At 40.7% G+C, this 144179-nt stretch overlaps 3 protein-coding genes and 1 pseudogene across 3 annotated transcripts in view; 2 read left to right on the top strand and 2 right to left on the bottom strand.

The window, feature by feature from the left end:
- The window catches only part of KCNK12 (potassium two pore domain channel subfamily K member 12), a 55583-nt gene extending 47340 nt beyond the window's left edge, over positions 1-8243 (top strand). Inside the window, exon 2 of the mRNA XM_040224758.1 lies at positions 2891-8243. Coding sequence (XP_040080692.1) covers positions 2891-3792 — 902 coding nt within the window. The 3' untranslated portion in view covers positions 3793-8243. The remainder of the gene's footprint in view (positions 1-2890) is intronic.
- Positions 8244-31291: 23048 nt separating this feature from the next.
- Positions 31292-108833, bottom strand: MSH2 (mutS homolog 2). The gene is made up of 16 exons (XM_040224737.1): positions 108533-108833; positions 102077-102231; positions 98521-98799; positions 97538-97684; positions 94968-95117; positions 94226-94359; positions 84171-84370; positions 66012-66121; positions 47369-47492; positions 45864-46014; positions 43332-43429; positions 39769-40014; positions 38324-38528; positions 35278-35525; positions 33507-33682; positions 31292-31737 (listed from the first exon to the last, which is right to left on the bottom strand). Exons 1-16 carry the CDS (start codon positions 108741-108743, stop codon positions 31567-31569), a joined length of 2805 nt encoding a protein of 934 aa, XP_040080671.1. The 5' UTR covers positions 108744-108833; the 3' UTR covers positions 31292-31566.
- On the top strand, positions 49060-49668 carry LOC120851741 (annotated as a pseudogene).
- Positions 108834-117435: 8602 nt separating the features above from the next.
- Positions 117436-129869, bottom strand: EPCAM (epithelial cell adhesion molecule). The gene is made up of 9 exons (XM_040224747.1): positions 129514-129869; positions 126844-126951; positions 126046-126286; positions 125133-125198; positions 124055-124118; positions 122793-122894; positions 121748-121948; positions 120016-120060; positions 117436-119341 (listed from the first exon to the last, which is right to left on the bottom strand). Exons 1-9 carry the CDS (start codon positions 129587-129589, stop codon positions 119300-119302), a joined length of 945 nt encoding a protein of 314 aa, XP_040080681.1. The 5' UTR covers positions 129590-129869; the 3' UTR covers positions 117436-119299.
- Positions 129870-144179: the final 14310 nt, after the last annotated feature.

The following is a 144179-nucleotide window of genomic DNA, read 5'->3' as shown; positions in this document are numbered from 1 at the left end:
CCCTGCCTGTGTGAGCTGCACCAGTCAGCCTTTGGCCCAGGGAACTGTCCGGCACGGGGTCAGATTCCAGGAGACACCTCTGACTCTCCCAGAAGCCTCACCATGCTCTGCTCCAGTGCTCCAGGGTGAGTGTACAAGTGTCTGCAATTCAGCCAGCATCCACTAACGAGCTGCCAGGCTGCCCCTGCTGCAGCCTGATGTTCTCTTGAGCAATCCCACCCCCACCATCTCTTGACTTGGGGATGCCACAGCACCCTCCTATTTCAAGGCCATCTCCCATTATCCCTGGGTACTTTCTAGTCTTTCTGTATAGCCTGGAAGTGGGTGGTGTGGGTTACTGGTCACCCTATTTTGCTGACTTAATAGATACAACATAGACGTATTTAAAACTTCTCTTTATGAGCTTCCCTGGTGGTTCAGTGGCTAAGACGCCAAGCTCCCAATGCAGAGGGCCCGGGTTTGATCCCTGGTCTGGGAACTAGATCCTGCATGTCACAACTCGGACTCAGCACAGCCAAATAAATATTTAAAACTTCTCTTTATAATGAGGGCTAATGTATTACATGCCACGCTAAACTTTTAGCTGAAAATTCTAAACAACAGGAAAATCACATTCAATATTCTCTTAGGCATAGAATTAATTTTGCAGGCTCAGCATTTTTCATTTCTTTAGGAACTTAGCCAAGTCATCCCCCAACCAGAGGCGTTGTTTTCCCTTCCTGAGTAGCAGCAGTGTTGTGTATGACGGTCTAAGTACCAGGCAAGAAGCCAGGACACAAGTATGACATCTGTCCCCCGTGAGCCGTAGGTCATGTTCCCTCAACCCCTGCTCCCTCCTCTATACAGTGACAGACCAGAATTAAGGTCTCTCATAGTTCCTAATTGTCTAGGCATTTTGAGGATTTTCTTATTGTGAGAGTAAAAAAGCTCCTAAAACACAAAGTTTGAAAAGTTATTATACAACGAACACTCATGCAACCACCACTTAGATCAACAGATCATTTCCAGCACTCCAGTCTCCCTGGGTCCCCTTCCATTCACCCTGCCCTGCCACCCCCAGAGCAAACTCCAATTCTGACTTTTATCTCTTTCCCTTGTAATTTTACCAATCAAATATGCATCCCTAAAAAGGTACTGTAGTTTGGTTTTGCCTGGCTTTGAATTTTATGCCAATGGAATACTTTTGTGTCCAGTTTCTTTTAACATTCTTTTTGTGAAGTTCATTCATGTTGCAGGTAGCAGTGGTCTTTGCTTTTCCTTTGCTGTATAGTATTTTCTTGTATGAATTGACCATGAATTAGTTAGGCTGGTGGACACTTGGGTTATCAATCTGTTAATAGGATTTTTTTTATAAATTCACACAGAGACAAATACAAACACTCCCACTCCACATATAGCCATACTGATTCAGAGTTGAGTTCTTTATGAATTCAGAAACTTGAGTTTGACTTTAAAGTGTAGTAAAATCCTTCGTTTTGAACTCCTGGTTACACTGCTAGTTTGGTTTTTTTCACACTCTTATAGCCAAATTCTGACCCTAAGGACATAATCCATCTTCAACAGAGGTATCACTATAAGATTTTCTCCTAAGTTGAGTCATTAAGCATAAGATGAAGACAATGTCAGGCAATGGGGCATTTCCTCCAAGGATTCTAGAAAATGATTAGCATACACATTTAAGGGATCATTCTAAAAAAAAGAAAAAGAAAAAACTAACTTCAAGCTTTTTCAGGGAAATAGTTAAGCCACCCCTTTTCCAGAGCTGGCCTTAACCCACTAACAAGGCATAGGGAGACCTCTTGACCTTGGGCATGCATTAAACAGGGATGCCCCTGAACTTCAGCTGCAGAGGTCTTGATAGGTGCTCCAGTGCTGCTCTGATGACGTGTTTTCAGCTCAGACTCCAAGCAGCAGTGGATCTTCATGCTAAGGGATAACATCCCCTCCCATAACCAGAGTCAGGTAGCCATGGGTTCCACAAAGACATCACAGCTGGCAGCTGGCTGAGAGCTCACAGTGGAGGAGCAGAGCTGCCGCTCTGCAGGACCCTGGCCAGCATGGGCCAAGCAACCTGGCGGGAAGCCAAGCCTTCTGCAGCAATCAGTCCATAAACTCCCTTCAAGACTGTGTTTTGAACAGGTGGGTAAATTAAGACTTAATTATAAGAGTTCAAAGCACTAAGCCGCTGCCCAGGCGTAGAGCAGACCTCTCAGGATAAAAGCCACTCCAGACACACAGCAGCACAGGACCCAGCTGGGCGGGAACCTTTCCCTTAGCTACAAGTGGAGCAAGGGTGATTGATGGTGGTCCTTGGGTGAGAAACAGCTGATGTCCAATGGCAGAGACACACTCACTCTCTGAAGGTTGGGGACTCATTCTCAAACAATCCTTTGTCAGTTTCATAAAGCCCTTCTCAGAGACCATCAAATATAGCTACCTGGACTAAATACAGTACACCTGGTCCCCAGCAATTCTATCAAATGAAGCCTTTATGGAATTCTGTCCTAACAAGGCCCAAGTGTGCCACTGGTACATTAAAAAAACGATTTGAGTTGTGAGAGAATAGGTGACACGTGTGATTTGTGGGTATCTCGGTATCCTCCCCGTGCTGATGGGTCTTTCCTAGTGACTCTCTCATCCCACTGGCATTGATTTATAGATTCCTCCAGAAGAGGAGTCATGTATCCTCCATCAGTTTAGGGGTTGTCCAGACTTAGGAACCATATCTGGTGCCACCAAGGGAGAGAAACGTCTTGGCACTGTTTTTCCTCCCGTTGAGAGATCCCACTCAGGTAAGAGCCATGTCAACAATCTGAATACAACTGCACCGTGCCGGGTGGGGACCCCCTGTCCAGCCAGGATCGCGCTGACCCCTGCTCTGTCCCCACAGGTTTCGGCATGACCACCCCCGCCACGGTGGGCGGGAAGGCCTTCCTCATCGCCTACGGGCTGTTCGGCTGCGCCGGGACCATCCTGTTCTTCAACCTCTTCCTGGAGCGCATCATCTCGCTGCTGGCCTTCATCATGCGCGCCTGCCGGGAGCGCCAGCTGCGCCGAAGCGGCTTGCTGCCCGCCACCTTCCGCCGCGGCTCCGCGCTCTCAGAGGCCGACTGCCTGGCAGGCTGGAAGCCCTCGGTGTACCATGTGCTGCTGATCCTGGGCCTGTTCGCCGTGCTGCTGTCTTGCTGCGCCTCGGCCATGTACACCAGCGTGGAGGGCTGGGACTACGTGGACTCGCTCTACTTCTGCTTCGTCACCTTCAGCACTATCGGCTTCGGGGACCTGGTGAGCAGCCAGCACGCCGCCTACCGGAACCAGGGGCTCTACCGCCTGGGCAACTTCCTCTTCATCCTGCTCGGCGTGTGCTGCATCTACTCGCTCTTCAACGTCATCTCCATCCTCATCAAGCAGGTGCTCAACTGGATGCTGCGCAAGCTGAGCTGCCGCTGCTGCGCGCGCTGCTGCCCCGCGCCCGGCGCGCCCCTGGCCCGGCGCAACGCCATCACCCCGGGCTCCCGGCTGCGCCGCCGCCTGGCCGCACTCGGCGCCGACCCCGCGGCCCGCGACAGCGACGCCGAGGGCCGCCGCCTGTCGGGAGAGCTCATCTCCATGCGCGACCTCACAGCCTCCAACAAGGTGTCGCTGGCGCTGCTGCAGAAGCAGCTGTCGGAGACGGCCAACGGCTACCCGCGCAGCGTGTGCGTCAACACGCGCCAGAACGGCTTCTCGGGCGGCGTGGGCGCGCTGGGCATCATGAACAACCGCCTGGCCGAGACCAGCGCCTCCAGGTAGACGCGCAACCTGTCGCGCCACGGACCCCCAAACAGGCTGGCGTGCAGCCGGGCGGCGTTTGCTCTCCTCTCAGACGCTGGCGCTTTCTTAACCTTTATCCAATAAAATGAAACAAAAAAAAATTTTTTTTAAAGAAATGCTATTTGGCCAGGCCTGATGTTATCAAGGGCAGGTTTTGGGGGAGCCTGTTATTCTTGTGGGTCCCCTTCTTGGGGAACCGTGGTCCCCAGCAGATTCTCCTCCCGGGAGAGAAAAAGTGGCACCCCAGACCCTCGCCTGGTGCACACGGCAGCCAGGGGAGTGCCGCCCCTCAGTTTTGCAGACTGGCACTAAACCCCGCCTCAATGCACATAAGCAGCTGGCAACCCCAAAGCATATGGTGCAACTTTCCATGGCTCTGAATTACCTCCGCAGCATTTAGAATCCTGGCCCAGCCTAGCAGCTTCCTTCTGGTCGTCAGAAATGATATAGTCACAGTTATGACAGGTGGGGGTGGGGAGAGCCATATGTTGCCTCCTGATGTATATATATATATAGAACAGCCGCTACACACAGAGAATGGTGTAGTATTATGCAATAAGATGAAACATAGCACCAACTTGCGGACTGTGGCATTTCCCAGAGATCTGGGAATTGCCATGGTAAGGGGCTTAGGAGGCCTTTCTCAGCCTGGAGTTAGTCCACTTAGAACATGGAGCTGGGCAACTCTTTTTAAGGAGGGAAACCTGGAGTGGTCTGCAGGGTTCATTCAGGCTACAGGAGCCCAGCTCTGCCTCAGCTGGCTGATCTCTGTGGCTCAGGGCGCATCTCTGAATCCCCTCAACTCTCCTTCCTTTCACCAGCATCATCCACGGGAATGCTTTTTGTTGTTAGCCAGGAACATCTGAGTCTTCTCAAACAAGATTTTTCTTTGTTGGTGGGGATTTTTTTTCTCAACCTTTTTTTCCCTTGTAGAGAGCCTGAAGGGTGCAGAGCACCCCCTCCAGCTGCCCCTCCCATGCAGCAGGGCTCTGCTAGCTGCACCGGTGGGCACCAGGGCCTGCAGCCCTGGGAACCAAAGCAGCCATCCTGCAAGTGACAGAGAACATGGCTCCAGAGCCCGTGATGTGTTTGGGATACATCCCATTCTGAGCCCTGTTGGTCTCTCTGATACTCAGGTGAGTGTGTTTTTTTCCACACACACAGTCTGTATTGGAAGTAGAGGCAAGCCGAAGGGAGAGAGCTGGTGGATGGAAGAAGCAGTTTTGGGTTTCAAGTTTTGGGGATAATCCTCAAGCTGAAGGACAGTTTCTCCTAGCCTCACCCTCTGCCTCACAGGGAGTCATCCACCTGGAGGAAGGCCCAATGCCCAGTCTTCACTGAAGAGATGAAGGTCTCAGACTATAAAGGAACAATCCTCTATCCTCTATGGGCCCATTTTCTCATCTAAAAAGATAACGATCCAAGGATAAATACCAGAGTCTAGTCAGACACAGTGTGACCCACCAACATATATACGGCTTCTGACAGGAAGTCTTAGAAAAGCACCAGGACACCTCACACCCTCTGCCTGAGAGGCATCAAAAGCCGTGAAGTCTCCCTTCTTGGAAATGAAGGAAGCATATGCGCCTGGAACTCTCAAAACGACACACACCGCATCAAGAGTCATGCTTGAATGTCAGCCTCCCCTCGCCCCTTCCAGTTCCTGGCAGGAAGGAAAAGACAAATTCAGATCTGAGCAACTCTCTAGCTACTTTGGGATCATTTCTTTTTTGGGTGGTGAGGGGTCATTTCTAATTTGGATCTGAATTGACTTTTACACACAGACCCTAATCTGGGGGTGAAGCCAGTGAGGAGCGGGCCTGGACAGAAGTCAATCTTGCCAATTCCTGAAGGGTAGGCTTCCAGAGAGCCAACACTTCCAGGACGCACTGTGACATCAGTTAGGCTGGCTCCTGAGCCACTCTTCCCAACCCCACCACCCCTTCCTCCATCTGAGCGACAGCTGCGCTCACACTGAAGGGCCACATGTTCAGAAAGGCGCACGTTTTCAGGGCAGAGTCCTCTAGCGGGACCTAGAAATAAAGTTTCAGGTCTGTCCCTTTAAAAGAGGAAAGATTAAAAGGCATCCAATTAGAGATGTCGCCTAGGCAACGGGAAATAACTTGGGGATCTGAGCCATCCAGAGGGAAAGCAGACATCCCCGTGACAGAGATACCTAGACCACGAGGACTTAACAACAGGCAAAACAGCGGCCTATCCAGAAAGGTGAGCCCCAGGAACAGCACAGAAGACTTAAGACACAGTCATCAAGGCTGCTTGAGCTAGGCAGGCTAGAAGGCGCGTCCAGCAATCCTCTGACCGCAAACAGGACCGCACAGAATCCCATCCCCACAAGAGAGAACAGGATCTGCCTCCAGAGACGAAAAGCTCGCCACCTTCCTTGGCAGTCTTCTTTGTCACCGCTGCTCCCTAACGTCTCTTCTGGGTTGCTCATGCTGCAGCCTTAGCTGTTTTCACTTCTTTTTCTGTGCTTTGGCTTTGAAAGGAGGCAGTTGCAGACAGCTTGAGCATGCTTCTGAGGGAATTGAAAGCATCATTCAAGGGAACCAGGAAAGGGACCTTTCCTCCTCAGCAACCTCCCAGAGAAACACCGGTCCTCTAGTGCACAGTGGCAGATCAGGGCTTAGTGGTTTGCACGTACTTTTGCTCATGTTCCCTTAGGCTACTCCCCACTTCTCACTAAACATTCTTTCACCTCAGGCCAAAGGGTTCAGTGCCCCAGATGTCAGGGGCTGCTTCCCTTGGAAAAGCCAAACTCGCGAGGTCAGTGGGATTGTCAGAGCCTAGACCCAGAGCTAAAGGACTTGTTTGACATCCTGCTTGAGGGCGAGCATCGAGAACTAGACCTGCCTGACAAGCTGGGATGGGGTCCTCCTGTCATTTCAAGGTTATAGACATTATTAAGGACCCCTTATTTGGTGCAGGTTTCTGAACCCCTGGCTAAGAAAGTGCTCCCCTCTCTTAGATGCTGTGGCCGCTCCCACCACCAGGGGGTCTCCGGTCTGACCCACAGCTGGTAGCTCATAGTGCCCTCAGGCTCCAAGAGTTGCTTCCTAACCTGAGGCCCACACTCACTCCTCTTGTGCTGGGGCTGCGAGGCTCTGGTAAAGACAGCATGGGCTCTAAGGAGCCCTTGTCACCCAGCTGTGGCCAGGCAGAGGCCAGAATCCTAGACAGGAGCCCGGCCTTCCCAGAGCTGAGCACGCAAGGGCACGCCTTGGTGCCGTGTTCAGTGAGAAGACCAAGTAGTCTGGCCAGCCCTTGTGTTCTCTGTCTGAAGCTAGTGCTTCTGTCTGGGTCTGGTGGAGGAGGCAGAAGGCTCAGGCAGCCTCAGGCCCTCCGCTTGTGGAAAATGCCAGGCAATCCTGGGCTTTTGCCAGGACTGTCACATATTGCAGCCTCATGCACACACGCGCGTGCACACACACGTGTCAGCTTTATAAAGAGCTACAAGCCCCTTTCCCCAAGGGGGAAAAAATCCCAGTCTGGGTTACTTTAAGAAGAAGGATTTTTGCATTTTTAGATCCCTGGAAATCTGCAAGGGCCTGGAAAATTCCTCCTTGTCTTGGGGGAGTTTCATGAACACTTTGCACAAATCTGTGTTTTACACAGAAGCCAGCGACCAAACCCAGGCCAAACCCTGGAAAACAGCTGCTGAATGTACTCAGGCTCCTCCATCCCTCAGACAGGCCTCCCAGCAGAGCCCTGCTTCCTGCGCGCCCCCTCCCAGGTGGGTGAGGAGCAGCCTGGCACAGCAGGAGCCGTGGGCCCGACGGCTCCATCTTACTGTAACTTTTTACATTTTTCACAAACAAAAAGCACAATTGCACGTGCTCACTGTCTGGAAAGCACATTCAGACAGACTGCTTGAGGCACTTCTGAGTCCAGAAGAGGCACTGGCTGGGGCTCATTTCTTTGTTGGAACAGTTGTTAGAAAATGTGCTGCTTGGTGCTGCCAAAGCCTCCCTACTCTGTGGGGAGGGGGAGAGGAGGAGAGGCTGCTGACAGCACTCCTGACCCCGAGGACAGGGCCATCAGCATGGACTCTGGCCCCTGGAGCAGCTCTGACACCTCCAGGCACCGTGCCCACCCAGCCAGTCTCCACACTGAAGTGGTGAGATTTCTGTACCAACCTGACCCAAGACCCTCCCCTTCCCCTTGCTGTCAGCCTCCTCCCCTTCCACCCCCAACCCCGTCCCCCCTTCCACCTTCTCTTCCCTAGGGAAGCTCACTCCTTGCTTTACAGATCATTTTTTATGCTCCCTGTTCTCTTAGGAGGGACTTAGAGCATGTGGGGCCAGTCTGCAGGATTTCTTAAACAATACATTTATTTTTTCGAGCAGCACTCCAAGAGAGGGTTTGAAGGGTGTTGAAATTAACGATGAATAAAATGCAGCCTGCCACCCCTTTGCACTGTTTGCTTTCTGTCTGTCAGAGCCGACTGCCTCTCCACCTCCCTGATCACACCTCCTCTCAGGGGGCCCCAAGAGACCTGGCTCTGAGGACTGGGCCTGGGTGGCAGCGTCCTAGGGGAGTCACTCTGGAAAACAACAGTGACATTCATGTGAGCTAAGGGCACCAACAGACATCCTAGGCAGCTTGGCCAGATGGGCCAAGGCAGAACCTGATAGCCAGGCCCGGAAAGAAAGTAGGGGTGTGGAGGAACCAGCACTGGGGAAACAGTTCCAACTATGCCCAAAGTTTCCAGTTCTGGCTGTGCACTAGGCTTTCCAAAGGGAACTTTGAAAGATACTGATACCCCAGCCCCATGCCCCAATTCTGAGTTCAATGGTTGCAAGAGGGAAACAGGCAGGCCTTGGGATTTTTTGGCAGCTGCCCAGGTGATTCTGAAGGGCAACCAACGTCTTAAACCTTAAACCTTGTCTAAACAGAGTGCTCGCATTGTGGTGTGGTGGAAAGGCCACCCATTCAGAAGCTAGGAAGGTTGGATTCTCATTCTGCATCTGGCAGTCAGCTTTCTCAGATCATCAGTCTCCCCATCTGCAAAATGGAATAATGATCTCACCCCTCCCCACACCTCCTAGGAGGCTTGGAACGCTGAACAGTGTAAATGCTCCACATATCCAATATCACTGTTACAGAAGCACTTCATGATGAGACCAGGGAGCTCCTATGGCTTCTGCAGCAGGCCCTCTGTGGTGCCAGCTGGGAGAGAAAGTGTGTTAGTCGCTCAGTCATGTCCGAACTTTTGCAACCCCGTGGAGTGTAGCTTGCCAGGCTCCTCCATTCTTGGGATTCTCCAGGCAAGAATACTGGAGTGAAGGCTTCAACCGAATGATTTATTCTGCCCATGATGCCTTTGCAAACCTCTTTTTGACCCTTCTTTAATCACCATCTCCAGTTCCACGGAGGCTTCCTCTCTCCTCCTCAGCCTCCTCCCCAGCTTATCTTTATCCTTCAGTTTGCTCTAGAGATGAGAAGTAATTAATAGGTCACTCAAGTACAGGCCCTGCCCGCCTCAATCTACAAAATCACTCCCTGGCTCCCCCAAACCCCATTTTCCGTATAGCTGCAATGATACACAGTGTACTATTTTCCATTCTGGTTTGTTTTGGGTTTGTTTCGTTTTAATGCTATTAAATTGATTTCCTGATCTGCCTAGGAATCATACCCAACTTTGCAAAACTGTAGCCTGTGGTGTTTCTGGAAAGAGGCCTTCCCATTCCCCTGCTTCCAGCAGAGACCTACCAGCTAGCTGTCGCAGTGGAGGAGCCTGCCCTATGGTCACCCATCAGCCTTCCTCTGTCTTTGGGTCTCTTTCCCCAGCTGTAATAATCAGCTCAGGTGGGTGTTTCAGCTGCATGAAGTGGTCCTTACCTTCCTTTCAAACTCTAAGGCCTAAGATTCCTATGACATTTGATCCATAGATCTCCACCCAGCCATCCCGGATGGATTGCCAACACTTCCCTTCTATGGTCAGTTACCTTTCTGTTTTCCTGATGAAAAGTGAGAGGCACTCAGTCATGTCAGACTCCTTGCGACCCCATGGACTATACAGTCCATGGAATTCTCCAGGCCAGAATACTGGAGTGGGTAGCTGTTCCCCCCTCTAGGGGATCTTTCCAACCCAGGGATCAAACCCAGATCTCCCACAATGCAAGTGGCTTCTTTATCAGCTGAGCTACCAGGGAAGCCTGATGAGAAGATAAGAAAATAACATATTTGCCAAGCCAGGCTCTTGGACAAGGGATTTATGTGTTTATCTCAATCTTCTACCAACCCTGGGAGTTTGGTACTTTTCCTGTTTTGGTCCCAGATTGGAGGGGATAGGTCATTGGTTTAGTTTTGGGCCAGCAACCTCTTGCCATGCTAGGGCCTGGAGAGACAGAGTGAGAAAGACAGCACAGCCCTTACTCCAGGCTCGTGGGAGGCCGACAGCAGAGAGCGCCTGGCAGCTCTGCAGGATGAGCATTCCACGTCCGCAGGCCGTCTGCGCTGCCGGAGAGGCAGCCAGCCCACCAGGCAGTCAGGGGAGCCTCCCAGAGGCAGGCTGTCCAAGCTGAGTGCAAGAGGGGCCCAATGGGCTGGCTGCTGAGGGGTAGAGGTGTCCCAGGCAGAAGGAACCATGTGTAGGAAGACAGGGAAGGGACCTGTGTGCAGTCCCCTGGGCCTAGAGCTGGCACAGAGCTTTCTTGATTGTAAGAAGTGGAGTTTTGGCAAAGAAAAGTACATTTGTTTCTCTTTCCAATCCCACTTTGAGAGAAATGTTCACAGAAGAGATGTTGGTGGAATCCCTAAAGAAAGGTGTAACCATAAGACAATGAATGCCTGGTGTGAGAGCTCACTTCTGCCTCTCTGGTTTCTGCCTCTCTGGCCTGTGGTGAACAGACCTCCCCTCCTTCCAATGGTTCCTTTTAATTGTCAGCAAAATGAGGGGCTGGCTTTCAGCCTGCAGCTCCGAGGTTCAGGAGGAGAAATGTCAAAGTGCCACAGGGATTCCTATCAAGAACCATCCTTAGCAAACCTCAGCTGTTTCCCCAATCCAGCTTGGACAGTTTGTTCCAGTTCTTCTTTGTCCATGGACTGGGCTGAGTGGGACCAGCCATCTGGATTCAGGAAAGAAGGAACTGTGCCCCACTGAGGATGGGCCGGCTTCCTGCTGAAAGCTTCAGGCTCAACACACCCCTAACCCGGTGAGAACCTCCACGAGCTCCGGGTCATCCTGTTGGTCTGTCCTCTTCTTTACAGCTGCGATGTCCAATGCAGTAGCCGCCAGCCACACACAACTCTTTAATTGTAAATGAATTTAAATTAAATGGAATGAAAACTTCAGCTCTGCAGCTGCACACTCACTTGCAGGCAGAAAACAGCAGAAGCATGGGCTCTACCTCCAATCTGCCTCTCAAATCTGTGCAAGTGCATTATCCAGACTGGTAGCTGCAGGAGAGTCGGGGATGTGCTGTTTTCAGCCTCCTAGCCTCTGCAGTACAGGACAGCCTGCTACAAGGTGGGTGGGTTAGATGCAAGGGCCTATCTGCCAGTGATCCAGCCCTTCCTCAGCCATGTGGAGGGTCTGCAAATTTCCAGCCATCCCTTGTTTTATTTCTAACAAAATGCTCAGTCTCCTGTGTTGACTGAATGTTTATGTGACAGGGTCTCTGCCAGCCTGGCTTCTATTAACCAAACACCCCAACATTCACAGGAGTCTCTCAATCTGTCTCCCTCTTCCATGTTCCAACTTCCCCAGATTCTCTCCTGAGCATCCAGAGCTTGGGGCAAGAGGGTGGTGAGAGGGAGATTTCTCCTGGCTAGAGAGCCAGGGAGCATCTCTGTTCCAGAAATTTGGAAGGTCTGCCCCTCCCCAGCCCCTCTAGCCTCACCCCATTCTCCCTAACAAGGAATTTCCTTTTTCATTGGTCAAAGAATCAAAATAGGGCTTCCCTGGAGGCTCAGTGGTAAAGAATCCACCTGCCAATGCAGGAGACACGAGTTTGATCCCTGGTCTGGGAAGATCCCACATGCCACAGAGCAACTAAGCCTGTGTACCGCCGCAACTAAGCCTGTGTACCGCCACTACTGAGCCTGTGTACTGCCACTACTGAGCCTGTGCTCTAGAAACCAGGAGCCACAACTGCTGAGCCCGTGTGCTGCAATTACTGTAGCCCACACGCGCTGGAGCCTATGCTCTGCAACAAGAGAAGTCACTACAAGGAGAAGCCTGTGCACCACAGCTAAAGAGTAGCCCCTGCTCGCCGCGACAGAGAAGCCTGTACAGCGACAAAGACCTACCCAGCACCGTCAAAAACCAACCAATCAACAAAATGTTAGCCCATATCCCATACGGTTTTGGCAAGAATAAAAAAGAGACAAAGCTTGGAAACAGCACAACTGTTAAGTATAAAATCTCTTTACTCCCCACGTCTCCATCATCAATCCCGACCCCCATCTGCCCCAGTGGCCATGTCAGGGCCCAGCCCCACCAGTGCTTACCTGCTGCTCCCAGAGAATGAAGTGACCAGCACCCCATCTGAGACATTCAAGAAAACCTGCAACCCCCAGGCAAATTAGCAGCTGCCTCTGGGTTGAGATTTCAGGCATCTCTTCTCCAGTTTCACCAATGGTGCCACTTGAAGAAAAAACATTTCCCCCCACTCCCAGTTTCCTGATGCTGAAAGTTGGCAAGATCACCTGCTGTAGGATCTTTGAAACAAACATGAGGCTCAGGCCCAGGCACCTTTTGTCAGGGGTCCCCCAGAACCACCCTTAGGATCAATGACTTACTAGAAGAACTCAGAGAACTCAAACAAGCTACTATACTCACAGTTGTGGGTTAGTACAGTGAAAGAATACAGATTACAATCAGCAAAGGACTAAGACTCTGTGCTCCCAATGCAAGGGACTCCAGTTTGATCACTGGTCAGGGAACTAGATCCCACACACCACAACTAAAGATCCCACGTGCTGCAACTAAGACCCAGTGCAGCCAAATAAATAAATAAATAAGTAAAGGGAAAAAGCACATAGAACAGAGTCCAGGAAAAACCACGTACAAGCACCCAGGCATCCCTTCCCAGCAGAACCACAGAAACAGCACTTAATTCTCCCAGTAACAACATGTGACAACATGTAATGTATTGCCAACAAGGGCAACTCCCTCAAGCTTTGGTGTCCAGGGTTTTCATGGGGGTCAGTCACGCAGGCAGGGAGCACCCACAGATGGACCTCAGCTACTCAGTCTTCAGTCCCTCCAGAGAGCAAACCAACACAGCACTGCTCAGGGCCCAGGTGATCAGTTGAACCACATTATTAGGTTAAACTATGCAGCATGGCTCAAGCTCCCAGGTGAACAAAGATACTGCTATCCAGCAGATCTTCCCAGGGCTCAGAGGTTATCTCCCAGGAGCAGCTCAAGGGCCAAGCCTTTGGAAAGTGCAGGTGTGAGCACCCCAGCCTGCTGAGTCCACCCTTCACTGCACACACCTGCACCCAGGCCCCATTCTTCCCTGGAAAGCAGCCTCTCCTGCCTGGGTCATTCCAGCAGAGGCCAGTGGCCAAAAGGGAAAGGGGAGCTTGGGAAGGCTTCTCTGGTGGCTCAGTGGTAAAGAATCCACCTACCAATGCAGGGGACACAGATTCCAATCCTGATGGAAGATCCCACACGCCACAGAGCAATTAAGCCTGTGTGTCACAACTACTGAGCCTGTCCTCAGAGCCCGGGAGCTGGAACTACTGAGGCCCAGGCACCCTAGAACCCGTGCTCAATGAGTAGCCCCTGCTCACCACAACTAGAGAAAAACCTGTGCAGCAATGAAGACCCAGCACAGCCAAAATTAAAATACTAAATAAATAAAACAGAAGTGCATGGAAGCACAGCTGGGCTTGGCTTCATGCCCCCTCCCAGGAGAATCAGCTCCAGATCCCGGCCCCACAGACCCTCTCTTCCTCTAACAAGGACCTAACAGGATTGATGTGTTCTCTTTGGTGGCTGACCAGGCTTCTGGGAGGACAGGCCCACAACCAAGGTGAAGTAGGCTTCTGAGCCAAACCACAATCATGCTGGTCTGTCACCACCAATCAGTCTCCAGAACCAAATCCAGTCTGGGCTCCCAAACCCCTCTGCCCACTTGCTCCCTGCTGGCTCATCTCCTCTGAGCTCTGCTCCTCTGACACCAGCGAGCCCTGGCCTGGGGCTGTTCCCAGGCAGCCCTCAGCTCCTGCAACATTCACTCAACATCTGCTCTCTGCTTTTACACCGTGGGATAAATACTGAGAAGGGGGTGGTCTGCTGCCTGGGGGAAGGCAGGGCTGGAGGACATGGGAGGGAAGGAACAAACTAGGCAGGGTCAGGTGGCCCAGGCACCCCCTTTTCAGCAAACAGCATTCCAGGACATGTCAAGGCCACACCTATCCTCAGGCTCCTCTCAAACCAAGGAGGGACACAGTCTTCTGAGGCTGATGCAACATGACACCCAGGCCTTTGGGTGGGAGGGGGCAGCTCTTCCCTCAGCCCCTACTGCAGAGCCTCAGTCAAGCCCGGGCCTATTCCACTTTAAGCCACATCCTCATGCTTTCTGAGTCAACGCTCTGAGTAAACAACATCACAAAAGTCAGCTTTTGGTGTTTACTTGCTAATGGGTTGACTTTCCAGTGTGGTGACATTTTCTATTCAGACGGACCTAGATGAGGTTCCCATTAAGTGAATTCCTTAACCTCTCTTAGCATCAGTTTCAACATCTTGAAATAGAAAAACAAACCTACCTTACTGCATTGGTGTGAAATGATACTATAAAGTGCCAAACACAGTATTTAGCACAGCTACTCAGTTTCCTTACCACCCTTTATCAATCCACAAATCCTACTTTTCCTATTTCAACCTGTAACTGTAAGAGGCCATCCATCCAACCACTTATCCACTGATGCAGCCATCCACTGCTCCACCCAGCTACCCATCCATCTACCCATCCAACTATTCATCTACTCATCCACCCACCCATCCAACTATTCATCTACTCATCCACCCACCCATCATCTACCCATCCACAAATCTATACAACATCATTTTTTGAACACCTTCTAAGTACAAGCCACTGTGAGTTGTCCACTGATGTCGATACAGTAATATACAATCTAGAAGCAAAAATTAAACATTACCACCAAGATATAAATAACTTGGCAGAAAGTGAAAAGTGTCTTCAGGGAAGAACAGAGAAAGTGTTAGGAGATTAAACACTCCCAGACCTCTTTTCAAACTCCCATAGAAGGCAATTGCCAGGATTACGCCTGATTTGATAAAACATTCCTCTTTCTCTAACGACTGGAGACGACCAGAACTTTTTCCTCCCGCACAAGAAGACACCTCAGATTCTCATTATCCTAACCTGGCTCTGGCTTTGTCTCAGCTTTCATTCTACTGTGTTCAGCTCTCAGTTGCTCCACTGAGGACAATGTACAGAGTCCAAATCCCTTCCAAGTTTTTAATTGGACTGTCCATAAGGGATTTTGAAACCAACAAAACAGGCTAAATGAGGAGATGATGGATACATTAAAGACAGCTGCCTCGGGCCAGGCATTCCCTACACAGCAGTCTGCCTGAGAGTCCATTAAGTGAGGGCTTTGCAGCATCAGCAGCCAGCCTCCACCTCCTTAAAAACCTCTCCCCACCACCTGAGTTCTGTCCAGACTTAAGTCAACCCCTGAAGAATTAGGGGAAAAGTATCTCCCTATGAAAGTGCCAGATAAACAGTATGGGGCTGTATTTCTCAGCTGATGAAAAGAGGAAAATCTTACAACTTTTGTTGCTGCAGTGAGAAACAAGGACCCGTCAACGTGATGAATGAAACACCCCATAATCTCTGCAGGCCACTACCCACCAGAAGTTTGATTGGAAAATTCCTGCAAAGGGGACTTCCCTGGTGGTCCAAAGGTTAACACTCCTTGCTCCCAAGGCAGGGGGCCTGGGTTTGTTCCCTGGTCAGGGAACTAGATACCCACACGCAGCAACTAAGAGTCTGAATGCTGAAAGGAAGATGGAGGATCCCGAGGGCCACAAAGAAGACTCAGTGCAGCCAAATAAATAAATACATAAAGTTCTTTTTTTAATTCCTGCAAAGACACTACTGAGTGAATGCTCCCGACGCGGCCAATAAACACATAAAGTTCTTTTTTAAATTCCTGCAAAGACACTGCTGAGTGAATGCTCCCGACGTGGCCAGTGGGGTTGTTTGGTGTTGCAGATTTAAAGACAGAAGACCCAGCTCTGTCACTTACCAGTCCTGCAAGTTTGAGCAAGGTCCTCCAACTCTCCGAATCTGTATTTACTAGCAGGTAAGTCGGGAGAGCATGGGCCTCACCAACCTCTGTCGGCCAGCTTGCTGGTGACGGTGCAGTCCTCTCCATGAGCCGGCTCACAGGGGAGGAGGCATGGTGACAACCATCACTTGTGAGGTCAGTGGCTGGGACAACTAATGTCCCTTCCCCAAGCCTCCACTTTTGTGTCTGTGTAGGTTACACATTTGCTGCAAGTTAAACGAGATGACGTGTGCAGAGTGTGGGGCTCACGCCAGGTGCTCACTGGCCTTTGTTCCCTCCCCCACCCTCATCTTTGCGGGCCACACTCAGCAGAGTCCCTGCGACCTAGGACAGGAGGCACAGGGCCCCCCAGACCCCCAAGCTGAGGTCAACAGAGTGCTCTTTAGTGTCTTCTCTTAGGCAGACCTTCACTTGGAAACCAAGCCAGGCTCAGTGGCTTCTTGGTCCTTGAAAATGATTTTCTGAAACCTTTCCTCCTTTCACGCTCCATGCAGCATCATTTACCAGACTTGAGAATTATTTTCCCCAACTCTGGCCATCCTGAGTTCAGGATTTCAGTTCTGTCTCAGCACACAGATCCCCTCCTCCTCAGAGGCCAAGGCTCACTCACGGGGCTCTGAAGATACCAGGCACCTCTTGGAGCAGATAGAAGGCCAGACCAGAGTGACTGGTGAAGGCTGCAATGTTGCCCCTTCAGCCAGAGGCTGGCCGCCCCCGTGCAACGTGCAGTTGCCACCTCGCTGCTACTCGTTTCTTCCGCTTTCTCCTCCTCTCCCTCCCTCCCCACTCTGTGGACATTATAGCAGCAGCTGACTCTTCCTGAGGGCTTGCTAGGAGCCAGAGGCTGTGCCATGTCTTTTTAAAAACTGGAATATAGTTGTGTTACAATGTTGTGTTAGTTTCTACTGTATAGCAAAGTGAATCAGTTGTGTGTACATATATTCCTCCCCACTTTGGGGATTTCTTTCCTATTTAGGTCACCAGAGCATTGAGTCCAGTTCCCTGAGCTATACAGTCTGTTCTCTCTAGTTATCTCTTATATACTTAGTATCAATAGTGCACGTAAGTCAATCCCAATCTCCCAGTTCACTCCCGCCGCCCTTTCCCCCTTGGTATCCATACACTGGTTCTCTCTGCCTATTTCTGCTCTGTAAATAAGATTGTCTATACCAATTTTTTCAGATTCCATGTACATGAGTTAATATATTTTTCTCTTTCTGACTTACTTCACTCTGTATGACGGTCTCCCGAGCCATGCCTCTTTTGGTCACACAAGTATCTGTAAAGATGTGGACACATGCCACTTTCCTCAGCCCAGCATCCCTTCCTCACTTCCTTGCATCAGGGTACTGCCCCTCATTTCCTCTAGAAAACCCCTTCTCCATGCCGCATGGTTTCTGGGGGGCTGCCCTGGTAGACTTTGCCTCAATCAAAGTGAGTGGAATCCTTCCTGGGACTTTACATGGGGACCTGAAAGAGAGAGATGTTTCTCTGGACTGAGAGATGCAAGGAGATGACCCTGTTACTATTTGTTGGTGGCAGGGTCCTCCTGTCACATGAAGGAACCTGAGGATGAGATCAACACCCAAACAGGCAGGGAGGAGGGAGGGAGGGAGGGAGGGAGGGTGGCCAGCCGGCACTGCTCCAGCTTCCAGCAGCTCCAACCTCAGATGACTTTTTTTGTATAAGCTGGTATAGGTCGACTTTCTCTTATCTGAAAGCAAAAAAGTTCTGATTAGTAGTAGATATAGGTACATTAGCTAAACTCTCTTATTATTATCTTCAATTTACAGATATGGAAGGTGAGGTTAAGATTCTGAGGTCCAGAAGCAGAGCAAAGATGTTTGCATAAGTATATTTCATTCTAAATGAGTGCCCAATGCAGCCACGCACTGGATACTGTGCAAATACAACAGTGGGGAAACGACTGTTCTCTCAGAAATTACAGCCTGGCAAAGAGGTGCAGGCATGTTACTGATCTAACCCCACTTTATTCAAATCCACACATGCAACGCCGTATTTATGTTCTTCAGGATGCTGCAAAACATCTCATGTCAGAGTTGCCTTAAATAGTGGATGCCTGAATAATTCGCAGAAGCACGAGTCTCCTATGTCTCTTTTGAGGCCCATTAGGAGTTGGTTGTCATGGGTTTTCATTTTGGCTCAGAACGAAATCTGTGCGTGAATCATCCAGGGACCCTTTGGTCACAAACAACAGAAACTGCAAAGTAACTTAGCCAAAGGAAATTGGTTGGATTGGTGATGCAGAGCCCAGGGGGTGAAGCTGGCCTCCAGGGAGAAGGGAGGCCAGGGACTCTAACAACGTGGTCAGCCTGGTTTTGCACCTTTCCCCCACCACTCACTGAGCTCTCCTCTCTGTTGACTCAAATTTTCCAGCTACTGCTGGGCTCCATGTGATGATGGCTGGGTGGGCAAGGGAAGATGAAAGGAGGGGAGGGGCATGCCCGTGAACAGTTCCAGGTGAGCAACACCCCAGTGTAAAATCTTGAAGGAGGGAGAGCTGCTCATCTGTGGGAAGCGTGGCTCATTTGCTCACCGCTCTGGCCAGGACAGTGGGCCCTATGACCTGCAGCCCCTTCAGAACTGCATGGAGGGGCTTTGCCAAGAAAGATGCGGAGGGGATGGTCAACACATATCAGGCATCATCTCACCACTGAAGTGGACTGGAGTTTGCAAAAGGCTCACTGGAGGGCATCCAGTCCGGCCTCCTCCAGCACCCGGGGATGGGGACACACAGGTGGTTTATTAACATGCCCATTCCTGGCAATTCCACTCCATACTGCCCGTGTGGCCTTAATTTTCTCAGGTGCTTGAACTTGACAGAGCTGTGTAAAGATCCTCGCAGTCCTGATTATCTAAGGACAGTCCCAGCTACGTGAAATGAATTTCTCTTGGCAAAGCAACCCTTTCCACAGCCTAAGCCTCCACCTGTGCAGGAGTTGGTGAAGTAGCTGAAGTGGGGGCTGGCCAAAGGCAGGGAAAGGGTCAAGGACAGGAGGAGGCCAGCCCTTGGGAAGCCAAGATCAGGAAACAGCGGAGCTTCACAGTCTTCAAAGATCAAGATGCTTGTGGGTAAGGAAGAATTGACATCAGACTGCTGAGACTGGTGAAGGTGCTCCAGGAACTTGGCCCTTAGCCTTCCTGGACTATGGGGAGAACATGAGGCCAGAGTGGCAGGGATCTGGAAGCTCCAGGAAGCAACCAGAGAGGGTTCCAGGCCGGAGTCACCCTGGGACTAGCTCCACGGGAGATTAAGAGGCCTCCACGTCCTTCACTAGGTAGACAGAATTGCTCGCCAACCCGAGACTCAGAAAAAGGGTCTCCATTAAACCCTGTGAAGCCAGCTAAGAATAAATGAGTCGAGGATTCATTTGGAGGAAACAAAGAGATATCTGTGGATTGATTTCAAGTGATCTGAAAGACAATGTCATTAAGAGAGCCACAAAATCTACTGTGGGAAGTCCGAAGAAAGCAGAAGTGGCCTCAAAACACCCTCAGAGGTGACCCTGGGGCCTCTGTCAGCAAGATGGCTGGAAGAAAGGGGTGTGGCCCATGACTGCAGGTCCTGAACTAGCCTTGTTGCCCCTGGAACCTGTCCGCCAGTGACTGTCCTTCAAGCATGATTGCTTCCCCAAAGGGAAGAAGATGGCATTTCCAGCACTGTCCTTCACAAAGAGGGCACAACTCCTAGAAAATTGAAACTATCTTTTTCTCCAGCTCACTTTTCTGGCTTGTCAGTTCATACACCAAGGGAAAAACTGGGAGAGAGGAGAGAAAAGGATTATCTTAGTAAGTATTACAGTCTCTGAAAAGTCTGCAAACAAGGTACAAGTACAGTAATTACCCTTAGATCTGGTGCTCAAAAATCAGTTCAGGTTCATTATTTCCAATGAATTAGTCAATCCCAAGAGGAGGGGAGGAGAGAAATTTCTGAATACATAAAAATTTATCATCCATTTCCATTGTACTTACTGACCCAGTGCAAAGTGGCTGTCTGAAAATGTCTGATTGAGAAGCTCTATGTCAGAGGTGCCCGACAGTCAGGAGGCTCACCCTCCAGGCCAACTCTGCCACCAACCAGCCATGAGGTCAGTGCCCCCCATCTCCTGTGGAGGATCATCTTGTTCCATCCGTGCCAATGTTCAAGTGCTCGCCTGGCCTTCACAATGACACAGAGAGAAGCAACCACACTGGGCCCCGTTCCAGTCCCTGCTCCATGGGTCAGTGACCCATGTCTCCAGGGAGATCACACTCTGCGCACAAGTCTTTCCTAAGAGGTTATGCCTGCTGTGCTGAGAACTGTGGGCAAGACAGACGAGGTCCTGAGTTTTTAGCTTAGTTAGATTCAAGTGGAAACAGGATTACAGAACAGAGTGGAGTCCAAAGAAGCTATTACTCAGGAAAGAGAAAGAACAGAAGCCAAGATATGCTTTGAGAAGAAATAAATCAAGTAATAGGAGTGGGTTGCCATGCCCTCCTCCAGAGGATCTTCCCGACCCAGGGATCAAACTTGTGTCTTTTGCATTGGGAGGCGGGTTCTTTACCACTAACACCACCTGGGAAGCCCAGTAGTAGTATTAAATTAACATTTAGACAAGGTGGGGCTTTGAAGATGGGGGACAGAGGAAATATCATCATCCCAAAGCACCAAATTAAAAATCCCTTGCCATTCCCAAAACACACTTTTCAAAATGAGTTTGGTCCAAGTGCCCTTATGAGGTAGGGAGGACAGCCGAAAGACTCCATTTCCTGGCCTTCTCAGTATGGACACATGACTCAATCTAGCCAAGATGTAAGTGGAAGCAATCTGGAGAACAATCCAGGATTCCTAAAAGCAAGGAAGAGCATCCTTACACAGGCCTCCTTCCTGCTGACTGAAATGTGGGTGCATTGGCTGGGGCCCCAGCAGTCACCTTGGGACATGAGGGGGTCTCGGGAAGAGAATTCGAGCACAGTGGAGAGACAAACTCGACGAATCAGGGTCCCTGATGCTTGTGGAGCCAACTTACCTAGTCCTCCTCCCTCTAGACTTCCTTTACATGAAAGAAAAATTTGTATCCTAATCCACTCAGGTTTGATGATCTTTGGCAAGCCTCTTGTCTTCCCTATACCCCAGCTTCCTTGTCTCTAAAATGGAATAATAGTATTTACCTAATACTTTGTTGAAAGTAAACAGTAAACAGAGTAAACTAAGCCAGACACATAACTATTATTACATCTTACTTAAGCTATTATTTTTTAACAGCTTTGAGAAAAAAACATACATATTACATAGTTTGCCTAAAGTATACAATTCAGCATATTTATAGTGTTTTTATTATCACCATGATCTCATCTTACAACACTTTTATCATCCCCCAAAGAAACCTTGTACCCATAATCAGTCACTGCCCATTTTCCCCTCTGCCTCCCCTGCCCTAGGTATGTTTTTTTTTTTTCAATAGTTAACTCTCTTTAGTCACAATTTTAATAGTGCTTGAAGATATTTTATAATATTAGATAGTCCTTGATATAAGATAAGACAGATTTCCCTGTCAACCTTAAATTATAAAAGCAGTTTACTTAGGGCAAAAGTATGAGATTGTGTTTCCTGGGTTTTTCTCAAGTCAACATACAAATTGAATAATATCATAATTTAAATATACTCTTAGGCAGTTTTCTTTTTCTGTGTTCATTTTCAATTTAATATTGATTTTCTTATTGAAGCAATAAATATAGTTTTTAAAAAATCAAATCATGAGGTTTGTAACATCATGAGGTCTGTAATAAAAAATGATAGTCCCTCTCCTCATTGCTGCCCTGGTCACTTTCAGCTCTCTTAGAATCCTCCAGCATTTATCTCCATGTTTTTTAACATGCTTATTCTGCTATTTCTTTATTTTCCAATTTTAGACATTATCTTACAGAAAGAGTGGTAGATTTATTCTCTTAACACTCTTCATTCCAAACATAGGTTTTTGGGTTTTTTTTTAAACTATTTTTCCTTAAATCACTTATTGGTATTTAACTTATTATAACTAAATAAGGTAAATTCACAGTTAAGGTAGGCAATGTACTATCATGATAGTTTTGATATTTCTGGAGTTAATAATCCCACCCCCTTTCTTCTCAATTGTTTTCCTATCATTAATATTAGCTATTATTAATTCACCCCCACACTCCCATCATTGCACTCAAACACGACAGGTCAATTTCTTCCTTGCATCCATCCTTCTGGGGATTCCTGTCCTTGATCTGGTTGCTGTCTGGGTTTGCTTCAATCCTGAAAGTTAGTTCAGTCATAGTGAATTCTGAAGGAAACAGCCTGCTTTATCTCCTTCGCCCCACTGTCCATAAAACCTAGACTTTAACTCATGGAGCTCAGAGGCTTGGAAGCGCCACTTTGGCCTGACTACCTTGCCTTTCCCTTCTCAGATGACCTGACATCCTCACCCCACTCTCTCTGCTTGCAATTCATTGGGCCTTTTCTCTCCATGTCTGATTCGAGTTAAAGGACCACCAAGAAGGTTCAGGGAAAAGCATTATCAATGAATATTTCCAAGCCTCAACAAACCTGTGTGCTAAAATCACAGCTAATATTACAAAATAAAGCAGAAAAGCGCTCTGTTGCTGATTAGAGAGTGAGCTAGATTACTGACATGGCCCTCTGAGGAGAAAGAAGGGCAGGTACCACCTCAGGGTGGCTCTCTGGATGCTGGCTTAAACCAAGTGCAACCAAGGCTTATACCCTTTTACAGCACCTATGACACAAACTACTCATGTACTCAGGAAACATTAGCGGCCACCCAGAGTGCACCAACTGGCAGCCCTAAGACCACATCAGGCCTGCACACATATTTTCACGGCCTGTAGGGTTTAAAACTTCTTAGTGTTTTTAGGTTGGGGCATTCACCTTAACCCTCCTAGTCTCTGTATTCTGCATCTGCCTGGCCCTGAAGGTATGGCCTTTGAGACCTGTAACAACCCAACTCCATTAAATTACTGAAGAGGGGAAACCCACAGAGGGGCAGTTTCTAGTCACACAGCTCAGTGGCAAATAGGGGCTAATCCAGCACAAGCAAGCTTTCTGATGAGTCCCCTGCTGCTCAGTTTAACTCACCCAGATCCTGACCTGTGAAGGTCAGCCCTTCACCCACTTACCAACCCTTCACCCACTTACCAACTCTTCACCCACTAAGCACGAATTCAGAGCACAGTGACGGAGCAAACTTTCAGGGTCATTCCCCACAAGCTGGATAAAACACTCCTGGCTCAAACAACATATACAACCTCCAAGTCAAGTGATCAAAATATCTGAGTGCACCAGATTGGTGTCCTGCTCCAAACCTGCTGACATTTAACTCCATCTCCTCATTTTGCAAGCCTCTGGCTGTCTCTCTTCTCATTTAAACCTAATCCTGTGTCCAAACAGGGTTCAATGCAACCCCTTGGCTGGATGTTGGCATTTGGTGACTGGTGAACTTGTGAAATAATGCAGTTGCTGAACTGCTGTTTCCTTTGGGTGATCAAGCCCCAGAGAGCAGCCCAGTAATTTGCCATGAGCCAGACAGGCAGCAGTGCGCTCGTGGATGCCTCTTGCTGTGTCCACATCACCAAGAGAGCAAAGCCTTCTGTAGGAGAACCAGCTTCCCCAAGAGAACTAGAAATAGTACTTCCTAACATCTATTACCACATCTCCTATTTTCCTTAACTCCTGCTATACTGCCTACATCACTCATTCTGACACCAAATATTTTCAGTTCAGTTCAATTGCTCAGTCATGTCCAACTCTTTGCAACCCCATGGACTGCAGCACACCAGGCTTCCCTGTCCATCACCAACTTGCGGAGGACCAACTTGCTCGAACTCATGTCCATTGAGTCGGTGATGCCATCCAACCATCTCATCCTCTGTTGTCTCCTTCTCCTCCTGCCTTCAATCTTTCCCAGCATCAGAATCTTTTCCAGTGAGTCAGTTCTTCACATTAGGTGGCCAAAGTATTGGAGCTTTATCTTCAGCATCAGTCCTTCCAATGAATATTCAGGGTTGATTTCCTTTACGATTGACTGGTTTGATCTTGCAGCCCAAGGGACTCTCAAGAGTCTTCTCCAACACTACAGTTCAAAAGCATCACTTCTTTGGTGCTCAATTTTCTTTATGATCCAACTCTCACATGACTAGTGGAAAAACCATAGCTTTAACGAGACAGACCTTTGTCTGTGATGTCTCTGCTTTTTAATATGCTGTCTAGGTTGGTCATAGCTTTCCTTCCAAGGAGTAAGCGTCTTTTAATTTCATGGCTACAGTCACCATCTGCAGTGATTTTAGAGCCCAAGAAAATAAAAGTCTGTCACTATTTCCATTTTTTTCTCCATGAAGTGATGGGATTGGATGCCATGATCTTCATTTTCTGAATTTTCAATGTTGAGTTTTAAGCCAGCTTTTTCATTCTCTTCTTTCACTTTCATCAAGAGGCTTTTTAGTTCCTCTTCGCTTTCTGCCATAAAGGTGTCATCTGCATATCTGAGGTTATCGATATTCCTCCCAGCAATCTTGATTCCAGCTTGTGCTTCATCCAACCTGGCATTTCGCAAGCTGTATTCTGCATATAAGTTAAATAAGCAAGGTGACAATATATAGCCTTGACATATTCCTTTTCCTATTTGGAAGCAGTCCGCTGTTAAATTTATCACATGTGCACATCTCAGATTCCTAACATTATTTTAAGCCTTTAAAGGGAAAGAAAAACAGTACAGATTTTGGAGACACGCTCTTAGGGTTCAGATCCCAGTACTGCCACTGACTGTGTGGCTGGGGCAAGTCACTGAACCTGTGAGCCTGTGTTCTCACCTGTGAAAAGCAGGTAATAGAAGTACCCACCTTTCAGTACTGCTGAAAAGGATGAGTCTTTTGAGGTACCCAGTACCATACTTTGCCTTCTTCAGATATCCACAAAGTATTTAATATTGCCCAATCATTCATAGATGGAAAGCCCTGGTGGCTCAGTGATAAAGAATCTGCCTACAATGCAGAAAACTAAGGTTCGATCCCTGGGTTGGGAAGATTGCTGTAGCAGGAAATGGCAACCCACTCCAGTATTCTTACCGGGAAATCCCAAGGACAGAGGAGCCTGGCAGGTCACAGTTCATGGGGTCGCAAAAAGTCTGACACGACTTAGTGACTAAACAACATCAATCATTCACTTGTTTTGTAATATTAAGGATTCAATGTGAAACTCATTTTCATGGTGGATTTAGCCGAGTCAGACCATGTTTAGCAATAAAACATCACATCAGAATTGATAATAAAGTCCTGATCATTATGTGAAGAAAAAATTAATAAACCATGTCTTGCTAGATGGGCAGTGCACCATAAAATTTCAGATCAGTGGCTGAACTGAAAGTAGTTCATTGTCTTAGATTTAACTAAATTTTGTTTGGTTTTAAACTATCTCCATTCAAGATTATTCATAAAATTAAACTAATAATTATAACAGTTAAGTGTCAACAAAATTCTAGGAAATAAATGCAATAGTAATAGTGTGATAACACAGATGTTAATCCTTAAGAGTCGGTTTCATTTACTGGTTGATTTTAAACACTGAAAATTCACTGCCATTGTTCTTTTGTTAGAATGAAAAATTGTCCAGACAGAATTATCCTTCTTTCTAAATTTAACACTTTTAGAGAGTTTATCATTTCTCTTTACCTCTTTGAAGTAAAGCAAGGCAGCAGCAGTCTGGCCTTCTATTTACCAAGTCTAGAAATAGGATTGTGATGGTCCAGTGAAAGCCGCCTAACACCTTGTAGTGTTCATGCCACTGCTGAGTTGCCCACAAAGCTGGATCAAAGATGTGCGTGGGCCCTTCTATTTGGGCAAACCAGACGCTGAAGCAAAAATATGCTAACATACACTGAATTTGGATCATGTTCTGAATGTTGTCTGTCACATGACACACTGTTGCTTCCAGGACAGTGGGGAAATTGCTGTGTGAAAGGCAACACAAGGGCTCCCCATTTTCCTCCTCAAACAACAGGAGGCATTGTTACCTATAACGAGGTGCTCTGCTAAGGACTATTTCCTGTGGATACCCTGGCTCTCTACCACAATGCTCACAGATACCTGAACACTGGCCAAATAGGTAAATTCTAGAGCAGAATATAAGAGAAACCAGCAGCTCTATCAAGGGAAGGGGAGTGGGGAATGAGCACATCAGGCAGAAAACTACTGTTTTAGGGACATCCCTGGTGGTCCAGTGGCTAAGACTCGGCACACAATGCACAAGACTGGGATTCCATCCCTGGTTAGGGAACTAGATCTTGCATGTTGCAATTCAAGATCCCACGTGCTGCAACCAAGACCAGGTGCAGCCAAAGAAATATGTGCAGTATTCTGGGTGCTTTCACCCACCTTCCCTGGCTACACCCTACTCCCTTATCCCAAACACACTGACCCTAGGAAGGTAATAATAGAAATTTTCTTTGTATATGAAAATTCTCTTTACTCATTTGTTCTTTCCCATAAGCTGATTAACATTAATTTATTTCAGACCAGGCACTGGTTTTCCTTCTGACTATTCTGCACACCATCTTAATCAACAGAATATACCAAGCTTAAAGAGCCACTCAGTACTGAATCAGCAGCTCATACCATATGTTGTGGGTAAAAACATACTTCCCAAAAAAGCTAAATGCAGAAAGACCAAGGATAGAATATATATTTAATACTCATGAAGTCTAACAGGATGTGCTTAGTATGTGGAACACTGAGATTTTACAGGGAAAAAGTTAGTCTTTAAATATATTCTAAAACATCTTTCTTCTGTTGTTACAGTTTTTGCCCTCAAAAGAGTATTTTAAGGGAAAAAATCTCATTACAAAAACAATTGCATCTTGGATGGATTCTTAGTGCTAACTTTTTTAAAATGTAAAAAAGCCATGTATTTTCTCAGAAATGTGGTGATGTGGCCAACAGATTTCATGGTAACAGTATGGCTGAGTCCTAAATCTTGGGTAATATTTATAGATTCAGCTTTATTCTGGCATTATCCAAGTTCACATTTGAGTGGAGAAAGAAAACCAAACCACACTGCAATTAGCATTTTAAAATGCAACTGTCTTTTCTCAGGTCAGAAATTAGTTTATCTTTTGTTTTACATCTACCATTCCAAAAGGAAGGAGACTGGCTGCTTCATTAGCATATTCATGTAATAAGCACAGCTTAAGTCTGAAACATCTTAAACTACAGGTCTATAATGAGCTTCTTCATTTTTCAAAAACATCTTAGAACTAAAACATTAAGTCTCTTTTAGAAAAATGAAAGCACCCTGATTTATCAGAGCTTGAGAGACTACATGTTTTCTTAGAATCAACACCTCACCCCTCGCCCCATTTCCTGTAGCCCTAACAACTAAAACCATAGGCTGATTTCCATTTTATACATGCTTTTTTGTGCAGCAATCTAAAAACACCTGATCACAGCTAACCAAGGGATGAAATGTTTCACTGGAATTTAAAAACTGCCTTTTGAATTGCATCAAAAAGTCCTCCACTTATAAGTAGCCACAATATTTTGTAGACCAATAAAAATGTACACATCTAAAGTTCTTCTTTGTTAAGTCTGCCTTCTCCCCAAGCATTTGATAGCCATAAAGGAAAAACTGATGCCATTCACTCCAAATTATCAATGATGATGAGTAACAGCATGGTAAATTAAGATTAACATTTTAAAGGACTTATTGGTATTAAATTTTCATGTGTTCTCATATCAAACACAAAGTGCTTAAAACATAATTGCATAGCTTGGCAATAATCATAAAGTAAGCATCTGCATAACCACCACTCAGGTCAAAAAACAGAACACTATAGCACCTCAGAAGTCCTCTAGAAGTCCCTTCCCATCAGCATCCCCAACCACTCTCCTGACTTACACAGTCACATCCTTGCTCTTCTTCAGTCTCAACCCCTTAAGTGCACCATTAAACGGTAGTCTATCTATTAACAGTTTTCAACTTTGTATGACTGGGAGAAAAACTGTATTGCTTGTTATCTGTCATCTCTTTTGCTTACTGTTTTAAAGATTCTGTTTATTTCATTTTGTGTAGCGGTAGTTTGTTTTCACAGCTGGGTTATTTCCAGTTTGGGTCTATCACAGACATTCTTGTCTCCCTGTCACTGCACAGTATGTGCAAGCACCTCTTGCACACAGCATGCACTGAGGGACAGAACTGCTGGGTCGCATGCAGAGTTTCTACTTAACTAGATAATCATCTTCACTGGCGGGGCTGTGCCACGGCCTTATCAATAGTGGGTACTGTCGCATTTTAAAGGATCATCAGTCTCGTGAGGAGAATGGAGTTGGGAGGGTGCAACCTGGAATAGTTTTCATCTTCATTTTTCTGACTAGTGACTGAAGATTTTCTCGTGTATATGGATCATTTACATTTCCTTTTGGGTGAAGTGCAAGAACTCCTCTTAAAATGAGTTTTACTGGAGAAAAGGGTTGGTGGGAAAGTAAACTGGTGCAGCCATTATGGAAAACAGTATGGATGTTCCTTAAAAAACTAAAAATAGATTTGCCGTATGATCCAGCAATCCCACTCCTGGGCACATGTCCAGAGAAAACTGTAACTGGTTGGGGATGCTGATGCGAATCCATTTGGACATCCAAATGTTCACTGAAGCACCATTTACAATAACCAAGACATGGAAGCAACCTGCATCCACCACCAGATGAATAAAGAAAGAAAATGTGGTACGTATATATACAGGGGAATATTAGTCAGCCATAAAAAGAACGAAATAATGCCATTTGCAGCAACATGGATGGACCTAGAGGTTATCATATTAAGTGAAGTCAAAGATAAACACCATGATATCATTTACATGTAAAATCTAAAATATAATACAAATAAACCTATTTGTAAAACAGAAACAGACTCACAGACATAGAAAACAAACATGGTTATCAAAGGAGAAAGGGGACGAGGGAGTGAAAATTACAAGCCACTATATGTAAAATTGACAAATAAGATCCTACTGTATGTAACAGGGAAGTAAATTAAATACCCTGTAATAAGTCATAATGGAAAAGAATATGAAACAGAACCCATGTATATAATGAATCACTATGCTGTACACTAGGAACAAACACAACACTGTAAATCAACTATACTTCAATACAAAATTTTAAACTTAAAAAAGGTTTTATTGAGATATAATTGACATCATACAATGCACCCATTTAAAGTATATGATTCAATGGTTTTTAGACATATTTACAGATATATGCAACCATCACCATTTAGAACATTTTCATCTCAAAAAGAAACCCCATATCTTTAAGCTGTCACCTCCCTAGCCATCCATTCCCAGCCCCTCAGTTCTATGCTGCTGCTGCTGCTAAGTCGCATCAGTCGTGTCTGACTCTGTGCAACCCTGTAGATGGAAGCCCACCCGGCTCCTCTGTCCCTGGGGTTCTCCAGGCAAGAATACTCAAGGGGGTTGCCATTTCCTTCTCCACCAGTTCTATGCTAATTTATATTAATACTTTTGTTTCTATAGCTTTCCCTATTCCAAATTTTCACATGAACTGATTATTATATGTAGGCTCTTGAGACTGGCTTCTTCACTAATGTTTCCAAGGCTCATCCTAGCTTTAGCATGCTATCAGTCCTTCACTCTTTTTATTGTCAATTAATAGTCTATTGTATGGATACCCTACATTTTGTATATCCATCCATTAATCCATTGATGGATACTTGCATACTTTCTATTTTTTAGCTATTATAAATAACTCTGCTATAAGCATTTGTGCGTACAAGTTTTTGTGCAGACATGTTTTTCTTAGATATATACCTAGAAATGGAAATCCTGGATCAACTGGTAATGCTTGTTTAACTGTTAGAGGAAAAACTGTTTTCCCAAAGTGACTACACCATTTTACCCTTTCACAGCAGTGCAGGAGAGTTCCAATCTCCCCACATCCTCAACACTGTTTACCTGGCTTGATTTTAGCTATCCTAGTGGTAGCTCACTGTGGTTTTAGTGTGTACTTCCCTGATAACATTTTGCATCTTTTCACGTGCTTATTGGCTATTTGCATATCTTCCTTGGAAAATTATCTATTCAGACCTCTGCCTTTAACTGGGCTGTCTTTTTGTTAATGGGCAGTACTGAGTTGTGTCTGTTTCGTGATTTTTATAGTTCTTTATTTATTCTGGATACATATTCTTTGATATTTTATGTGGTACCAATATGTTCTCCATTATGGATCTACAGCTGACCCTTGAACAACACTGATTTGAACTGTGTGGGTCTGTTTATACTTGGATTTTTTTCAATACTTACTGCAATACCATATGATAAACAGTTGGCTGAATCTATGGAGGGACTGTAAAGTCTTATGTGGATTTTTAACTGCCCGGGAGAGGGGGGAGAGGCGGTCACTGTCCCTAACCCCACCATTGTTCAACAGTCACCTGTAGTCTTTTCACTTTGTGATATCTTTTAATGAAAATAATTTCCCAATTTCAATATAGCTAAGTGTGTCAAACTTAAGATGGTATTTGACTTAAGAAATCCTTTCCAAAGCCATTTTCATATTTCCCAAATAGTCATAAAAATATTTCCCTATATCATTTTCAATAGAACTACAACATAAAAAACTTGGTAGTGTTGCTATATACATTTAAGTAGAAAATTCACCGGAGTTGATTTTTATATATGATATGGAATACAGATCCAATTTCATTTTGTTCCTATATGAATACCCTATCAACTTATCACCTTTTATTAAAAAGGCTGTCTGTCCTTCCTGCATTCAGCAGGACCAGCCATTAGACTCTTATTAACCTCTCCATTAAATCAGGGTTCAATCTGAAAGATTTTTTAAATCCAGGTTTCTAAGTCTCATCACAGACCGGGGGTGGGAGAATGCCAGATGGGATGGAAGGATCACGCCAGACCTGGATTTCTAAGTTCCTTAGCTAATGTTGCAAGCAGCCAACCTGGCTCCTACCAACAGATGGACACTGCAGAACCACTGGAAATGAGTTCCGTGAGTTCCTTCCAGCTTTAAGATCCCTCATTTTCTTACAAGTCTCCAAGCTACTTGCTTTTTACCATTTAGGAATATGGAAAAATGTGTAAAAGTCTTATTACAAAGAAATACAACACATATCAAATTCTAAAAACTAACACATGATTTTATTTATAATATTCGACATATTGCCCACTATTGCCCATGTCTATTTACGTATTCCTCAGTTACAACTTTCATTTTTCAAAATAAAGATTTTTGAAAATATACTCAGGGAGCAAAGTATACTAAATATTTTACTAATTTGATACCCCATGGGCATCAATTGCCAACAGTATGGAAAAGGGGTTAATATAAAACAATACAAAAGCGTTACAAACAATAGCTTATCAATATTATCTTCATTCCATTAGCGGAATTTACTCACGCAGTTACTTTTATTCGGGAAATGATTTCATTTACAAAACTATTATTCTTTGCGATCACCTCAGCTTTTAGCTGTTTTAACTTTCTTGTGATGCTTTCTTCTGACATTTCAGTAAAGGGCACTTGCTTTACCTTGGACAGAAATTCTTGAATAATTTTTTCACCTTGCTGAAAAAAACATGTGAACATTTCATTAGTCTTTTAAAAATGACTTTTCTAAAAGTCACATTAAATAGTAATGACTTGTGTCATTACAATTTCAATCGAAACATACCACCCAATATTTAAACATTCTCTAAAGTGCACACCATTTAGAATTTATAGCAAAGCCCTCAGTTGACTGTATTTCTTCATAGCAAGTCATTAAAAGGATATTTATAACTATATTTTCAGCTGCTAATGACAAAGGGACTGAATATTTTAGTAGTTTCCAAATCCCTCAGGTTTTTTAATTGATACATAACTTAGCCTTCTGGGGGAAAAAGAACTCAAGGTTTGCAAATACTGTGAGGCATAAACAGTCACAGAAAATTTAGTAATCATATACATACACATGGGATGTTTCTTCTTTATTTTACTGCCTGCTTATTGCCATTCTAAAGAACATGGTTGTTACCTGCTGTGTGAACGATGGGCTAATTCCTTAACACATATTCCTCATCCATAAAATAGGGACAATAATATTATGAACAACACAGGGCTGCTGTGAGAATTAGAGTTAGTATGTGCACAGTGCTAAGAACAGTGCCTGGCAAAAGGTATAATGTTTATCACTACGTATGAAACGGAGCTAAAGTCTGCTACCAGGGAGCCAGTTGGCCATATATACCTTATTAAAGGTTAAAGGTAGATAACCCAAATGAGAAGATAAAGAAGAACTACATCTCTGTTAAGTAACAAGTGCCTTTCCCCCCAATAAATCTAGACTGAGTAACGTTAATAATTCTGTGTTATATGTCTCCCTTAAGAATTTTTTAAAATTCATTATAAGTAATGTTATCAAAAGTATATGATTTCTGTTCTAACTGGAACCGATTACATAAAGGAGTCTACCTAATCCTGGATCATGGATAGCTGTGGTGCTGATACTAAGACCATTTCACATCCAGAATGGCAATCTTCCCTAGGTAAAACTATTAACAAGTTATAATACATTTCTCCTGCTTGTACAGACACAACACATAAAATCTTCAAAAACCATACACATCATCTATTATTGTAACATCTATCCAAATAAGAACAAAAATTTCACTGGGTAAAAGCTAACAATGTGCCGAGAGGTTGTCACAATGCATTATCACAGTAAATGCTGCCAGAAGTAAATTAAGATTCTTTTATTTTTGTTATTATGGAAAACTATTAATAATAATCCTTTAATTTTTAAAAAATACACCAGGCAAATAAATGCTTATACCTTTCTGTGTGAACACCTCAATTTCACCCACCACTCAGAAGGTCCAACTTAAGATCCACTTCTCCCACGAGAGCTGAAAAGCCTGCCAACAGACAGCTTTCCTACGTAAACACCCGTCACATTCTCTATGACATGTTCACTATTACTACATCCCCAGCTAAACAAGTGGAGGGCAGGAACTGTGTTTATTTATCATCTTAACTAATAAGCGTTTGAGTAAATATGTAATTTAACTGGACTTGATCTATTTGTTTATAGGTAATCAAAGATGTGTGTGGACTTTTATAACTCCTCTGAATTACATATTTTAAACCTACAGTAATATTCCTATCCTCCTACTCTTGAAATCTGGTACTTGAAATGATATCTTTTGATTGTGCAGATGTGTGTAGTGGTGAAACCAAAACGATACAGATGGATTCTTTGCCATGCAAAGAAATGTTAGTCGAAACCGATAATGAATGATCAATAATTAAATAGAATCATACAGAGGAAAAATAACTACAAGAACAATCTGACAAACCTCTCTTTCCAGATAGCACCTCTTTGCTGCTGGTTCCATTTCATCACATCCCTGTGGTTTCCCAATATTCTGAAACTCCTCCAACTCCAGGGCTTTCTGTTTGGCACACTCTATTACATGCCTGGGGAAATTAGCAAGCTCAGCAACATGAATCCCAAAACTTTGATCACAGACTCCTATAAGAAATTTAGGGAGTAGGAAGAGAGGGCAATGTATGTAAATAGAATTTATTTTTCTCACTCTGTCATCGGGAAACTTAATCTTGCATTTTTCAAATGCATTAGCCAATGTTTTAGAGTAACTTAAAGGAATTTTAATTAAGCCTCCAATGAAAAGTTGATTATGACTTGGCAATACAGCCCTATATTTTATCCTTGACAAATGTAGTAGGAAAAATTATAAAAACAGAGAAAAGGCTTGAAAGATAATCCTCAAAGGTCTAGACAAATAACTGAATCTGAAGAAAGATTAATCAACATAATATCTCTGAAAGTTTTCTTATTTCAAAAGGGAGGAACTAAAGTACTAAGAAAAAAAAGAGAGAGAAATATAAACTGTCGCTAATTAGGAGCAACATTTAAGTCAAAATATACTTCATATGACAATGAAATTCTTGACCCAAATGTAGACTAGTAAGTTTACTGACTAGGCATGTTATCTTCACCCCTGTGGGTAGAAAATAAACTGACTTAAGATATTCCTTCCAAACGTTTAGTATCAACAATGCTCACAGTGTTATCATAGAGCTCCCATTTTTGCCTCAACTGTAAATTTTCTTTTGGCCTAGTAGACATCCCAAGCATTCTGGAGCTGGATATTTTATACAACTTAGAGAAACAAAAATAAAATAGAAGCAAGTGTTTGATAAACATCCACAGTGAAGGACAAACCTATTCCTATCTTCACCTGATCTTTTTCAATATTTTGAACCCATTTCTTTATCACACAAAACACTTTTTAAAACCCAAACCTCAACTTCATGCTATATGCCAGGTCTAACCAAGAGTATCTATATTCTCTATCAACAATAATGATGCAAACAGTAACTCAAAAGGATACAAACATAAGCAAAAAATAATTAAAAATAGTACCTCATTTATGTGCAACCAACAGATAACAGAAAAAACATGTTCATGGAAAATAAAAAAGCCATCTAAAAAAGCTATTCTGATGTCTAATGAAATGTTAAAGCAATAAAAACTTTACAGTATGTCAATCTCCCAATGCGGTCATCTGATTAGCTGCCAGACCCACTAACAACAAACTTTTCTGAAAGGTTGAAATACCAACAAATAAGTCATAACTACCAACAATTTCAAGATCTCTGGAAACCCCAACTTTAAGCTGTTTATATAAAAAGGAGTAGGAAATGGCAACCCACTCCAGCATTCTTGCCTGGGAAATCCCATGGAGAGAGGAGCCTGGCGGGCTACAGGCTATGGGGTTGTAAAAGTTGGACACAGCTTAGTGATTAAGCCACCACCACAGCTAATTTGACAAGAAAACATGGTGACCTGAGAGGCAGTATAAAATTCATGATGACGTTCAGAGTGCAGATCATGCTTTTGGCGACTGTTTTAAAATGAATGGTTCTATTATGAGACATAGAAATGTAAATAATGTACCCATGTCCCTGTCCCTACACTGTAAAGAGGTAAAACATTTTACAGATAAAACATCAATAATTCATCCTACTGTAGAATAAGGCAATTACTAATGATTCCAAGGGCAAGAACACTGAACTTACAGCACACCAGTGGAATGTGCTCACCTTTCTTCACCTGATAAAGCATAGTTAGAGTCTCTTCAGTAGTTAGTGCTGTGACATGCAGATTATTAACAGTTGGTATCTGATTGGCCAAGGCTGTAAGTTCATGAAAATGGGTTGCAAACATGCAAAAAGCACCGATCTTCGTTGCAATGTACTCTGATATAGCCCACGCTAATCCAAATCCATCATAGGTAGAGGTTCCTCTTCCCAATTCATCTATGATTATTAAGGAATCTTTGGTTGCAGACCTGAAACACATAATTACATGAAAATTTCCCATGACACAGCATGTGGTAATACAAGAAAAAAAAAAATTAAGGCAATACAATGAGAAAGTGTGCCACAAACATTAAGATATTATAAAAGGAAACAAATGGTGAATAAGTATTTTTTAAATTACCAGTCCCACTAGCTCATCTAAGAATTTCCAGATAAAACATTTCTTGACAATCAAATCAGTCTAGATTTAAAAAAATAACGCTCAAAGAACATGGGACAAGGGTGTGGTGATACTCTCACATACACGGCTGATGGTCACATAAATCTATGTGCCTGCTACAGCCCTGCCAACACCACATATTAGCATTTTCTCTTTAACCAAATTTAAGGGGAACTTTACCAATTACTATACTGAACGTCTGTACTGATTTTTATAATTTTACATATAATTATGTATTGAATAATCAATACATAATTTATTAAGGATCTACTATATGCAGAGTACTTCAGAAGACTCCAAGAAACAGAAGGCATAGCCTCCCTGTCTGCAAGGAAGCTCCTAAAAATAAAATAAAGACAAGAGATTTCATAACCTCTAAAATAAACAGCTAATAAATTACAGGCATGTCAAAGAGTCTGAAGAAACACTTGTGACCTTAGGCACATGAGACAAAGAAAGTCATCAAAGAAGTAGAATTTCTGTTAAGGGCATATAAAGATTAGAAAGCGAGTGAGTGAAGTCGCTCAGTCGTGTCCAACTCTTTGCGACCCCATGGACTGTAGCCTACCAGGCTCCACTGTCCATGGGATTTTCCAGGCAATTGTATTGGAGTGGACTGCCATTTCCTTCTCCAGGGGATCTTCCCAACCCAGGGACTGAACCCCGGTCTCCCGTATTGTAGACAGACACTTTACCATCTGAGCCACTAGCGAAGTCCTAAAGATTAGAAAAGGACTTGGTAAACAGCAAGGAAGGACCTGTTCAGGCAGTGTGAACAGTGTAAGCAAAAGCATGACAGTGGAGAGACTTATAAGGTGAACAACTACTAGAAACCTTAAGAAGACAACTTTAAAAATCAAAGATCGGCCTTCCGGGCGGTCTAGAGGTTAAGACTGTGCTTCTCCTGCAGGGGGCACGGGTTCAATCCTGGGCAGGGGAACAAAGATCCCGCATGTCACGTGGTATAGCCAAAAAATAAAAAATAATAAAAGAAGCTTTCCACAACTAGCATGCCGGGAGCCAGCATGGGGAATCCCGCCCATGGCAAGGTCATGAGGAAGAGGCCTGATGGGCAAAGGCGAGATCAGGCCTCGAGGGGCCCCCCTTCTCGAGCATCTACCCCCAAACCAGAATCTGTCTATTATTTCATGACTTTCACCAACTCCTCTGACATTAACAGGGGGCTATCCCCGACCACCTTTCTCTGGAGAAAATCAACTTAGGGCTCTAGCTAATAAGTCTCCTGGACATGAGAGGAATATTTCACTTCAAACCCCCTCTGTTGGCATTCTAGCTTGCTTGGCAGGTTTATCCAGACTCTTGCAGCTACGCATGTGATTGTTCACAGCCTCCCAACTGTGAGAGGCACGGGAAGCCTAAAACATAGAGCCTTTCAGAGAGTTAAAAGTTACTAGAGTAGTGCTGGTGTAGGATTTCATTATTGGGCCAATGCTTGTTGTTAAGTTCCCATATCTCTTATCCACTGTGCACCTGGGAGTGCATTAGTTAACATAGTTGGAATGTAAGAAAAACAAGTGTAGCCTTGAATTTAACCACATCAGACTTTTGAGCTAATTGGTTCTTTCTTGTAACTCACTGCACCTTTGCTCCCTGAGAAATGTAACTGGTTTAATACTTTCTGAGGCTGACATAGATTAGAAATGTGAAGAAAAAACATTTCAAGGGAAAATAAGTTTTCTGGTTGAGCAGCCTTTATCAAAAGAGGGTCATAAAATGTCCACAGGCCTCCAAGGCCAGAAGATAATGTACACAACATTGTCTATGGGAAAGGTTTGCAGAAAAAATCCTGGTTTCGATAAAGACAAAACAGATGTAATGTTTGGGCTGACTCTGTATGACTTTGCATCTTTCATTTCCCTCTATGTACAAGTAAAGGTATAAAAGACTCTTCTGAAAATAAAAATAGGGGGCCTCGCTCGAAGAAGCTTGGTCACTCCGTGTCTCTCTTTTTTTTCCTTTTTCTTTCTTTCTTTTCTTTCTCTGTCTTACTCTCTTTTTCAGGCTGATCCCTTGGAGCATAGAGGCTCCCTGCGTTCACTTATCTGCCTGGGTTTCTAAGACCTGAACGGGGAAGACGTTCTGCGTCTTCATTTCCTCGGGAGACCAGGAGGGCACCTGTGGCCTCCGTGAACAGGGCAAACTCCTTGTCTCAGGGCTTTATTGGCTTCTTGTGTAAACCAAGGAATATCAGCCTCTTTCTTTCCTCTATTCCTCCCTCATTCATTCATTCATTCATTCGTCCACTGATGCCATTTCTCCTTCAGGTTCCCCTGGATCCTGTGGGAGCTGGACCCCGGCACTTGCACCCTTTTATAATATAAAGTAGGACTTCCCTGGTTGCCCAGCAGTAAGGAATCCACCTTGCAATGCAGGGGACGCAGATTTGATCCCTTATATAGGAAGATTCCTCATGCCTCAGGGCAACTAAGACCCAACATAGAAAAATAAATAAAGAGGTAAAAAAAAAAAACCAATATAAAGTACATAAAGCTCACAAGAAAACTATTAATCTAAATAAAAGATTGCAAATGTTTCAAAGACAGAGACATCCATTTCTACTTTCAGGAGACTGGTAACTGTACCCACCTGAGAATAGAAGCAGTTTCTAACATTTCAGCCATAAACGTGGAGACTCCTTTCAACTGACTGTCACCAGCCCCTACCCGGGCCAAGATGCAGTCCACAATGGACACTTCTGCCCACTCACATGGCACAAAACACCCAATCTGGGCCATGAGAACTACCACCCCAGTCTGGCGAATATATGTTGATTTCCCTCCCATGTTGGGACCTATAAAACAAATTATATCAACAAGCAAGATTATTAACTTATTTTTGCTAATAATAATTGACTATTAGTCCAAAGTTGCACACTGATGACTCTCTTGTGATGTAACATATGAAAAACAGACCACAGGCTGCCCAAAGGCATGAACAAAGTTCCTGCCTTAAACACTAGTCCCTGAAACAATGCCATTTTCTGTTCAGACAAACCTATGCTGTGCCCTTCTTCAAAAGAACCCATGAAAAATATATCTTATATATAATCTGACTATGATCTAGGAAGACCATATAGGTACTGCCCCACAGCTCACAAAGCTGCCTGCAGGATAACTTTATGACATTCAGGAAAGCAGTACTGGCCTAATTGATTAATTAACTAAACACTATTATGGATCTAGTAGAGAATGAATCAGTGATCAAATCCCTCAAATCACATAAACTCCACACTAAAACCCAAGGACATGACCCACTTTTGGAAAACGTGAAATTTACCAATTAATGGGTTAGACCATGGGTCCCCAACCTCCGGAAACTAATGCCTGATGATCTGAGGTGGAGCTGATGTAACAACAGAAATAAAGTATAGCATAAATGTACTGGGCTTGAATCACCCCCAAACCATCCCTTCCCCCACCCTGGTCCGTGGAAAAATCATCTTCCATGAAACTGGTTCCTGGTGCCAAAAAGGCTGGAGATGATGGGTTAAGTTATATGAACAACTCAAAAATCTAATTAGGGGAATAAAATATAATCATTGACTGTTTCCCAAACACATTTATCCAAAGGCTCCTACCACCCCTGCACTCTAACACTTTTGTTTTCTAGAATCTGGTTAAGATCTCTCAAAATGCTTCAGTCTGAGACATGCTACATTGGTCTACACACAAGTCTACTTTTATTTAGTTTCACATGAATATAGTATTGTGTCTTTAAAAGAACTAAAGTCATTCCAGCAGCTAATTCTGCTTGACCTTCAATGACCTCACTACTGACAAGGTCTGGCCCAAAGGTGCACTTTGAGGATGAAGAGATGTTTATTTTGAACCCCTGGAATAGCAGTTTCATTCTTGTTCATTCATATATTCATTCACTCACATGTTATTAATATATTACTAACTACTATGAAAAAACATTCTTTTTCCACCATCAAAGACTAGGATTTTCTACATCAACCTAAAATAACCATCTGCTCCAACATAAACAAGGGGAAACACTATTCCCCAAAAGCCCATAAACAAGGTTTCTACCAGTAATGATGTGGAACATTTGTTTATCTTTTTCAAAGTGAACATCATTAGGAATAAATGCGACTTCATCTTGAACTTCCACACAAGCATGTCTGGATGCTTTCAGTGTAATTCTCCCTCGTCCTTTTTCCAAAATGACTGGCCGTACATATGGAACAGGTGCTGCATTGGACACATGAGCAAAGCTGACAACAGCATCCAGCTGAGCTAACACGTCGTTGAAAGTCTGCATCGGTTCTACATAGCCTGTGTAAAAACAGAGAGAGTACACAGGAAGATGGAATAAGAAAAAACACAGATAAACAGCTTTAAGAATAAATTCAACCTGATTCCATCTGTGAATTCAAAATCCATTTCCTAATTTATATGCTTAAAAAAAATTAACAGAGGTTTTTGCTATAACTAAATGTGAAAGGAACACCTAAAATTCAACAAGAGGTTAAAATGTCTTGTCACATTTTTCTCCTTACTATCAAGGGATTTCAAAAATCTCTTACCAAAATCCATTAAAATATAAAAGCACATGGCTGGTTATATAAAGAAATGAGGCAGAGGTTTAAAAAGAAATAAGAAAGTTTCATGGGAGCACTTTCATGATATATTGCAAGTAAGAAAAGCAGGGCGAGGCAGAGTTCTAAATTTTAAGAGTCTGAAACCAGGATGGCATTTCACAATTATCCTAAGAAACCTGCAAACACCAAGTAATAAGATATAATGTGACTGTCAAGACTGTTACTTGAGGTTGTTTCCTGCCTTGCAATTAAATTTTAGCATTAACTTAGATCCATAATTGTCACTTAGAACACTTTCAACAAGATTCCACTCTGCTACAGCAATAAAACTAAAAGTTATTGCATACATTAAATAGTCCCTCACACATGCTAGGCAAAGCATGAATAGCTAATAAAAATGGTCCAAATTTTTAGAACAGATTCCAAAATTTTAATAGGTTGGAGGGGTTGGTATGACAGGCACCTGGGTTCCGTGGAACTATCACATGGATATCAACGTGTCCAAAGCCTTAAGAGACATTCAAGAGAACCCATCCCGTTTTAGAAAAATACAACATTATGAGCTTAATCAAATGGCAGGAAATCTGATTCATCTTTGATTCCCTTACCCCCACAAAAGTGAGAAAATAAAAATTTATGTATAAATGGCCAAATACAAATAATTCTTAATGTTTCACTTTAAAATTTATTCCTGTTTCACCTAACATTTAAAACGGGGGAAGGGGAGAGTTCTCTTTACCCTACCATACAGCAATAGGAACCTTTGAGAATTACTTAAATATTAGTGAAGTACTTACATAATTCTCACAAAACTTCTAACATACTAAACATGACTAGGTTTATAATAAAAGAAAACAAGCCTCTCAATCAAGAGTCTGGTATCTCACATCAACTGGTTCTTAACAGCATCACCTCTTCTGGTTTAAGAGTAAGATAAAAAATTAGAAAAACGATCTATTATATTTTTAATAAAGATAGTTTACAATGTGTATATTAGACCAAGAAGAGATTTCATTTCAATTCAAGGTGACTCCAAATACAAAACCTTCTTTTCAAAGGTTAAAATCTAACAGCTTTAACCTACTAAGTGCTTAACAAGTATTAGTTAATATTATTTTGGGGGAAGACTTCCAATTTGAATTTACACAGTGTATTTTTAGGGTCCTTGCAAGTGTCATCTAGGAAGGAACATAATTCAACTAGAAGAAGATCTCCATGCTACAGTGATCTGATTAACACCAAACAAAAATGTAATCTTTACAGATCTCACTCATCTCAACACAAATATAAGGTATAATGAAACCCTTTAAAAGTGTTATGCTTCTTTCTGATTTACTATAAAAATTCGTAACAGTAAAACAATTTACAAAATTATACACGCTTATACTTTTTAAATGACTTATTACTCCTAAATAATTCAGTACCCATATCCTGAGAACAAGGAGGACATCCTCCTACTTAATCACAATACACACCAAGAAGTAGGACACCAATACCTTATTATCTTATATTAAACTTTGCCAATTTGTCCTAATGGTGTCCTTTATAGCTAGTCCCCAGGTCCAACCCCTAGTCCCAGATTCAATCAAGGATCATCTTCATGTCTTTGACTGTCCTGTCACTTCAAGTCTCCTTTACTCTGGAACAAAATCTGCCAATTTCTTCTTTGCTTCCATGAAACTGACATGCTTTTTGTTTGTTATGTTTTGGCCAAGCTGCATGGCACATGAGATCTTAGTTCCCTGACCAGGGATAGAAACCTTGCCTCCGGCACTGGAAGCGTGGAGCCTTAACCACTGGGAAAGTGCTGACACTGACATTTTTAAAGAGTGCAGGCCTTAAAAAGTTTGTCCCATGATCTAAATTTATCCAACGTTTTCCTTCTTGTTACTATTCAGATTAAATTTTTTTTTTTGGTCAGGAACACTACAGGCCTATCCTGGAGATATTGCAGGTTCTGTTCCAGACCACCGCAATAAAAGGATTATCACAATAAAGTGAGTCACACAAATGTTTTGGCTTCACAGTGCATATAGAAGTTATATTTACACTGTACACTGCTAAAGAATGCTAACCATCATCTGACAAGGCAGAGTTGCCACAAACCTTCAATTTGTAAGACAAGACAAAATAAGACAATACCTGTGAATACAACGAGGTATGCCTGTACACAGGTGATATGACATCTTTTCCTCGACATCACATCAGGAAGCACATACATATGTCATTTGTCATTGGCAATGTCAACATTGATAACTTGGCTAAGGTAATTCTTTGGTGATTTTTTTTTAAGGCACAATAAAGGTTGTGCTCAATACACACACATGATGATAGGCAAAGATTTCCAGCTTAACACATCGCCACCTACCCTGTGCTATATACATTCATTCCATGCTAAGGGCAATGTCATAGAGCCAAGTCAGGCTGTCGTTTCAATTATACGACAATCATCCTGGGAGCTCCCTGGCAGTCCAGTGGATGGGATTCACTACTTCTAACTGCTGTGGCCTTGGTTCAATCCCTGTTCAGGGAATTAAGATGCCGCAAGCCACACAACATGGCGGGGAGAAAAAAAAGACAATCATTTCTAACAGGGGTCCTCAAGAACAGACTCTGAAAATCTATGAAATGGCACACAGAACTCAAAAAAGCTGGCTGCCTGTATAATTTCTATTTGCTTTATTTATTTCTATAACCTAGAGCATGAGCTCCTAGATCTAAGGTATTAGTGCCTTATAGTTCCTAGTGTTTCTTTTCCTTGTTACAAGTTTTGTGCTTTTCTGTCTTTGTTTTACAGAATGTTACAGAATATTCCCATTCCTTAGCCTGCACTAGCTCATCTTTCTAGGTACCAGAGCAACTTCCAGTTAATTTTCCTAATGCCACACAGCATGCACTCCTTCAGAGGAAGCTTAACACAATAGTCATATGTGCAGCAGCTGGAAAAAACAAAAACAAAAAACCCACTCTTCAAACAGCCCGATATTATTTCTGTTACCAAAATCCAGGTCATTTTCCGAACATCTAAGGTATTGGTTCTGTTAAATTTACCTGAAGAAATATTGACAATTTCTTTAACAATGGCATTCTGGGCTTCCTCATATTCAGTTTTATTTTTGGTATACTCTTCATTGAGAGAAGTCAGTTTACTGCAAATCAAGATAATGGTATTATTAGAAATATTAAAACATCCACTGGAGGTAATGTACACTACCTCTAAAATATATCTGGAGTATTATCCTATAAAGCATCAAAACAATAATTAAAATGGAAACATCAGTAGAAAATGGGCAACTCATTAGGGGTGGATGTGACTGGAACTCAGTGTATTAACATTTATGCTGTTTGGAATGGCCCACTGGCACAATTCTTGCTATAAAACTTATTCCCTTGAGTAAAATTCTGATTGGTAATCTTTTCTAAAATATTTAAATGGAGAAAGTCTCCATCCCAGGGACGGGGGAGCCTGGCGGGCTGCCGTCTATGGGGTCACACAGAGTCGGACACGACTGAAGTGACTTAGCAGCAGCAGCAGCAGTCTTCATCCCTATTAGGACAGAGGCCATCTCCCCTTTTAAAATACACACACAAGCAGCACTATTTACAACACCCAAGATATGGAAGCAAATCAAGTGCCCATCAACATGAATGGATAAAGGTGTGGTGTGTGTCTATATTACTCAGCCATTAAACATAATGAGCCACTTGCAGAAATGTGAATGGATCTAAAGAATATCATGCTTAGAGAAATAAGTCAGAGAAAGACAAATAATCAACTATACCCCAATTAAAAAACAACACACACACACACTCCACACAGTTTCTCTCATTACCGTAGGAAACTATCTTTTCATACTGAAAGTTGCCAAAGTAAGGAGAATGTTTTGAAAACAATTCTACTGAGTGGTTTAAAGAGAAAATAAAAATTATAGGTTAAAACAAAAAATGAAGAAGAAAAATGAGAATAGAGAAAAAATATTCACGGATATCAAAGGAAGTTAAAAATAAAAAAAACAAGGTGAGGGGCTCACAGTAGATTCAAGAAAGAGGCGAAGTACTTACAAGGAAGAAAATATTAGTCAACCAAGGCAGGAACTGTGAACATGATGCAATCAGCCAATGGCATAGCACACATATACAGCTCAAGAACAGCAGAGGAGCACTAACAGACTGCTGCGAAATAGGCAAGTGGGAAGGATTAAAGGAAAAGAGAGAGAAGCAAAGATACTATGAAAGTGAGATTGCTGTGTGAAGGGAAGAGCTGCCAGAGAGAAAAGGTGTGGGCAGGAACCAGACTGTATAGGTTATGGTACAGATTTTAGATTTTTCCTGATGACAGACATCAGAGGTTTTTAAGAAGGACAATTACATGATCACAAAGTCAGACCCATGGCAAGCATTCAATTTGCTGACACAATCAATGAACGAATGAACAAATGAGCTTTTCACAACTTTTGGAACCACTGCTGCCATTCAGTTCAGCTTCCTGTAGCTCTATTTTGGCTTAGGTAAGACAGAACTTTTGGGGTGTTATATCGTCTTCAAATCACTTACTGGTCAGATATAACATAAATTTCTTCAATCAGGGACATAGCGTGATCAAGAAATAGCAACTAATAAATCTAGCAACAGAAGATCTAGGTCTGAGTATCTACTGTTACTAGTCATCTGGTCCTGGGGAACTGGAGTTTCAGTTTCTCCATCTAAAGGTGAGAACTATAACCTGTCCTATTAATTTCAGAGAGTTGTTATGAGAAACAAACTAAACAGATACACTGTTTTTCATTAGTAGGTTGTCTGAACACCTAGAATAATGTCTGCATATAACAGACACTCAAAAACACTAAATAAATGGATAAAAGAGGGGCATATATACAAAAGCTAACTGGAAATACTAAGAATACCCAAGAAGGGCGGGAATAAGGCTGGCCATAAGTTCTAAAATAATACAGAAGAGAAAGGAAAATGCCCTTACTCTCCCAGTTACTTTATTTTTAAATAATTCTTTTTCACTAGTAAGTAATTTGCCTTAGGGGCTTCCTAACATAAGCAAGAGAAAGCGCATAAAAAACTACTAAGATTTTTTCCAACATTAACATTATTTTTTAAAAAAAACTTATAGTCTAAATGAATGGCCTCATTAAAATTGGTAGCATCTCCGTAAACTAAATGATTACACATCAATTGATATACCAGAAGAATAACAAAATTTTCTTAGAAAAAATAAACGTGAAAACAACTAATAGAGATATGAAGGGAACTAACTCTAACAGATATGTAAACACCAAAAAATATATAATATAATCTATTTCATATTGATAAAAAGATAAGAGAGATATGTGAAATAATAATCTTAAACCCAAAGTGCCACTTCAGTGAATGAGGAAAAGCTGAATTATTCAACAAGTAGTGTTAGGCTACCTGACCAAACTCTCATAAAGAAAAAAACAAAAAGGCTTGAATCTTATTTTATGCCTTGTATCAAGAAATAAAATAAAACTTCCTTATCATGCAACATTCACATTTCATCAGAGAATAGTTTATGGAACTAATAAAGACTTAATTTAACATAGGCTTACAAACCTGTTTGTAAATTTAACACCATTCTTCTGGATATCTACTGTACTGAAATTTTTATTATTACGAAGGACTTTTTCTTCCTTGCACGTTACTCGGAAATAATAGCCAAACTGTGTGCTGGAATCCAGTTTAATCTGTTTGCCAGGATCTAAGCCTTCAAGATCAGGAAAAAAAGAGTATGTCATAGATATGTACAGCCATTTTAAATATAAGTGTTTAGAATACTTAAATCTAAATAGTGAAAAATATACCAAAATACACTTTCCAAAGAAAAATGTGAGACTCTGAGATTGACAACAAAGCTCTAGAAAACACTAGGCCCTGTACTCTGTTAAGTGTAGGGAGCGTCACAAAAAAGGCAATGATCAATCAGCTAGACTATGCACCTAAGATTTTTAAATTTTTATGCTTGTTCTCTCCTCATTCATCAATGTGATCTTTAGACCCCAAACCAGAAGAGAGAGATAGTATCTTAAAACTTAAGATAAATAAATTTATTTGCTACAGCACGACTATGGAGTACTAGAAACAGCAGACAACTAAAGACAGATCTCACCTGACCAGGGAGGAGACACATAAAGAGAACATGGAGAGATCTGTAAGATGAGGAGGGTACATTTCACTATCCTTCAAGTCAAAGATTAACTCTAGGATCAAGTTCAGATATGAACTCTCCATGGAAACTATTTTTTAAAATTTTTATATATGTTGGTATGGGCATATACAACAGGGGGCATCCCAGGTGGCGCAGTGGTAAAGAATCTGCCTGCCAATGCAAGAGACTAAAGAGATGCAGGTTTGAACCCTGGGTCAGGAAGATCCTCTGGAGAAGGAAATGGCAACCCCCTCCATTATTTCTGCCTGGAAATTCCATGGACTGAGGAGCCCGGTGGACTACAGTCCATGGGGTCACAAAGAGTCAGACATGACTTAGCACGCACATGGGCATATACTAGAGTGATACTGCTCTGTGGGACCTTCTGATATGCTAAGATTTACTCATTTAACGTAAAAGTCAAAGATGCTCATTACAAGAGGTTTATAAATTCAGAGCAAGACAGAACAACACAGTGTGAGACAAATGAGGGAATAAGCTAGGGAGTTTAAAACAAGTAATTTTTAAAGTTGATATTAATGAAGTGCTTGGGAACCCCAAAGCCAAATCAATGAACTACTCCTAATAGAATTAGGCTTACAGAAAGAATGTCATTTAAAACAGATCTTACTTAAAAGATGTTGCAAGGGCAATATGGGGTGATTTGTTTGGCAGGAATGTGGGGTCATCCTGGGGTTAGAGAAATTGGCTAAGAGATGAATCTGAAGAGGAGGCCAGGCCCCAGATGTAGAGAATCCTGTATGTAAACTTTATGTGACCGTAATTTTATTCAGCAGAAAACGGGGCTAGCATTTTAAACAAGGAAGTGACATGATCAACTGTGTCTTCTAGCTCCAGTGTGGATACTGTGTAGACAAAAGAATTATTCAAACCTTCAAGGGCCCATTCTTACCTAGATCTCTAGCTGCACTTACTAATGTTGACTGCATCTTCTTTTCTAAGTCATCCATTATTTCTCTTAATTCACTCAAGTTAGGATCAAATGAAGGTTTTACAAGGAATTCATGGTTTTCCACCTATAAACAGAACAAAGAGTTGCCAAATTTTATCAGTGATGGATAAAGATGGAAGTCATGTAATTCTTTGCTTATTTAAAATTCACTAATGTTTTGAGTTAAATGATTCACTATCTATAAGTTATTCAGTCACAACTGTAAAGGAGTTTTTACTGATTAACAGATGTAAAGCGTTCTATTTATTAGGAGCTGAGACCTCTAGATACACAAAAATTATTCATATGAAACAGTTTAGTGCTAATGATGCTTTTATCACTAACAGTATACGTTATTTTTATTTATATTTTTCCCTAAACAATGTTTAAAGACTGTACCAGAATGGTTTTTGCCCAAACCAAGGATCTATCTTAGGAATTTCAGAAAGTTAGCTCTTGAAATCCTTTTTTGAAACAAAACAAAATGACTAAAACTTGAACAAACAAGATTATGAAAGACTATTTTTTAAAAAAAGAATGACGTCTATCCACACACATAAGAATTAATTTCATATAAAAGTATGAGTCAGTTTTCTAAAATGAGGAAATTTTTAAAAAATTAGTGAGATTGATATAAATTCCTAATTACATCCACTTAATCAGAGCATACCTTCTCCAAATACCAAACACAAGAATGAGGAAATAAAATATTACAGAAAACTATCAAAAAAGAGAATAAAACATATATCAAATAACTTTCTCAATTTAAACCAACAAAAGATTTTATTATATACTAAAATTTTAAATTTCAAACAAAACTAACTTTTTTTAAAGGCAGAAGATTTGTAAAATATAAAAATGTAAAGGTTGACATTTTCTTTTTTAAAAAGGCACTCGTTTGCATGTATGAGAAAAACATCAAGTCATTAACTGGGCAAGTATAAAAATACACAACTCACAGATGAGAAAATAAGTAGTAAACTAAAGTCACAGAAAAATGCTAAAGCTCCATAATAATAAAAGGCATGAATGTTTAAGCACCCTTAAGATATTATTCTACAGCTTTTTTTTTTTTTTTTTAAGAAAAAGAAACCTACTCCCAAATACTAATGAGGCTACAGTGAAATAGTATACTCATTCATTTCTGGTGAGACTCTAAATTGCTATAACCTTAAAAAAACAAAAAAGCAATATGCGATAAGACTCAGAGATATTTGTTATACTCTGACATAGCAATTCTACTCCTAGAAATTCAATCTAAGGAAATAAGGCAACAGAAGCAAATACCACATGGATAAATAAGATCTCTACAGATTTATCTGTTATAAGGCCTGGAAATAACAGAACGTCACAATATTTGCACAATGGTACATCAACAGAATATTGTACAGTTATTTAAACAGACAATGAAGATGACTTAGAAACAAGGAGTAAGACTCACAATAACTCCAAGGGAAAAATTAATGCTACAATGGTGGACTGACAGTGTTACAGAACTGCCTTCTTCCAACAAACTTAAGAGAAGTGATGCTGAGCCAGGCTAAATTCCTATCCTCATTCCCACCTTCCAGTAATCCACGGGTGAGTAAAAAAAAAAAACCTGAGAAAGCTCACTTAATAATCCCAATCTGGCTTTTCCGGTAAGCGGCCTGAGGTGACCCCTAAAAATGGTGCGCTATTCACCTGACCCAGAAAACCCCACAAAATCACGCAAATCAAGAGGTTCAAATCTTCGTGTTCACTTTAAGAACACTCGTGAAACTGCCGGGCCATAAAGGGTATGCATATCTGAAAAGCCACCAGTATCTGAAGGATGTCACTTTAAAGAAGCAGTGTTTGCCATTCCGTCGTTACATCGGTGGAGTTGGTAGGTGTGCACAGGCCAAACAGTGGGGCTGGACGCAGGGTCGGTGGCTCAAAAAGAGTGCTGAATTTTTACTACACATGCTCAAAAATGCAGAGAGTAATGCTGAACTTAAGGGCTTAGATGTAGATTCTCTGGAGGTTGAGCACACCCAAGTGAACAAAGCCCCCAAGATGCGGCATAGGACTTACAGAGCTCACGGTCGGATCAACCCCTACATGAGCTCTCCCTGCCACGTTGAGATGATCCTTACTGAAAAAGAACAGATTGTTCCTAAACCAGAAGAGGAGGTTGCACAAAAGAAAAAGATATCCCAGAAGAAACTGAAGAAACAAAAACTTATGGCCCGGGAATAAATGCACAAAAAATAAATGCAAATAAAAGTAAAAAAAAAAAAAAAAATCCCAATCTGGAGAAAAGACCCAAATGAAGCAAGGGAAAGTAATGCCTGAGCTCTAACTTACTAAACAGTCTTAGGCCACACCCCAAATGGAGTGCCCTTTGGTAATGCTGTACTCCTCCCAAACAATGGGTAAGAAAATATACCACCCAACTAAGTGCTCTAACTTAGAACTGAAGTATTCCAACAAACATGACACAATGACTTCTACGAGTTGTTTTCATATCATCAGCCACTTAGCACCAGAAACACACACAGCTATTATCCTAGACTACACAACAGGAAATACTAATAGAACAAAACAAACCCAGGCTTAGAACTCCAAAATGGTATAATAAAATCAAGAAAGAAGATTTTAAAAAAAAGAAAGGAAAATCAGATCCTAGCAGTATCACTGAAGTAAAAATAAATACAAATAATACACACGTAAATCTACAAATAAAATTTAAAAACTGGCTTAAAACTGAACATTCAAAAAATGAAGATCACGGCATCTGGTCCCATCACTTTACGGCAAATAGAAGGGGGAAAAAAACTGGAAACAGTGTTAGATTTTATTTTCTTGGGCTCCAAAATCACTATAGATGATGACTGCAGCCTTGAAATTAAAAGACGCTTGCTCCTTGGAAGAAGAGCTATGACAAACCCAGACAGCATATTAAAAAGGAGAGCAACACTTTGCCAACAAAGGTCCATAGAGTCAAAGCTATGGTTTCTCCAATAGTCATGTATGGATGTGAGAGCTGGACCATAAAGAAGGCTGAGCGCCAAAGAATTGATGCTTTTGAACTGTGGTGCTGGAGAAGACTCTTGAGAATCCCTTGGATAGCAAGGAGGTCAAACCAGTCAACCCTAAAGGAAATGAACCCTGAATATTCACCGGAAGGACTGATGCTGAAGCTGAAGTTCCAGTACTTTGGCCACCTGATGCAAGGAGCTGACTCAGTGGAAAGACCCGGATACTGGGAAAGATTGAGAGCAACAGGAGAAGGGGGCAGCAGAGAATTAGATAGTTGGATGGCACCACTGACTCAAAGGACCTGAGTCTGAACAAACTCTGGGAGACAGTGATGGAAAGGGTAGTCTGGCGTGCTGCAGTCCATGGAGTTGTAAAGAGTTGGACATGACTTAGGGACTTAACAACGAATAAATACAACAGCGAAGAGATACTGTTGAATAGAATTACCTGTACTGACATAGAAGAAAAGACTTGATATAATCAGACATTTCACAAGACAGAGACTGAAGTAGAGAGGAGAAAAAGAATATAAGGAAGATATTAGAAATCTTCAAAAACAAAAGCAAAAACTCCACTATCCTAGAAATACTAGATAAAATATTACAAGCATTTTTTTCAAATATGTTTATAGTTAAGAGAAAACTAGATACCTGAGCTCCTACAAAGTGGAATCAGTCCCCAGCATAAAGCAGGCCACAGGGCCATTTAAAAAATCTTACCTCATGAGAAATGGTAACAATTAGAGAAACCTGCCTCCAGCAGCTTAGGCCCCGAAAAAGGGAAAGTCGGGGCAGAATCTTCTCTCTGACAGTGTGTGACCAAAAGCCTGCCTTTACTATATATAGAATAGGTAAAGTGAATTCGCTTAGTCATGTCCTACTCTTTGCAACCCCATGGACTGTAGCCTACCAGGTCTTCCGTCCATGGGATTTTCCAGGCAATAGATAACTATTAATAGTAAGAATCTAGTGTATACAGCACAGGGAACTCTACTCAATGCTCTGTAATGACCTACATGGGAAAAGAATCTAACGAAGAGTGGATACATGTATGAAGTGAAGTGAAAGTTGCTCAATGGTGTCTGACTCTTTGTGAACCCACAGACTATACAGTTCATGGAATTCTCCAGGCCAAAATACTGGAGTGGGTAGCCTTTCCCTTCTCCAGGGGATCTTCCCAAACCAGGGATCAAACTGGGTCTCTAGCATTGCACGCGGATCCTTGACCAGCTAAGCCACAAGGGAAGCCCAAGAATACTGGAGTGGGTAGCCTATCCCTTTCTCTGGGGGATCTTCCCGACCCAGGAATTGAACCAGGGTCTCCTGCATTCCAGGCAGACGCTTTAACCTCTGAGCTGCCAGGGAATATGTAGAACTAATTCACTTTGCTGCACAGCAGAAACTAACACAACACTGTAAATCAACTATACTCCAATACAAACTAATTTAAAATAAACAAATAAATAAATGCCTTCACCTGGATTGAGATTTCAAATGTCTGCTACTTATCTTAGCAATGCAAAAGGCTGTTGATTGTGGCCATTTCTATTATCCCCTCCTTCTACAGTGATAGAACTGACAATTTTTCAGAAGACATGTTAACTACTAAGAACAAACACTACATTTTCCAGCTTCCCTTGCAGCTGGTGTGAGCATATAACCAAAAGATTGTGAGCAGAAATGATGTGTACCATTTCCAGAATGTGACCTCCTCTTCCTTCTTTGTCCTCTGCCATTGGCTGGAATAAAGTTAAGGAAGTAAGCTATCCTGGATCTTGAAGGAGAAGTAAAGGAGAAGACGGGCTACAGAGACAGTGAGCCTGCCCTGCCACCCCTGTATTGCTATGCCCACACAGTCATGATCGAAAATTAAACCCCTATCCTTTTTAAGCCATTGTTATTTATTTGCTCAATGGTGTCTGACTCTGGTTTCTTTTTCAGCAGCTAAGTCTTTGCCAGTAGCCTAACCTTTGCCCAAACAAATGTAGAAAGCTCCAGACTGAGAAATTAACTTAAAAGTGTTCCTGGGTTAATTACATTTGCAGGGTATAAAGCAAAAGCAAATTTTATCTGAGGGGATATATGATTTGCCTGTATAACTTGCACAGGAGGAACGCAGATAAATGAGTATTATCTAAACATACATAACAGACAAGGAAACAAGACACCATGAGTAAGAGACTCAAAACAACAACAAAAGACAGCAGAAAGAAGATAAGGAGCAGATTTAAATCCAAGAAATTTTAAAGATGGAATATTAAATATATTTAAAACATTTAAAGAATGAGAATAGAACATGTGAGCAAAGAACAAGATATTACTTAAAAAAAAAAGAGTAGACAGACTTAGAAGTGAACCAAACAACTTTTATAAATGAAAAATATAATGATTAATTAAAAAAAAAATGGGTTGTTAAACTACACATCAGAGTTGACAAATTAGACTATCTGAAATAACCACAAAGAAAGCAGCAAAGACACATGCAGAAAAAGAACTTAAGAGGCCAACACATGTCTAATCATAGCATTAGAAAAAGAGAATGAAGAAATACAGTATTTAAGGAGATAATGACTAATAACTTTTCAGAACTGATAAAAGACAATAATTTTCTGATTAAGAAAATGCAGCAAATCCAAATAGGAAAAAAGAAAAAGAAACCCACTTTTGGACAAAGTAGTAAAAGGAGCCAACATCTGGAAACAAGATTTGTAAACAACAAAATAGTGCAAGCCAAAGGACCGTGCAACACAATTTCACGGGCACTGAAGAAAAGCAGCCGTCAGTGTGAAACTGCACACCCAGTAAAAACACACTTCAAGAGCAACCTAGCCCTGGGCTTCACCCTTGTTCTTGCACACTCCTTTGGCTTGCACCACTGTGCTGTTGACCCACCTTGTTTCCAGATATTGGCTCCTTTTCCTACTCTGTCCAAAAGTGGGTTCCAACAAACAAAATCTAACAGGCCCACCCCCCAATAAAGGAACGCCTAAAGAACATCCAGGAAGAAGGAATGAATAGCAACGAAAATGATAAGCATACAGGTAAATCTAAACCGAACACTGACTATAAACAGTGGAAATCCAAGGGGCATAAAGATAGAAATAAAGGATCAGCCAATAATGAAGAAATGTTATCTGATCTAAGATATTCTAAGGTCCTGATATTTGAGGGGAGATGTAAAAACATGCTGACAGGTTTTTCACTTTCATGAGTTACGTATACACATTTAAAAAAAAAAGTTTGTGAATAACTTCAAACCAGTGCGTTTTTGATAGGATGGAGGAGGAGCACGAGGGGAAACAAATGGGAATTTTTAAAATCCAATCAATATAAAAGAAAGAAAGAGTGGGTAAGGGGAACCAGGAAGAATAGGAATCACAAAATAATTTGGAAGAAATAAATCCAAACTGCCCCTTAAAAAAAGATTATCAAATTACACTTTGAAATAACTAAAATGCATCTATAAGGTTTACCTAAACCAAAAAAACTCACAAAGGATTGAAAAAGATATACTATGTAAAAAACAAAAAATAAGGACTGGCATTGCTTTCTTATTATCAGACAAAATATATCTAAGGCAAAAAACATTACATAATAATAGGATGACTATTATCAAAGTGTCCCTAAAGATTCAATTCACTGCAGAAAAAAATAACAGCTCTGTGCCTTGAAAACATAAGAAGGAAAATTTCTTCACATTTCTCTTAGTAACTCAGCAGATTAAAAGTTAGCAAGTATCCAGATAATGTGAACAAAACAACTAAAGTTTTATTTAATGGACATATAGAAAACTCTGCAACCAAAATTAGGGAGCACTTATAATCCACGAATACATGGAGAATTTTATGAAATTGACACATACCAAGCTTATAAATTTAAAAACTTTCTAAACAAATGACAAATCAAAGAACAAGTGATGATGGGAATAAATGACTCAAAACTGAGTAAGAAATAATACCTCTCAAAACATATGGGAGGCATTCAGCTAAAACAACACATAGAAAAGTATAACCTTAATTGCTTACTAAAAAAGGCTAGAAAAATAGAGGCTGAAAGACACCAAAAATAGATGAAATATATATGTAAGACTGGAAATTAATGAAAAACAAAACAACCCAAAGGTACAAGGAGGATTTAAAAGTCAAAAGTTGATCCTCTAAAATAAACAGGCTATGCAAAGATGGAATATCAGAGGCACAAATTATATTAAAAATAAACAGGAACTCTGCCTGCAAATACAGCAGTGCTTTTAAAAATAATAAGCAATCACTATGAACAACTTTTGGCAACTGGAAAACTCAGAAACAAACTCTGTGTCCAAAAGCGGGTTCCAACTTTATCTCCTAGAAAAAGGGTTTAGTATTTAGAATATAAATAGAATTCATAACTCAATGAGCTTCCCTGGTGGCTCAGATGGTAAAGAGTCTGCCTGCAATGCAGTTCAATCCCTGGGTTGGGAAGATCCTCTGGAGAAGTAAATGGCAACCCACTCCAGTATTCTTGCCTGGAAAATCCCATGGACAAAGGAGCCAGGCAGGCTATAGTCCATGGGGTCACAAAGAGTTAGACACAACTGAGCGAACATGTGCCATCCATAATTCAAAGACAAACAACCCAATTTAAAAGTGAGCAAAAAATCTGAATAGACATTTCTCCAAACATACAAAATGGTCAACAAATATAAGAAAAGATGCTTACCTTCAGATACTAGGGAAATGCAAATCAAAACCACAGTGAAATATAACTTCATTACTAACTAGGATGGCTATTACAACAATGAAAACAAACAAACAAACAAAAAACCCACAAGTATTAGCAAGAATGTGCAGAAACTGGAATCCTCATATATTGCTGGTAGGAATTTTAAGTGGTAAAGGGACCAGGGAGAACAGTGCAGTGATTCCTCAAAAAGTTAAACATAAAATTACCATATGACTCAGCAATTTCACTCCTAGCTATATATCTAAAAGAACAACAAACAGTTGTACATGACTGTTCAAAGGCATACTATTCATGCTAGCCAAAAAGTAGAAACAACCTACATGTCCATCTACAAGTGACTAGATAAACAAAACATGGTATACCCATACAATGGTACATTACTGGTCATAAAAGAAGCCAGTCACAAAAGGCTACATATTGTATGATTCCATTTATAAATGTCTAGAATTGGTAAGTCAGTAGAGATAAAAGTAGGTTAGTGGTTGCCAGCAACTGAGGAAACTGGGAAAGAGAGTAGCTGCTAATGGGTATGGGTTTTCTTTTGGCAGTAATGGAAAATATTTTAGAACTAAGTGGTAGTAGCTGCACAACAATGAAAATGTACTAAATACCAATGAATAATACACTTTTAAAATTTTTATGTAAATTACTCTCCAAAAATGTAATCACTGGAAAGAAAAAAAAGGGAAAAATATAATATTCATGGAGACAGACTCAATGTTGTAATGATTTGATTCTCCCCTAAGTTAATCACTAAATTAAATGCAATTTAATCAAAATATTGATAAGACAATATTATTTATAAAGTTTAGAAATAACCAATAGTACCTATTATAGTAATGAAATGCAAGAAAATTATATCAATAAACACCAGCTTCAGGATAGCACGTAATTCTGTGGAGGGATGTATGAAATAGGACTTTGTAATGAGCATACTATTAGTATGACAAGTATTTCCTAATTAAATGTTAAGATTTTTAAACACCTCAAAAAGGAGGAAAGTGAATGGAAAAATTGACAGGAGAAAGGATGTGGACAGAAAGAGGGGGAAGGAAAGACAGGGGTTGGAAGAGAAAAGGAAGGAAACAGGGGTCGAGGCACGGGAGGCCAGACAAAGGAAAGGAGGGAGGTGAAAGCAGGGAAAGTTAAGGGGTGAAGAAAAGAGAATAGGAATGAGGAATTTTTCAGACATCTAAGCAGGAAGAGCAGATCACCTGAAATGTGGGGATGGAAAGGTGGGTGGGGAGGAGGGGGCAGTTGTAAATCAAAGTGGTAACAGACATTCACTATCTTCTGAATGTCAGAAAATAGTGATGCACCCTGGAAGTTTTAAGAAAGCACTAATTATAACATGGAACAACAGACTGGTTCCAAATAGGAAAAGGAGTGCATCAAGGCTGTATATTGTCACCCTGCTTATTTAACTTCTATGCAGAGAACATCATGAGAAACGCTGGGCTGGAAGAAGCATAAGCTGGAATCAAGATTGCTGGGAGAAATATCAATAACCTCAGATATGCAGATGACACCACCCTTATGGCAAAAAGTGAAGAGGAACTAAAAAGCCTCTTGATGAAAGTGAAAGAGGAGAGTGGAAAAGTTGGCTTAAAGCTCAACGTTCAGAAAACGAAGATCATGGCATCTGGTCCCATCACTTCATGGGAAATAGATGGGGAAACAGTGGAAACACTGTCAGACTTTATTTTGAGGGGCTCCAAAATCACTGCAGATGGTGACTGCAGCCATGAAATTAAAAGCCGCTTACTCCTTGGAAGAAAAGTTATGACCAACCTAGATAGCATATTCAAAAGCAGAGACATTACTTTGCCAACAAAGGTCCATCTAGTCAAGGCTATGGTTTTTCCTATGGTCATGTATGGATGTGAGAGTTGGACTGCGAAGAAAGCTGAGCGCCAAAGAATTGATGCTTTTGAACTGTGGTATTGGAAAAGACTCTTGAGAGTCCCTTGGGATGCAAGGAGATCCAACCAGTCCATTCTAAAGGAGATCAGTCCTGGGTATTCATTGGAAGGAATAATGCTAAAGCTGAAACTCCAATACTTTGGTCACCTCATGTGAAGAGTTAACTCACTGGAAAAGACTCTGATGCTGGGAGGAATTGGGGGCAGGAGGAGAAGGGGACGACAGAGGATGAGATGGCTGGATGGCATCACCGACTCGATGAACATGAGTTTGGGTGAACTCCGGGAATTGGTGAGGGACAGAGAGGCCTGGCTTGCTGCAATTCATGGGGTCGCAAAGAGTCAGACACGACTGAGCGACTGAACTGAACTGAATTATAATAAAGATTTGTTTGAGAATAAAGCTAAAAGATAGATATGTTTATCAAGCATGAAGAAATTAAAGGCCTATAATAATATTCGTCAACTTAAAAAACAAACCTGAAAAACAAATCTGGCCAAATAAAAGTCAAATTAAGCATTTTAAAACACAGGAATGAAGAAGCCGTGGTAAAAGAACATGATGAGCACTGAAATCATTTACAAATAAAAATGAACATTAAACAGCCTGGAAACTGGAATTAAGGCTGCAGACATATGCATATTTTAGACCTGGCCAGTGCAAAAATAAAACTATTAAAAACCAAGAGGTATAAAGGGAGTTCTGTAGAAGCACATATGAGTGAGTGGTTAATTGCTCAACTTTCAGAGCAGGTAATTAATACTCCAAAACTGAAGCATGTTTGTCAAAGAAACTTCAATCTTTTCATATTTTTCTAATTTAAGTTTCTTTAACCTATGTTTTAGATTATTTTCCCTTTCTTATGGTGAAAAATCATTCAACTGAAGTTAAACAATTCCCTCTAGTAATTTTTTTGTTGTTATTACACTGAAAGCCATTAGGTTAGACCCTTTTAAAATTAAAAGTTACATTTACAGTATGAGTTTCCTGCTCTGATTTATCTATGCATCTGTCTGCATATAACCATAAAAAGACCATTAGCTATGTCTCAATGGGGGCACTACTAGGATATTGAATAGGACAGTACTTTATTGTAAGGGATTAAAATGCAAAATTTCAACGTCTGTTCTCTAAACCTTCAATCCTGCTCATACTTGAGAACAGACTAATTTTAATAACAGTCATTTCTGGGTGATAGATGTGGGAGATATTTTAACTTCCATCTCTCTTCCTTTCTGCATTGTGTGAATGCTTTATATAGGTATCGGTTTTATAAAAACAGTGTTTTATTTTTATTTTTTGGCCATGAGGCATGAGGGATGTTAGCTCCCTGACCAGGAATCAACCCTGCGCCCCCAGCATTGGAAACAGGGAGTCTTAACCACTGGACCAAGTGGGACATCCCCTGCTGCTGCTGCTGCTAAGTCGCTTCAGTCGTGTCCGACTCTGTGCGACCCCATAGATGGCAGCCCACCAGGCTCCGCCATCTCTGGGATTCTCCAGGCAAGAACACTGGAGTGGGTTGCCATTTCCTTCTCCAATGCATGAAAGTGAAGTCGCTCAGTCATGTCTGACTCTTAGCGACCCCATGGACTGCAGCCCACCAGGCTCCTCTGTCCATGTGTTTTTTAAAGTAGAACTATAAGAAAAAATGCCAATAAGTTCTGACAGTTAATTCTAGGTGGGAGAATAGGAATACTTCTCTTTTTTGTATTTTTAATTTTCAAGTATAAAACCTTTAAAGTATATTGCATATAAAATACAGTATCTTTAAAACTTCTATATACTCTACAATGATATAGTTATATCAGAGCTATTCAACTGTGGCTTATTAAAAATGATTTCAACTTTTTGTCCCAGTATTTTCAATAAAAATTTATCTAAAGTCATTACTTTTCCAAGATGAAATCTCAGTAAGGAGTATATGTGAAAACTAAGATTCAAAGATAAAATGGTCCAAATATATACAGAAAGGTTTAAAAATTTCACACATCCCACTGAATCACCCAATAAACTAACATTGTTTACTTTTTGTAAAAAATCATTGTTATTTTTGAACCCTGCTTTATGGTAGTTTTGCTCTACATTTACTTCAAAAACAGAAAATCATTCCATAAAATTTATGGAAAGCAGCCACAAAAACTGATGTATTTATGTAAAAAGCTAAGCCTAGGAAAAGATAAAAAGTAACCCAATCATTCACATAAATGACTGCTCCCCTCATCACATGAATTCCTAAGTGCATAGCCAGAAAATATGAAATCATACATAAAATGACTGATATTCTCTTGAGGTTTTCTCAAAGTGGTTCTGAGTCACGTAATTGAAATGCCTAAACTCATCACAAATATCCACAATGACAGTGAAGGGCTGGAATCACCTTATAACCCAAGCTAAGTTTAAAAGTTTGTAACTGAGAATAAAGAAGATATTATAGTAAGTCACCTCCCTAGAGACTCTAGACAGGTTTTAACTAGGAATCTGATTTATTTAAAAGACAGTATCATACTATAAAACATGAAAGTCTACAGTTACAGGGCTGAATCTTAGGAGACACTCCTGGTGGTCTTATGACAGTTACTCCCCTCCTTCGCCTGTCCCAGCAGCGCTCTTACTTTGTATGCCTCCAGCTAGAGAAATAACGTACCCTTAGTTATCTTAGGCCCATCATCATATTCTCTGGCCACACTCACTGCTTAAATAGTCCCATCAAGGCAAACTGCAGGAATCTTTCTTGGAATATGGCATGAACTTCTACTGGTAGGTAGCCATCTTAGAGCCAAAAGAGAAACCAGCCTTAGGTTAAAATTTAAATCATAAAATAATAGAAAAGATCAAGAAATGAAGTTCTTTGATGAGCTCACAGAGCTTCTGAATAAAAGCAACCCTATGAGCCAAGATGTACTGAGTTTAGAGTACCTGCAAAAAAATATGAGTCCTAACTAAGTTTAACCTCAAATAATCTACTCAGAAAAAAAATAAAAGGAAATCCACAACTCACATCTTACTGGCAAAGAACTTACTGTCGAAGGGGTCCACAATGTATCACTGTGGCATAAAAATTATACTGAGACAAAAGTATGAAAGTAGACTTTGTTTCTGAGCCCCATTATTTCCATAACAGCAGAGCACCCCAAAAGAATTCAATTGTTAAGTCCTCTCTCAGAGAGTTTCACAACCAGGGAAGTCAAAACTATCATATCTTCCATCTGTTCTCCAAAGAGCTCGCTCATCTGCCCTAAAAGCCGTTTGCTTTTCAGTCAGTGCCCTTTCTCCCTCTCCCCCTTCCCTACTAAGACAGGATACAAGTCCCAAGTTCTAACAGCTTCCTTAATTGATATTTTTCTGTGAACTCAAAATGTGTGCTCTTGCTCATCTGGTTTTGCAGTCCTTAGGTGCAATCTCAAAATCGACAGAATGATCTTGGTTCACTTCCAAGGCACACCATTCAATACCACAGTAAGCCAAGTCTATGCCCCAACCACTAATGCTGAAGAAGCTGAAGTTGAACAGTTCTATGAAGACTTACAAGACCTTCTGGAAGTAACACCAAAAAATGATGTCCTTTTCATCACAGGGGACTGGAATGCAAAAGTAGGAAGTCAAAGATACCTGGAGTAACAGACAAGTTTGGCCTTGGAGTACAAAATGAAGTAGGCATAGGCTAACAGAGTTTTGCCAAGAGAACACACTGGTCATAGAAAACACCCTTTTCCAACAACACAAGAGAAGACTCTACACTTGGACATGACCAATACCGAAATCAGATTGATTCTTTGCAGCCAAAGATGGAGAAGCTCTATATAGTCAGGGGAGAAGGCAATGGCAATCCACTCCAGTGTTCTTGCCTGGAGAATCCCAGGGACGGGGGAGCCTGGTGGGCTGCCGTCTGTGGGGTCGCACAGAGGCGGACATGACTGAAGTGACTTAGCAGCAGCAGCAGCAGCAGCATACAGTCAGGAAAAACAAGACCGAGAGCTGACTGTGGCTCTGATCATGCACTCCTTATTGCAAAATTCAGACTTAAATTGAGGAAAGTAGGGAAAACCACCAGACCATTCAGGTATGACCTAAATCTAATCCTTTACAATTGATTATACAGTGGAAGTGACAAATAGATTCAAGGGACTAAATCTGATAGACAGAGTGCCTGAAGAATTATGGACAGAGGTTCAGAACACTGTACAGGAGATGGTGATCAAAACCATCCCAAAGAAAAAGAAATGCAAAAAGGCAAAATGGTTGTCTAAGAAGGCCTTACAAATAGCAGAGAAAATAAGAGAAGTGAAAGGCAGAGGAGAAAAGGAAAGATATCCATCTGAATGCAGAGTTCCAAAGAACAGCAAATAGAGATAAGAAAGCCTTTCTAAGTGAATAATGCAAATAAATAGAGGAAAACAATAGAATGGGAAAGATTAGGGATCGCTTCAAGAAAATTAGAGATACCAAGGGAACATTTCATGCAAAGATGGGCACAATTAAGGAAAGAAACGGTATGGCAGAAGATATTAAGAAGAGGTGGCAAGATACACAGAACTATACAAAAAAGATCTGAATGACCCAGATAACCACGATGGTGCGCTCACTCACTTGAGCCAGACATCCTGGAATATGAAGTCAGGTGGGCCTTAGAAAGAAGCATCACTACAAACAAAGCTAGTGGAGGTGATGAAATCCCAGCTATTTCAAATTATAAAACATGATGCTGTTAAAGTGCTTCATTCAATATGCCAAAAATTTGAAAAACTCAGCAGTAGCCACAGGACTGGAAAAGGAAAGACTTTATTTTGGGGGGCTCGAAAGTCCCTCAGATGGTGAATGCAGCCATGAAATTAAAAGATGCTTACTCCTTGGAAGGAAAGTTATGACCAACCTAGACAGCATATTCAAAAGCAGAGACATTTCTTTGCCAACAAAGGTCCGTCTAGTCAAGGCTATGGTTTTTCTAGTGGTCATGTATGGATGTGAGAGTTGGACCGTGAAGAAAGCTGAGCGCCGAAGAATTGATGCTTTTGAACCGTGGTGTTGGAGAAGACTCTTGAGAGTCCCTTGGACTGCAAGCAGATCCAACCAGTTCATCCTAAAGGAAATCAGTCCCAAATATTCATTGGAAGCAGCACTTTGGCCACCTGATGTGAAGAACTAACTCATTCATTAGCAAAGACCCTGATGCTGGGAAAGATTGAAAGCAGGAGGAGAGGGGGACGACAGAGGATGAGATGGTTAAATGGCATCACTGACTCAATGCACATGAGTTTCAGTAAATTCCAGGAGTTGGTGATGGACACGGAGGCCTGGCATGCTGCAGCCCATGGGGTCGCAAAGAGTAGGACGCAACTGAGTGACTGAACTGAACTGAACCAAGAACTTCCAGATGTTTAAGCTGGATTTAGAAAAGGCGGAGGAACCAGAGATGAAATTGCCAATATCCGCTGGATCATAGAAAAAAGAATTTCAGAAAAACATCTACTTCTGCTTCACTGACTACGCTAAAGCTTTTGACAGTGTGGACCACAACAAACTGTAGAAAATTCTTAAAGAGATGGGAGTACCAGACCACCTTATCTGCCTCCTGTGAAACCTGTGTGCAGGTCAAGAAGCAATAGACAGAACCAGACATGGAACAATGGACTGGTTCAAAATTGGGAAAGGAATATGTCAAGGCTGTATATTGTCATCTTGCTTATTTAACTTACATGTAGAGTACATCATGCGAAATGCCAGGCTGGATGAAGCACAAGCTGCAATCAAGACTACTGGGAGAAAAATCAATAACTTCAGACAGGCAGGTGACACCACCTTTATGGCAGAAAGCGAAGAAGAACTAAAGAGCCTCCTGATGAAAGTGAAAGAGGTGAGTGAAAAAGCTGGCTTAATATTCAACATTCAAAAAACTAAGATCATGGCATCCGGTCCCATCACTTCATGGCAAACAGATGGGGAGACAATGGAAACAGTGACAGACTTTATTTTCTTGGGCTCCAAAATCACTGCAGATGGTGACTACAGCCATGAAATTAAAAGACACTCGCTCCTTGGAAGAAAAGCTATGACAAACCTAGACAGTGTATTAAAAAGCAAAGACAATACTTTGCAAAGGTCCTATTATCGTCAAAGCTATGGTTTTACCAGTAGTCATGTATGGATGTGAAAGCTGGACCATAAAGAAGGCTGAGTGCTAAAGAATTGATGCTTTTGAATTTCTGAACTGTGGTGCTGGAGAAGACTCTTAGTCCCTTGGACTGCAAAGAGATCCAACCAGTCAATCCTAAAGGAAATCAATGCTGAGGCTGAAGTTCCAATAATTTGGCCACCTGATGTGAAGAGCCTACTCATTGGAAAAGACCCTGATGCTGGGAAAGACTGAAGGCAGGAGGAGAAGGGGAGGACAGAGGACAAGATGGTGGGATGGCATCACCGACTCGATAGACGTGAGTTTGAGACAGCTCTGGGAAGTGGTGAAGGACAGAGAAGCCCGGAGTACTGCAGTCCATGTTGTTGCAAAGAGTCGGACACGATGGAGAGACTGAACAACACCACACAGTGAACCTAAAAGAAGACAAGTTTTTCTTCCTCGACCAAGTTAACTACGTAATATTCCATCTTCAGATCTAAAAACTGGGACTTGTCATATCTAAAGCGATAGCAATGAAATTAGGACAAATGACCTCTCTTTTTCCAGTCTATATCCAATTATTGCACTGTTTTCCTTTCTGACTCACTCCTTCCAGACGTTTATAAAATCTTTAAATGCTCTTCCGGCAGCATCATTCAAGAACTGACACTGACTACTATTTTACAGTCACAGCAAATTCAAGTTTAACAGGTATGTGTCAAGTATTTCAGATCAAAGTAAAAAATCCTTAATCCACAGTAAGGAAAATATAATGGAGCCGAAGAAAGAACACCAGCTATTAACACTGTTCATCTGAAAAGAGGGAAGGAGAAAGATCAAAGATGGTAATTTTTGCCTTTGTATTTCCCTGTATCATTTTGTTTCTCTTGTTCTAATATTATGTGTTCCATTTATAAGGAGGAAAACATCAAATAAAGAAAAGCATTTTACACATCTGTATCCTGGTACTTTAAATATCTTTCTGGAAAACTATCCTCAAGAACACTAACCCCCAAATAAAAGGAAAAGATTGCCCTGTCACTAAGAAATCATTCCAGAAAAGAAGTATTTATGCCTACACAGACACATATACAAACACACACAGTCTCACACACTCACATGCTCCTAAAATTCAAAGATTTTAGACATCTGGATACTGATGCCCCTTCTCCCCCACAGCTAAGGATGTGGCCTCACCTATGACTGGGGAAAGTTGGATATTTGTAAACATTCCTTTAAATGAAAGAAAATAAATGTGTAGATCTTGATGATCAACAACACTCTAACTAAAACAGAGAGATGGGAAAGCAAGAACTGAACTTTTTCGTGTCATTACAGATGTTTCCACATTTGAAAAAACCCTGAGGTCAGGCAAAGCTCTGCTGAAATACTACAACTGATTCTGCCCTTTGTGGCCACTTTTATTAGAAACTTCTAAGCCACTACCTCCATGCATTAAAAATATGTGGGTCTCAAACTTAAGCATGTATCAGAATCACCTGGTGGGCTTGTTAAAACATAAAACAGACTGCTAGGCTCCCAATGATCTAAAAATTGTGTACCTAAAATCATTCTACTAAAAGTGATATTATAGAGGAAACAAGAACTAAAACACAAGTCTTCCTAAACAATGGATGAAAATGATGCAAGTTTTCTAATTGTTTAACCTACAAGTAAATGGAAAAGACTGCCCTATTACTGACAAAATAGTACTAGGAAAGAAGCATTTATACCTATACACACACACACTCCTTCTCTTTTGCTTCTAAAATCTAAAAAGCATAGAGTAAATGTGGTTTAGTATTTTAAATCTCAGTTAATTATCCAACAAAAAATTAAATTAGCATCACATATGTCACGTGTTAACTCCAGTTAATTTAGTTATTAAGAAGAATGCAAAGAATCTGTCATTTAATAAGAATAAAGTAAGCACATATTCTTTACCAACTGAGCTGTTCAATCTCTTTGCAGTTCCTTGGACTGCAAGGAGATTGAACCAGTTAATCCTAAAGGAAATCAGGTCTGAATATTCGTTGGAAGGACTGATGCTGAAGCTCCATTGGCCACCTGATGCGAAGAACTGACTCATTTGAAAAGACCCTGATGCTGGGAAAGACTGAAGGCGGGAAGAGAAGGGGACGACAGAGGATGAGATGGTTGGATGGCATCACCAACTTGATGGACATGAGCTTGAGTAAGCTCCAGGAGTTGGTGATGGACAGGGAAGCCTGGCATGCTGCTGTCCATGGGGTTGCAAGGAATCGGACACAACTGAGAGACTGAACTGAACTGAAGCATGTATTCCTTGCATGATCACATTTAACAGGAAATTCAGTGTAGAAAAATTTCACACTATTAGTATGCAGAGTCATGGTTAACTTTTCAGTATATGACTATTAGAGTTACACTCACTCTTACCTCACCCCCAAAGACCTTCCCTATGTGGAAATAAACAGGAGAAGCTGACATCTCTTATTTTCCATATTTACCTCTATACCCTGTCCCTTTTCAATGATTATAACTTTCCTTCTTTCCTGGAATTAAAACTCAGCTTGCAAATGTGAAATCTTTTATTTATAAAATTTCCTTTAAACAGGGCACTTATGCCCAATATTCACTTCCTCTGTTAACCTTTCTTAATTTTTATCCATTGAAATGATTTTTATTAAAAAAATAAATTTTAAAAACCTTTTCTCATCACTGATTCTTACATCCACTGTCTCAAAAGTGCCCTGCAAGTGCTACAATTCAACATTAATAAGAGAAATCTGGAGAAGTTTTCTGATGTGCCTTTGCCTTTAAAAATTATTTTGGTACCTGTTTTAAAGAGTATATTGCATACCTGATCCATATCTAAAGTTGTTTCTATCATTTCCTGAAACTTGGAGAAGTCAGAACGAAGATCAATAAGAGGAGTCACAAAAACTGCCAGCAACAATGCCTGATGTTTTCCTAAAAGAAAAAGAAAAGTAAATAAGTAGGTCCTATTTTTAAAAATGCAGAACTACAAATCATAAAAATCTGATTACAATGAGCAGCGTTTGATCCCCAAAAGCACAAACTGTGCAGCAGATCTCTGAAGTTACTACTTAGTAGGAGATACCTTAATTCAAACATGTTTAGGACTTATATGGAAAGGGAGATGGTCTGGCACTCAAAACTCCCTACTAATAAAACAGTGCCTCCCCCACAAGTCTGTGAGTGAGTGAGTCAAAGTCGCTCAGTCGTGTCCGACTCTGCAACTCCATGGACTGTAGAGTCCATGGGATTCTCTAGGCCAGAATACTGCAGTGGATAGCCTTTCCCTTCTCAAGGAAATCTTCCCAACCAAGGGATTGAACCCAGGTCTCCTGCATTGGAGGTGGATTCTTTACCAACTGAGCCACAAGGGAAGCCCCCACAAGTCTGTAACCTCCTTCAGAAGCAGTGCTATATACAGAAACGAGACATTAATTACAACCAAATGAACTGTGTTTCCTTGCAGATTTAACAATCCCAAGTCAACGTTATTAAAATAAAGTATCTCTATAACTTACCTTATAAATCCCTAATTTCCATTAGTAATACAGTGTTCCAATTAACAGAGGCTAAATCAAGTCATGTATTTACACTGGAACTTTGCTTGATGTTGTTTAAGAGCACATGCTGGGGAATCATGTGAGGAGGAGTAAGTGAAGCAACAGAATCTACAGCTTGAAAGGCCTGAGTAGAGAGCTGGGAGCCAATCCCTGCTCCCATACTTCCTGGCTCTGTGATCTGAAGCCGCCTTTTCATTGTCTGTTGCAATGGAAGTAGTAACGACAGCTACCCAGGAGATGAAAGAGTAAGACCACCATATACAACACTTAGTATATACAATACCTGAGACTTAATACTGCATTTTACTCCAAAGCAGTAGTTACCAGCCTTTACAGAAGTAGGGGAAGCTCTCGGGAAGATGATGAAAAAGCTACGATGGCAGTCCAACGATTATGAGAATCCACTTATTATTATTAATCACAACAGTCTCTAGACATATTTAGAAAATAGTATATATGTGTGAACCATTATTTAGACAGTCTATAAACAACACTTTGCCCACATAATGTCTGTTGTGCTACAATGTCTGGTTCTTCAGTCTGAATCAGCTCACACGCGATCAGTTAAGCGGGGAATGCTGGCAGCAAAACATTGTGCTAGCACGGATTCACAAATGATTTCTCCTCCAGACCACTAATGTTTTGAAGAGATCAAGGGCAAGCTTTCCCACGATTAAAGAGTAAGCTTGGCAACAGCTACTTGACCTCAGAGCAGCTGGCTTAACCATTATACTTTCCACTATGTTAAGATATGTAGAAAGGCTGAATATAGATGAAGAGTAAAAAAACATCCACCGGTGTTTAAAAAAATTTTTTTTCTAACTGAATTGTATATTCCCTGGTACAGATTTTTAACTTTGTTGAAACTGACCTTTATTTGAAGTAAATGCCCCTGAAGGGCATCTCAAAGGAGGGGGAAAAAAAGGGTCTCAAACGTAAAAGCTTCAAGTCACTTGATGCTGATATTGGGTACAAATGCAATGGAGATTTATATAGGCTACTATTTTTGTTTTAATTAATTTTTATTGGAGTATAGTTGTTTTTATTAAAGTTTGTTAATGCTTTTGTTAGCAATCTTTTAAAATTTTTCATATATTTTGAGGTCTACCTTATCACTATTTTTTCTGTTAAGTTCTTTTCTACCACATGACTTTGAAGAAGGTTCAGGTTTCCCGAAAAAACACAAGCAGTATCCCTGTAGCAACACCTGTACAAACTTCAGAATATGTCCTCTAGTCCCTCCTCACACACAGGCCCACTTGCTGTAGCTCTTCTCAGAGTTAATGTCCCTTCTCTGCTCGCTTGCTCCCTATACTGCAAGCCTTAACTAGCATCTTTTTAAATAAATTAATTGATATCATAGTTTAATTGCTTTACAATGTTAAGTTAGTTTCTGTTGTACAGCAAAATGAATCAGTTACACACACGTATATATCCCCTCTTTTTTTGGATTTCCTCCCCATTTAGCTCATCCCAGAGCACCGAGTAGAGTTCCCTGTGCTATATAACAGATTCTCGTTAGTTATCTACTTTAGATACAGTTGTGTATATATGTCAATCCCAATCTACCAACTCATCCCACCCTGCCCTGTTCCTCCTTGATAACCATGAGTTTGTTTTCTACATTTGTGACACTACTTCTGCTCTGCAAGTAAGTTCATCAGTACCACTTTTCTAGATTTCACATATAAGTGACATTATACAATATTTTTCTTTCTCTTTCTGACTTACTTCACTCTATATGACAATCTCTAGGTCCATCGATATCACTGCAAATGTAATTATTTTATTCCTTTTCATGGCTGAGTAATACTCCACCATGTCTCAGTTTTTCTATCTATTGGCTGCACCACATGGCTAGGGAGATATTAGTTCCCTGACCAGAGATCAAACCTGGGCCCTCAGCAGTAAAAAGCTCAGAATCCTAACCACTGGACTGCCAAGAAATTCCCTAGCATCTTGAATTCCTTTCCCTACTTGTAATTTGTACTGAGCCCTAGTTGCCAATTTTAGCTGGTTTCCCCCCCTCCCAACTGGTTAAGGTTTTAATTTAAAAATAACAGCTCTATTGAGATATGATTCATATACCAAACAATTCTTCATTTTGATGTATACAATTCAATGGTTTTCAGTATATTCACAGATTTATGCAATCACAACCACAATCAACTTTCAAACTGTCACTGCTCTCAAAAGAAACAAGGAACCCTGTACCCATTAGCATTAACTTACAATTTTCCTCCAAACCCCTGCCACCCCTTCAAGCCTGGGCAACCACTACTCCACGCTATGGATTTGTTTCTTCTGGTCTTTTCATATAAAAGGATATTACACTGTGACTGCCTTTTTTCACTTAGCATAATGCTCTCCAGGGTTCATCCATGTTGTATCACGCATCAGTACTTCATTCCTTTTGACTGAGGAACAATATTCAATTGTATGGATATGCCACATTTTATTTTTCATTCATCAACTGATGGGCACCATTAAGGTTTTCGATATACTCCATTTTCAACTAGCTACCACAATCTGGAAAGCTCCACATGATCTATCCTAGGGTCTTAAACAAAGGTCCACAGGAAAACACTAATGAACACTACTTTGACATGTGCATTGCCCCAAAATAAAATGTTGGTACTTTTCTGATAAACTCATTACAAAGGATAACAAGCAAGGATAATAACAACAGGGAAAGACAGGAAGGTTTTGGAAATAAAACCAGGACAGGAGAGTACCCAAAGGTAGTAACAAGGTTGGCTTACCCCAAGAAATGACTGTAAAGATGAAAATCCAGGATGAAGAGAACAGGGCTTCCCTGGCGGTTCAATGATAAAAGAATCCACCTGCCAATGCAGGGTTCGATCCCTGATCTGGGAGGATCCCACATGACAGGGAGCAACTGAGCCTGTGCTCTAGAGCCCAGGAGCCAAAGCTACTGAAGCCCTCTCGTTCCGGAGTCCGTTCTCCACAACAAGAGGAGCCATGTACCAAAATGAAGAGTAAGCCCTCATTGCCACAACTAGAGAAAAGACGCCACCACAGCAACGAAGACCTAGCACAGCCAAAAGCAAAAAAATTATTTAAAAAAAAAAAAGGTTTAAAGCACATTTGAAAAAAAAAGATGAAGAGAACAAAGCCAAGTGAGACAAGAAGGGGAAAATGTCTGAATCTAAAGGAACAGTTCATACAAAGGCTGATGACTGTGCAGTATATGTGAGGTCCAGAGGATGTTCAAGTTCACGTGAATAGACAAAAAACAAATGCAATTTGTGTTTTCAAACTGCAGACCTTTCTCCAACATAAAATTTAAAAATCTTAGCATTTTTCAAAGGAAAAAAAAGTCAAAGTACACTGTACTTGTTTCAAGTTTTATATATTTCAGTTAATACTATTTATTACATAATAATTTCAGTTTTTATAGACACTGCATACAGTGTCTATGTGTTGTTAAAAACAAGACAACAGGCCCCAAGTGGAGTTGCTTATACTAAGTCCCAGGTCATCAAATCAAGGCTTCTTAATTATAGTTTTGTCTCTCCCAGAAATGGAATTTTAAGCCAGTCAATCGGCAATCACCTGATCAGCACCAGTTACATAATGTGCTTGATAGGCCCCTACAATCCCCCTAAAGAAAAGAAACCTTACCATAATCTGCTAGCTGTTTTGCCAAAATTAACTTGTTTCTGCTCCCTTCTGCCTATGAAAGTCTTTCATTTGTACAGATGGAGGTCTTTTCTATCTCCTGCCCAGTTTTTGAATTGTTGAATAATGCCAGTAAGATCTTTAAAATTTACTCAGTTGAATTTTGTTTCTAAACAGTGCACAGACAACACCCACAGGAGTGCACTAAGTCAAATGAAAATGTGTATCTTACTGTGACAAGTGGAAGTGTTAGTTGCTCAGTTGTGTCCAACTCTTTGCAACCACATGGACTGTAGCCCACCAGGCTCCTCTGTCCATGGGATTTCCCAAGCAAGAATACTGGAGTGGGCTGCCATTTCCTTCTCCAACCTTACTTTGAGTCATAGTCGAAAAGTGTAAGAAACACTGGCAATGAGTACTAGCAGAGAAAGGAAAGAGAGAGATAGGCAGAGCCAACAATCTATGAGGGCTCAGCTCATACTCCAATCCTAAAGCCAGTGAAAAACCCCCGAAGGGCTAATGACATTTATATTTTTACATATAAATATATTTACACATTAAGAAAGACAGCTGGCTGAAGCAGATAATGGATTAGAGAGTGCTAAGGCAAAAGACAGCAAAAACATTAGGAGGCTGACAGTAGTTCAGGGAAGAAAGGATTATAGCCTGGACTAGGGAGTGTCAGACTTTATTTTTGGGGGCTCCAAAATCACTGCAGATGGTGATTGCAGCCATGAAATTAAAAGCCGCTTACTCCTTGTAAGGAAAGTTATGACCAACCTAGACAGCACATTCAAAAGCAGAGACATTACTTTGCCAACAAAGGTCCGTCTAGTCAAGGCTATGGTTTTTCCAGTGGTCATGTATGGATGTGACAGTTGGACTGTGAAGAAAGCTGAGTGCCAAAGAATTGACGCTTTTGAACTGTGGTGTTGGAGAAGACTCTTGAGAGTCCCTTGGACTGCAAGGAGATCCAATCAGTCCATTCTAAAGGAGATCAGTCCTGGGTGTTCTTTGGAAGGAATGATGCTAAAGCTGAAACTCCAGTACTTTGGCTACCTCATGCGAAGAGTTGACTCATTGGAAAAGACCCTGATGCTGGGAAGGATTGGGGGCAGGAGGAGAAGGGGATGACTGAGGATGAGATGGCTGGATGGCATCACTGACTCGATGGACGTGAGTTTGAGTGAACTCCGGGAGATGGTGATGGACAGGGAGGCCTGGCGTGCTGCAATTCATGGGTCACAAGTTGGACACGACTGAGCGACTGAACTGAACTGAGGGAGCTGGTGGTGGGATGGAAAGGTGTCTGAGGTGAAGATACATATGATGTGATACCAACAGGACTTGGTAACTGAGTGAATGCAACGAGAGAGGGGCAAGAGGCAAGGCTGACTCCCAAGGCTTAAGCTGCTGGGCAGATGACAGGGGCCATTTTACAGAGAGAACACCAAAGAAGAGTTTAGAGAGAAGAATTCACAGTAGATACTGAAACATGGGCCCTTATGGGAAATCCTCAGTCAGAATTCCCATTCAGTAATAATCAATGGTCTGACTAGCAGTGGTCCACTTTAGTCAGACCATGACTTCCCCAGCTCATCAGCTGATCAGCCCACCATTCTGCACTATTTATCTGTAACCTGCCAGGCCCCTTTAAGCACCTACGCTTGCGTTGCCTGGTCTTATCCACCACAGGCCCCCAGCTTCCCACCACAAGAAGACTTTCCTAGACCAGTGTGTGGCAAAGTTGAGGATGCTAGGTAAATCGGCTGCAGCTGTACCAAAATTATCGGTAAACATCTTTCTCAAATCATTTACATCTTATTTAATGTAACTAAAAAATAATTGGAAATGGCTGGCAAAATGATTAAGAAAAAGACACTAAGATGTTCTAACCAAGTTAAATGAGTAAGTAACACTGAAATCAAAATGAACTATAGGGAAGTTCCGGATAACATATGAGGTGCTTCTTTACACATGTCCTCCTGACACCTACTCAGGCCCGAGGCCTGCCACTGGTCATAGATCTACTCAGTCAGACTTTCCAAAATAGTTTAAGACCAGAAAAAGCAACCTAAAGTCTAAACTAATTATAAAGCTAGTATTAGGGACTTCCCCGGAGAAGGCAATGGCACCGCACTCCAGTACTCTTGCCTGGAGAATCCCATGGGCAGAGGAGCCTGGTAGGCTGCAGTCCATGGGGTCGCACAGAGTCGGACACGACTGAGCAACTTCCCTTCCACTTTTCACTTTCATGCATTGGAGAAGGCAATGGCACCCCACTCCAGTGCTCTTGCCTGGAGAATCCCATGGGCAGAGGAGCCTGGTAGGCTGCAGTCCATGGGGTCGCACAGAGTCGGACACGACTGAGCGACTTCACTTTCACTTTTCACTTTCATGCATTGGAGAAGGAAATGGCAACCCACTCCAGTGTTCTTGCCTGGAGAATCCCAGGGACAGGGGAGCCTGGTAGGCTGCCGTCTATGGGGTCGCACAGAGTCAGACACGACTGAAGTGACTTAGCAGCAGCAGCAGCAGCAGGGACTTCCCTGGTGGTCCAGTGGATACGAATCTACCTGCCAACACAGGGAACGTGGGTTCAATCTCTGTTCCTGGAAGATGCCACATGCCGTGGAGCAACTAGGTCCATGTGCCGTAACTACGGAGCCCACGTGCTGCAGCTGCTGAGGCCTCCACACCTAGAGCCTGGGCTCAGCAGCGAGAGAAGCCACTGCGTGAGAAGCCCACTGCACAGCAATGACAAGCAGCCCCACTCGCAGCAACTAGAGAAAGCCCACATAACGGAAACAAAGATCAGCCAAAAACAAATTAAATAAAGAAAAATAATAATAAAGTTAGCATTAGCACTCTTGTTCCAGTAAATATTTTGGTATATGGTAATAAAAAGACATGAGTTTCAACTAACAAAGATTTTAAGATTTATTCTATGCCCACCTTCCCGTGACCTAACTTAACATAATTTTCTCATCTTTTTTTTTTTTTAATTTTCTCATCTTTTTAATTCCAGTCTAGAAGTTTTATTAAGTACAATTAAACTTTATCTCACCCTTAAATATATTTATGAAATGGATTTAAAAATTCATGTAAGTGGAAAAAAGGTTGGCAAGATGCTGCTAATTAAAGTTTACAGTTTTCACACAAATATGAGGTTGGAGTCAAAATATTACCAAATTAGTAAAGAAACCAAGAGTTGAAGTGCAGTGAATCACAGTAAACAAAATAATTCAATCACTGTGAGTAACAGCCTTCAGCACAAAGGCATCTCTGTTATTCCTTCACTGCCAACAGTCACCCTATTCGTTTTTTTTTTGTTTTATGAAATGTAGTTGATTTACAATGCTGTGTTAATTTCTGCTGAACAGCAAAGCAACTCAGTCATACATATATTTTTTTTTCCTCATATTCTTTCCCATTATGGTTTATCACAAGACATTTTTGACCTCTTTTCCTCCCTCATCACCCTTGCCCTCTCCTACTTTTCAGATCCTCTGGTCATGTCATACCCTTTGCTAATCACAGCCACCTGTCCCCATTCCTGTATTTGCAAGTAATTCTTTCTCTGACAACATACGTTGTTTCCCTTTATTGCTACTGTCATTTTGACAATAGTAATTTTCTTTCCTACGCCGACTTTCTCTTCTGATTTCACTGATTAGTTATGAGTATCATTTTACACTGTGCAAGTCTCTGTAACAGAAAATATATGCTGGTCTCTGCTGCTGGTTCCTGGTAGAGTTCCTAAACCCTTGTAATTTCCTAGTGAGAAGAGCAATAGGAGCTTCTCATATTCTAATAAGGTGACCTGATGTGGGCTGCTCACAAGGAAGACCGCGCCATGATTAGGAGTTTGGAATGTTTAGCTCTAACCCCAACTCCTGTCATCCAAGGAGGGGAGAGCAGCTGGAAATGGAGTTAATAATTGATCGTGGCTACATGAGGAGGCCTTCCAAATCCCAATAGTGGGGGGAAGGGGCCAGAGAACGTTCAGGTGGTCAAATACATCTATACCAGAATGACCCACCTCAAAGGACAAGCGCCTATGTTTAGGAACCTCCCAGACTTGTCATATCTCTTCATTTGGCTGTTCATCTGCATCCTTTATCAGAAAGTATAACCAAGTGTTTCCCTGAGTTCTGTGAGCTGCTCAAGCAAATTAACCCCCAAGGGAGGGGTGGTCATTGGGACCACTTGGTCAGAAGCACAGGTGACACCTGGGTTTTAGACTGGGTGGAGAGGTTGGAGGCTGTCTTGTGGGATTGAGCCCTTAACCTGTGGGATCTGATGCTATCTCTAGGGGATCGTGTCAGGATTGAGTTTAATCGCAATTAACTGTAGTCAGTCAGTGTCACAGAAGTTACTTGGTGTGGGGGGGAACCTCCACACATTTGGTGACCAGAGTGTCACTAATGAAGCTTCTGAATGTAGCATCTTGATCTCTTTTATCTTGTAAACTGGTTTTAATTAAAGTTTTGCATAGGGATGTATATGTCACATTATAACAAAACTGGCTATATGAAAAAGTGTAACAATATATTGGTGGGAAAAAAATGTACTAACTGTACACTTATTTAAAAAAAAGTACCATTTTTATAATAGTAAAAATAGTACCAACTGTCAGTTGCTATAAGTTAACCTCTACTGTTTGATATTATATTTTAAATATTAAAAGTTATTTTTTATTATTTTTAGCTAACATCTACTATATTTTAAAGTTCTAGGAAATTATTATGCATAAACTTAAAGGTTTGAGTACCTTTCTGGTATTCCCCCCACCCCAACTCTGGTGTTTTGTTTTTCTATTAGTAAATTCCTGAAACTATTTTTCACTAGGCTCTGCATTTTTTTTAATAATAAAAGTAATAATGTAAAAATGTCAACTTCCAATCTAACTCTAGAAGAAAAACCTATTAATTTTTTTTAATCCCTCTAGATTTTTGCCCTCTTGTCTACATTTGAATGGCAAATAATTATACTTTGACAAGTTATTTTTCCAGGAAAGCTTTACTGATTTATAGTTTTAGCCACAAGGTCTACAAGAAAATTTCTCTGCATCCTCACCAACACTGTTTGCTTTTTATTATTATGATCAGTTAGTGTATTCTGGTGACTGAAAGATTAGAAATGCAGAGATAAGATGAATATTGACTCAAGAATGTGAAAGCTTTTATCATCGAAGATAAGACTGAAGATAGTCAAGGTAGTGATCTAAGTAGCAATGGGAAGACAAGAAAGAAGACATTTAAATTATACTCTAATAAAAGATAAGATGAGAAAATTGCTATAGGAATTGATGTGTGAGAGGAAGGAAAAAATAATCTTAAGGGGTTACGACTGTAAAGGAAAACTCAGTTTCCCCTGTTTTCCTTCCCATCTATGAGTCTTCCTCCTCTGTCTCCTTTACACACACTAGTTCATTTCTGGTCACCAACTGTGTGGAGGTTCCTGCCATACCAAGCGATTTTCTCTGACACTAACTGGGTAAGTCAACTATAGTTCCATAAAGAAATAAAGAAAAAAATTTATTAAAAATTTTTTTCTTAATGATAGGAACAATTGCACAGTTTTGATAGGAACTATATAAATACTACAATAAATAATGCATTTTACCTCACAAAAGACAAAGTTTGCTTCTTGAGATGGACTTCCAAAAGGCTGCAGCTCGTGAGTTATTGTGGAATGGTGAGTCATCTAAACTGGAGCAGAAAGTTGTAACACCAGACACGAGTAAGCATGGCTCACGACACACACGTGAACTGAGATCACAGATGTCTGAGGGGTGGGAGTGTGTGTGAGTGTGCGTTTTGTGTATTCCTACACTGCTCAGTTCAGCTGGGTGCCAATTTTTTGCATTCACCTAGTGTTTCCCATAGACAAAATGTATATAAGCAATGTAAAATTCACATTATGCTCAATTATTCCCTAATACATGAACTACATTAGAACAAGTCTTCACTGTCAAAGCACGTGTTAAACAGAACCTTCTATAATTTTGTTTAAAAAATGAAAAAACATATACCAAAATATTAATAATGATTACCTCTGGATGGTAGAATAATTACTACAGAGTTTACCTTGCTTTAAAAACTGATAAAAACCAAATTTAAAGAAAATATCTCCAAAACACAAAAACCAGCCAGATCTTAAACTATAGCTTTATATAAACCTAAGGTTTAAAAAGCACTACATTACTAAACCAGATTCCTTTTCAGAAATGCCAACTAAATTGCTTTCATATTCTTATCTCCCATTTAGAAGGAAGCTAAGCAATCAGGTTAAAAGGAGGGATTATTATTATACTAACTTACTGTGCCTCCTGAAAAATCTGTACGCAGGTCAAGAAACACAGTTAGAACTGGACATGGAACAACAGACTGGTTCCAAATTGGGAAAGGATTATGTCAAGGCTGTATATCATCACCCTGATTATTTAACTTACATGGAGAGTACATCATGAGGAATGCTGGGCTGGATGAAACACAAGCTGGAATCAAGACTGTTGGGAGAAATATCAATAACCTCAGATACACAGATGACACCACCTTTGTGCCAGAAGGTGAAGAGGAACTAAAGAGCCTCTTGATGAAGGTTAAAGAGGAGAGTGAAAAAGCTGGCTTAAAACTCAACATTCAGAAAACTAAGATCATGGAATTTGGTCCCATCACTTCATCGCAAATAGATGGGGAAAAAATGCAAACAGTGAGACTTTATTTTGTTGGGCTCCAAAATCACTGCAGATGGTGACTGCAGCCATGAAATTAAAGATGCTTGCTTGCCGGGAGCCAGCACGGGCCGTCCCACCCAGGACAAGGTCATGTGGAAGAGAACTGTTAAGCAAGGCTTCCGGACTTGAGGGGCTCCCAGGACCAGCTCAAGCATCTACCCCAAAACCAGAATCTGTCTGTCTTACTATTTTGTGCCTTTCACCAACTCTCCTGACATACAAGGGGCTCAACTTAGGGCTCTAGCTAATAAGTCTCCTGGACATGAGAGGAATATTTCAATTCAAACCCCCTCTGTTAGCATTCTAGCTTGCTTGGCAGGTTTATCCAGACTCTTGCAGCTACGCATGTGATTATTCACAGCCTCCCAACTGCGAGAGGCACGGGAAGCCTATAACATAGAGCCTTTCAGAGAGTTAAAAGTTATTAGAGTAGTGCTGGTGTAGGATTTCATTATTGGGCCAATGCTTGTTGCTAAGTTCCCATATCTCTTATCCACTGTGCACCTGGAAGTGCATTGGATAACATAGTTGGAATGTAAGAAAAACAAGCAGTAGCCTTGAATTTAACCGCATGAGACCTTTGAGCTAATTGGTTCTTTCTTTCTTGTAACTCACTGCACCTTTGCTCTGTGAGAAATGTAACTGTGTTTAGCATTTTCTGAGGCTGACATAGATTAGAAATATAAAGAAAAAACACTTTGAGGGAAAATAAGTTTTCTGGTTGATAAAGCAGCCTTTATCAAAAGAGGGTCATAAAACGTTCACAGGCCTCCAAGGCCAGAAGATAATGTACACAACATCATTTGTGGGAAAAGTTTGCAGAAAAAATCCTGGTTTCGATAAGGGCAAAACTGCTGGAATGTTTGGGCTGACTCTGTATGACCCTGCATCTTTCATTTCCCTCTATGTACAAGTTAAGGTATAAAAGTCCCTTTTGAAAATAAAGTAATGGGCCTCGCTCGAAGAAGCTTGGTCACCCCGTGTCTCTTTTTTTTTCTTTCTTCCTCTTACTCTCTTTTTCAGGCTGATCCCTTGGAGCATAGAGGCTCCCTGCATTCACTTATCTGCCCGGGTTTCTAAGACCTGAACAGGAAGACGTTCTGCGTCTTCACTCCCTCGGGAGACCGGGAGGATACCTGTGGCCTCCGTGAACAGGGCAAGCTCCTTGTCTCAGGGCTTTATTGGCTTCCTGTGTAAACCAAGGAATATCAGCCTCTTTCTCTCCTCTATTCCTCCCTCATTCATTCATTCATTCATTCGCCAATGCCGTTTCTCCTTCGGGTTCCCCTGGATCCTGCGGGGGCTGGACCCTAGCACTTGCTCCTTGGAAGAAAAGCTACGACCAACCTAGACAGCATATTAAAAAGCAGAGACATTACTTTGCCAACAAATGTCCATCTAGTCAAAGCTATGGTTTGTCCAGTAGTCATGTATGGATGTGACAGTTGGTCTATAAAGAAAGCTGAGCACCAAAGAATTGATGCTTTTGAACTGTGGTGTTGGAGAAGACTCTTGAGAGTCCCATGGAGAGCAAAGAGATCAGTCATGAATATTCACTGGAAGGACTGATGCTGAAGCTGAAATTCCAATACTTTGGCCACCTGATGTGAAGAACTGATGCTGGGAAAGATTGAAGGTGGGAGAAGGGGATGACAGAGGATGAGATGGTTGGGTGGCATCACTGACTCAATGGACATAAGTTTGAGAAAACTCAGGGAGTTGGTGATGGACAGGGAGGCCTGGCGTGCTGCAGTCCATGGGGTCGTCAAGAGTCAGACACACATGAACAACTGAATTGAACTGAACTCTGTCATTTAGGGTTAAAAAGCAGTGGAGATAAGCAGAAGGTGTTATGGAAACCAGAAAAATGAGGGCAGAGGAGGCTTCATAGAAAGAGTGAGGTTTGAGCTCAATCTTAAGTATTAGTGGAGTCCACCACACAGACCAGGTAGTAAAGTGCAATAAAGACAAAGTAAAAAACATGCAGAAAAGCATGTGTCACCAGAGCGGTCTGGAGAAACAATCTAGTGAGCAGAGCGGTGCTGCGAGGGAGAATGAGGGAGCCTGACCGAGCAGCAGCAGCCAGGCCAGGCACAGGAATGGGGCTGCTTCTGGAAGGCTACAGGAAGCAAAGCAACGTGTTCAGAACCAAAGGGGAAGAAATGACACGATCAGACATGCTAAAAACAGATTACTATGGGTTCACTGAGGAGGAGGTACAGACCAGGGGAAGGAAAATAGCACATGTAAGGTTTTTAATTTGGACGTGGACGGGGGAAGGGTTGCAAACCTCAGTATGACACTGTTACAATCAAGTTCATCAATAAAGTAATCTTGATACTTACAGTTGTTTTAAGCACTGTCAGAAATTTGCTCCAAATGCAGAATACCATTGTTTTAGGTTGTGCCTCAGCTTTTTAAAAAAATTCTATTCAAGTTTAGTTGATTTACAGTATTGTGCTAATTTCTGTTGTACAACCAAATGGCTCAGTTATACATATTTTTTCACATTCCTCTGCATTATGGTTTACCACAAGATACTGAATATACTTCCCTGTACTGTACAGTAGGATCTTGTTTTTTATCTATTCCATATATACTTTGCATCTGTTATCCCCAAACGCCCAATCCTTCCCTCCCCCTCCCCCTCCTCCCTCCTGGCAACCACAGGTCTGCTGTCTATGAGTCTGTTTCTGTTTCACAGCTATGATTATTTGTGTCGTACTTTAGATTCCATATATAAATGATATCATAAAGTATCTGTCCTTCTCTTCTGACTTTATTTAGTATGATAATCTCTGGATCCATCCATGTTGTAAATGTGTGCCTCAACTTTTTAATTTTAAAAGATACGAGGAATAACAGAGGCCAAGTATACTTTTAAAATAGCCTTTTCTTTTTTAAAGAGGAGAAAGATAATTTAGAGTAGAGCTTTCATCACTCAATGCAAATCTACTTTCTAAACTGTTGCTGCCCTCTGCTGTCTCCGAGTTTATTTTCGTTTTATCCAGGAATAACATTAAAATAACATTAAACCTAGAAGTTAGTCAAAACTAAAATATCACACGATGGCAGAACATACTCAATTTCTAGTAATATACAAATATATCTTTTTAAAACTTTTAATGAGTTTACTTTTAAAGACAGCATATTTGATTTTTCCTCATAAATTAGCCTGTTTTGGCTTTCTCCATGAAATCAGTAGGCTAACAAGCTATACTGAACTCTGCAAAATGCCATTCTACTGTGTTTTTTAAGAAACTCATGAGAGGCACATGAAAAGATGCTCAACACTGCTAATCATCAGAAAAATGCAAATCAAAACCACAATGAGACATCACCTCACACCTGTCAGAATGGCTATCATCAAAAAGACCACAAATAAGAAATTGTTGGCGAGGCTGTAGAGAAAAGGGAACCCTTGTATTGTGGGAATGTAAACGGGTATAGCCACTGTGAAAAACAGTATGATCAGAGAACTGAGAACCCACATGCCACCGAGCATCAAAAGATCCTCTTGACACAGCAAAGATCCTGTATGCTGCAACCAAGACCTGATGCAGCCAAATAAGCATATTTAACAACAAAAGACAGAAGTTAGAGAAAGCCAACTACTGTATGTTATCACTCATATGTAGAATCTAAAAAATAGAACAAATATAACAAAACAGAAGCAGACTCACACATACAGAGAACACTGTTCTCCATATGCTGCTGTTCAGTCGCTCAACCAGCAGGGAGAAAGAATGAGGAGAGGCAACTGAAGGATAGGAAATTAAGAGGCACAAACTACAATGGGTAAAACAAGTAAGCTATACGGATAATTTGTACAGCATAGGAATATAGCCAACATTTTATAATAATTTAAATGGAGTATAATCTATAAAAATATTGAATCACTATGTTGTACATCTGAAACTAACACAATATTGTAAATCAACTATACTCCAATTAAAATAAACTCCAGACAGGTCAGTTAGTTTCTCAGTGACTAGGATACTCCTCAATTCTCCAACATTCCATATTATAGAAAGAGAAAAGCGTAGCTCTTAGTATCATAAAACTTGGAACCATCTTCCTCCTCTAATACCTTCTATGCTGGGCGATTTCAAATATTTTAACTGGACATCAGTTAACAAACTGACAATATGAAGCATTAAATTTTCATAATGTTAAGATCTCATAACTGACTTGTTGAAAACCCTCACGTACATTTTACTGTTGTTCTTCAGTCACATTAAGCCACACATATGCAGGAAGGTTGTTAAAGAGTGCCACTTTCAAGTCAAATTTCTGACTTCTGTGTGCATACCAAGGAATGAGGAAAGAGTCCCCAAATAATGTGCAAATCAGTATTTCTTACATTTTGGGGGAGGGGTTACATATGCTTTTGAATATCTGATGATTACAGATCCTCCCTCCCCCTCATAATACATATACACAAAATTTTGCATGAAATATCAAGATACTTTCAAGAATGCATTCAAGAATCCCAGCTTTAAAGTTTCAGGTACTGAGTGAAAAGAGGGTCAAGAATAGAGCTGGGTTGGGGGGGCGGCTACACTTAAGGGGCAGGCAAAGAGAACTAAGTCCCTGTCTTTAAGGACTATCTGCACTCCCACGCGCACGGCAGCATTAGTCACAACAGCGAAGACAGGGAGCCAGCCTGGGCGTCCACCGAGGAAGGAACGCACAAAGAAACCGTGACACACACACCATGGAGCAGCATCCAGCCATGAAGAAAGGCATCCTGCCATCTGCAACAGCACGGATGCAACTGGAGAGCACACATCAAGTGAAAAGAGACAGCAAAGTTAAATGCCGTGTGATCTCACCTACATGTGAAATCTAGTAAGACCAAACTCATAAAAACAGAACAGAGTTCATGGTTGCCAGAGACAGCTGGGGGAGGAAACGGGTGAAGGTAGTCAAAAGGTACAAATTTCAAGTTGTAAGATTTAAAAGTCCTGGCAATGTAATGTACAGCATGGTGACTGTAGTTAAAAAAAACAAAGCAAAACTGTATTGCATATTTGAAAGTCGCTAAGAGATTACATCTTAAAAGTTCTCATCACAAGAAAAAAAAAACTACGTGAGGTGAGGTGACATGTTAACTAAACGTAGGTGATTTGCACAGTATATATACATATCAAATCATTGTGTTGTAGACCTAAACTTATACAATGGTATGTGTCAATTATATCTAAATAAAACTGGGAGGAAAAAAAGACTATCACATACACCAGTGAAACCTGGTTAGGTAAGACTAGACCATGTTCACTGAATTTAGCAACAAGGAAGTTTCAACAAATGGCATTTCAATACTATGGGTAGGGCTGAAGCCAGTGGAATCAACGGAAGAAGAAAATGTGGGCTTTCAGAAACTTCACTGGGTACAGGTATAAGGGGACGCAGGGACAAGGAAATCTTTTTTACCTTATGAAGGAAGAGATGAGAAGAGGAATGTTTAAAACAGCTGATATTAAGTGGTAAGAGTGAATTGTTTAGACAGCCTATCCCCATGACCACACCCTGATTACACCCCTAACACTGGTCAATCCCCTGGCACTTCCAGCTGATCCTGCGGAAATGAAGCCAGAGGAGATGCAATCAGGAAATCAAAACAGTAGAAGATATTCATTTATAGGGTGAGGAAATAGAGGCACAAGAAGGGAAATTAAGCCACAGTTAAGAAATGTGAAACAGAAAAGACCCATCTCCTCTAATTTCACTTTGGTGGCACTAAATACAAGAGCATTTAAGTCTCACTGGTCTAATGAGAAGCCCTGACTAGAACAGGATTACTTTATATACAATGGTACTCTGAAAAGACAAGCAGTTAGCTATTCCTTAACATTCTGCTAGATAAATAAGAGGAAAGGTTATCACAAAATTTAAGTTAAATCTATACTTATTTTGTACCAGTCATCATTGTTCTAAGTCTATCTCCAAAAAAGTTCATCAAGTTTTCATATAATATTGAAAGTTTTGTTTTTAATAGTTCTAAGAGATGTTGATTTTTAACTCTGAAACTTAAAATGCTTTATATATTAGACATATACCTTTGTACTTCCTATTCATTGTAGAAACTTATGTTCACTTTAAAAACTATGCTCATAAGAGCAATCTGATTTTATCCACTAATATTATATTGATTAACTATTATATGACTCTGCTTACTTTATTCTAGTAGCTTCCCTCTGACTTCAACTGTTACCACCAAGACCTTCTGTCTTAACTTTCTTTCACAGGTGTACTGGAAAGGTTAATTCCAACAGATCTGGAATTAGCCTGGGGTGTGTTCTTAAAGTTCCTACATGGCAGCCCCCTGGTCAAGGCATGAAACCTACGAATTGTGTTATTTTGTAATCACTAGTCCAAGGAGATTCAAGGTAGTTCGTTCAGCTTAGTAGCACTGTGATTGATGATTTGTACCCGGTCTCAGTGAGGCCCCAAGAGGGCTCTGCTGTGGAAGCTAGTTACAGAACAGGAAACCGTCCACAAGACCAGCAAAATATTAAAAAGTCCAACAAAACTGTTTAAAGCTCCCTGGTTCCAGGATGTTCTCCTTACATTAGTGGTTCTTGATCTGAGAAGGTGCACCTCATCAAGGACCTTTCCATAGGTACCAGAACCTAAGCTCCCTGGCCCCACTGCTCTGACAGCTTTTGGCTCTGACACATTATCCTTACTCCAGGGTGGCTGCCAGACTGCATCCTTTCCCTGTAACAAACCAAACATTCATAAGCACTGTCATTTTGGGTCTTGTTAATCTTCTTCATCAATCAAATCTTGTTTAGCCTCCCCTGTTAGTGCAAGAGACCTATTAATAAACCTCATAATCCTAATATTCATTTCTAAAAAACAAGAATTCTAAACTGTCTCACAACTTCTGGCTTCTGCAATGTAGCCAGAGGGTAATACAAACCTGTTATTAGAAAAACTTAAAGACGAGTTACCAGAACCAACTTTAAAAAGGACAGCACATTTGCTAAGTATATCTGGAGTGAAGGAAAACAAAAACAAAATAATTTTTTACCTTCGTATTTTTCCAAAGCCTGAATAACATTAGGGAGTTGATTTATACCCTGATACAGTCGGTAACAATCTTGTAAATTTGCCGCTTGTCTTTGAAATTTCTTGGCAAGTCGGTTAAGATCTGGAAATCGACGAAGTAAATCTTCTTGTAAACTCTGCCTCAATTCTGCATCTTCTACAAAAGCTTCGACCAAATTTAATCTAAAATAAAATATTAGAAGTAATCTTTTAATATTTTGGTTTAGTTGTATATTTCTTAATCTTTAACATTTAATTTAATTCTAATAAATTAATTTGAATTAATCTTTAGTATTTTAATCTTCAGAATTAATCTTTAATATGAAATTAAAATTTGTCAACTAGGTGCGTGTCTCAACTCAAAAACTCTATGTAAGAAGTTTGAATTTATTCTGAAATGTTAGCTTTTTGTAGACAATGGAAAAGTTCCATAACACTGTGATGTAAGCAGTTTCTAATCAGTTAATATCCAAATCTCATTATTGGGACTCCATTGATATTGATACATTACTGCACATGTAAACAATGATCTTTAATGAAACAAAATTACAATTCAAGAATGCTGCCAAACCCAGTATTTATCAGAAAATCTTATAAATCAAAATGAACTCTAAAATTACCATATGACAGTACAAAGCCAAAATTTTCTAATTAAAAACGGAACTAAGTTTTCTGCTTCCCCAAATCAATAAATTAAATCTTAGTTTCCAGAACTATAAAACATGCAGCTAATATTGCTTTTATAATTAATTGGAGTTAGTGGCTTTCCATTTTTTCCCTGTAAGCCACAGCAAGAAATATACTTTTACATCATGACCCAGAACACCCATGCACAGATGCTGTAGTGGGCAAATACGCTACCTCAAAACATGCCATGCTAGTGTCTGTAAGGACTACTTTGGTCCTTAAGGACTATTTTAAGTTAAGAACAACTGAGAAGAAGCAGAAACAAAGAAAGCCTGTCCTTATATGCCCAAAAGCAGGACATGAATTTACACAGGTACCCCTCCCCCACACTTTTTCTTTGCCAGGAAGGACAACAATTAAACTCAAATCTAGACCCTTATCACGACCTGGAGATGGCACCAGAGGAACCACGTAACCCTACCAACTATCTTTTATTGACCATTAGCTTCCCATACATTTACCTTCCCAGTTTGTAGCCCTAGAAACTCAAAGTCCTTTCCCTTTGTCTTGTCGCTTTGAAAATTTATTGTTTCTTTGCTAAGATGCTATGTAAGCCCAAGTTCTAGCTAACCCTAGAGTTACTCACCCCTGAGTGCTCCCACGTGTGAGCATAAACTTCTGTTTGTTTTCTTATTGATCTGTCTTTTGTCAGTCTAATTCATAGGGTCACAGCCAAAGAATCAGAAGAGTAGGAAATTAGCAAAGAGAATAATTATTTAGGAAGAATTAGGAAAACGGAATTTTCCTCCTTGACAATATACAATTAAAATAGGTTTCACGAGACAAAACCTACTCTTACTAGATGTGGGGCACGCTTTTATTTTGTATTTAACTTTTCAAAAATGCTGGTTATCACCTGCTACACTAATTTCACAACCTACCAGTGGGTCACAACATGCAGTTTGAAAAACTATATTGTAGACAGTAATGAAGTATTAATAACAGCTGAAAGGTAAACTTCAAAAGATAGGCCGTGGGCACAGCCAATGATCCTAGGTTTAGAACACTATCAGATGAACAACCATTTCCCTTTAATCCTCAGATTACACAGAAACAGGAAAAGGAATCAAATGAGTTCTCTAAATTTCTTTTTTCTGATCTGTCCATCAACACTTACAATTCCTGCATCATCATCCTGTTCATCTAGCATGTCACATAAAGGAGAAAATACACTGCTCCTGGAGTAGCCATATAATGACAACAGATATTAAAGCGAAACTTCACAGCCTTGGTGATGTTGACGCTTAAGCTGGATAACCCCCCTGCTGTGAGGTATTGTTATTCTGTGCAGTTTCAGAGCATCCCTGAATTTTACCCACTACCCTCCTCCCAGACTAGCAATTCAAAAACGTCTCCAGACACTGCTAAATGTCCCAGAGGAGGCAGGCTGGGATAGCCCCTAGCTAAGAGTCACAGGATTACAAGATCTTGAAGTAAAGAGAAAAAAAAACCAGCTTTTGAAAGATGAAAATAAAGAGAAAAACAACAAACTCTACAGAATGTCAAGATAGTGGAGAGGGACGAGTTGGTAGTAGATATATTCGTTGTAGCAAATGCCAAATTAGTGGGAACATGACTGCCACCAAACCTGAATTATGAACCAGTCACAGCCTATATGTACAAACAGAATAATTTAGGCACTTACTGCTCCAGAAAAGATTTCTCTGGCTTGTTTGTACTCTAGATTTTAACAAATAAACAAAACTGAGTAAGGGATGCAACCAGATCACACAGTCCAATAAGGCAAACTTGGGCCTTCCTAGCTAGTTCTCTGGCTCTAGCTGGGCTTCTCCGAGTTTGGTCCACGATCACACACATCAAAATCACTTGGAGGTGGGCCCAAAGTGGGACCCACCTGTGACTGCGATGAATGAGTTTCTCAGTTGATTCTTCTGCAAGCAACTGTTTGAAAAAAGTCTTGAGTCCTAAAAGTCACAAGAAATTTCTGAGTTCTCATGATAAAGCAGGAAGAGAAGTTTAAGGGGGTCAGGAAAAGGATGAAAGTAACCTGATGCTGGATGACCTGTCTCATGTCTCTTTTTCTCTTCTCTTTCTAAAACTTGTGTATCCTTAGGCTACTCTCCATAAATGATAAGAACACTCTTGGAGAAGATATTTCCTTTTTTTTTTTTTTTTTTTTTGCCACACCACACAGCATGTGGGATCTTACTTCCCCAACCAGGGATCCCCAATCTACACCCCCTGAGGTGGAAGCATGGAGTTTTAACCCCTAGATTACCAGGGAAGTCCTATATATAGAAGATATTTCTGATCAAGACTCTCCATATGATTCTTTCCTATTCCATGAAATATCTTATCACTGTTTCCTCTAAACCTGATCACAGAATCTTCAGTAACCAACACTGCTCAATAGCATAAAACCCCATAGAATAGAGAGCCCAGAAATAAACCCACACACCTGCAGTCAATTAATCTTCAACAAAGGAAGCAAGAATATACAATGGGAAAAAGAAAGTCTCCTAAGCAAGTGGTGCTGGGCAAGTTGGACAGCTGCATGTAAATCAATGAAATTAGAACACACTGTCACACCATACACAAATATAAACTCAAAATAGCTTAAAGACTCAAATATATGACATGAACCATTAAACCTCTACAGGAGACTGTAAGCAATGACATTCTCTGACATAAATCCGACCAATGTTTTCTTAGGTCAGTCTCCCAAGGCAGCAAAAATAAAAATTAACAAATAGGACCTAATCAATCTTACAAACTTTTGCGTGGCAAAGGAAACCATAAACAAGATGAAAAGATAACCACAGACTGGGTGAAAACTTTGCAAACAATGTGACCAACAAAATTTTCAAAATTTACCAACAGCTCATATACAACTAAATAACAAAAACCCAAACAACCCAATCGAAAAATGAGCAGAAGACCTAAGCAGACATTTCTCCAAAGAAAACACATAGATAGATGGCCAACAGGGACATGAAAAGATGCTCAACATCACCAATTATTAGAGAAATGCAAATCAAAACTAGTGAGGTACTACCTCACACACTGGTCAGAATGTCCATCACTAAAAGGTCTACAAACAAATGCTGGAGAGAAAAGGGAACCCTTCTACACCGTTGGTGGGGATACAAGTTGGTGCAGCCACTTGGAAAACAGTATGGAGGTTCCCCAGAAAACAAAAAATAGAATTACCATATGATTCAGCAATCCCATTTCTGGGCATATATCCAGACAGAACTAAATAATTCAAACAGACCCAGGCACCCTCATGTTCACAGCAGCACTACTCTCAATAGCCAAGACATGGAAGCGACCTACAGGTCCATCCACAGAGGAATGCATAAGGATGTGGCATGTATGCACGTGTGTACACACACACACACACACAATGGAATACTACTCAGGCATTAAAAAAGAACAAAACAATGCCATCTGCAGCAACACGAATGCAACTAGAAATTAACATACCAAGTCAGTCAGAAAAAGAAAGACAAATACCATATGATATCACTTATATGTAGAGTCTAAAATATAACACAAACAAACCTATCTACCAAACATAAACAGACTCAGGGACATAGAGAACTGACTTGTGGTGGCCAAGGGGAAGAGGTGTTAGCAGATGTAAGCTGTTACATATAAAACAAGGTCCTACTGTATAGCAAAGGGAACTGTATTCACTGATAATAAACCATAATGGAAAAGAATATGAAGAAATATAAAACTGAAGCACCTTGCTGTACAGTAGAAATGAACACATCATAAATCAACTGCACTACAATAAAACAAACAAAAAAAGGAGCATAAAGTTCCAGTAAGAGTATTAAGAAGTAAAACAGCAAGAGAATGAAAAAGCTTCTAAAACACATAGGAAAAGGCAAGATACACAGTCCCCTCAGTCTTTGGTCTGGGTATCATTAAAAGTTTAATAAATTGCTAGTTTCACAAGTCTATTCAATAAGCCATTTCAGAAATAATTATAGTATTAGTTTATGTTCTGGCTAACAGAGGTTTTTTTTTTTTAAAAGACTGCTCTACTGTTTCCATGACAATGCCATTTTCAAATCACAATTTCAGAAGTACCAAAGTTATTGTTGGCAAAACAAGGTATACCTGTCAATCCTACTCAAAATTACTCACCTGTCACAATTTGATACATTAATTTTCAAGCTGACTAGAATATAAGATCATTTTGGGGGTCAGTTCCTCTCTAAAATTTCAAAAGAATTATAAAATTAGTCATGAAATTTTTGATATTTTAAATTCACCATTCTTTAAAACCACCATTTCTGATCTCACTGTGTGCATAATTGGCTGGAATTTCACAACAGTATATTTATATGGCTGAGAATAAATTTGGTACCTAAAGAAATACCAGATTTTGAGTTTCTTCTTTATCTGTTCTTCACATGGTTTAATACAGACAGCACCACTCATCTGATACATTAAATAGATAATCTGTGAGGTAGGGTTGAAAAAATTAAAAAAGAAAAAAAAATGGCCAAACATGTAAGAGGAATATGCTTTCAAAGAACATTGAATCTAGTGAAGAAGGACATGTCTGTTCTTATAGTCAGTGCTAAATAACAAATGAGATATAAAATGCAACAAAATGTGATACAAGAAAGCAGAGAACTCCCATTGGAGCTTGGGAACCACATTTTGATCTCCACTATCTCCCAGAGTTTGCTCAAATTCATGTCCATTGAGGTAGTGAAGCTGTCTTATCTCATCCTCTGCTGCCCCCTTCTCCTTCTGGCTTAATTAAATCTTTCCCAGCATCAGGGTCTTTTCCAATATTCTGAACAGTCAGGATTTAGGAAAATACTTGGGAAGGAATGGCGGAGCAACAACAGGAGAGACTTGATGGGAGAAGAATATAGGACTGAATAGAAGAAAACTGAAGGAGAGAATAGGGAAAGAAGAAAACTGTATCCAGAAGCAAAATGAAAATGTTGCCTTTGGAAAGGAAAGAGTACAATTTCCTCTTGTGAGACAGAACCAGGGAATAGAAAACTGAAAACACAGACACATTTTGAGACTGCAAGAATCAGGGAGGAGATCATCTGTTTAAGTATAGAAGAAGCTGAATGAAAAATAACAAAATGCTGCACTGGTCACTGTAATAAGTCATATAACAAAAGTAACACCAGGTAGCAGTGAAAGCTAGATAGCTTGAAAAGTACAGTGGATTCAATGTGCATTGTGTGACCTCTCCAGCAGCTTTTAATAGAGAAAGAGGGGCCAGTTTGACAAAGGGCTAATGGGGCAAGAAATTCTATGTCCCCCATGAAAGCACTGGAAAAAGGGTTGCCTTCATGGTACAGGCTGGATAGGAAGGCAAATAAAATTCAAAGGGACTAGCAGATCAGTCCAGAAACCAGAATAAGGGGTTTCACCAAACTTGATCTGGAAACAGAGAAAACAGTGGTGGGAAGGCAGTAGAGTGACAGCCCTCCTGTTTGTCTTCTGAGGCCAGAGCAAAGCTCTGCTATTTCAAAGAAACTGCACTCACTGTATGACCTCCAAACGTCCGTTTCCGCACAACACTCACTACCAACTAAAGACATCCTTGCACAGAAGGATACTTAACACAACCTGGAAAGAAATGTAGGTCTAAGTCCAAATACAACCCCGGAAGAACACTGCCTCAAGCAAGAAGCATGACATAGTATCACATTAGCACCACCACCATTTCTACATTTATAGGAACTACTTTTATTTGGAGACATATTTCAAATAAAACTGCTATTAAATGTCATATAAAATAATTTTAAACTAGAAGACAATAAGAATACCAAATTCAACATGTGCAAATGGTATCATCAGCAACTTCAAGAGTGAACTATGTCATATGCTAACATATATTCAATGTTCTTTAAAGAAGTCTAACAACAACAAAAAAAGGATAATTCATTAAGGTTTCACATAAATCTATGGAAAGGCAAAAAGCAAAAAAAGTCCTAAAAAATTAAAACTAATGGTAACAGCCCTAGTGCCATGTGCAAATCTGAGGATTCTTAATAGTAATACGGACGGCATTCTTGTTATAATTCCTAATTTGACTGTTAGGAAGAAATACCCAGAAACTCACTTCTTAAAGGTAGTAACATAGCAATTCTCACTGGAGATTAAAGTACTTAAGCCATTAGCTAGCTATAAAGTACTGCCAGTGCAAATAGGTTTTAATGAATGGAAAAATGAGCATTACCACACATAAAGCTATTCCATAGGTATAACTTAAAAGCCAAAACAGTACATTTCATTTCTGATGTTAAAATTCAACTTGGATCAAATTAAACACAATTCGTAGAAACAAGAAATACAGTACAGTGATGAAAGGCTTGGGCTCTGGAGTCAGGCCAGACAGGAGCCAATCTCCACCACCTCTCAGCTAATGAACGTGAGATACTTAGCAAAGTGCCAGGCAACCAGTCTTCTCTTCCTCCTAAGAGCCTGACAATGACTTAAAAGCAATCCTGGTTTCATTGTTATTTCTGAACCTATCACTGGGATAGCTGGATGGCATCACGGACTCGATGGACCTGAGTCTGACTGAACTCCGGGAGATGGTGATGGACGGGGAGGCCTGGCGTGCTGCGATTCATGGGGTCGCAAAGAGTCAGACACGACTGAGAGACTGAACTGAACTGATAGCTCTGGAATAGATGTATCCATCAAACTCAAAGATCTAGTCACAACTGTCCCTCTGTCTGCTCTAGTAAAAACAGAAAAGAGAGAAATCTTTGCTTTCCTTAACAGAATTCCCTGCAGAGCCACACACATTAACTCCTCACTTAAGTTTTAGAAGGGTGGAGTAGAGATTCCACCACCTCTCTGCTAGAAAATCATCGCAAAACAGTGACAGTAAGAACAAAAGCTTGATTCGATATGCAGCTCTGAAGAATAATCCATCTTAATCTTAAATGCTTACAGAGGGAGACAATGAGAACCCCAGCAAGGCATAAACTAGAATCATGATGTATCACAGCAGGTGGAACTGAGAAAGGGTATTTTAAAAAAGGAGACTGTCCCAAGAGAAGTCTGCCTTAAGGAGTATAACTTTGTCTTCCCACTCTGTGGAATTTCAGCACTGGGCCTTGAAAACCACAGACCTTCCTAACTGCTGGTTAAAAAAAAAAAATTCTCCCCAAGATAGAAAGGAGAAAATATTTCCTCATCCTATAGGTGCAGGAAAACAGATCATGATCTGACTCAGAAAGCCATTCTCGCAAATCGTATTCCTAATTAGTCAGTCTTGTAAGGGTATCAGATTTTGGAAATTATTGCTATGTCCTATGAAAATAACCTTTAATTATAGCCAAAAAATTAATTTTGGTATCTTGCCTTCTAAATAACTTGTTACTCTGGTAACAGTAAGTGATGTCTCAGGTTTTTGAAGGGTCCAAATACAAGCACGCTCTAGCTATTAAACCAGAAGAGAACCACTGACATGTGCTCTGTCCCTAAAAGCCCAAAGTTAAAAATGCAACCAATGACCTAGAGCATGGGAATTCAACTACCTATCATTTCAGAAACAAAAAGATGAGGGAGAATGGATATAAACTTCTACTTGTGCAGGCACAGACTCTCCATGGAAGGACACTCAAGAATCTGATTAAGACTGGGTTGGTTGCTCCCAGGGCAAGTGTTGGCAATTCACACAGAGTACAATAAGAAATGTGTCCCTGCTGCTGTGCAGAGGCCCTGAGGAAGGGAGTCCTGGGAAACCAGGAAATAAGAGCAACTCAGCACTGTATATCCTTCTGTTCTGTTTGACATTTGACTTATGTAAATGTAGTCAGTCACAAATAATTAAAATAAAAACCTATAAACTGCCTTAATTACTTGCAAATATCCAACGCTTCCTATTTCTTATTTTGTTACTAAATCCCACTCTTCTCCAGCAAACCTGGCTTCAGGAAGTTACCTTAGCATTTCAACTTCCATATTTTCAATGATATATCAACTTACCCACAATTTGCTGACTTCATGAGTTATTTTTATTGTAAGACCCTTTAGAATCTACAGGATCAATGCTTAGCTTGGTAATTATCTGCAGTGTCTTATGACACTGATCAACTATTTTATGTTTGCCTGGCATATATATAGTCCCAAATAGTCAAGGGATCATCATGCTTTTTGTATACCATCAGAATTCAGTAGGCAGTCAACAAATTCTTGAACAATTTGACAAGATCAAATCCATAAAATAACTGACTTTCTTTTACCTATTCTGGCAATATATCTTAATTTACCAAAATGAAAATGTTAGGTATATAATAAAGTCATTGAAATAACCTAATTATTGAAAAAGGTAAAGTATATCCAGTCAATAAAATATTATGAATTTATTAAAAGTACTGAATATGAACATAAAACAGAAACACTAAAAAATGCTTAGGTAATAAAAGCACAAATGGGAAAATACTAGGATACAAAACTATATTAGGATTACAACTGTGTTTTTAAAAACTATCAAACATTAAGAGTGAACTACAGAAAATTATTTTACTTATATGCAGTTCAAAAACAGGTACAACTAATTAATCTATGAGGCTAGAAAGACAGTTATTACCCTTGAAGTGAGGAGAGGCAGTAACTCTAAGGATAACTGATAAGGGTTTTGGGGATGCTAGTTATGTTGCTTCCTGATTTGCATGTTGTTACCAAGATATTAATTTTGTGAAAATCCATCAAACTGCACCTTTAGGATTTGCGCTTTTATGTGTATTACACGTCATTTAAGTTTTAAAACATATATCTAAAACAAAAGATAAAAATAAAACATACTCCAATGCTACTCACATTATATGCAGCAGCATTATATCATTTTTTATTTCCTCAGTTTTAAAGATTTTCTGAAATATGTTCAGGCTGCCTTATATTTTTTCTAGAATAATAAAGAGTTAGTGCTTCCTTTGTGCCAGACCTTGTTCAAAGTACTTTAAATACATGAAATCATCTAATCTTCATAGCAACCCTAAGGAGGTGTGTTACCATTGTCATTTTAAAAGGGAAGAAACTGCCACCCAGAGGTTCAATAATACCCAATATAACACAGCACCTAAGTGGAAGAACTCAATATGGACCAAGGTAAACTAGCTCCAAAGCTCAAATGCTGAGACATTATACCTACACCACCTCTCTAATAAAAGTTTACCTTTTTACAGTGAAGGGTAAAAAAACATAATTAAGAAAATAAGTTAATCAATCTAAATCACCACTACTCCACTACTTTATTAACTTTCTGTGCAGTTAGATGCTAAAATATAGGTGCCAAATTGCATGTTGTAATAAGCGGTATAAGCATATGGAGTGACTGGAAGTTACTTAGAGTTTACAAAAGTGTACACTTTTTTTTTAATATACCTCTCTTCTATTCTGTTCTTGTCCATAAGAGGCTGCTTAATCCACTGGTTAACCAGCCTTTGTCCTTGAGGGGTTTTACATTTATTCAGCAATGCGGCCAGAGACTGAGAGCCAGAAGTATCTTCAACAGAACCCTAGTAAACAGAAATAAAACAGGAAAGCAGCAGCCTCATTAGTGACCTTGCTATGCCATGAAAAAGGATTACTTAATTTTGGAACAAGAACACTAACATTGGGTACTCTCTGATAGTCCAGTGATTACAAGTCTAAGCTCTCGTGCCAAAGGCCTGGGTTCAATCCTTGCTTGGGGAATTAAAATCCCACAAGACTCATGGGAAAAAAAAAAAAACCCTTTACTCTCCAAACTTGTGACAACACAAAACTTAACATTCTTCAAATATTAAACTGAAATGTACACAGAAGCTCCTTATCTGAAAATCAGACTTTTACTGTATTAATCTGATTTTTTGCTGTATATTTTCCCCCAAAACAACAACACTTTATAATTACTGCAGTTTTAGACATAAAACTTCTTAAAATATAAGTTTTTAAAACCACTGTTAATACATAATTTACTCATAAAGTCAGGACAAATTATATTTATATAGTTTGCAATTAGAAAAATACAGTAATCCAAAAATATTTAAGTATAATAATATTTCAAAATATTTAAGCTCCTTCTTTAAAGTCTTATATTCTATATATAAAAGCAAATATTTTTAACTGATGTATTTTTTTTTACCTGGAAAAGGTTAAGGGCTCTCACTGCTGCAATATCCAATTTCATGTACTGGCTGAAGTCAAAAGTAGTCAGTTCAAACTGTCCAAAGTTTGAGTCATCTGATAAGAGTTCTAAAAATTTGATTACTGCAGACAAGGAAGAAACTGCAACCTAAGATTAAGAATTTAAAACAAAAGATGGCTATCACTAGAATTCTAGAGATTTAAAAAAAAAAAAAGGGAATATGAAAATAAATTTCAAACATTATCATTTTTCCTGGTATTTTTTCCCAATTCAAACCAAGAAAATCAGACAAAGTTTAAATAAACCTTTTTAAGCCTAGAAAATTATTTTAAGGAAGTGAAAACTTACTGTAATAGCAACACCATTTATAATAGCCAAAAGGAAAAATTATGCTACTGTCCACCAAGAGTGAAAAGGGTAAAGCCTGACATATTCACATTGTGGAATACTACATACAACAACAGATATAAGCACAAACAATCCACAACACGTGACAGTACAGATTATCTCACAAACATGATACTGAATAAAGGAAATCACAAGAGCACAATCTTTATGAGTCCATTTATATAAACTACAAAAATAGATCAAACTAATTCATACTGTCAGAGGTACTAATGGAGGTTAACAACTGGAAGAAAACGTAAAGAGGGTCTTATGATCCCAGTACTATTCTGTTTCATGAGTGCTGGTTATGTGGGTATTTATAATTCATAAAAATTTAGTTATACACTTATGACACATAACTTCCTTGTATATATATTTAAATAAGAAATAACTGTCTATATTACTAATATAACATAACATAAAGAAGCTAAGGACATTAAACTGATAGCCCAATGAAAATTCTATTTATATTTGGTACCAAATTCATTGTGAAGGTGCATATGTTTCCTAACTGACAACACAGTCATCTATCTGCCTCTGCCAAATATACAAGAATCCCCTGTTATGTCACCATCAGGGACAGATGGTAACAATTTTTAGTGGCCCTAAGACGCTTGTGTGCATGGTCAGTTGCTTAGTCATGTCTGACTCTTTGCAACCCCACAGACTGTAGCCCACCAGGCTCCTCTGGCCATGGAATTATCCTGGCAAGAATATTGGAGTGGGTTGCCCTTTCCTCCTCCAGGGGCTCTTCTCACCCAGGGATCAAACCTGAGTCTCCTGCATTGGCAAATGGACTCTTTATCACTGAGCCACCTGGGAAGCCCTCAGTAGCATCTTCCAATTTTCAACACTACAGTAATTTTCTCTAATACAGCTTTTCCTTGACTTACGGGGTTACATGCCAATAAGCCTATCATAAATGGAAAATGCATTTAATACTGTGAACCTACTGAACATCATAGCTTAGCCTCATCTGCCTTAAATGTGCTCAGAACACATTAGCCTATAGTTGGGCAAAATCATCTAACACAAAGCCTACTTTATAATATAGTTTAATAACTCAAAATTTATTGAACACTGTACTGAAAGCAGAAAACAGAATGGTTCTATGGGTACCGCATGGCTGTAAGTGTATCAGCTATTAAACCCTGTGATCCCACGGCTGACTGAGCTGCAGCTCGCTGCCCAGCAACACAAGAAAGCTGCACCAAATACTGCTAGTCCAGGAAAAGGTCAAGATTCAAAGTATAGTTTCTACTGAATAAATATCACTTTTGCACCATTGTAAAGTCAAAAAAAAATCGTTAGTTGAACCATAAGTCAGGGAATGTCTGTACTGGGATTATTACTCATACACAATGGCTTTTCATTCTGTCACACAAAGAAAGTAAAACAGATAAACTTAGTTTATAAGGATCAAACTATTATGTGATAAGCAATGACTGTAAAATCATGACAATAATAATAGTCTCAGTTTATTCTGATTTGAAGTCAATTTTGAAAATTATAAGTAGCTATAACTTGCTCTTATTTAAATACACAAATTTTTAACTTGTCAGTGATCCACTGACATAACCATTTGAAATAACCATTCAAAGAGGTTTCTAATATTTTACATAAAAATGTAACTCCCAAACCATACTTTCCTCAAAGATTTGAAAAATTGAAAATAAACCATTGTTTGCATGTTTATGTCTTAACACTGAACACAATCAGTGCCAATTTTTGAGCCAAACTGTTTAAATGTAACATTTATTTTGCAATTATTATGCACTATGTATATTTCCATCCTTATTACTTTCTAATCTCCACAACAATCCTTTAAGACATAATGAAGCTGAAGTAATTTATTTAAAACCTCACAGCTCCTATATAAAACTTTAATAGTACCAACTATGTTATCTCACCTACTTAGCTGACAGTAATCAGGCTTTCTGGTGAAACCAGTAAAACAATAATCTCTTCCTTACCCCAAGGATATATGTTGTGTAAATATAATGAAGTTATATTTAAGATTATGCTTGAATTTTTCTAGTCATTTTCACAAACTTCATCACAGATTAAAATAAGCTTAAAAATCAGTGATCCATTTTAGGCTTTGAAATATAGATGACAGAAGCATCACCCTTCTAAAACATCACTATTTAGGGGTAAATTCACATTTGTAATCCACATACCTGGTTCTCCATTTCTGGCAAGACAGCACTATTCATCTGTTCTCCCTTCTTGCCTTTCAACAACCGGTTGAGGTCCTGATAAATATCTTTCGTGGAAAAGTCAGCTCTTTTTCTTTCTGTAATCAAAATTCCTCCTCTCTGAATAACCTATTTTACAGGAAATATTTTAAATTACTAGGAGAAAAGCAATACAGAAAGTTGTGCCACTGACAAATATAAAATAACAACAATTTAATAAACAGTTTATTAACCCACATTATATTGTTACACAACAATACATGCAAGAAAATGTTGGTAACATGTATTTTAAAAATCTATAAATAAAATTTTCGTGGAAATTCAAAATTAGGCTTACATGAAGCTTTCAAAAAATAGTCTCAGTAGTAAAAACTATTAACAGAATAATACTTGGGGAAAGTTACCTAGATATATTTATGCTAAAAATGCCCATCACAGATTTGCTAACTCTCAAGTAGTTCTTATCGTATCTGAGGCTCACAAGAAGAAAAGAATCCTTAAAAATCTAAAATAATAAACCAGATACGTATACAAACAACAAAATCAGAACTTTGTTAAAATAAAAGAATCAGAAAAATAAGAGGCTAAAGATCTACTCAAACTATTAAGAAATAAATAATCCTGAAGAACTGGATCTTATTTGTTACATCCATGCTAAATATGGGCACAGTGTTTTACCTTTAAAGGCCCGACATCACCTCTCCCCACCCTGCATCTCTCAACTATGAAAGCACTTCTTTTATTAACTGTGATCCCTTTAAGATGACATTCAGTTCAGAAGGAGAGAGAGGAAGGGGGTAGGGGGAAATGACCTAAGGGAGAACAAGTCCTAATAAAGATACAAAGTTTCTGTCAAAATATTGAAATGGTTCTACTTTTAAAATTTTTCTTAACTAAAACAGTATCATGTTACTTTAGAGGCACTCCTAGCCTTGGATTCTCTATCATAGACTCCATTCCCTTACCTGCCTCAGTTTTCCCATGTCTCCAGCAGTCTCCCCTCCTGGTATAACACACTCCTTTGGTCCAATCTGAATCAGGAGAGCCTCCAGATTGGAGAACTGATCATTATCGGGGAACTCACACAGTCCCAGCTTCCTCTGTGTGGCGTCAACATACCCAACTCCGACCTGTCTTTGACCATCGACTGTAGACATTTTAACACCCACAACACCAATGGAAGCAGACATATCGTTGTTACCAAAGAGAATATCTTCAAACTGAGAAAGATTACCTGGAGAAGCCTAAGCAAAAATAAAGAGAAACTTTAAGAAACTGTTCAATGTACTTTAATATTTCACTAGCAAACAAAAATTACCCAACCTAGATGAATTTTATTAACAAAACATTTCCTTACCAAACAGAAAATTACTTATAACCATGTATTCCAATTAATATTACCATATTTTCTATAAAGTATCCTCCCTAATTTTCCATAAGAACACTTGGGCACATCTCAAAACATCAGTATCAAAAGTGATTTTCAAAAAAAAAAAAAGTGATTTTCAGTTTGAAATGTGGCAGCTAGGTTTATACTCACTCATTCATCAAGGAACCCAAAGGGATAACCCTCTCAATGGTATGCTTACATTTCTACACTCTGCCATACTACCTATTGGTTACACGTATTGAAATTTTCACTGAGTAGTTATACACATATTGCATTATTAGCTTAAATATTAACCTTGGATAGTCATCTCTCTATATCAATATATTTGTAAAATGCACACTGTTCTAGAACAATGATTTCCAAATAAAGGGTCTTTGACCTATTTTCAATATTTCAAAAAGATTACAAATCTCTTTAAGAATATATTAGGTAACTAAAGGGTTTTCTTCTTTGCTTTTGGCTCTACTTGTGTCAAGTTGGTGGGTTACAGCAATTCAACATGATCAGAAGCTGACAGCTGCCTGTTAACATGAGGCATTTCCGGGGCAACTGACGGACCACAGTATGAAAACTGACATAGTCAGAAATAGTACAAATGAGCAGTGACAACCAAACTTAGGCAACCCGTAACCATCAATAGTTCTTGGATGTGTTTAGCATCATAACAGTATCTTTTCACAATATGGTTCTGAATATACTGAAACTCTATATGAATCGATTAAAATCTGAATCAAAAATGAAACAGAGGGACTTCCCCAGCAGTCCAGTGGTTAAGACTCTGAGCTTCCACCACAGGGAGCGTGGGTTCAATCCCTAGCCAGGGATCCTGAATGCCTCACAGCCCAGCCCCAAAAAAGAAAATGTTATGGAAAACTTATCTGATACTCAAATTTAAGAGCACTGATTTCAACTCACAAACATAAACACCGTATTTTCACATACATGCTTCAGATTTACACACAGGTTATGAAGCATATCTTTAAAAAACCTTCAAAAATGAACCAGTAGCTAATAAAAATTGAGTTTTTGACAGTACTAGATGGTACTAAGGTCCCTTCCTGCTCTGAACATATTACTGAGAACACGGGGAAAAAAGTCATTCACAGGGACTTCCCTGATGATCCAGTGGTTAAGACTCCAAGCTTCCACTGCGGGTGACACCAGTCTGATCCCTAGTCAGGGAAATAAGGTCACACATGCTACTTGGTGTGAACAAAAGTTAAAAAAAAAGTCACAGAAGTCAACTACCCTAAATATCACTAATACTTTACAACAGAATCAATAAGCTAAAAATTAAGATATATCAACTTTAGCAGCTTGTAAATCTGAACTTCTTAAAATGTCAGAATGAAGATACTACATTTTAACCTGATCAAGATACACACTTAATGCCCCCCCGCCCCCGATCTAAAAGCTAGGAGTTAAAAACAATTCATCTAAAAGAATTCTGCTGACCCAAAGGAGTGAGGTGTGATGAGCTGATAAAACAGTTAATCACCTAAATTCATGATTCCACATTTTGGTGTTGCTACTAACTGAGCTTTGTGAAGAGTGAGATAGAAAAACATCATGTTTTGGTACCCTCAATTTTCTATTAAAATCTTTCAAGATGTAGGATAATACTTTAAGTCCCACTTTTCTCAGTAAAGTAGCAATGAAAATTCTAAGGAAACTCCATCATAACATGTGTGTGTGTGCGCACTCACGCTCAGTCATGCTCAACTCTTGGTGACACTATGGACTCTAGCCCACCAGGCTCCTCATCCATGGGATTTTCCAGGCAAGAATACAGGACTAGGCTGCAATTTCCTCCTCCAGGGGACCATCCTGACCGAGGGATCAAACCCGATTCTCCCGCACTGGCAGCGGATTCTTAATGCTGAGCCATTGAGGATAATACTCTCAGTCCCACTTTTCTCAGTAAAGTATCACTGAAAATTCTGAGGAAACTCTGTAACACAGGATGCTAAATTCTCTCAGATGTAATCTTCAGGAAATGTCTACATTTTCAAAGGCAGGGCGGGGGCGGCGGTGGTGGGAGGCAACATGGAAGGGATATTGAAGTATATTATACTTGGGGCAGCACCAACATCACGTTTAAATATTGCACACACAAAAACTTTCATAGGCCTTTCAGGTCAGAAAACATCTTGAAAACCTTCTAATTTTACATTTATAAAGAAACAGATACAGGAGAAGGCTGGGAAATCTGCCAAGATCACCCAGAGGAGAAAAGAAATGAGATGCACCAACTGCAAGCCCAGTGCACTGTCCCCCGCTTACCACATGTTTATTCCCCTGCAAGGATAAATCTCAATTCCCCAACATTTTAACCTTTATCCAGTATTTATGTGCATGTATTGGTTTAGTCACTAAGTTGCGTCCTACTCTTGCAACCTCATGGACTGAAGCCCGAACGCCTCCTCTGTCCATGGAATTCTCCAGGCAAGAATACTGGAGTGGGTTGCCATTTCCTTCTCCAGGGGATCTTCCTGACCCAGGAATTGAACCAGGGTCTCCTGCATTACAGGCAGATCCTTTACTGACTGAGCTACAAGAGAATGTACTGTGTGTGAAGAAAAACATGACTTTACAGACTAAAAATAGTCCTAAATAAAACAAGCTAGCACAATCATCTCCATGAAGGCATCAGAAGCACAACAAGCCCTTCTAGACATACCTAGGCGTATGATCAGCATCAAACAAAGTTCCAGACTTTAAAAAAATTACGGTCAAATGAAAGAGAAAGGAATACACAAAGAGCCAAATACATTACAAATGTGTATAAATGAATTTCCCAGAACATGTTAATTTGTGTGATATTACTTCAAAACCAGTAAAAATCAAATTTTCTTTAATGCTGGCATTCAACTTTACGTAAGAGCTATCAATTACTTGAGTTTCAGTGACAGTGACAAAGCTCAGAGTACTCATACTCATAAGGAGTTACTGAATTTCTGAATTGCTATTAAACTGCAATTTTAAAAACCACCTGCTAAAGAATATTGAAGTCTCTCAAAGGATTTTACCATCACAACCTGGCTAAAATATTAAAGCAACACAGAATTCTCTTGTGTTTTTATTTTTTCTATTCTTAAAAACACAACTAAATTTAAAAGGAAGATAATTACCTTAAATGCCAAATACCAATCATTCTCCTTGGAGGCCTTATTTCCAGCTCTGTTCTTATAAACTTCAACTCTGTACTGACGAACTAGAAGAAGATCTTTTACAAAAGACTCAAAATTCATTTTACTGAGCACAACACTCTCCAGAGTCTTTGCTCCTAAAGAAAAATATTAAAAATACAGGTTACAGATTTCAGGATTTAAAATCATAAATGTTCAAGACCTAAGACAATGCCTCCCCCCTCAAGATATGTTGTTTTCCCAGTAATTCATTCACTCAATAAACTATCAAGCACCTATTTCATGTCCCAGAGATTCTAGTAGGTGAAGGGTATAATATGGTAGATAAATATAGCCACCGACATATCAAAATAAGAAATTAAGATTAAAAAAATGAATAAATATATATACAGCTGATGCTACTTATCCTTTTTCATCACCTGTTTTTAATAAGTTTGGATAAAAGTCTTATATAACTATTACAATAGTTATATATATAATACAATAGTATTTATATAATTTTTTCAGAAGGTCCATAAAATAAATTACTAATTATGATAAAATGTTCTAGGTAACGTAGTTCAAAAATTGAAGATTCAAAAGGTACTTCAAAAAGGAGACTTTCCTTTTCACCACTGTCCCCTACACATTCAGTTTACCACCCAAGTGTTACCAGTTCATAGAATATATTTCCAAACAAATTCTATGCACACACACACAGGCAAATATAAAGCACTGCTTTTTTTTCTTTTCTATAACTCCACAGTATACATACTGTTCTATATCTTTTTTTTAACTTTGATATAGTATTCTAAAAGATTGTTCCACTAATACATAATCAGATTCTTTCTGTTACAGCTACAACATTTCAATGACCCTCAGGAAGTTCTATAATTAATCTCTTAGTGATGGACATATAGGTTTTTCCAATTTTTGTTATTACAACAGGTTACATGAATAATCTTGCATGTGCTTCATTCTCTAAACATTAGAGTGTAACTCTGAGATAAAGTCCTAAAACTGGATTTTTTCAAAGGATGATACGTGTGATTTTTATAAATATTGCCAGACTATCCCCCTTGGTTGGCTATACCAATTAACACCACCATCTGTAAAGTATTAATGCCATTTACTTTCACTATCCAGTCAACAGAGTTTTAAAACCTACTGGTCTTCATCTCATATCACTGGTTCTCAGTTGGGGAAGATCTTGTTCCCCTAGTGGCCACTAGCACTGTCTCGGAGCATCTAAGTTGTCACAACTGGGGCAAGGGAGTAATAATGGAATCTAGTAGGGAGAGGAGGGGATGCTGTTACCCATGCACAGGCTAGCCCCTCACAGCAACAGATTAACTCTTTAGTCAAAAATATCAATAGTGCCAAAGTGAAGTCAAAGTGAAAATTGCTCAGTCATGTCTGACTCTTTGCGACCCCGTGGACTGTATGTCCATGGAATTCTCCAAGCCAGAATACTGGAGTGGGTAGCTGTTCCCTTCTCCAGGGGATCTTGCCAACCCAGAGATCAAACCCAGGTCTCCCACACTGCAGGAGGATTCTTTACCAGCGGAGCCACATATTACCTGATAGTCTTAGATGTATAGTCTTAGATGGACTGCAGGATCTCATCTTAGTTTTGATTCATAAATAACAATTTCTTTACAAAATAAATAAAATCACTCACACCATCAAATGGAATTATAACTCAATTTTCAAATAATACAGGTAATACCAATTATTCACTTAAAGGTAATTCAGAATATACTTGCAGGGACTTCCCTGGTGGTCCAGTGGCTAAAACTCCACGTTCGCAATGCAGGGGGCCTGAGTTCACTACCTGGACAGGTAATTAGATCCCACATGCTGCAACTAAATAAATCCCACATGCTGCAATAAAAATCACCATTAAGATCCAGCACAGTCAAATAAATTTCAAAAACAAAACTACAGAATATACGTGCAGATTATTCTGACAAGTCTGGATCTTATGAGAGACTTAAATTTAACAACAGACTGTATCAAGCACAAATATTAAATACAAATTAAATAAATGACACAATACAATTATTTTGTACAGCAAGACACTTTCAGTATCATTTTACTAGCTACAAAAGCAGTGGACAAGCACCCCTGCTGTCACAGACACCCTGAAAACAGGCTCAAATCTTGCCTCTCTAAAATTATTCCTTAGAACATTTCTTATGATCTAATCCAGGACCAGGTACAGGGACCAGGCAGGTATCAAATGAGCAGAGAAAGCCAAAGGAAGAACACAACTGACAGATGACAAATGACTTCAAATGTGGGAACTGTGACAAAATGAGGAAAGTACAAGGTAAAAGAAAAAGCTAGACTCACTAGGTCAGAGGGAGCAGCCACTGGACTCAAGCTACTGCTAATCTGCCCAGTTTCCAACTATGCAGAATTTCCAAGAGAAGCTCAAAATCTGCACGTTTTCATGAAACCACCCAATCTTTAAAATAGGCAATTAATTCAAACTTTTAAGAAAACATTATTTAGGTTGCCATTTTTCAACTCAGCAAGTATAACACAGCCACAGACTTCAATAGACTATCTTTCTTTACCTTGCATTTAGAAAAGTAAGCTGCATGAAAATTATGTCTACTCTGAATGTTACTCCTTCAACAAAGCCTCCTCACATTCTCAAGAAGCGTATGAGAGATCTAAGGTCTATCCAGGCTGCAATAGTCTCACTTCTCCCAGTTAAGACTCACTCAGGACCAGAACGTCAGTGGAATGGTAGGCCCCATTTAAACTATTTCCTGTTTTTGCCTGGCACATAAGGTGACTACCTAATCCCACTTTGCCCAAGACTCTCCAACTTTTAGCACTGAAAGTCCAGCACCCCAGGAGCCCTCTTAGTCCCCATGCAAACCAGAACTATTGGACAACCTATTAGCTCATCCAGTTGCATACATTATTTATGGTGGCTCAGACGATAAAGAATCTGCCTGCAAAGCGGGAGACATGGGTTTGATGCCTGGGTCAGAAGATTCCCCTGGAGAAGGGAATGGGTAACCACTCCAGTACTCCTGCCTGAAGAATTCCATGGAAAGAGGAGCCTGGTGGGTTACAGTCCATGGGGTGGCAAAGAGTGGGATATGACTGAGCAACTAACACTACACTGAATATTATTCATATGATGAAATATTATCATAAAAAAATTTGCTCATGGAAAGCACTGAACCACAGTCAATACAATATTAGAGAGGAATTTCTCCCAGAGATGTTTATAAATGCCACTGTAATCATCGGTCAACAACTTCCAATAAATAGAGCAATGAGCTTCAAAACAGTTATATCATCCTTTAATTTAGAAGGCAAAACATAAAGTCCAACTCAGCAAAAACACGTCTGGGAAGAGAGGAAAAAAACACTGGTCTGGCACATAATTCAGAAACAATTCTTAAATAAGCCTAGTAGGATGTGCCAGCATACTTGTCTGGCCAGCACTGATTTGGAATTTGAATGCTTAGCACACATGAACAAGTACTCTCAGATCCACAAGCCCCAACACTCTCTATTATTACATCTATTTGTACATCAAAGTTATCTGCCTGGCCAAGGACGGAGGGATCCAGAGTAATCCTGTCTTTCTATAGACACACTCAACAGGAAAACACATTCACAACAGCACTGCCTTATTTTGGCTGTATCAAGCAGCATGAGGGATGTTAGTTCCCTGACCAGGGATCAAACCTGTGTCCTCTGCAGTGGAAGCACAGAGTTCTAACCACTGGACCACCAGGAAAGTCCCCAGGGCAGATTTCTTTAAAGTGGTGGGTGAAGAGGCAAATGAGATGATTCCCTTCCCCGCAAGGCCTCTCACACTTCCTCCATTACTAATCTCCAGATAGGTTGTCAAACCATCTCCAAAGATACTGTTATCTTCCAAAGATACTATTTCTCTCAAACAAGTGACACACAGATGTGGCAATGCATTTTAAGTCTTGTTTACAGATAAGCACCAGATGTATAGTTACTCTATGTTTCTGGTGAAGAGTTTGGCTGTATGCTTTAGGTCTGAAAGCCAGGAAGAAAAACTGAAGGGGAGCTGGAAGAGAAAGCTACCCAGCCTCCATCTGGCACAGAAGAAAAACCTCAGGTTGGTACAAGATTCTCCGCCTCAAGAATAACTTGGAACCCCCATCTTCATTTAGCTGATGGTGTGTCTGCTACTGCCGGCAATGTGGGAGACCTGGGTTCAATCCCTGGGTTAGGAAGATCCCCGGAGAAGGGAAAGGCTACCAACTCCAGTATGCTGGCCTGGAGAATTCCATGGACTGTATAGTCCATGGGGTCGCAGAGTCAGACATGACTGAGCGACTTTGATTCACATGTGGGCACTGTACCAGGGGCTGGGATTCAGAGGCAGAGACTGGTAAGGAGAAGGTCCTAAGGCAGGGAACACCTAAGAGGGGCAGCTAACCAGGCAGCCTTAAGATGGGAGTCAAGAAAGGTTTCCAGGAGGAGATGCCTTCTAAGCTGAGTTCTGACAGCAAAAGAGACAAAGCATAAGGAACTTTGTTTTCTAAGGACTCAGATTTCTCATCAATAAATTGAAGCTGGGTACTAACACAACTAGCAGGGCTTTATAATAATAATAATGTATTACTAGTTGTTTTAGAGTCAGAGAAAAGCAGACAAAAGGATATGAAGAAGACTAAATGCCAACAGAATGAACCAGACAAAGAGAAGAAATGATCAACAGAAAGCCATCTGTGAGAAGAGGAGATGGGCTCCAGACCACAGCAAAAGGCTCCTCTCTTCACTGGCACAACAGGGAAGGAGAGAATGGATACAGATGACATTAAAAATATAGGTTCAAAAAATATTCCAAATATGGCTCAACTAACAAGGGGATTAAATGAAGTATGGTACATCCATACAGCTGGAATATTTGGCAATAAAAAGTAATGAAGGATTGATAACACAGATGAAACTTGAAAATGTTCAGTGAAAGAAGTCACTCAACACCAATGTTTCGAGAGAGAAAGAAAGCAGATTTGTGGCTGCCTGTGTTTGGGAGGACTGAGGGGAAAGGGAAAGTTCCTGCTGACGGGTACAGGGTTTCTCAAGACTCAAGTGCAATTTAGCCTCTCTTATAATGCCTCTTCTGCCGACTAGTCTTTGGCAACCCTGTCTCCGCCTCTTCTGTAACTTGTTCTGCAGCATCTTCCACAGGTCTTCAACTGGAATGAGATTTCTACCTTGCTCTCCACTAAAGGGGGGCTTCCCTGGTAGCTCAGACGAAACCGCCTGCAATGAGGGAGACCTGGGTTCCATCCCTGGATTGGGAAGATCCCCTGGGAGGGCATGGCAACCCACTCCAGTACTCTTGCCTGGACAATCCCCATAGACAGAGGAGATTGGCGGGCTTCAGTCCATGTGGTCGCAAAGAGTCCCCAGCAGGACTGAGCGACAAAGCCTAGCACATCCAGAGACTAAGCAAACATGCACTAGAGGGAGCTCTGTGAAGGTGGGGATACTGCCTTTTCATCTATGTACTCTCAGTGTCCAGAACCCTGCCTGACAAGGTAGCTTTCAATAAATGTCCATCTGCTGAATTAAACATCTTTCGTCAGTAACATCCCATCTGCACATGGCAAAGGCAGGTATAAAGCCTGCAACTCCTTACTCCTCCCAGAATGTTCACTCACAAGAGTCAGAGATAAAAGATTAAAATAAAACAAGATGTTTAGAACATCTAACTCACAAGAGGGTGAGAAGTTTGTAGTAGCTTTCCAGGGAGAGAGAATGCTAGAGAAATGGGGACGGGTTACCGAGGGCGCTGAATGCCGAGCGGAGTCACAGACATCCATGACTAACTCAAGGACACACAGCTGGTAAGAGGAGGGGCTAAGACTTGGATCCAGGCAATCTACTCCAGAGTTCAAGGTCCCGACCACCAATACTGCCTAGCAACTGTAGACACTGTAAGTCCCTGCGCTGAACAGCAATATAAATCACGTTCTGCCAATAAGTAAAAACACGTTGGTGACATAAAACGGTCTCCCTAAACCCCTTCTATTCTAAATTTCAATCCTGGACTGGCATTTGTGATAACGAGGATTGGCAGCGTTTGTGATGAGATCCACAGCGCCAAGGCGGGGGCTGAGAAGCAGACACCCACGCGGACTGCAAAAAAAAAAAAAAAAGAACAATGTGTTCAAACGCCTAGCATGAAGCCAGGCACATAGCGATCGCTATTAGTTCTGATCCGGGGCAACTGCCGAGGGACAGACTTAGGGCGGAGGCAGGGCAGGGGGCGGGTGGCGCCCCTCTCGGCCAGGCAGGGACCGGAGCACGCGCAGTACCCCCACGAGACACCAGCGTCCCCGCCCCCGGGCCTCCCGGCCCGACACCCTACCACTTCCTGAGAGGAGCCACTCTGCGGGGTCCCCCCCCCCCGCCCCGAGCCCGCGCCGTCCCCGCCCTCACCTGCCGGGCCCATATACTTGACCACCCCCTGGGTCTTGAACACTTCGCGGGCGGCCAGCAGAGCGTCCTCCTGGTGCGCGGTGTAGAAGTCACCTCGGTCAAAAAGGCGCACTGTGGTGGTCGGTTTCTCCGGCATGCCTTGGAAGAAGCGCACAAAGCCGACCTCGGCCGCGCTCTCCAGCTGCAACGTGTCCTTCGGCTGCACCGCCATTTCGAAACCTCTCCGCCAGCCGCCCGAGAGAACTGCACGACCCCGCACCCACCAAGATGTTTCCCGCCTCCCCTCCCTCGCCCCCCAAGCGCGTCTGGCCTCTGCAGAGACACCCAATCAGCATCCAGCACTGAGACTCGGTGGGTGGGAGTGCACCCCGACAACCAATCATAATCGGACGCGGCCCAGCTTCCCGCGCACGCTGGTGACTCTGTATAATGCGCATGCGTAAGCCTAGGTCGCGCGCCGACCCTGGCAGACGCCCATCGTTGAAAGAGTTAGTTCTCCGGGTTTTCTGGGCTGTACAGGTGTGGGCACCAGGTGGAGGACTAGCTAGATGAAGAGGTCAGGTGGGAGGTTCCGGCTGATTTTGAGTTTATTATGTACCCGTAAGCAAGAAAGTGAAATCAAAAAGAAACTTGAAAGCAAGGAAAAACTAGCCTTCTTATCACAGTATTTTTTTTTAACTTATGCCCCTCTCCTTCCAGCTGCCTCCGTTTTCTTTTTTAAGCAAACTCCATCCAGCCAATACTTCACTCCTTGATTGATTCATTCATTCAAAAACAGAAAACTTGCTTTGCTCCAGACATAGGATCTGAGGATTAGTAAAGATAAGAGAAAAATCACAGTCTTTGTTGAGCTTACATTCTAATGAATGGATTCAGATAATATACTAAGTAAACTTATAGTTTGACTTCCCTGGTGGCTCAGATGGTAAAGCCCAGGTTCGATACCTGGGTTGGAGGATCTGGAGAAGGAAATGGCAACCCACTCCAGTATTCCTGCCTGGAGAATCTCAGAGATGGAGGAGCCTGGTAGGCTACCGTCCATGGGGTCGCAAAGAGTAGGACAGGACTGAGCGACTTCACTTCACAAACTTACATACAGTACGGCTTCCCTGGTGGCCCACTGGTAAAAGAATCCTCCTGGTGATGTAGGAGACGTTGGTTCGATCCGTGGGTGGGGAAGATCCCTTGGAGAAGAAAATCGCAACCCACTCCGGTATTCTTGCTTGGGAAATCCAGTGACAGAGGATCCACGGGGTCGGAAAAGAGTTGCACACGACTTAGCAACTAAAACAGCAGCAAACTTATAGTAAGTAAACTGTTAGAAGTGTTTAGGTGTAAAGGACAGGGTGGGGAGGGTTGTTTTTTGTTTGTTCGTTTGTTTGTTTGAGCAAAGACTTGAAGGAAAGAGGTCAGGATACATCCTGCACAGTTACCTGCCTAACAAAAGGTATTGCACTCTCCTGTTTGATCACCCTTCCCCCATGAAAGCTGCCCCAAACCCTGTATCAAAGCTGCACAATTACCCCCGGGGGCTTTTCGAAGGTGCTCCTGGGCCCCACCCCCACCTAATGGGTTGGAATTTCTGAAGGTGTGTTACTGGAATCTTTTAAGAAAGCTCCCTGGAAATTCTTGACTATCAGCTCGGTTTAGAAACCACTGACCCACATGTTAAAATTCAAATAGTTTCAGAAGAAGAGAAAGTTTGAGCTATCAGACTGCTGACTACATCTTCTACTTGGTGAAGTGTTCTCTGCTTTCACACGAGCTCTTCCGGCTGCAGAAATAAACTTCCTCTTACTTTTCAATATCTAACACAAACTTGTCAAGAAGCCCATTCCGTCCAGCTGTAATTAGTTATCTTCTGAAGTTCAGTTCAGTCCCTCAGTCTTGTCTGACTCTGCAACCCCATGGACTGCAGCACGCCAGGCTTCCCTGTCCATCACCAACTCCCGGAGCTTGCTCAAACTCATGTCCATCCTGCCATCTTCTCATCTGTCGTCCCCTTCTCCTCCTGCCTTCAATCTTTCCCTTATTCATATTCATACCCATATTATATTTGCTGCATTGTTTTAGAAATTTCTGTTTACCTGTCTCTTACCAAACACTTGGAAAGAACACAGATGAGTATTATATTTATTTATAGTTAATGATAATGGCCAATGTTATCAGCATTTTATTAACTTTTCTTTATTTTTACGTTTTAATTTTTGCAACTCTAAGCGTTAAGAACTATTGTTATTCTTATTTTACAATGAGGAAACTGAAACTAGGAAATGTGAAGTAGCTTACCCCAAAATCCAGAACTAATAGTAAGTGATTGAGCTAGAGTTCAGTCTCCAGATTCTGTAAGTTTAACTATCTATGTGCCAGAGAGCCTGGCACATATGAGGAACACAGGAAATGTCTGTAAATGAATGAACTGTGTATCACAACAACCACTCCTTTTTGATAACCTTAGCCTAAGTGCCATCCATCTCTCCCCTTTCCCCATATGCATTATAAATAGTGAGTGCAGAGGAAGGCAACATGATAATAATAACCTCCAAGGGTGATGTCAGGATTAAATGAGATAATAGCTTTGAAAATATTTTGTTTTTTAAAAAGCCTTTCCACTGTTTATCATCACATTTCCCCCCACCCAGACTATATCTTTCACTTATTCATTGAATTATGTTATTTGTGTATCAGTTGAGGGCTTCCCTTGTAGCTCAGTCAGTAAAGAATCTGCCTGCAGTGCAGGAGACCAGGGTTTGATCCCTGGGTTGGGAAGATCTCCTAGAGAAGGAAATGGCAACCCATTCCAGTATCCTTGCCTGGAAAATCTCATGGACAGAGGAGCCTGGTGGGCTGCAGTCCATGGGGTTGCAAAGAGTTGGGCACGACTGACAGACTGACACTTACTGGTTGATTTTAATGGGCATAAAGTCTAGAAATTCATCTACAAGGCTATCAGCCTTGGCAGAGGATGATAACCTTTCACCAGACTTTAAAGATAGCTAATGATTTCAGAGACTCTTTGTATCCAGACTAATAACAATGATCCAGAGGACTTTTTTCCCTCCAAAACATCTGCAAGAAGAGGGACCTTTAAATTACCCTGCCTACAGACAAGCTTGAAGTAATACTTTGAAATGTGTTTGTAGTCAATTTGCCTAATAAGTTGGGTTCTTTTCTTTTGGTTTGTTGGGGTTTTTTGGTTTGTTTTTTATGGCATGCCATGTGGCTTACAGGATCTCAGTTACCTGACCAGGGACTAAACCCCAGGCCATGGCAGTGAAAGCCCAGAATTCTAACCATTAGGCCACCAGTAAACTCTCTTAAGAAATTGTTTTAACAGCATCTTTTCTTTAAAGCCTTGTGCACAGATTAAATATTTATGATAATTTTGAAAAGTGAAAGTCGCTCAGTCGTGTCCGACTCTTTGCAACCCCATGGATTATACAGTCCATGGAATTCTCCAGGCCAGAATACTAGAGTGAGTAGCCTTTCCCTTCTCCAGGGGATCTTCCCAACTCAGGGATCGAACCCAGGTCTCCTGAATTGCAGGCAGATTCTTTACCAGCTGAGCCCTAAGGAAGCCCAAGAATACTGGAATGGGTAGCCTATCCCTTCTCCAGGGAATCTTCCTGACCCAGGAATTGAACGGGGTCTCCTGCATTGCAGGCTGATTCCTTACCAACTGAGCTATGAGGAAAGCTGATAATTTTGAAAGTTATGTGAAATAGTGTATCTTACAGAAATTTTATATATTTTCTAGCCCCACTTAGGAAACTATGAGTTTCTGAAAATAACAGATGAGGGATTTTGCAAAAGTATAGCTGGAAGACATCATATGCTTGATAGGGTGCAGTACTGGTGGCTCAGAGGGTAAAGAATCTGCCTGTAATGCAGGAGACCTGGATTTGATCCCTGGGTTGAGAAGATCCCCTGGAGAAGGAAATGGCAACACACTCCAGTATTTTTGCCTGGAAAATTCCATGGATAGACGAGCCAGCAGGCCACAGTCCATGGGGTCACAAAGTGTCAGACAGGACTAAGCAACTAACATACACAATAAAACCATTACCCCAAATGGTTTTTACTTTTCTCATATTTATCAAATTCATAATAACTATTACTTATTTATAGTCAGAATAAGTGTTGGACAAAAAAGCACATACACCTAACAAAGAGGCTCTTCAAAGAAGTAGTAAGATTTTTAAACAACCAAAAATAGAGAAATGTTTAGTAAATTTTTACGCGTTTAACTTAATGTTGAAAGTAAATTATTGTCAGTTCAGTTTTCTATGATAATATGCCCATGAGAAATTCAACACCAATTTTGCCACCACTCTAGTTTCTAAAATTTTTGTAATTTGGTTGTGTTATCCCATTATTAAAAAGAGACAGTAAGTGAAGCGCTGTCAACCATGTCACTGCAGTTTCAGAGAAAGGAGGATTTAAAAGGGCCCTTGGAGCTGAGTATTAAGACATCTTTTTCTTTTTTTAAACAGCTTTATGAAAGCATAATTTACATACTGCACAATTCATCCATTTAAAGTATATAACTCAATGAAAGTATTAGTCACTCAGTTGTGTTCGACTCTTTGCAACTCCATGGACTATAGCCCTTGAGGCTCCTCTGTCCATGTAATTCTCAAGGCAAGAATACTAGAGTGGGTCGTCATTCCCTTCTCCAGGGGATCATCCTGACCCAGGGATCGAACCAGGGTCTCCTGCATTGCAGGCAGATTCTTTACCATCCGAGCCACCAGGGAAGCCCTGCCCTGGTGTCTCAATGATTTGGGGTATACTAACAGGATTGTATAACCATAACTGGACTTCCCAGGTGGTGCTAGTGGTAAAGAACCCGCCTGCCAATGCAGGAGACACAGGAAACGCGGGTTCAGTCCCTGGGTAGAGAAGATCCCTTGGAGGAGGGCATGGCAGCCTACTCCAGGATTCTTGTCTGGAGAACTCCATAGACAGAGGAGCCGGATGGGCTATACTCCATAGGATCACAAAGAGTCAGACACAACTGAAGCAGCTTAGCACACAGGCAGGCATAACCATAATTACAATCTAATTTTAGAATATTTTGTCCCTCCAAAAAGGAACTGCACCAATTAGCAGTCACTCCCTATTGCCCTTCCTAGCTCCTGGCAACCACAGATCAACTTTCTGTCCCTATAATTTTGCCTTTTCTGGGCATTGCATGTAAATGGAATCATACAAGACAGGATGTTTAGTGACGGGCTCCTTTCACTAAGCATAATGTTTGAAGTTCATTCACATCATATGTGTCACTCCTTTTTATTACCAAATAATATATCATTCGGAGAAGGCGATGGCACCCCACTCCAGTACTCTCGCCTGGAAAATCCCATGGACGAAGGAGCATGGTGGGCTGCAGTCCATGGGGTCTCGAAGAGTCTGACTCGACTGAGCGACTTCCCTTTCACTTTTCACTTTCATGCATTGGAAAAGGAAATGGCAACCCACTCCAGTGTTCTTGCCTGGAAAATCCCAGGGATGGGGGAGCCTGGTGGGCTGCCGTGTATGGGGTCACACAGAGTCGGACAGGACTGAAACGACTTAGCAGCAATATATCATTGTATGACTATACCACATTTTTTCTATTTATTCATCAGTCAGTGGACATTTGGATTGTTTCCACATTTTGGCCATCATGAATAATGCTGCTATGAATGTTCGTTTATAAGTTCTTATTTGGACATATGTCCATTTTTATTTCTATTGGATATATACCTAAGAGTGGGATTGCTGGATCACACTTTTTAATGTATGTTTAATTGTAGTCCTTATGGTAAACTATAACCCGAATGTTTAACCTGCTATGTTTAACATCTTGAGGAATTGCAAAACTGTTTTCCAAAATGCCTGAAACATTTTACATTCTCTTCAGCAGTGTATAAGGGTTCTAACTTTACCACATCCTCACCCACACTTGTTCCTGTCTGTCTTTTTGATTCTAGCCATCTTAGCGGGTATGAATGGTATCTTATTGTGGATTTGATTTTCATTTCCTTAATGACTAATGATATTGAGGATCTTTTCATGTGCTCTGTATCTTCTTCTGAAAAAATATTGGGAAATTATATATATGACAAAGGATTTGTATCCAGAATATATAGAGAAATCTTACATCTCAATAATAGATAAATAACCCAATGTAAATGTAGGCGAAGAATCTGAAGAAGTCTGTTTTTCAGAAAGCTCTTTGTTTGGTTGATATAGGCAACAGAGACTCTGTGGTTTGAAAACACAACGTATTATTTCTATTTAAGAAGCTTGATAAAAGGAAAAGAGATAGGAATGGCAGCTTCAGGGTCAGTGGGAATTGTTAGCAGGCAGGGGCATGTTTTAGGATGATCGGAAATAACTGAAATTATGTTTTGTCTACAGAATATGTTGTGTTTATTGAGGAGGGAAAACTGTCTCTTTACTCTCTTAAGTTTAGTGACTGGGAGAATGTGAGTTTGAGTTAAACTAACAATAGACAGATTAACGGGGGAAAAGGCACAATTTTTATAAATATATACATGCACAGAAGTTCACATAAATACAAATATCAAAGAATCGGTTGTATATATATGTGTGTATATATATATATATATCCTCAAGGTCTTATATATTCTTTTAACAAAGGAGAGAGGATTTGTCCTTCCAGAGATGATATGTTTTCAGGAAGTAACCACGAAATATATAGGAGAACTAATGGAGGATAGGGTTACTGTAGTAGGGCCTGGTTATGCAAACTCATCTCAGTGTCAACTCTCCATCTCTGGTTCAAAGGATGATTCAAGGGGAAGCACCTTCACAAAGGGAAATTTATGTCCTGATTTCAGGCAGATAAGAGGTGGGTGAAGAATTTTTTCTGCATCTGTTGATTGTCATTTGCCTTTGGCAAAAAGAACCCTTACACCAAAGTGGCATATTTGGAGGTAGCATATCCTAACCTCCTTTGTGTTGAAAGAAGTAGAAAGAGCTGAGGCTAAAGTGTTAAGAAAGCCATCATGAAGGGATCTTAAGCTGGGCCTTGACTAAGTAGAGGATACTAGGATACTGCAGATGTAAGAAACAACGTAAGACTATAACCTTTAAAAATTGTGAATCACTGTGGTACACCCGAAACTTAGGTAACATTTTACATCAGCTATACCTCAATTTAAAAAAAAAAAAAGATATGGTCAAGCCCAAGCAAAGTATAAAAGGACCTGGGAACAGGAACATTTGAGGAATGGAAAGAAAAATTTTGTATATAGCAAAGTTGGATATATTGGAGTATAATGGGAAATAAAATATATTTTGACTGTTTGTGTTGTTCTGGGAATAATACACAGGAAAGACTGGGAGTGAAGAGAGCTTTGTATTAAGTAGAATTACACCTAGGCAAGTGGTAAAGTTGTGGAATGGAGACAAAGGAGGGACCAAGGAAGGCCAGGCAGAGTGACCGTAGCTAGAGGACTGGATGCCATTCGGGGACCACTCCTGTGAATGCCATTGGTCTCACCCCATCACTGCCCATGAGAGTTTTCTCAACTGTTTTCCCTTTTTGTCACAAGATTTCAAGTCCTAGGTAGGGATGCCTGTGCCCTAGATGCTTAGGGCAGAGGAAACATCACTGCTCTTAAACTTCTGCAGAGGGAGGTGAAGAATTGGCTCCCACCAATACCATACACAGGAGAATTCTCCCCAAATGGAAGAGGGGATGGGATGCTGGGCAGCCAAAAGGGGAAGGATCGCCCAGTGCAGGGACAGACTGGAGGAGGAAGGGGTAGAAAAATGCTGTGATCAACTTTAGGCAAATCATTCTGGGAGCAATGTAGCATTCGGGCTAGAGAGGGAATAGATTGGTGGCAAAGTGTGTGTGTTAGTCACTCAGTCATGTCTGACTCTTTGTGACCCCATGGATTGGGGCCTGTCAGGCTCCTCCATCTATGTGATCGTCCAGACAAGAATACTGGAGTGGGTTGCCATTCCATTCTCCAGGGGGATATTCCTGACCCAGGGATCAAATCTGGGTCTCCCAAATTGCAGGCCGACTCTTTACCATCTGAGCCACTGATCTGGGCTAGAGAGGGAATAGACTGGTGGCAAAGAGATCAGTATAAATGTGTTAAGGGAAGGCAGATTGGAGGTAGACTTATTCCTGAGGAAGAATCTCAGGTACTGATGACCAAAACAATGGAGAAGGTAAGAGAGAAAGAAGAATTTAGGACTTGTTACATGGTGACAATGTCACTAACTGATTCTGAGGATATAAGTGATGCACTAAGTTTTTGGAGGAAGGTGATGAGGTCATTGGCACTCCAAGTGGCACTAGTGGAAAAGAATCTGCCTGCCAATGCAGGTGATACAAGAGACCTGGGATCCATCCCTGAGTCGGGAAGATCCTCTGGAGAAGGAAATAGCAACCCATTCCAGCATTCTTCCTTGGGAAATCCCATGGACAGAGGAGCCTGGTGGGCTACAGTCCATGGGGCTGCAAGAGTTGGACAGGACTTAGCAACTAAACAAGCTCAATTTGCCTTTTGTGCCTGCTCTGAAGCTGTCAGAAGAGGGCGCTGGAGCAACATTGCAAGAGGAAAGGGTATTGTTTCCCTTGTGGCACCCTCCACTTCCCCCCGCTGCCCAGCTGTGGCAGCACCCAGGGATTCTGCAGCCCTGGGCAGCTGATGGCAGCTTCCCTGAGCACCGCCCCCCACACCCCACCTGTAAAAGTCAGCTTTGTACAGTGCCTTAGGTGTCAGATCTTTCCCTTAGCATCCTAGAACAAGAGTCAACAAACTTCTGTAAAGGGCCAGAGTAGTGAGGCTTTACTTTCCATTAAGGTCAGCCTGTCACAATTAGCTGCCCTTGTAGTGAAAAACAGTCATACTCAACACATGAACAAGTGAGTGTAGCAGTGCTCCAGTAACTTTGTGGACACTTAAATTTTTATTCCATGTAATATTTTACACTATTTTACATATAGTGAAATATCCTTTCCATTTTTCTTTAACCGGTTAAAAATGCAAAAACCATTTCTAGCTCCCAGTTTTGAAAACAGGTGATAGACCAGGCTGCAGGCTGTAGTTTGATGACTCGTGTTCTTGAGGACAAATTTTTCCAGTAAATTCCAAAAGAGATTTTCGACAAGTTCTGCCAGTGCAACACCACAGGAACTTCTCTGCTCTTCATCAGCCCTCTCCCAGGTCTAAACTCCAGCCCAGGGTGTATACGGTTTCTTCCCTGGGTGCGGTCTCAGAGCTAGGGTAATGGCTGTTCCTTTTATCTATTTTCATATTTGTCTGCTATTTGTCTTTAAAGTTCTCATTACTTTCGAGGACTGATTTTTGTTGCCGCATAACAAATTATGACAAATTTAGCATCTTAATAAACATTTATGACTTCACTTTCTGAGAAAGGAGTCCAAGCATAGTGTCTTTTTATCAGGGTCTCAAGACTGCAGTGAAAATGTCACCAGGGTGCAATCTCATCAAGAGCTGTAGTCCTCTTCTGAGGTCGTTTGAGAATTCACTTCCATGGTTGAGCAACTGAGGCCCTCAGCAGCCACGGTTGCCCAGCCATTTCCTGATAGGCGACTCTCTCCAAAACATGGCAGTCTGCTTTACAGTTAACAAGAGAGTACATCTATTTCCGCTTTTTGTCTCCTACTTGTAGACATTCTTTTGTAATCTCCCTTTTGAGTCAAGTGAAGAGGGATCATAACTGCATCTGGAAAATCCCTTCACCTTCGTCATGTAACTGAATCTCGGAGTTATCACCTTATCATATCACAGATCCTGCCCACACTCCAAGGGAAGGAATTATATAGAGCATATATATCATGGGTAAGAAATCTTAGGGGCCATCCTAGAATTCTGCCTACTACGGAAGGGATAAAAATCCTAGGTAAATGCTTAAATACAGCTTTAAAAATTTTCTTTTCATAGTATTTTCAAAAGTTTCTTATCAAAAAGCAAAGTATTTCAGGATACTTTAACTTCATATAAAATGTGTTTGTACCATAATTATTCTGTTGAAAAACTGGTGCTTCTAATACAACCAACCATGGAATTCACGTTCCACAACACTGTCCATAAATGCAGCCTTAAGGTATTAGTTTGCCAAAATGCCACTTTGTCTGAAATAGAATCTTAGATGGATTCAGAATAAAATTGCTTGTTTTTTCTGTGAAGTTATACATTATTAATTTTATATTGAGTATACATGATTATCTGGAGGAGGAAATGGTAACCCACTTAGCACGCATACAAGCACACATCCGTGATTATAAGGACTCATGCAAATTCTAATTTGTAGCTAGCATTGAGAGCATTTCTTAACCTATTATCTTATGTGTATACTATGAAATTTGATTCAGTGTGATTCAAAAGTTAGGAAACATTTTTTTAATGTTTATTTCATAGTACATAAAAAAAGTCTGTATGTACAAGACTCAAAGTAAATAGGAAAGCAGCTATTGAATCACAAATGGACAAGACAGTAGTCATTCAGACTACTGTGGAAGCATATTTAATGCACGCCCTTCAATGGGTTTTAGATCTGTATCTATAGGACACTTGTAGTCAAATTTTAAGATTGGTAAAGTCAATTTCAAACTGTTTATATTTTGAGAACAGGTTTAACTAGTACAAACATATGATGTTAACTAACAACACAACAGTGGTCTTCAAAGATCTTCTCTTTGCCCCATGAGCATGTTTATAATCTGAGTCTGTTTACTAATTTCCCTTCTTGTAGTTATTCTTCAAACTAGTGTTATGCATTGAGTTCCCTATGCATCTCACCCATCTCCTTTATCTGAAATAGAGGGGGAAAAAGAAAAGAAAATTTAATAATTTTTCAATTTTTTGTTCACTCTGAAAATAGCTTAAAAAACAAAAAGCAAGAAAATTCTCTTCCACATTTATGACATTTAAAATTTTTTAAAAAGTGTACTACAAGGAAATATACATTGAATACATGATCCAAATTGCTTTTTAGTGATAAGATGGCCAGTCAGAGAGAAGTGGAAGGTAAGCTAAATATCTAAGGTAGAACCATTTTCTATTATCAGTCTTTTTTATGGGTAAGGGACTTGAACTTTAAAATTAAATGATTTTTGTCTCAGGTTGCAAAATTAATTGTAGACAGAACCAAGACAAGGTAATGACAACTACTCCAGATGGCAAACATCTTGCTGTGTGGCAAGCGTGGGACTGACACTTTTTAATCCTTACAAAGGGTCTGTACTATCATCCCATCTTACAGATAAAGGAAACATGGAGGCTTAAAGGAAGTTAAACAACTCACCCAGCTATTAAGTGGTCAGAATTCAATATAATCTGGTCTGTACTGTGAGACTCTCCCTAAGATCCTAAGGTCTACACTGTAGGGACTCAAGTGTAGTTGAGATCCATTAGTGTCTGGAAGGTATAGTGATTATGAGGAATAAGAGATTAAACAAGGGCCTTTTAATTAAATAACCCACTTACCTCAGCTTTCTCATACTTTGTCATGCTTTTCTTTCTGGACACAACCTAAGTGGAAGAAAAATGATTACTATTTGAGGACTGCTACCCAAACAAAAAGTTAGTCTAAATTGACATATATACTTTTAATGAACACAATTCTGATCTGAACAAATTTAATTTTAAAATCCATAGATACCGTTTTTTAAATGCATCAAGAAAACAATGAACAATCTTCAATGAAATTTAACAGCCTAGTGTTCACTCTTCCACATCTTGTTCCATCCTAATACGAATATAACATGTATGCATGTAAGTTTTGGGGGTCTAAAAATGGGACCATGCGATATGATTTCCCTCTTTACAAAGCCTGTATCCACATCACAGGAATTCTTCCAGATGAAAAGCTATGGATAGAACTCTTTCTCTTTAGTAGCCGTTTTATTCCACAGCATGGATGCCCCAGAGTTTACTTATCCATTCTCCTCTGGATGTATACTCAGGCTCTTTCCAGATTAACCCTTACTAGCAACATAATAAATGACCTTGACCATGCTTCCTTATTACTTGTGCTTTTATTTCTGTAGGACAATTAGATTCCTATGATCAACCTTTCATGTATTTATTTGCCGTCTGGAATTCCTTTTCTATAAATTGTCTGCTCACACCTATTACCATTTCTTTCTTTAGTTTCATCAGTTTGTAAGAACTCTTTATATATTATGCATAATAACATTTTTTTGTTTTATTCATAGTGAATATTTTCCCTGAGCCTATCATTGATATACATATTTTTTTTTCACTTTACAGCATCTCTGCCATACAAAATACTTAATTTCAATGAAATCAAATATATGACTTCCTTCATGGACTCCAGATTTCCCACCTTACTTGATTTCTTTTACTACAAGGTTGTACAAACATTTCATAAATTAATTTTGAGACTTATTTTACTCTATAACATTTTGAACTATAACCCATCCAGAATTTGTGTTTGAACACAAGTTAACTGGCCCACTCCTTTTGTGCTGCTGTGCTTCAGAAGGTGCTATTCACACACAGTTGAGCAATGTGGCCAGCTCTGGTGGGGTGAAATAGGAATCCATCTTTTGTTTTCTTCCAGATGGATAGCAAAAAATGTAAGCTGTCGTATACCCTCAAATCTGTCTTTATTCTGTCACATTGGTAAGATTTCCTTACGTATCTACAACAAACCCTGCTTCTTCAGGTGATATGGTCTTCTTCTGAAGCACTGCTAAGTTCAGTTTACTACTCTTTTATTTAAACTGTGGCTTCATGTTTATCTCTTTTAATTCTTTTTTATGTTAACATTGTGTTTCAGTGTTAACATGTGTCCACAATGTGTTCAATGAAATGCAGTTTCATCTCACTGAACGGTTTGTAAATTCAGATTATTTTGCACTTAACCTGAGCACAAAGGCAAGAGTGTTAAATTGTACTCCTGTGTGCAGTGAGGACAACTAAAGGACACTGGCTACTCACTGGCAACATAACCGACCTGTGAAGGGCTCAGCTACAAGCTTTTCTCAGATCAGCATCCTTTCTTGCTTTATAAGGCTGACTATTTTACAAAAAGGGACCAGAAATACAACAGATTCATTCAGCATAAAGGAGTACACAAATGAAGATTTTGTTTCATTAACTTATTTTGGAACATGGTTGGGGCTCTTTCATACTATCACCATTTCTTGAAAGAAAAGATCCTTAAATGAAATTTTACTTGTTCCAAACTCACCAGCACAATGATTCCAGCAATAATTGCCACTACCACAACCACAATGACGGCAATAATACCAGCTTGTAGACCCTGCATTGAAAATTCAGGTGGTTTTTCATCAACATAGTAAATTGAAGTTCGACCAGGATCCAGATCCAGTAGTTCCCCATTTACTTTCAGGTCCATCCTTTTGGAATTGAACAAGGATTCATCTTTAACCTATATTGAGGAGAAAAGCAATTTAAAATAGTTAAGAAAAACCTACCACGGCCATGAATTATGTGCCAATTATGTACCAAAAGAACTGCTGCCAAGAATCTTTATGGTTTTGGTGATAACAGTCTCACCCATTGAAATAAAAAAAAAAAAAACTTTATGACAGGAAATTTCCAAACATATATAAAAGTAAAAATTATAGTATAATGAGGTCCATATACCTATTACTGAGGTTCAATAATATAAACACAGGGCCAGTCTTATCTATTCTTCCTTCTCTCCCAACCCTCTAGCCTCCCCTTGGCCTGGGTACTTTTTTGGTTTTCTTGGCTACACTGCACAGTTTGTGAGATCTTAGTTCCATGACCAGAGATTGAACTTGGGCCCTTGGCAGTGAAAGCAGAATCCTAACCACTGGATGGCCAGGTAATTCCCTAGCCTGGTTATTTTGAAGTGAATCCCAAATTTCATCCGAAAATAGCTCACTTTAGTATATTCAAGTTTAAACACACATTTTAATCCTACCAATTAAACAGGAATTTTTACAGAATCTCTTGTTCATAGAAATTATAGTAGAGAAGACTAGACTCACAAGCTAAATAACTGCCAAAGAGGTAACAAGAATCATAAGAGAGAAGATATTCTAGGCATAACAATTTGATAAAAAGGCATAAATATATGAACAAGTAAAAGGTATAAGAAAGGTGCATGTGAACAAAAAAGAGGACAAAGTTAATTGCCACATGAGAACCACTTGGAGAATATTTATTCATAATGGTTGATCTAAAAGAGAAACAGATGAAAGACATTTCTAAAACAGGGATAAAATAAGAAAGATTATACTCACATCTTTTTCAAAATAATAAGCCACATCAGCAATATCCACATCATTCTGAGTTTTCTGAGAAGAATTTTGTACCAGATCAATAGTGATAACATCATTCTCATACTGGGGGGGGGGGGGAGTAAAAAATAGAAATTATTCTTACTATAACAAAATATGAAAATATGAAAATATCATTGTTCAACAATCAGAATATTCAGTGTTTGATTGTCTGTAACCTGCATATGCTGGTGTTTCTTGTCATTAGTGGATAATTTGGTTTATCATTAACAATAAATCAAAATCTTTGGAAGGTTTTAAATCAATCCAAGGGACAGAATAAAACAGCAATGCAAACAAAGATAATTATAGTTTTTTTTTCAAAAGAGAATTCTTTTCCTGAAAAGATTTTGAACAAGATATTAAAGTACCTCACTTACTAAAATGCTAAAGAAATGCAATCCAAAAGCATTTACCATGTTCTGCTTTTAGGAAGGAAAAAAACATATCCCTACCAAAAAGTCTTTTAAAAAATGGTATCAATTTTTTGCCTTGAAAGAATTCCATCACACTATTCGAGCATTTTTCAACCAGAGTTGAACGAGTTAAGGAAGGGCTAACTGGTTAAAGACTAGCTCCTGAAACCAAAGAAAACAGGACTAAGTAGCATCCTAAAGTAAGTAGTCAATCCTAAAGCAACCAGTCAGTCCTAAAGGAAATCCTGAATATTCACTGGAAGGACTGATGCTGAAGCTGAAGCTCCAATACTTTGGCCACCTGATGTGAAGAGCGACTCACTGGAGAAGACCCTGATGCTGGAAAAGATTGAGGGCAGGAGGAGAAGGGGGTGACAGAGGATGAGATGGTTGGATGGCATCACTGACTCAGCAGACATGAGTGTGAGCAGACTCCAGTCAATAATGAAGGACAGGGAAGCCTGGCCTGCTGCAGTCCATGGGGTCGCAGAGAATCAGACGCAACCGAACAACAATAAAAACAAAAGTAAATATTGCCAAAAGCAACCAGAGAGAAAGATTTTCCAAGGTAAAAAGACTGGCATGTGCTGGGGAAACTAAGAGACACTACCTTTTCTGTAAGGGTAAACTGAGGTTTTTCAAGAGTATGGAAGAAAAGCAATAACAGGGGATTCTTTAGATTAAGAGCCCAGGGCTTACAGTGTTATTCAAATATAGTTCAACCACTATGAAAAATCATACCCAAACCAAACTGTCCAACCAACTCTCTGTTAAAGCCCATCTGCTTAAAAAAAAAAAAAAAAAATTTACCAGAATATTTGTGATATATTTTGGATCCAGTTGATAACGACCTGTGATTACCTCCTTGAGTGCACTGTAAATAGAAAAAAAATTATGCCATTTTGCAACTATCATCAAAATAATCCATATTCCAAAAATAATAATTCACATTGATGCAAACACTGTTGAGTTCTAGTTTTAATAGAAACAGGACATTTACACAGTATCCAAGTACCTGCCCACAGATTATATTAATTACAAAGAGAAAAATGGTAACTCCACAGAGGAGAAACCTGGTGGACCCCGACCACAGTTAACATCACTAGTGAAGGCACAAGCTGAACTTGTGTGCCTCCCAGTGTGAAGTACTGAGAAGAACACAAGGTCATTGTAAGTAGTTTTTTATCAAATATGCATTACTTGTATTTAATTATGAGGAAACATGAGACCAATCCAAAATTGAGGGCAGTCTATAAAATAATTTGGTCATACTCTTCAAAAATATCAATGTCATGGTTTATAATTTGAGTATTAAAATTTTCAATTTTACTGGAAAGACAAAGGCCAAAGCAGTGTTCCATATTTAAAGAGACTGAACGGTCATAACAATTAAATGCATGATCATAGACTGGGTTCTGAGTTAGAAGGGAAAAATTTGCCACAAAAAATATTGGGAAAACTAGAAAAATGTGGTTTAATGTTAAATTTCCTGAATTTGATAACTGTACAGTGATTATGTCAGAGAATGCCTTTTTTTCCCAAGGAAAAGATACACTATAGTATTTAGGGACCAGGATGCATGTTATCTAGAATTTGCTCTCAAATGGTTCTGCAGAAATAATATTTATACACATTCAGATCGATACAGAAAGTACACACACATGCATACTCATAAAATATAGCAAAATCTTCACTGGTGAATCTGAGCAAAGGTTACTGTGTAAGAATCAGTACAATTCTTGTACCTCTATCTTTTAAAGTTAAAAAATATTATTTATATTATCCTATTTTTCAGAAATATGAAAAAGTAATAAGACTTTATCTAATGGTGTAAGATGGAAGATTTAAGTATCAACTATACAAATATAATGCATTTAATAGCACTTACGACTGCAAACTTTGAAGATCATAAGGTTTTTCCCTTGTTTTGTGTTTTAGTTCAATGATGATCCAGCTATAAAGAGACAGAATTGATTAAACGTAACAACTCTGCCTTTTATATTATTTTCCTAATAAGCTTATACCAAAATTCCCATAAGGGATTACAAGGAAATTAACAGAAAAAGGATCTATACTATAGATATGCCCTTCATTTCTTCCCTGGCCCTCAGACATTGTTTATAAAGATCTCAGCCATTCTAACATAGACCTTCTGGCCACCACAGTCAAGATCATATAAAGCCAAGGCTTAGCTGGTCATGTTGGGCCACATTCAAGTGAAAAGACAAAAGGGCACTGAGAGAAAACAGAACAGTGGCCACAGGCCTCCAGAAGACAGAAGTGGAGAGAGGGCCTGCGTTGGCCAGGATAACTTTCCAGTCTCAGTCTGTCCCAATAAAATCTTTTTGGCTTAAACTAGCTGGAGTGTGTTTCCATTCCTCTTCATTACACAATCCCTAAAACAACTATATCTCACTTTAAAATACAATAAATAAGCAAATATATGAGTAGCTTAAATTGTTCATGTACACTGAACACCAATGCAACTTTAAAATACTGAACAGTGTTAAGTAAAAATATATAAGCAAAAGGAAAAACATTTAAAAATAAGATATAATACATTGCTAATAAATTCACAGAAGATCTCTGGAAGGTTATGGCATGTGACATGAATTCTACAGAAGTAAACTGAGCAACTAGGGGGTTGAGATGGGATAGGATTGAGATGGGATTGTCACTGCCCACTCTTTTCTATCTTTTGAATTCTAAATGACAAAATCATGTTACATATTCAAAAGTACATTTAATTAAATGAATTCAAAAAGCATGAAAACAAGTAATAGAGAGGCAGCCCAACTCACTAGGTCCTCACTGGCTCGGAGCAGGAGATTTCACTGTCCTTATCGGTTCTTCTGACCCCAGCAGTGTTCACACACCAGCACGTGGAGGTGCCGTTGCACTGCTTGGCTTTAAAGAGCCCTTTGTCGTCACACTCGGGATCATAAAGCCCGTCATTATTCTGGATGGCGCCCTCTGGTTTCCGTCTTCTCCCAGACTTTGAGTGACTCATTTCTGCCTTCATCACCAAGCATTTAGTAGCCACTGAAAGGAAAGTATCATCCCAAACTGAAAAATAACTGCAGTTTTGTGTTTAAAGAAAAAATTTAATTTACTCCAAATTCCCAGGGCCAAAGATTATTACAGATTTTTATAAGTTTTCATGTTCACTTTCTAAATCGTAAGAAACTTCAAAGATGAGATAACGTTGACAAAATAGCATGATTCAGATTTGAGCCAATTAAACACTTCCACCTCAAGACATATCAATTAAAGAAGTATAAATTTATACTTGGGAGAATGGCATTGAAACATGTATACTATCATGGAAGAAACGAATCGCTAGTCTACGTTCAATACAGGATATAGGATGCTTGGGGCTGGTGCATGGGGATGATCCAGAGAGATGATATGGGGTGGGAGGTGGGAGGGGGATTCAGGATTGGGAACTCATGTACACCCATGGTGGATTCATGTCAATGTATGGCAAAACCAATACAGTATTGTAAAATAAAGTAAAGATAAAATTTAAAATATGCACAATAAAAAAAAATAAGTATAAATCAAATAAAACTTAAAGACAATGAGGATATTCTACTCACATTTTGTGCAAATGACGGAATGTTGAGTACCAACTGAAGTACACTGGCACTGACCGAGCGTGTTCACAGAGCAGTTTGTGGTCAGTTTGTAGTTTTCACACACACATCCTGGTGGGGGGAAAAATCCACTTTAAAAATGAGGATGCAACTATCAACTCTGATGTTGAATCAGCTAAGTTATGTTCTGACAATAATCCCCAAGTTATGGGACACACCTTAAAGAGTGGTCCTGAATGTTTAACTTTTCAGCTACAATTAAAGTGGCTGACACAATGCTAAATAGAAGTCTAATTTGCATGCTTTCCTACTTTCCTTTTTTAAACCAAGAATAAACCCTCCAAACATCATATTCGGCTTTGCCTTCATGATACTCCCAGACTCAGCTTCTTCCCTCCTGTCCTGCTAAACACTCACCTGCTGGTCATGACTCTTCCTCAAAATCAACAACACATTACGATATTTAAAATAATCAATAAGGACCTACTGTATAGCACAGGAACTCAGTATTTTTTTAATAACCTATATGGGAAAAGAATCTGAAAAAATGGATATATGTACCTGTATAACTGAACCACTTTGCTATATACCTGAAACTAATATGTTATAAATCAACTAGATCCCTATATAAAGTAAAAATTAAGTTTAAAATGCCAATTCTAGGATCTATGAATAACTCATATTACTTCCCTCTTCCCACCCTTTAATTAATAAGAGATACTTCTGAGACTTAATTGAAACGTACTCAATCCCTGGACAATTTTGTGTCTTGGAAAAATTATATTTTCAATTGAATTGGGAGGTACCTCTTTCCTAACTAAATTAAATCCTAGTATCTGATTTTGAAGTGCTATTAAGCAGCCCATCCTGGATACTGATGTCAGTTTAATATTTATATTTTTTACTATCTCAAAAGCTCATTTTAACTTCAAACTGACAAGTCCATTTAATTTCTTTTATTAGTCTAGATAAGAGAGTGCGAGATTATAAACAAACACTAACAGGCTGAAGAACTGATATATTGAAACTTCATATCTCAAGTTGTCTTTAATTTTTCCCTGTTTATAATCAATATGAACCACCTATATAATCTGTCCATCACTAAACTCAGTATTGGGGTCACAAAAATAAAGTCTAGTGGCTGTCCTCAAGGAGTTAAAAATCTTACACTGCACTATGCTATATACCTGCTCAGAGAACAAAGTTACGCCTCAGTTCAGTTCCGTTCAGTCGCTCAGTCGTGTCCAACTCTTTGCGACCCCATGAATTGCAGCACGGCAGAAAAAGGAGAGTGAAAAAGTTGGCTTAAAGCTCAATATTCAGAAAGTTATGCTTAAACATAGTGAAATTTTAAAATGACAATTAGGCACACACTTTCTGAACATACTCCTACAGCAGCTGTTACCACTTTAAAGCAATTTGTGTTGGTCCTGCCGCAGGGCATGCGGAATCTTAGTTCCCCAACCTGAGGTCCTACCCAGAGCCTTCTGCAGTGGAAGCATTAAGTCTTAATCGCTGGACCGCCAGGGAATTCCCACTATAAAGCAATTTAAAATTAAGTATTTATTCTCAGACTGAACTTGAAATAACATGAGTTGATTAAACTGCATTATTTTGAAAGTATAATGAATTAGGCCGAACCCTGTTGGTGAGACTATAAAAATAAAAGCCTTTCCAGAAATCTGGTTAAACGACACCTCACTGCTAGCCACCACCTTACAAATAAATCAAGAGATGGCGGCCAAGATGTTTATTCCAGAGTAAGAAAACCTGGAATCAAATTACACGTCCAAGATTAGGATAATGATGCGACTTCCCGGCTATAGATTGTTTTATATCATTTTAATCGTGTTTTTCAAGACTAAAGAAGAGGGAAAACTGAATACAATGTGGGGGTTGAGGACGGAGGGGATCAAGACCTAAACAATGTGTTTAGGTTTAGGGTAATGTTTAGAGCAAAGTCTGAAAGAAAAATATATCTAATTATTAATTACAGGATTCTTTTAAAATGGTGGCATTATTGCTTTGTTTTAACTCTTTACGATTACCGATATAGCTGGATTTGCTACAATAAACTTGGCATTACTTACAGAATCCTTAAAGAGAAAATATCCCTACACCGGGCAGTCAGGGCCCAGGAGGACGCCCCGTCCCCCGCCCCCCCTCCTCCCCCGCCCCCCCGCACAGGTGCAGAGCGGCCCCAGCGGCCTCGCCGCAGTCACCGGCGCCCGCCTGAGACACATCCGGGGCCCGCCGCAGGTGCCCGCGGAGGGGCGGGGCCGAAGGCCGCCGCGGCAGGGTCCCCTCCCGGTCCGGGCAGGTTTCCGCCGCGACAAAACCTCAAGTGCGCAGGGGCCGGAGGAGGTGGGCGCGCCGAGGCGGCGGCGAACGCGGCCGCTCAGTTCCTCACTGGTCCCTCCGCCCCGGCCCTGGGCCATTTTCCCAGAGAGGCGAGCAGAGCGCCAAGCGAGGCTGCTCCCTCCCGCCGCGCGAGTGGGCGCCTTCCCGCCACCTCCCACCCTCAGGGGGCCTGGGCAGCCCCGCGCCGTCCATCTCCAGGCGGGCAAGCGCGGCCCCTTCCCCGCAGTCTACGTCTAGGGCACCGAGGACCGCCACCACCGCGGCCCCCGCCCCGCCCCCCGGTCCTCCTAGCCCCACGACTCCGCTCCTCACCTTCCTGGGCTGCGGCCACCGCCGCCGTCGCCGCGGCGACCAGGAGCCCGAAAGCGAGGACCTGGGGGGGCGCCATGCTGCGCGCGCCGAGGACCAGGGCGCTAGAGCGCGAGGGCGCCAGGCGGGTCGAGGGCTGCCGCGAGGACGAGCGGACAGAGGAGGTCGTCGCAAGCCACTGGCCGGCCGGACGGCGTGAGGCGTGGGACGCGCGGGTCCGCGTCGAGAGGACTGCAGCGAGGTGTTTGGGGGTCAGACGACGGTGCTGGCCGGCCGACGGACTGCGCGATTTGGGCGCGCGGTAGAGCGGAGCAGACCTGCTCGACCTGGAAGCCCCGCCCCCGGCCCCGCCCCGGTCTCTGCCCGCGGCGGCTCACCTCCGCCGGCCGGTTCTCCGCGATGTCACCGCCGGGGGGCGGGGGCAGGGAACAGATCCCCTCCCCTCCCCCACCCGGGACGCGGCCGTTGGGATTCCAGCCTCTTCCCAGGTGTGCGCCCGGTCCGCCCGGTCCCCGCCGCCTCCGGGTGCCTCCTCCCGCGGCGGCCGGTGAGGTGGGACGGGTGGGACCCTGGAGAAAGGTGGGAAATCCTGACCCTTCTTTTTCACCAGTGAGAGCACCACTCTGAAAGCTCGAAGAAATGGGGTCTGGAGGAAACAGTGAGGGGGCGGGGAGGAGGAAGGTGGACGGCGAAATGGAATACAAAGAGAAGCGGGAGAGCCGTCCCAACCTCCCTAAAAAGACCTCTGACTTTACCTGGCGGTTCAGTTGTAGGCCTGGGAAGCGAAAAAAAGAAAAACAAATCTCCCTAGCTCTCAGGATGACAAACTCGTGTTCCTTATAATTATTCTCAATGTCTTTTCCATTTCTTATAAGCTTTTTTTAGCATTTGAAGGTTTAAAAGAAGGTGTTCCCTTAGAGGGGAATGCTGGAAACTGAAATTATCTGGGTCGATTAATATTAGAGAACAATGCTGGTAAGTATTGCAAACATATAGAGAAGTAGAAACAAAGGACAATTATTTCAGCGCAAATAATTCAAATTACAAGCTGTTGTTACACAAAATAATTGTTGTGACGTGAAACTTTTAATAACTATTAAAGTATTAAGTGTATTTCATGTTATTTTTGTTAGCTGCAATATCATTATGACCTATTTTTAAGTCTTTTTTCCAGCTTAAATTATCGAAGAGTTCAAAAGAGGAAAAGTGAAAAGGCAATTTAAAGATTCAACTAGTTTTGATTAATTTTTACAAATATATATAAAATCATGGATTATGCTTTTATTGAACAATAATTTAAGTGTGTTGTGAACCTGGTGGGCTACACTCCTTAGGGTCACAAAAGAGTCGGACAAGGCTTAGGGACTAAACAACAACTCTCCTAACTTTCCTAATGTAAATAATTACATTGTTGAAATAAATACCAATATAATGTGAATTTTACTGGGACATTAAGTTATTTAATTATTTGATCATTGACATCCTAAGGAAATCCTATCAGTGTTTTAAATCTGAAAATCTGAACTAGACCTGAGTTCTGAAACTTTGTGATCTTTTCAAAAATTTCTTCAAATGAAAAGACTATTACTATCAGGAACAACTATCAACCAGATTTTTGTTATCTTCTGCATTTGGGCTGTTTCAGGAAGTTACACACCGCCAGCCCCCAAACTACACACACTTTTCCCAAGAATAACTGGTTATTGTGGCTTTGTTTGCAAAATATTCCATTGCCAAGTCTGAATCTGTTATCTACCTGATCCAGAAAAATCAAATCTTTTAAAAGCTTGACAGCTGTTTATTAAATGTTCATTTCATTAAAGTGAATTGAGTATTCATGACTATTAAATAAATGACAAAATACCACAGTAATCTGACTTGTAGTATTTGAATATACATCCAAGATATTGTTTCTTTTTATGGCTCTTAACTCATTCTCAATTTGTCACTGCTCAAAATTGCTCTCGTTTTATACTTTGCGAATTTTTTGTAGCTTCAGTGCTGTATTTAAGAACATTTCTTAATAGTTTCATACACAAGTATACTCTTTAAATTATTCTTAATTTTTACAGGTGTTGCTTTTTAATTTTCACAGTAGTCAGTTTGATATCTAATATTTGACTAAGAAAAATATGACTTAAAATTTATATCTAAACTTTTCTGACAAAACTCACAGCCCATCAGTTAAGAATCCAATTTAAAAAACCAACATCAAAGACAAAGAATGGATAGAAAAAGAAACTGGTTAAGAAAGATATAATGGGTAGTGCAAAATATTGCCATGATAGGGGTTTGGGTTGTGACTTTCCCTTGAAATAAAAAAGATAACGATAAATATAGTTTTGGAGAAAAGTTAGTATCCTGTTCTTTAAAAACAAGGGTGCTGTTTAAGAGAATTACTCATTTTATACTCAATATTCTATAGTACAGTTTCTTCACAAAGATTTTAGAGTGTGTGTGTGTGTGTGTGTGTGTGTGTGTGTGTGTAAAATTTAATGAAACCTAAAATGGGATGAATGTTTTCCTTGTAGATGGCTAGTGCAGGGGTCTCCAAGCTCCAGGATCTCATGCCTGGTGATCTGAGGTGGAGCTGATGTAACAATAATAGAAATAAAGTGCACAATAAATGTAACACACTTGAATCATCACGGAACTACACCCCCACCCCTGTCGGTGGAAAAGTTGTCTTTCATGAAACCAGTGTCTGGTGCCAAAGAGGTTGGGGACTGCTGAGCTAGAGGAAAGTGTAATGTCTAGATATTTGCTATAAAGGGCTAGTAATTCTCAAAATTTTAGTTATTTCATGAGCAATGCATTAGTAGAAAGCAAAAATACATGACAGAATGATGAAAGCTCTTTCTGACCACTCATTAGTGAATCACTCTCTCTCCTAGATAATACTCATTAACAGTCTGGTAGTCATACAACTGAACACAGCAATTCATACAACTGTATTCTTCATACATTACTTCTCATATATACTAAATGGTTTCATAGAATGTACTCTGCAGAATGGAGGATATTACTTAGTTTGGTTTAGGTTTATAAAAATAGTCTGTATAATTCAGAGTCCACTTTAATACATGTACATAATTATTTGTATAATTTTGATCAAGCATCATTATATTTGTCATTTCAAAAGTTGACTTTGTCTCCAAAGCAGAACGCTTGACCCTTAGTCGTAAAGCCCTTTCTGTATCTTTCTACCCTTGAAACCATTTTATAAAATATAAAACACTACATAATAAGTACTTAGTACACTATTTAGTGGGCTATCCAGGTGGTGCAGTGGTAAAGAATCTGTCTGCCAATGCAGGAGACAAGGGTTTGATCTTTGGGTCAGGAAGATACCCTGGAGAAGGAAATAGCAACCCACTCCAGTATTCTTGTCTGGGAAATCCTGTGGACAGAGGAGCCTGGCTGGCTACAGCCCAGGGGGTTGCAAAGAGTTGGACATGACTGAGTATTCATGCCCGCTATTGAGTACATTCATATGCTGCTGCTGCTGCTAAGTAAGTCGCTTCAGTCATGTCCGACTCTGTGCGACCCCATAGACGGCAGCCCACCAGGCTATAGTAGATGCTTATTAAGTGGTGTGTGACTTCGGCCAGGAATTCACTGGCTGTCCAGTGTTTATGACACCATGCTTCCATTGCAGAGGGCACAGTTTCAGTCCCTGGTCGGAGAACTAAGATTCCACAAGCTGCATGGCACACCCCCAAAATATAAAATACAATCCCTGTTCCCTCCAAAGGAAATCCCAACTCTGACTTTTTCTAGCATAAATTAGTTTGCCTAGTCTAGCACTCAAGGCCAGTTTCATGGACATGCAACCTGCACAGTCACATAGGACCCCATGCTTACTTAGAAGGGCCCTACACTTGGTATAGTGCTCTACCATAACAGTCTTGAAATTCTTAATATTTTAATAAGGCATCCATATTTTCATTTTGTACTGGGCCCTGGAAGTTATATAGCCAAGACAATGTGAGAAATAGGGTAGTAAAATGACAGGCATGAGGGCTCAAGGAAAGATCTTACAAATGTGAAGGATAATACATGTTTATGTGGTGATGGAAATGATCCAGAAGAAGGGAAGATCGATGAAGCAAAGGAGATGAGAAATTAACTGGAGGAGGGACAACGTTGAGAAAGGGAAAGAGGAGGACGGCACCCAGAGTGGAGGGTGAGCCCTTGAGACCAGTAGGGACAGGTTTCCTACCATAACAGAAGGGTAGAAGCAGATGCTAATGAGGTGGTGGAGAATGAAACAGTTCTGACACTTTAAAGTTATCAAATAGGTATGAAGTGAGGTCACCAGCTGCAAGAAGAGTATGAGGATGAGGAAATATGAGTTATTTTTTAAAAAATATTTATTTAGCTGAGTCAGGCTGCAGCACAGCAGATCTTTGATCTTCCTTGTGGCATGAAGGATCTGCATGTGGGATCTAGTTCCCTGACCAGGGATCCAACTTGAGCCCTCTGCATTGGGAGTGTGGAGTCTCAGCCACTGGGCCACCACGAAGGTCCCCCAAGAGTTATTATTTTAAATTTTATTTTGAAACTTTAGATTTTACAGAAAAGTTGAAAATATGGTATAAAGTTCTCATATGTCCTTTACCCAGTATCCCCTAGTGTTAGCATCTAACATAACCATACGAACTTAATGGGGATACAACATATTGACTAAGCTGTTGACTTTACTGGGAATTTCCCAGTTTTCCCACTAGTGATCTTTCACTGTTCCAGGATTCAAGCCAAGATCCCGTATTGCATTTAGGCATCATATCTCCTTAGTGTCCACCAATCTGTGATAATTTCTCAGTCTTCCGTTTTCACTCATGACCTTGACACTTTTGAAAAGTATTTTGTACAGTTTAATTTTGGTGGAATGTCCCTCAGTTGGGGTTTGTCGGATGTTTTCTCGTGAGTGGACAGAGTTATGCAGTGTTACACCCTTCTCATTGAATCATGTCAGAGGGTACATGATATCCATATGATTTATCACTTGGATACTTTATTACTTGAATTCATTGCATCACTTGTATATGGTGGTGTTGCCATGTTTTCCCACTGTGAAGTTGTTATATTTCCATTTTCATAATCTTCATTTGAGTATGTCCCTATATTCAGCCAACACTCAAGGGGAGGGAAGTTAAGTATCTCCTCTTGAATAATGAAATATAAAAAGAAACTGTGGGATTTCCCTTGTGGTCCAATGGTTTACGATCTGCCTGCCGATGCAGGAGACATGATTTGATCCCTGGCCGGGGAAGATCCCACATGCCTCAGAGCAACTAAGCCCATGCACAACTACCGAGCCCGCGCTCTGGAGCTCATGAGCCACAAGTACTGAAGCCCGAGGGCTCTAGAGCCCGTGCTCTACAAGGTAAGCCACTGCAGCGAGAAACTCTCGAACCACTCAAGAGTAGCCCCCACTCTTGGCAACTAGAGGAAAGTGCACAGCAACAAAGACTGAGCACAGCCAAAAAATAAGCAAAACTTTCAAAATAAATGGAACTGTGGATATACGTTAAAACCATCAGAGTTTTCATAAATATTCTGGGGGAGATACTTTGAGGTTATGTAAACATTCTATTTCTTCTTAAAGCTTTGCAGATTTTGAGGAGGAAAAAAAGAAAAATGGAAGAAGTCATTTTAGAATGGGCAGAAAACATGATAGTATTTGCTGGGCAATATGCAGTGTTCATTTGAGGTTCAGGGTCACCAATTCAAAGTGAAATCCATCAACTACATTGTGTGATTTACTCCAACAACAACCAGCTGTTTGGGTGCAAGCTGAGGTAAGAAGTTGGGTTCAACCAGAATGGTTTATTTTAGGCCAATATGACAGAAGAGAGAAGGACAAGATTGTTAGGGAAGATACTTGCAACAGTGGGATGAAAATGCTGGGCCATGAGACCTAAGCAGGGTTTGAAAGTGAAGACAAGAGAGGAGAGAGAAGCAGCTGCTGAACAAGGTTGAAGATCTGTGACAGTGTGAGTTCTTGAGTAAGGGAGCCAGAAGGACAGAAGATGATAGGAGGGACTTCAAAGGGGCTGTTTAGATGGAGAAAAGGAAAGTGGTTGGAAATGGCAAGCGGCACATATACTATCCTGCCGGGCCCTCAGGTGCTCAGGATGTGAGTGCCTTCTACCTGAGTGGGCTTCTTAGGAGATGGGATGATCAGGAACCGCCGGGTTCACTTACTGTCACAAGATTGAGGGACCATTCAAACGACAGGTGGCTAGCCGGATGTTTGATGGTGACAGCCTGGAGTTGCAGAAGGCACAGTTTGGGTGGAAGAGTTTGGGGAGAGCAGAGAATGGTTGTATCAGGTTAGGTGATGAACTCAGGAATTCTGGGATGAGTGTCCAGTGTTTTGGGTTTTTTTTTTTTTTAATGTTTTTATTTATTTATTTGGCTTCCCTGGGTCTTAGTTGTGGCACTCGGTATATTTAGTTGTAGTATATGGGATCTGGGTTTCCCTGGTGGCTCAGCTGTAAAGAATCTGACAGGAGATCTGGGTTCGATCCCTTGGTTGGGAGGATCACCTGGAGAAGGGCATGGCAACGCACACCAGTATTCGTGCATGGAGAATCGCTACGAACAGAGGAGCCTAGTGAGCTACAGTCCATGGGGTCACAAAGAGTCGGACACGACTGAGCAACTGAGCAACTGAGCACAGCACAGCATATGGGGTCTCACCCCCCAACTAGGGATCGAACTGGGGCCCCTTGCATTGAATGAGGAATCTTAGCCACTGAACTGCCAGGGAAGTCCCGAGTGTCCAGTGCTGGGTCACCTAGAGAGCTTGTTTTCCTGGCAGTGACTGAGGCAAATGAGATATAAAACATAACAGGATTAGCCTGACAAGCTCTTGGAGAGAGATGGGAAATCAGCCTAAGCTTGTGGATTTTGAATAGTTAGTGGAAGGTCCAGGAGCTTCAGGATGACTGCCCACACCCGCAGAGGGTAGTGGTGGTGGCAGTCTTGTGGGGTGCAGTGGCCTTGGTCTCTCTGAGAGGTATGGTAATGTAGGGGCTATGGGGTGGTCATCTTAGTGAATAGCCACCTGAATGATTGAGTCATGACCATTAATAAATATTGGGCATCTATTTTGTGTATGAGTTAATGCAACAGTGTAAAAAGAATAGAGTTCTTCTTAAAGACAGCTGAGAGAGGAATTAGGTGGTTCTAGAAATTGTATTCTGGCCTAGACAGAAGGAAATAAGAGTGTAGCAAACACAGATGGACCTTAACCTTAGCCTTATCGGGATCAGAGAGGGGTGAGGTCTTTATGATGGCTCATTTATCGTGTTGGCAACAGCCCTGATGCAACCTGAGAGCTTTTTTTTCAAACAGTATTCATGTTTAATGGCATCTCTGAAGCAACCAAGTATACATACACAATTGTGAGGAACTTCTTTATCCTGGTAACTACTGGACAAGGTCCAACAGGACTGTGGCCTTGGGTTCTCATGTGACTGGTTGAGAACGAATGCACTGGCAGCTTGCAAGGCATGATAAGGAAATAATAAATGAAAAGAAAAATTCACACCTAGATTCGCTATCCTTTCTGGAATTATCTTTATCTCCCAATAGGGACTTGAGATGTCCCTAGAAAATCAAAACGTGTGATAAGAATGAACTAAATGTCACAAACTTAATTTCACTGGTACTCCTACTCAGGATGAATGAATTATCAAGTGTCATAGTCCAAATGAACTATACACAATACACATCAATACATTCAATACTGACTCAGAATATACTCGGTTTGATAATGTTCCAGGAAGTCTGGGCTGTCTTGTGTCTTAGTGCTAAGGATCAGTAGTCGCTGAGGACTGAGTGAGGAAGGCGGGGGGAGAATGATTGTCTTGAATTGGTGGAAGGAAGTGAAAGAAGGAAATAACAAATGTGGATAAAGGAGGAGGGAGGGAGGACATGATGCATCTTCATTGGTTCCCTGTTTGTAAAAGGAAAAAAAAAAGAAGGGGAACTTCCAGGAGTTTGTAGGGAGATTTTGTGATAAAGTAATGACCACATTTCCGTTTGCACACAGGATGTATTAGGTGATCTAGTAGCAGGTTGTAATAGGAGTGGTGGTGATGATGATGATGATACAAAGTCCTGTAGAGAGCAGATCTACAGTTAGCATTTTCCCCCATGGTTAGCAACGGACAGAACCTGCCAGAATATAGCTCGGAGCTGATGTGTGGTGAGTTAAGTCACTTAACACAGTTGGAGCACTGTTAGGGACAAATTTCTATCTCCTCTTTGGTCAAAAAGACAGCCCAGAAAAAAACAGCTTGTGGGTCTAAATGCTGCAAGTTTAAAGAATATCTCAGACTCATGAAGGGTTAGTAAGCCATCTCGACATGAAGGACATCACACTTTGCTTCTATCCTGAGGAACAGCAGGCTTTGTAGGAGAAAGCTGCAGGTGCGTGGGATGGAGATTGCTAACCGGTGGAATTTCACAAGTATAGATAAGTAGCTCTATTTCACAAGTAGCTCAGTTTGTATGTCACCCCAGCTAGTTCACCCCAATAGAAACAATCCATCTGAAAGCAGAGGTAAATTCATTCAGGAGCTTAAAATAGGGGCAAAGAAGGTGAAAGTTGGCCTATGAGTAAGCCTTCAGTTCAGTTCAATTGTTCAGTCGTGTCAGACTCTTTGAGACCCCATGAATCACAGCACGCCAGGCCTTCCTGTCCATCACCAACTCCTAGAGTTTACCCAAACTCATGTCCATCGAGTCGGTGATGCCATCCAGCCATCTCATCCTCTGTCGTCCCCTTCTCCTCCTGCCCCCAATCCCTCCCAGCATCAGGGTCTTTTCCAATGAGTCAACTCTTCGCATGAGGTGGCCAAAGTATTGGAGTTGCAGCTTCAACATCATTCCTTCCAATGAGTATTCAGGACTGATTTCCTTTAGGATGGACTGGTTGGAGCTCCTTGCAGTCCAAGGGACTCTCAAGAGTCTTCTCCAACACCACAGTTCAAAAGCATCAATTCTTCCGCACACAGCTTTCTTCACAGTCCAACTCTCATCCATACATGACTACTGGAAAAACCATAGCCTTGACTAGGCGGACCTTTGTTGGTAAAGTAATGTCTTTGCTTTTGAATATGCTATCTAGGTTGGTCATAACTTTCCTTCCAAGGAGTAAGCGTCTTTTAATTTCATGGCTGCAATCACCATCTGCAGTGATTTTGGAGCCCCCAAAATAAAGTCTGACTCTGTTTCCACTGTTTGCCCATCTATTTCCCATGAAGTGATGGGACCAGATGTCATGATCTTAGTTTTCTGAATGTTGAGCTTTAAGCCAACCATTTCACTCTCCTCTTTCACTTTCATCAAGAGGCTCTTTAGTTCCTCTTCACTTTCTGCCATAAGGGTGGTATCATCTGCATATCTGAGGTTATTGATATTTCTCCCAGCAATCTTGATTCCAGCTTGTGCTTCTTCCAGCCCAGCGTTTCTCATGATGTACTCTGCATAGAAGTTAAATAAGCAGGGTGACAATATACAGCCTTGACATACTCCTTTTCCTATCTGGAACCAGTCTGTTGTTCCATGTCCAGTTCTAACTGTTGCTTCCTGACCTGCATATAGGCTTACTCAAGCCTTAAGAGAATCCAAAATTATAATATTTCAGAATCAACTGGAGGGTAGAGGAGATAAAATGATTCTGTTTTAATCAATAGTCAAACTGTGGGGCTCCATTCTGGTTCTGTGGAGATTCAGTTTCAATAAGTCAGAATTCTTAATGTTCTCAGCTAATGAGCTTCCAGCTTCAGCAGCAAGATAGATACTGACACAGAAACTCTTGTGTGTAGAATTAATAGGATCAGGGTTGGGCTGGCCTCTATGTAATTCTACATCATTGTAAATGTTGATGAAACAAGCTGCTTTCTCTTTTTCAGCTTTTTGTTTGTTTGTTTTTTGATTCTTCTTACCCTCAAAGGTTTTCAGAGCCTTATTTGGCTACTGACCAGAAATCTTCCTTAGTGGTTTGTTAATTCAGCTGACCATTTAGAAAGGAAGAGAAGAGAAAATGAACATTTGGTAAGCACTCACAAGGTGCATTCTTCACAGTATCTTGTGTAATCTTCACAGAGACTGGATCATTTATTTCCATTTTACAATAAGAGAACTGTTTAAGCAAAGTTGAGTAACACCCACAATCCCATTTGTGAGTGCTGGTGCCAAGGTTTGACCCTAGGAATATGTAACGCCAAAACCTGTACTCTTTCCCCATGGAGCTCTAGCCAGTGTAGCTTCAGTGCTATCAACCCTAAAGCTCATTGTCTTAGTTGTCAAAACTTAGAGAAATTAGATGAGCTCTGGCAGTTAATAACTTCGGACTGATTCCTAAAGGAGCTTGTAGTTAGGTGTTTATCTTTATAGGGGACCTTTGTTCTTTAAAGTAAGATGTCATACTTTCTAACACAGAGACTACACAATATTTTGTACTTTGCTTACTTCCTGTAAAAACGCCCATGAGAATGAAAGTAATAAAGCAGCCAAGCCCTTACAACCATAGGAACCCTCCCTGTCTTCTTCCTGCTGGGGGTTGGTAGAAGAGAGAGGACCCTGTCTGGCAGCCATGACCTTCCCACTTAGTCTGGGATGCTGCTAACCCTAGCAGCATCACCTTAGCAGACAATTTATAGAAAAAAAAATTTTGGAATTGTATATGTGGAGGCACTTAAGCATAAGTATGTTATGTACACATGACTCAGAATTCAAAAGTTATATTGGTTGTGGGTCAAGGGCCTTACCACATCGGCCCATCTCGCCATGATTTTTGAGGCTTGACATAATAAAGCCCTCTGATTCCCTCCCAAACTGTTTCTCCTTTCCTCCCCTGCTTTGGTTTTAATTGCAATTGCAATGAAATCAGCACTCATTTCTGAAAGTAGAACAGGCGGCAAAGAGCACTGACCTAACCGTTAGTCACCACTCAGACAATGCTCTGAGTGTAACCTTGGACCAGTCATTTGCCCCCCTGGTCAGATGGGAATTAACTCTAATACTTGGTTCATACCCAGCAGTGCTGGGTTAGTTTTCGAAGGCTCTAGGCTATAGCTTATTTCAAGATAAGCCCTCTGCCTCAATTAGGCATTCCTAGCCCCACCCCATAGGTGCCCAGCCCAGTGGACTCCTGCTCTATGTTCCACCCCTCATTTGCCACAGCTGCAGTTGGGGTGTTCCATGTAATCTGCACCCCAAAGTAGGATGCTAGGTTCTGTAGTTGTTTCCCTGGACACAGTCTTAGACCCAGCTCCCTGCTACGAAACTATTAACAACAATGTGCTACTGAGTGACAGCTCCCAGGTTAGAAATTTACATTACATTAAAAAAAAATTTTTTTAAATTACTCTTCAACTTTTTTGCCATGCTGCATGGCAAGTGGGATCTAGTTCCTTAACCAGGAATCAAACCTGTGCCCCCTGCAGTAGAAGTATGGAGGCTTAACCACTGGATCACCAGGGAAATCCCCATATTTACATTTTAATTCAGGCCTTCTGGGGACAATTTGTATCCAGAAGAGGCAAGTGATGGTAGGAATCTTAGCCACAAAAGCATGTCTTTGAGGGAGGTGTTTGAGGTAACATGGTTTTTCAGTACCTATCAAATCATTGATTAATTTGTTGTAACTCGTTTACTTAATATACATATACTAAGTACTTAAATTATTTAATTTATACAACATTGTCTTAAGCGTTAGTGGCATCCAGGGAGTAATTAATGGCATCTAGGAACTAAAGGACATAAAGCCTGATCCTAAAAACCTCCAGCTCCGTTGGGAGAGATTTGACACAAACGAAATTTAAAAATGAAGATCTGCACATTAACACCAGACAATAATACTAGCATACAACATTAAACTTTAAATGGATCATGAGACTGAGTTCTGGGAGTTTGTAAACTAATTCCCAGAAGAATCGCTCAGGGGAAGTTAAATGCTTTTCTTTCAGGACTCCAAAGTTCAGCCTGGATACTGATCTCCTTAACAGCAAATAGAATGATCGTTATTTGAACACATTCATTGCAGACTCTTTATGGGGAAGATTCTAAGACTTTGGGTCTTTACAGATGAGGATCCACAAGAAACTCACTGACATGCACAGTTCTTCTGAGATTGTTAAGCAGATCACTTCCATTGTATTCAGCCAGGAATCGAGACTGAAGTCACCATTGCTGATGCTTAAAGCAACCTTTTCAATAAATTGGTAATCAGATGTCTTTAAAAAATCTAAAATGGATTTATAACTATAAAATTAACACAAGCTTGGAGAAATATAGAAAAGTATAAAGACTCAAATTATATAAAAAGAAAACCACAATCACCCACAAACCCACATATAACATATATTTTTCTAGAATATTTGTTTGTATTCATATTTAGAATGTTATAGAACATTTGATTGTAAAATATTGGATCACTGGGATTTCCCTGGTGGTCCAGTGGTTAAAAATCTAACCACTGGAATGTGGGTTTGATCCCTGGTCGGGAAAGTAAGATCCAAAATGCAGTGAGGTACAGCCAAAAAAGAAATTTGAATCACATGGTATATAGTTTTATACACTGAATATTTAACATTATATCATATTTTCCATGCCATTAATTATCCCTGAAAAACATGATTTAGATTTACATGATTTATAATTTACTGCATAAATTCCATTGTATGAATATGCTATAATTAAGCAATAATTTCCTTAATCCTTCCAAAATTTAGGTTGCCTCTATTTTTTCAGTGTTACACGAGATGGAAAAGACAAATGTATTTTCTTCATAAGATGAGTTTTTGAAATGGAATTAGTGAGTAAGAGGATGAGAGCATTTTTAGCTTCTTTATACTTATTTATAAATTGCTTTCCAGAAAATTACTCTATTTAAGCTTCTCTCTATTGGGCATGAGTGTGTGATTCATTGGACCCTCATTTTCACTTACTGTTACCGTCTTTTAAATCTTTGTCAATATGCTAAACAAACAAACAAACAAAGTATCTAACCACTGTTTTAATTTGTATTTCTTTGATAACTAATGATATTAATTTATTAACCATTTGCACTTTCTTTTCTTTATATTATGTGTAGGTGTCCTTTGAATATTTCCTATTGAAATCTTAGTGGTTTTAAAAATAAATTTTATCAGCACTGGGTGGGAAGAAGGGGAATTAGACAAAGGCGATCAAAAGGTACAAACTTCCAGTTGTGAAACAGCAGGATCCTTAGGGGTCTTCCTGGGGAAAGACACCCTCCTCTGTGTTCCCCACTTCTCATTTGTAGAAAAGCTGTAGCATCCTAGTCTTTCCCCAAATTCCAAGGAGCAAATATAATCAGAGAAGTGAGAAAAATGCAGAAACAAAGGAAAACAGTCAAGTAAGACAAAATAATAGCAGTTTGGCTGTAAAACAAAGTCTAGGGCCTTTAGTTTCTCATCGAGGACCAATTCCATCTTGCCCCATCACCTCATGGGAAATAGATGGGGAAACAGTGGAAACAGTGGCTGACTTTATTTTGGGGGGGCTCGAAAATCACTGCAGATGGTGACTGCATCCATGATATTAAAAGACGCTTGCTCCTTGGAAGAAAAGCTATGACCAACCTAGACAGCATATTAAAAAGCAGAGACATTACTTTGTCAACAAAGTTCCGTCTAGTCAAGGCTATGGTTTTTCCAGTAGTCATGTATGGATGTGAGAGTTGGACTATAAAGAAAGCTGAGTATCGAAGAATTGATGCTTTTGAACTGTGGTGTTGGAGAAGACTCTTGAGAGTCTTTGGACAGCAAGGAGATCCAACCAGTCTATCCTAAAGGAAATCAATCCTGAATATTCATTGGAAGGATTGATGCTGAAGCTGAAACTCCAATACTTTGGCTACCTGATGCGAAGAACTGACTCATTAGAAAAGACCCTGATGCTGGGAAAGATTGAAGGCAGGAGGAGAAGGAGACAACAGAGGAGGAGATAGTTAGATGGCATCACTGAGTCAATGGATAAGAATTTGAGTAAGCTCCGGGAGTTGTTGATGGACAAGGAGGCCTGGTGTGCTGCAGTCCACGGGGTCGCAAAGAGCAACTGAACTGAACCAAACTGAGGGATACAATGTACAACATGATTAATATAATTGACACTGCTGTGTGTTGTATATGAAAGCTAAGAGAGTAAATTCTAAGATTTATCATCACAAGGAAAATATTTTTTTTCTTTTATTTTGTATTAAATAAGATAATGGATGTTCATTAAACTCATTGTGGTAATCACTTCATGATGTATGTAAGTCAAATCATGCTGTACACATGTATAATGCTGTGCTGCTGCTGCTGCTGCTAAGTCGCTTCAGTCGTGTCCGACTGTGCAACCGCATAGACGGCAGCCCACCAGGCTCCCCCGTCCCTGGGATTCTCCAGGCAAGAACACTCAAGTGGGTTGCCATTCCCTTCTCCAATGCATGAAAGTGAAAAGTGAAAGTGAAGTCGCTCAGTTGTGTCTGACCCTCAGCGACCCCATGGACTGCAGCCTTCCAGGCTCCTCCATCCATGGGATTTTCCGGGCAAGAGTACTGGAGTGGGGTGCCATTGCCTTCTCCGGTATAATGCTGTAGGTCAGTTATATCCCAATAAAACTGGAAGAAAATAATTTAT

This window comes from Oryx dammah, unplaced genomic scaffold (assembly GCF_014754425.2).
Source record: "Oryx dammah isolate SB20612 unplaced genomic scaffold, SCBI_Odam_1.1 HiC_scaffold_25, whole genome shotgun sequence".
NCBI classification, from domain to species: Eukaryota; Metazoa; Chordata; class Mammalia; order Artiodactyla; family Bovidae; genus Oryx; species Oryx dammah.
Note: the sequence above shows the minus strand (reverse complement) of the source record. Positions and strands in the feature narration are given on the sequence as shown.

Coding starts and splice junctions, on each gene's coding strand:
- MSH2 (XM_040224737.1), bottom strand. CDS start 108,743: ATGGCGGTGCAGCCGAAGGACACGTTGCAGCTGGAGAGCGCGGCCGAG. Junction 47,493..66,011: donor CAACTTTAGATATGGATCAG/GTATGCAATATA, acceptor TTCTGTTTATAG/GTGGAAAACCATGAATTCCT. Junction 33,683..35,277: donor GCTTTATCAGGTGAAGAAAG/GTGAGCACATTC, acceptor AATTTCTTATAG/GAGTCTGTGATCAAAGTTTT.
- EPCAM (XM_040224747.1), bottom strand. CDS start 129,589: ATGGCGCCCCCCCAGGTCCTCGCTTTCGGGCTCCTGGTCGCCGCGGCG. Junction 126,287..126,843: donor TTCCGTCATTTGCACAAAAT/GTGAGTAGAATA, acceptor CTTTCCTTTCAG/TGGCTACTAAATGCTTGGTG. Junction 124,119..125,132: donor GATCTTCAAAGTTTGCAGTC/GTAAGTGCTATT, acceptor TTCTATTTACAG/TGCACTCAAGGAGGTAATCA.